The sequence below is a fragment of the Calliphora vicina genome, chromosome 4, assembly GCF_958450345.1.
Source record: "Calliphora vicina chromosome 4, idCalVici1.1, whole genome shotgun sequence".
NCBI classification, from domain to species: domain Eukaryota; kingdom Metazoa; phylum Arthropoda; class Insecta; order Diptera; family Calliphoridae; genus Calliphora; species Calliphora vicina.
The window spans coordinates 42,328,122-42,472,300 of NC_088783.1; the positions used below are offsets into that span (position 1 = coordinate 42,328,122).

The window sequence follows — 144,179 nt, forward strand, 5'->3', positions numbered from 1 at the left end:
AACTATGTAAAATGATAAGAGAGCTATTCGGACAATGTTAAAATAATCTCGCAATTATAGTTCTCATGATATTTACAAATACTTATGTATTTACTTTGTTTGGGAGGTGACTCTCCCCCTGTTCCGTTTCTTCCCTCTTTTGGTTGAACTTCATGTCGTGATATGAAATTGATTCATCTATGGTTTGAAGACATTCACCATTATAGTACTCATAACAGATATTCGAAAATAACTATTTACTTTGTATGATAGGTGCCACGCCCACTAGTCCGCCCATTTTCATCCAAACTCCGTACAGTGATAAGAAATTGATACATACAATGTTTAGATACTTTTACGATTATAGTTCTCCAGATATTCGAAAATATCTATTTATTTTGTTTGGGTGGTGCCACACCCCCTGTTCGGATCCGTTCCATTTGTGATAAGAAATTGATTCGTATAAAGTTTTAAGACTGTCACAATTATAGGTCTGCAGATATTCTATAATAATTATTTACTTTGTATGGGAAAGTCCATGTATGTAATGGCATCACGTGAGAACGGCTGGAGCGATTTGGCTGATTTTTTTTTATTCGATTCGAAACCATCAGGAGATGGTTTGTAAAGAAAAAAAAATTCAAAAATTCCGGGTAAAACTCGGAAATTCTTTTATTTTGTTAGTCCAGTCAACTTTAATAAAAAAAGCTCCCTAAAGTATGCAGTACAAATTTAGATATTTTATAGGAAATAAATAAGAACAGGCTGGTGTGCGTGGGTTGGAGAAACTTGAAGAACTAACATTAGTAAATGCTACCGGGCGAAGCCGGGGCGATCAACTAGTTTTAAAATAAAAAGTAGCCTAATGTTCCTTCCAGATATGGAGCAACATTCAGTAACAATTTCTAGAGGATCGGTCCAGTGGTTTAGGCCTCTATAAGTCACAGACAAACAAATAAATAAATATACTGACATACATATATTTATTCATTTTTATATAATAGATATAAAAACATTTATCTGGTTCAACCGATTTGGTAAATTTTATATTGGGCGTATGACTTAAAAATGCGGGATTCATATGCGGGAAGTTTTGCTTTACTTCTTTAATTTGAAAAAAAGTGTCGTTGAAACACACCAAAGCTAATGGTGAATGTGTTCCATCGGTTTGAATGTGCGGGAGATGGTTTGTGCTGTTCAGAAATGGTGATTTTGACACGGAATACAAAGATCGCCCAGGCCAGCCCATGAATATTATTGTAAAACTCACCAAGAGCTTGCAACAATATTGGAGCTACCCAAGTAGCAATTTCTAAAAGTCTGCGAGCAGCAAGATTCATCCAAAAGCAGGAAAATTGGATACGAGCAGAGTCACCTTGAAGGTGCATGTCCGAAATGATGCTTGAACGCTATAAAAGAAAATCATTAATATAGACAATATGGATATCTAATGATAGATATTTTAAAGACCTTTGCAACGACGTATATAAGACCATAGTAAGTTGGACATACAATGGGTGAAAATCGGAAAAATATTTTTTAACTCGAATTTTTTTTTTCACCAAAAAAAAAAATTTAAAAAACCAAAAATTTTTTTTTAAAATTTAAAAAAAAAAATTTAAATAACAATTCGAAACTTTGAAAAAAAAATAAATAAATTTTGTTTACCTAAAAATATTTAAAATTTGTATTTTGAAGTATAATTTGGTGAAGGGTATTTAAGATTCGGCACTGCCTAATATAGCTCTTTTACTTGTTTATTGTAATATTGATTTTATAAGATTTTTCAATTTGAAATACATATGTTCAAGCCTAACAATTGATTTGACAGCTGCTAGTATTAACATATTTCTTTACATTTACTTCCTAAATTTAAAAATAGAAACTTTTTTTTGCAAAATCTTTGTCTTCACTTAATACTTAAACAAACAAATTTACAATAAATGTTATGGTTTCACTTATGCTTATTTAAATTTTCTCAATTATGAATTAATTAACACGATAATAAATGATTAATAAAAAAAATAAAACATTTCTCAAACAATAGATATTTAAAATAGTTGAAATAACAAAGAAACAGACGACAAGCTGCTTTTAAATGTCAGCTCTACCAATTTGACCCAAATTGGCGCATTAATCCGTTGGTAAACATAAAACTAAATAGTGTTAAATGTAAATGCCAATAAAAAATTAAAGAAATAGAAGCCATCTTCATTTAATATAATTAATAAGTATTATTTATATACGCTTACGCTTTATTTAAACAATTTATAAATATATTTTTATAGTTAATATACACACAGCCTCAGAAGTGAATATACACCAGTGAATTCTTTGATTTTTTTAAGATCATAAAAATCATTATATTCCGACCGAATATATTATTCAAATCAATATCCATCAAACCGAAACTTTTAAATTTTAATCGATGGATAGATTTTAGGATTTTCATTATCTTAAAAAAAATCAAAATCAATTTTTGGTGTTTACTCACTTTTGAGGCTCACTGTAGGTAGTATAGTTATACTCGTTATACCCTACACCATTATAAGGTGTTATGAGTTTATGCTTATGTTTGTAAAGCCCTTGAATAATGTGACATACTCAGTATAAACATACCAAGTCCTGGATCTATTTCCGGAATAGTGCAATATTATACAATTTTTTATTTAAGGGAGTGATCGGCAGTCATAGCTACCAATGGCCCAACATTATCATTTAATTAATTGTAAGCAACTCAAATGTTAAAAAAGTTATTTATTAAGTAACAAAAGTCACAATTAATAGCAGTTCAGATTACAACAGAGGAAGATAGTGCATAACTAACAGGTTATTATAGTTCGTATTCAAACTTCTCTTTATGCCGACCACTGCTTTTCTATATAAAATTCGGTTTATACCGCTGTCGCTGAATTGACAATCTTTGGCCGATTGAAACTTGTGCCGTTCCAGAGCGTAGTTCCAATTGTCGGGGGAACATGTGTAGGTTATCATATGGCCGGCTTCGATCTACCATAAATTTTTACTTGTTTTTATTTGTTTATTTATTGCTATTGATGTTTAATGAAATCATGCATAATTCCATGACATGATTTATTGTAAAATTTGTTAAAATTATGTATAAGTATTTATTAATAATGACTGACTGAATGTTGTGAGTTCCTCTATTGTTATGTTAACAAACAAGTTGTAGGAACAAGTTTCCGGATTTGAAAAGAACTTAAGAATAATAATGATTTTTTTTAAAGAATCATTAGAATATAAATAATGGCTTAAGGTAATTATGTGTATAATTTGTTTCTATAACTATAAGCTATTTTTAAAGAACTTTTGCCAATTGTTGTGGAAAATGGAATAAATATATAATTGCTAAATGAATTATTGTAGTTTATGGGCTTGATATAAAATTCTAAAAATACGGACAACATCAGAAGGGATTACCAAACATTTGAAATTCTCTATTCTGCCCTAGGGGAAAGGGAACTAATACAAAACTTGTCAATTGACTAGTTCCAAAGTGATATAGATCGGTTCTAGTTCTAACAGTTTAAATTAAAGGGAGTTGTCACTTTAATATTGGGATGTCCTAGAAGAGGACAAAACTAACAACTATATTAGTTATAGACCAGGTTACTTCAAAATGAAATAAATTTTAATTAAAATATTGATTATATTTTTTACAAGATTAGTTCATTGAATGTAAAATTTTTGCGACAATTTGTTACAAAATGGAGTGACTGACAATACAATGGAAATTTTTTGGAAAATTGTATTCCATAATTTCAGTTTTCAAAAATAGGACCTTTAACCAAATTTACTAGTTCTCCTATTTAGTGAATTTCATGACTTAAATGACGCGGGATTTTTTTAGAATTTTTAGCTTTTATTTTGAAGCATTTGTACAATATAAATTAATTCAAAGTATTGGCAATTGTTAGCTTTTTCTGGTAAGATATGAATTCCGAGCCAAAAGAACTGCTCTTGTTTTGCTGCAAAGAACGAATCAAGCCAATATTGGATACTCTGTTCCAAAGTGAAGAGTATCCCATAGAGAGCGCTATGCATCGATCGAAACAAATATTAATCGGACGGGGCACGTTCTGGACTATAAAGTGGGTGAGACAAAACTTCCAAACCACTTCATTCTAAATACTTTTTTACAGGTATTGCAACATGGGACCGAGCCTTGTCTTGATCGAATATTACGGTTTCATGTCTGGCCGCCAATGCTCGCTTTAAAAGAAGCAGATGCATTCAGTACAAATTCCCTGTGATGGGCTGGCCAAATTTCAGCTGTTCATAATAAATATGCAAAACATTAGCGCCATGGATATTTGGCTTTGGTGTGTATTTGGCTGGTTCGCAGGGCTTCACGATGCTCTCTTACGCTTCGGGTTATTGCAATAGATCCATTTTCCATCGCAAGTACAGACCCAGCAAAAACTGGTGCTTCCTCGGAAGCAGGTTTGTAAGAAGAATTCCCATCTCTGGTTCTGTTCGGTCGTGTTCTTAAGCCGCTCTTTTTATAAATTACAAATTAATTTGTTTTAAAAGAAATTATAATTAAAAACTTGTATACTGTTGAATTTGCAATATATACTACCTGTGACATTGAAAGCAGTTTATAAACTACACTCGTACAGTGATAAATTGTGAAATTAATAATAAATACAACTACAGTGTATTATAAACAACAACAATTGAAACAATTATACAAATCAAAATAAAAGAAACTTTAAGTAAATAACAACAAACATACACACAGCTGTTATAGTTACATAAACACTGGTAATTAAAGTGTAGTGCCAAATTACAACAGTTTGAGAGTCATTGCTTTTGCTTATTTAAAACACATTAAACTTTTGCCGTTAATTTTAAAATTTGTATTACCCAACAAACAATACTGTTTAAAATGAATTGTGTAAATAAAAAGTGTGCCATTACTAATGATGATGAAAGGATGATTATTTGTTGGTTATGTCATGGTCTCTGTCACGTAAAATGTAGTGGTCTATCTGTACATGTTGCCGATTCTCTTGTAAAGAATAATGGACTTCACTGGTGCTGTAATTCTTGCAGAAAAATTAGTGTAACATTTTACCGTTTTTTCCAAGGAACAAAAAACCATTTTTTAGAAATTCAAGATGAAGCAAATAAGCTTTCGGATAGAATTTCTAATTATGGTAAACTTTTTGATGATTTTAAATGTCTTGACTCAATAAAATCTCCTGTTGAGTCTTCTCCCAAAAGACGGAAATCATCCAGAAAAAACAATAAAGAAAATCACACCAACTCTAATGCTGCTTTACTTACACCATTAAATCCTGATGCTGCTGCTTCTTCCGATGCCTCATTAAATAATCCTGTTGCCTCTAATTCTGCTATCAACACTAACCCTGCTACTAATTTAAAATATGCTGAAACTGATGCTGCTACTTCTTCTGTCAACTGCATTGCTTTAAGTAATTCTGCTACAACATCATCACGAAACTCTACCACGGCAGTATATGAGGATCCATTAAATAATCCAGTTGCCTCTAGTTCTGCCATCAACACCAACCCTGTTACAAATTTAAATTATGCCGAAGTTGTAATGAATAATGGAAACAATATTATTTCTCGTAGGGAATTAAGAGTAGTCCCTCCAAAGAAACAAATTTTCATATCACGCTTTGCATTTGACACTTCTGCTGATGATATTGATTTTTATATTAAATCTCAGCTCAACCAAAATGTCGACATTATTGTTCACAAATTTTCTTATTCACAAACAAGGAGTATAACGTCTTTTAAAATTACTGTTCCATTTAATATTTTTGACTGTGTTGTTGATCCGTCATTCTGGCCAAATCATGTTATAGTTCGAGAATATGAATACAATATAAATCAACGTGTAAACAATACTGTACATCTTCCACCACGTCAACCAACAAACCAAAAAAACTAATTAATACTAATGATATTCAACTTAATATTATATATCAAAATGTTCGAGGACTGAAAAGTAAATGCTCTAAACTATATCAAGATAGTTTTAGTTTGAATCATCATGTTATTTGCTTCACCGAGACCTGGCTTAACAATACTTTTTTAAATATGGAAATTTTTTGCAACAATTTTCAAGTCTTCCGTCGAGATAGAATTACAAATACGACTGGGGGTGGTGTATTAATAGCGATCTCTAATCAATTTTCAGCTGAGGAATTAAAATTTGATGCAGCCTATAACATTGAGTTTATTGCTGTGGTCATGAAAATAAATCACAAGAAAGTTTTTATTACCTGTTCGTACATTCCTCCTCAATCGGATTTATTAATTTATCAACAACACATTGCTTCAATTAAAATTGTCTCTTTAAAAACAAATCCTGATGATCTCATTTTTGTTCTTGGTGACTTTAATTTACCTCAAATTACCTGGCAATTCTTCAATGAGAATAACAATTATATACCCATAAGATCTGATGGAAATGGCGACGATGTATTTAGTGAGATTTCAAATTTATGTCTACACCAAATCAACGGATCATACAACATTTTTGGAAAATTGCTTGATCTGGTATTTGTAAATGTACCTAATGAATGTACAGTAAATCGTGTTGATCCAGTTACTCTGCCGGAAGATCGTTACCACCCCACAATTGAAATAAGCTGTAATATTCAAGGTTTTTATTGCGTTAAAAATTTTATAAAAAAGGAAAAAATGTTTTGCTTCCAACGTACGAACTATACTGACTTTAATAACCTTTTATATAATACTAATTGGCTTCAACTATTAACCATCCCAAATGGTACGCCTCATTCTGTCGACAAAATGATTAAAATTTTTTATGAAACCATGTACCAATATATGGATGAATGTATTCCAAAACGTTTACCACGTTCTCAGACTGGTCCACCCTGGAACTCCCAACTACTTTCTTCCTTAAAAAATTCAAAAAATAAGCATTACAAAAAATACAAAATATCTGGCCACGCACTCGATTATAGAAAATATTCTGTTCTTCGTGCTGAATACAATTTGTTAAATGCTAAACTGTATAAAAACTACTTAATCAAAATGAAACGTAATTTTAAACACAATCCGAGGTCGTTCTTTACTTTTGTTAACACAAAAAGGAAGATTTGTGGCACCCCGAAAGTTATGAAATATTTAAGTACAGAGTCAAGTGATGAATCGGAAATTACCAACTTATTCGCTGAATTTTTTGCATCTACTTACTCTAATGCCGAATATGATGATGATGAAATCTATCCATTTAATGTTCACCCCATTCAAATGATATCATTCCCATTACTCGACACTACACACATTATAAAATGTTTAAAATGCTTCAAATCCTCATTGTCGTGTGGACCAGATGGCATACCAAGTTGTGTTTTGAAAAATTGTTCTCCAGCTATTGCAACACCTTTATCAATTATATTTAATACATCATTAAAATGTGGTTACTTCCCTAAAATTTGGAAAGAATCGTTCCTCATTCCTTTATTCAAATCTGGAAATAAATCAAATATAATAAATTATAGAGGCATAGCTAAACTAAGCGCTATTCCAAAACTTTTTGAAAAATGTATTACTGACTCTCTCGTTCATCAAGTATCTCCCTTACTAACGACTTGTCAACACGGTTTTCGCAAAGGATCTTCAGCTATGACTAACATTCTACAATTAACAACTTTGGTTAATGAAGGATTTACTATTGGTCAACATACTGACGTCATATATACGGATTTCAGTAAAGCCTTTGACAAAGTTAATCACAAACTTCTGTTAAAAAAATTGGATACAATGGGTTTCAACAATACTTATTTAAGCTGGTTAAAGTCATATCTTTTATGCAGAACACAGTCCGTAAAATTCAATTCTACAATTTCGAAAAATATTTTGGTAAAATCCGGTGTTCCGCAGGGAAGTCATCTCGGCCCTATTTTATTTTTGCTTTTCATCAACGATTTGCCTGAAGCAATAAACTATTCGAATGTACTGATGTTCGCAGATGATGTTAAAATATTTTTAAGCCTCAAACATTCACCAGATCATATTTACCTTCAGAAGGATTTGGATAACTTTTATAATTGGTGCAGCCATAATTTAATGGAACTAAACCTGAAAAAATGCAAGCACATGACTTTTTCGAGAAGGTGTGATGTTTTTGATCACTACTACATCGGTGGTTATAAACTAGAATCGGTAAAAGCAATTATGGATCTTGGTATTTTGTTAGATGGAAAATTAAACTTCATACAACATATTACGATGGCTGTTAACAAAGCTCGAGGAATTTTAGCTTTTATCAAACGATGGGCAAAGGAATTTAATGATCCCTTCATCACTAAAACATTATTTACATCACTTGTAAGACCGATTTTAGAGTATGGATCAATTGTGTGGGACCCCTACTATAATGTTTACATTGATCGTATCGAATCTGTCCAGAAACAATTTTTGCTATTTTGTTTAAGAGATGTATATCGAGGATATTCTTCGCTTCCATCATATTCTTCACGACTTACTTTGATTCGACTGCCAACATTAAAAAGCCGAAGAATTATGCTTAACGTTTCATTTCTTGTAAATCTTTTAAATGGAAATGTTTTGTCCGATTTTCTTTTAAGTAAGATATCATTAAATGTTCCTCAACGCTCATTACGATTTAATAACCCACTTTATGTTAAAACTTTTCGAACAAACTACGAAATGGCAGATCCGTTTAGGAAATTATGTTGTAGTTTTAACGAAATGTTTAACTTTATAGATTTCACTTTAAATGTTGATGTTGTAAAACGAAATATTATTATCAATTTAAATAACTAACAATCTTTACATTAAGAATACATTGTACAATTTAATTTAACACTCAGTCTGTAAGGATAATATCCATAGACTAAATTAAATAAATAAATAAATAAATTTATGCAATATAAGGCAGAGAGCACTTGTATACTGCTACCACTTCGCATGAAAGATTACATGATTTTTATATGGGATTCCTCGCGTAGAGGCTCTGCATAAGGAATCCAAAATAAGCATATTTCACAGCTTTAAAATTAACCTGATTTCATCGAATTATGCACATAGATTTTAGAGCTCCTGAGAAGCAATAAAATCTTACAGACCCAGTAATTGCATAACAAGAAGCGCTAATTTTTTCTAAGTTCTTCACCACCTATACGAATAGCTTAATGTATGCCTTCCAAAATCATTTTTGTAAGGCAATAATTTTAGGATGTAATTAATGTAGCAGTAGAAGATGCAGTAATCATATTTATTGCTTCCAAATACAGAATATTTTTTGCTGGGGATTCGGTGTAAAAATTATTATCTTTTATAGCGTTGGAACATCATTTCGGACATGCAAAATCGTCTTTCAGGGTCTCTCGGCTTCAATTCGTATGGTATCCAATTTCCCTGCTTTTGGATGAATCCTGCTGATCACAAATGTTTTGAAATTGATGCTTGAGTAGCTGCTTGAAATTGTTGCTTGAGTAGCTATTAATGATTTTGCAAGCTGTGGTTGAGTTTGTCAACAATCTTCATAGAGTAATGCTTTCAATTCTTGGTCTTCAAACTTTATTTTGGCTGGCCTGGGAGATTTTTGCCTTCCGTATGAAAATCACTACTTCTGAACCGAATAAACCATCTCTCGCACATTGAAATCGATGGAACACATTCACCATAAGCTTTGGTGAGCAAACGGAAGCAAAAAAAAGCTTTTTTGTTGACACTAATAACTAAGTGAGAATAAATGACAGAATGCAATTTTAGTAATACACCCAATAATAAAGGATTTCAAATCTGGATTGAAATTGAAAACCATCTGTGAAGAGAGTTAAAAAAATTTAAAAATTTCTCCGGAAGGTTTTTAAAATTGGACATTAGTTCTAGAACTGTTAGTGGTAAGCCAAATGAGGTTGGTATTGGTTGCTATAGCCGCGAGAAAAAACCTCTTATTTCTCAAAAATCTGTACTATACAATTTGCCAAGAAACAGTTAACATGGTCGAGACAGAAATGGAATACTGTTCTCTTATCGAAATAAAGCTTTTGTCCCCCATTTTCTCAATCTATGGTTATTTTTTATCGTGACGAAAAACTATAATCAGATATTGAGAAAATGGGGGTATGACTTGAATCGGTAACATATCCATTATAAAAGATGTTATGTAGCACGACAATGATCCGAAACATTAGGGCCCTAAAGCAAAAACAAAATTTAAAAAATTTGAAAAAATTGTTTTTGTTTTATATACAAATTCTTAACAGAACAAACGCACCAAAATTCAAGCGTTGCTTTGCCTTTCATTATTTGAAAATCTAATATATAAAAATCTCGTGTCACAATGTTAGTGTTTGAAATCCTCCGAAACGGCTCAACCGATTTTTATGAAATTGTGTATGTATGTTTGGTAGGTATGAGAATAGGTCGTAAAGTATATTTCATACCGCTAGGTTTTCGCGATGCGAAAACGTAATAAAGGGTACCAATTGTACCATTTCTCTTTCGCATCGCAATAGAGAGTAATCCCCCAGATGCGGTTATAAGGAAATGGTATAATATTTCAAAGGAGACAACTGATTCTTTAATTGGTTCAATGCATTGTCGTTGTGAAGCCGTAATAAAAATCCAACAAAATACTGAATTGGTTAAAGAGCCAGACAATTTTTGTAAAAATGCAAAAATGCCTTTGTATTGTCACTTACTGAATTTCAACCCCTTTGTCTACAATATTGTGAAGCTGTGTTGATATTTCAAGTTTATTTATTATAGATCGGACCATTAGCTTAGTCCTCATATTCTTCCTATGACATAGTTTTATTACAAAACCCCACTCGTGACTGGTAAATTAGTTTCAATAAATTCTCATTTATAAAATACTTTAAAAGATTAATGATTGCATAAATAAAATACTTTTGCAAATAAATGTTAATGAAATACTTTAAAGGAATTTTTCATGTAGGTGTTGGTTTGTCTGTTTTTTTTATTATTAAATATTATTAGTAGTTTTTATTTCCAACAAATAACACAAATTTGTCTCATTAGTTTCGTATAATGAGCGTTAAAAAACAACATCATTATTTATGTTGTTTTTTAACGCTCTATGTTTTGCTATAAAATTAACATAAATTATTAACCATTTAAGAATTTCCCACAAAGATAAAAACTGACATAAAATATCACCATAAATATGTATAAACAACTACTTCAAAATACAACACTGTATCAAATGCAAGGTTGCATATTTTGTACAATTTAACTTTTGTAAGAAGAAGAAGAAGCACATAATTATTATGAAATTGTTGTTGCTATCCCTATAAATTATTAAGTCCTTTAAAAAGTAATAATGTTTAAAATTCTAATTGCTATTGGCCATGTAAACATTTATTAAGCGAGTACTTTATTTAAGTTTTTTACCACATGTTTTTTTTGTAATTTTTTATGACTTTTTCTTATAAATGTTGTTTGTTGTTGATATTGAAGGCAACATAAATTTTAGTTTATGACAAACAATGAAAAAAAAATACTACAAATACACCTTTTTTTATATAAATGGTTGTTATTGTAAATGAAAGATCGGCATATATAAAAACATATAAAAAAGAGTAATAACAAAAAAAAGCTTTAAAAAAAGAAGAAGAAGACATAATAACATGTAAACATGAATTTATGGAACAGGTTTATTTGGCATCTTGAAAATTAAAGACACATTTTTAACAAAAAAAAAAAACTGCTGATGTTTTATTGTCGTTGTCGTTGTTGTTGTTTGTTATTCTTGTTATTATTTTTATATATTGTACAACAATTCAGACTTATCGTAAACACGTCCTTCTTAAGTGTCGTTTAAAAACAACAACAACAACATCGAAACAAATTTAAACTTTAAAGGTTGGCCGTATTTCAAATTCATCGCTAACTACTAATACACCCAGAAAAATAAATCTGTATGGAATAAGGTTTGCCAGAACCTTCAAATAATGTAATCTTGGATTTGTTATTTTAAAAATCTAACAAGGAAGAGTATTCCGCAGTCCACAGTGGTATAGAAAACAAGTAATAGAGCTATATTCGACTGTGCCGAATCTTAAATACCCTTCACCAAATTACACTGCGTTTACATGATGATTTTTACAACGTTGCTTTTGCAACGTCTCTTTTTGTTTGTGGGCGAGCGGTGTAGAGAAGCTTGGGGGGTAAACAAATAAACTCGATTTGTGTTTTTCGTGTATTTTTTCAGATTTCTCTTTATATTAATTTATTTTCTTCTTGTTCCGTTTTATTCTTTTTCTGATTTTGAAGTTTAATAAAGAAGATTAACCGATTAAACAATAAAAATCAACCCTGGCTGCAAAAAAAGACATGAAACCAAAATTGATCGTATAAACGCAACATGATTTTGGAAGCAACTTCAAAAGAGAATTAAAAAAAAACGACGTTGTAAAAATCATGGTGTAAACCTAGCCTTATATTTAAAAGTAAAAATTTTAAATCTTTTTAGGTAAACAAAATTATTTTTTTTTTCAAAGTTGTTTTTTAATTTTTTGGAAAAAAAATTTCGAATTGTTTTTTTAAATTTTTTAAATTTATTTTTTTTTTTAAATTTAAATTTTTTTTTAATATTTAGCGAAAAAAAACTTTTGTGAAAAAAAAAATTCGAGTTAAAAACTTATGGTCTTATATACGTCGTTGCAAATGTCTTTGAAATATCTATCATTAGATAACCATATTGTCTATATTAATGACTTAGTAATCCAGATATAGTAGGTCAAAAATCGAGGTTGTCCTGGTTTTTTCCGATTTTATCGATTTTGAATAGCAACAGAGCCGGAAGAATTCCGGAGATATTGATGTATGAATCGTGTATGTAAGTTATTTGGGGACTTCGGAATGGTGATTTCAACAGACAGACAGACGGACATGGCTTAATCGACTCCGCTATCTATAAGGATCCAGAATATATGTACTTTATAAGGTCGGAAAATTATATTGTGGAAATTACAAACGTAATGACAAACTTATATATACTAGGGTGATCTGTCCGGTTTTTAATTACCGGTTTTTTTGGTAAGGTCGGTTTCGGTTTTTTTGAAAAGCTCATATTTCGAATATCGAAGAAACCGGGATTTTCTCCTCGAATAGCCGGTTTTTTATAAAAGTGTGTTTGACCCAAATAGAAAATAGATTTTTTAAAAAAAAAACCTAACGTAGTTGTTGACATTTGAAATTAAATTAAAGTCAAAAAATATCAAAAATATCCACCACTCATTTTGAGAAAAAATGTAATTTTATCTCTAAATGGGTAAAATTTTACCCGAAGACCTTATGAAGGATAAGAAACAGTAGTTCGAGTATAATGTTCAGTATGATGAAAAGAGACAGATATATATTATTTGAAAAAATGTAACTTAATTGTGCGTAACAAAAGACCTTAAGTCCAAATAAGTTTATAGATATTTTTTTGCCAATTTGTTTTTCTAAAAACCTAACGTAGTTGTTGACATTTGAAATTAAATAAAATTCATAAAATATCAACCACTCACTTTTAGAAAAAAATTAAATTTTATTTTCAAAATGGGTCAAATTTGAACCGAAGGCCTTGTGAAGGATAAAAGAAGTAATCAAAACTGTTTTAATCACTATTATTTTAATACATAAAACTTTTGTTCTTCTTATTTCTATGCGTTTTAATATTTTACCAAAAAAACGGTTAACAGTTATTACAAAAAAACCGAAACCAGTTTATATTAAATTGCAATTTTTCGAAAAAACCGAAAACCGGTTTCTAAAAAATGTCGAAGAATCGATCACCATAATATATACCCTTTTCACGATGGTGAATGGTATAAAAATAGGGAAATAAATCTGTAACTTCTAAACGGCTAGTTCGATTTGACATGCGCAAAGAGGAAGTATTGTAGAGCTTAAGTTTTCAATTTGGACCTTATGGACACACAAGGAATCTGAGGTCCCCTTGAATTTATTTTAGAAATATACCTTTATATTTGGTAAAAGGTCCTGTTATTGAAAACTGAAATTATGGAATATAGATTTCCCAAAAAGTTTCCATTGTATTGTGTGTGACACACAATATATAATTGTGTGGGTCTACGACCAATATGTTTTGATACCCCACTTTTTGGTGGGGATCTTTTAACATACATATTTAAATTAAGTTAAAGAATGTTTGAAATTGTATTACTTTCAAAACTTCACTCCTTTCCAACTCTGTTCACTTGTATGTTAATCAAATGTTAATAAAATTTTTTTCTCTCTTTTTTTTATTATATAAAACAAAAATCCCCAACAAAATTCAAATCAATAACGAGTTTTAAGCGATTCATTAAAGAAAATATAAAAAAAAAAAAATATAAATACAAATGAAGAACCATCATATCAAGGAGGCAGGAGAACTGACAGAAGAACTTGTGCCAATTCTTAACAAGACAACAAACAAACCAAAAAATGTTGTTTGTAACACGTTTATTCTTTTTATTTTTTTTTTCTTAAATTGTTGTTTTCACTCCCCGCTAACAATTATTTTGCACATCAAAAATTTTGTGTAGTTTTTATCTTGGTTTTTTTTTTTTGGTTGGTTTCTGGAACAAAACAGTGTTAAAAGTATAAAATGAGAGACACAAATTTAATTGAATATTTGTGTTATTGGGCAAAAAAAAGAATTTAATTAAGTAAAAATTTAGAATTAGCCGAATGAAATTTTTATTTTGGAAATGTTAAAAGAAAAGAGGTGACAAAAAAGTCACCATAGTAATAAAAAACCTTTGATAAGTTTTAAAATTCTTTAGGAGTATGGCCGAAGAACTTTTTGGTTATGAAATATATATGGGGCATTTCATGTCAAGTGAACCAACTTTTGAAATCGATGTCTTCCGATCGGGATGAAATTTGCACCAAGGTTAGCTCTATTGGATAGTAACTCAGACACAATTTTTCAACAACATCGGTCGAGAACTCTCTGAGTTATAGAGGGTAAAATTTTGACAATTTGGTCAAACAGGGGTTTTTTCTTATCCATGTAACTTATTACCTATTGTTCTTAGCAAAATGTGTCCCAAATAGTATAGATAGCTATTTCTTCGATCTTTCGAAAAAAAATATTTAAAAAAAAAAAATAAAAAATTTTTAATATTTTTTTTCCGAAATCAAAAACTTTTTTGACTTTTTTTTAAAATACGTCCTTTTTTTTTTTTTTTTTTCTTAAAATAAAGTTTAGATATTTTCCTTGAACACCTACTTGGTCGCTTAGTGGGATGCGAGTGGGATATCTATCAAAATAAATATTTTGTAACTCAAAACATAAAATTTTTGACTTTTTTTGCAAAATCAAAAACTTTGTTGACTTTTTTTTTTCAAAATGGACCCTTTTTTAATCTTTTTTTTTAGGTCAAACAAAAGCTTAGATATTATCCTTGAAGACCCTTTTGGTCGCTTAGTGGGATGCGAGTGGGATATCTATCAAAATAAATATTTTTTAACTCAAGACTTACAATTTTTGACTTTTTTTTTTGCAAATACGATTTTTTTTCCAAATGGGCCCTTTTTTTAAAATTTTTTTTGTAGTCAAAAGAAAGCTTAGGTCCATTCCTTTAAGATATTTTTAGTCCCTTAGTGGGATGCGAGTGGGATAGCTATCAAAATAAATATTTTGTAACGCAAGACATACAATTTTTTAATTTTTTTTTGCAAAATCAAAATTTTTTCCAATATGGGCCCTTTTTTAATTTTTTTTTTGCTCAAAAGAAAGCCTAGGTCCATTCCTTTAAGATATTTTTAGTCCCTTAGTGGGATGCGAGTGGGATATCTATCAAAATAAATATTTTGTAACGCAAGACATACAATTTTTTAATTTTTTTTTGCAAAATCGAATTTTTTTTCCAATATGGGACTTTTTTTAAAAAATTTTTTTTTGCTCAAAAGAAAGCTTAGGTCTTTTCCTTTAAGACCTATTTTGTCACTTAGGAAGATGTGAGTAGGATATCTATTAAAATAAAAATGTTGTAACTCAAGACATTCAATTATTGACTTTTTTTAGTCAAAAGAAAGCTTAGGTACATTCCTTTAAGATAGTTTAGGTCCCTTAGTGGGATACGAGTGGGATATCTATCAAAATAAATATTTTGTAACTCAAGATATACAATTTTTGATTTTTTGGCAAAATCAAAAACTTTTTTGACTTTTTTTTAAAATGGGCCCTTTTTGTAATTTTTTTTTTTGCTATAAAGAAAGCTTAGGTCTATTCCTTTAAGATGGTTTTGATCGCTTAGTGGGATGCGAGTGGGATATATATCAAAATAAATGTTTTGTAACTCAAGACATACAATTTTTGTGTTAAAACATTTATTTTGATAGATATCCCACTCGCATCCCACTAAGGGACTAAAAATATCTTAAAGGAATGGACCTAGGCTTTCTTTTGAGCAAAAAAAAAAATTAAAAAAGGGCCCATATTGGAAAAAAATTTTGATTTTGCAAAAAAAAATTAAAAAATTGTATGTCTTGCGTTACAAAATATTTATTTTGATAGTTATCCCACTCGCATCCCACTAAGGGACTAAAAATATCTTAAAGGAATGGACCTAAGCTTTCTTTTGACTACAAAAAAAATTTTAAAAAAAGGGCCCATTTGGAAAAAAAATCGTATTTGCAAAAAAAAAAGTCAAAAATTGTAAGTCTTGAGTTAAAAAATATTTATTTTGATAGATATCCCACTCGCATCCCACTAAGCGACCAAAAGGGTCTTCAAGGATAATATCTAAGCTTTTGTTTGACCTAAAAAAAAAGATTAAAAAAGGGTCCATTTTGAAAAAAAAAAAAGTCAACAAAGTTTTTGATTTTGCAAAAAAAGTCAAAAATTTTATGTTTTGAGTTATAAAATATTTATTTTGATAGATATCCCACTCGCATCCCACTAAGCGACCAAGTAGGTGTTCAAGGAAAATATCTAAACTTTATTTTAAGAAAAAAAAAAAAAAAAAAAAAAAAGAGAAAAAATTTAAAAAAAAAGTCAAAAAAGTTTTTGATTTCGGAAAAAAAATATTAAAAATTTTTTATTTTTTTTTTTAAATATTTTTTTTCGAAAGATCGAAGAAATAGCTATCTATACTATTTGGGACACATTTTGCTAAGAACAATAGGTAATAAGTTACATGGATAAGAAAAAACCCCTGTTTGACCAAATTGTCAAAATTTTACCCCCTATAACTCAGAGAGTTCTCGACCGATGTTGTTGAAAAATTGTGTCTGAGTTACTATCCAATAGAGCTAACCTTGGTGCAAATTTCATCCCGATCGGAAGACATCGATTTCAAATGTTGGTTCACTTGACATGAAATGCCCCATATGTATATTTGATGTTTTATTTATATTTAATACGGTGCCAAATTTATCCGAATATTTATTTTTCGCGATGAAACCGTATTACTGTTTTTCATGAGCTGGTCTAAGACAGTGGTCGTTACTCGTAGCCACCAGATGCCGACTATTAAGATGTAAACAAACACAAATGTGAGAGAAACTCGTCAAAAAACCCAGAAGTTAAGCAAGTAGCCTGAGAACATTAAAATGTCACACACACTCCCAGAAGAATGCAGTGTCTTCCAGGCAGAGATCCTAGCGATTTGGAAAGCAACAGATTTGATAAGGACACACGTCACAGAGGTGTCTGTAGTGACACTGAGGGCTTTAGCATATTGCTGAACTGTAAGAGGGATCTAGAAGCATTATTGCAACTATATACAATGTGTTGGGTACCAGATTGTGTTGGCTATCAGGCCACTATAACATACAGGGAAATGAGATGTAAGATGAAACTATATTAAATAATAGGGACTGGGAGGTTAAACCTCCAATATGCCACTACTATAGGTGGATCGTCGAAAGATTCCGGGACTCTACGAACCAATCATGGATTATTGGGTGTCCACGGCTATTTGGCCAATGATGAGTTGGATAGAAAAAGTCTCTGGTCTTTAGTAGGAGTAATAACCGTGCACTGCACAATTGGAGTCTTCATTGGTAAATGGGATATATAGGGGCGAAGAAGCAGTTAAACATATTCTGTGTAACTATCCTAGATTACAGGTTCTCAGGCAAAAATGGCTAGAGGAAGTTTCCATGATGAACTGTGGGATATAACTAGATATGATCTAGGAAATGTATCAGGGGAATATGTCACTTAGGTGTTTCTAAGTAACCCAGATTGTAGTAATTTTAAACAAGTAAGAAAGTATGGTTGCAAATGTCGAATTTTGTGACAACAAAGAGTCATTCGCGGGAAGTTTTGCTTTACTTACACCGTGCGAGAGATGGGTTGTTCGATTCAAAAGTGGTGATTTTGACATGGAAGGTAAAGATCACCCAGATCAGTCAAAAAAGTTTGAATTGGAGGCATTACTCCATGAAGATTGTTGTAAAACTCAACAAGAGCTTGCAAAATCATAAGGAACTACTCAAGCAGCAATTTCAAAACGTTTGCGAGCAGGAAGATTATTCCAAAAGCAGGGAAATTGGGTACCATACGAATTGAAGCCGAGAGACCATTTTGCATGACCGAAATGCTGCTTGAGCGCTATAAAAGAAAATCATTTTTGCACCGAATCATTACATGCGATAAAAAACGGATCCACGGATCGATAACCCGAAGCATAAGAGATCGTGTGAGAAGCCCGTCCAACCAACTGAATCGACACCAAAGCAAAATAAATATCCATGGCGCTAATGTAATTGTCTGTATTTGGTGGGTCCTATCTATTATGAGATTCATTTTGGACATTTTTCGGCCAGTGATCGCTTCAAATGAATCAGTTGCGTTGGATACAGGTTCCCTGTGATTTGACCATTTGAAGCGATCAGTGGCCGAAAAATGTCCAAAATGAAACCATAATATTCCATTATGACAACTTTCGGTCACATGTTGTAATACCTATAAAAAACTATTTAGGAAGAAGTGGTTGGGAAGTTTTGTCTCACCCACTTTATAGTCCAGAACTTTCCCCGCCCGACTACTACTTGATTCGATGGATGCATAACGCTCTCTCTATTCCGAAATTGGCTTGAAAAAAGGGCATAGCTAAACATTTGAAAAAATCCCGCGTTTTTAAGTCATACACCCAATAACTAGTTGTCAACCTAAGTGATAAGTAAACTCAATATTTCGGGACAATCAATGGGATATTGTGCATTAAAAAAATTTGTTTAAGCATCATTACAATACATTTACAAATGTAGCATGTTCTATTTGTGCCGACCACTGGTCTAATGTAAAACATATTTAATACAATTTATGTACAAAATATTAGCAATCCATACCACCATACTTTCCCATTAATATATGTATGTAATTTTTTTTTAAATCCAATAGAATTTCCATAAAACCAAAAAAAAATAGAAATATTCATATAAAATGAAAAGAAAACTTGTATGGAAATTGAAACCAAATTTGAAAACAAAAAAATTTCTAAACAATCAATCATGTCCGTTAAATTGAACGTGAAGAAAGTCATAACAGCGAAAAAAAAAACATAAAAAATATTATAAATTATGAATAAATTTCACAGAACACGTACATACGTACTACAGTAAGATTAGAAACAAAAATATTAATTAATAATAAAACAAAACTAATAATTTGTTTCTAACAAGATTTTAACAGAAAATAACATAAAAAAATAATAATAAACAACAACTTATAAAACAATAATTGCAGCAAGGCACGTAATAATTTACAAGATGAAAACTGAGATGGTCACAAAGGCAGACAGACAGTGCCAGAAACATGTGTAAAACTGACGTGAGTTAGACAGTCAGACAAACAGACAAAACCAAACAGATCGACAGGCATTCAGACCAATTAAACCATTAACTAAACCAAAGTTAAATGGTAATTTAAAACCATTTTTGAGGAATCTATCTACTCACTCACTCTTACTTACAGCAAATAAATAAATAATAAATAAAAACACCAAGAAGAAAATAGAAAAAAGTAATATTTATAAAGAAGAAATAAAGAAAAAACTTATATTTATATAAAATAAACGTGTTAAAATAACATTAAATCAAGAAACCAAAAGAAAAAAATACGAAGAAACTATAAAACTTCCGCCTTGGCTTAAATTACAGCAAAAAATCCATTTGTTTTGGTTTTGAATGGTTTGGTACTTTGAAAAAGGCATTGAAAACGGTTTAAGGTAGTCAAAGAAATGAACATTAGCATTTTAATGAAAGAAACTTATTAAAATTATAGAAAATTTTATATAAAAAACCTATTTACATAAATTACGGTATTTTTGAAAAAAAAATTAAAAATAAATTGGATTTCAGAACAAAATTAGTACCTGCTATTGAACACCCCAGGCAGTACTAAGTAGAACCAAATTGAAAATAATTCTTAAAAATGTATTGAATTTACGATTCTATATAATTAGTTAAAGAATCTGAAATAGTTTTGATTATACTCATTCTAGAACTCAAGAGTGTTTTTTAGAGGCGGAGAACTTTAAATTGGCAGCACTGTTTTCTGTGACAGCTGATTTGACATTACTCGCTTGTTATGAGTTTACCCCCTGACAAATATTAATCATAACAATTAATGACGTTTGTTGCCAATACAAAGATGTCTGCAAAAGCATAATACTAATAAATGGAGACAATATCTGATAATTTTTTATATTGACAACAATTTTGACGTTTATCATGACAAAAATGTATCAAGTATAGACATAACTAGGGTCAGTTTGGTTTGGCATTTTATCATGAGAAGACTAATGCCAGAGCAACGTTTGAAAATGGTTCAAATTTATTTTGAAAATCATGGTTCAATTCGTCAAAGTCATTAGGTATTAATTCAAGAAACTATGGATCGTTTTCGCAGTACGTTTACTCTTATACTGATTGACGCTGTACAGTGCGCATAGAACAAGCGATTGATGATATGAAGTGTAGTGTTGATAATGATCCTAATGATGATTCAATTCGTCATCGTGCTCAACAATTAAACTTGTGTCCATCCACTTTATGGAAAATTTTGCGTAAGAATCTTGGTTTGCGTGCTTACAAAATTCAACTCATAGAAGAATTGAAGCCTCACGATCATCGATGATCATACACTGATAAATTTGTTCAGTGATCAAGCACACTTTTGGTTAAATGACTATGTCAATAAACAGAATTGCTGCATTTGGAGCGAAGATAATCCTAATGCCATTGTCGAAACACCATTAAAAACTCACTGTTTGGGGGGATTTATGGGCCGGTGGAATCACATGCTTACTAACATTTTTGTATCTCATTTGTAAGGCATTAGTATTGTAGACATTTGGTTTCAGCAGCATGGAACCACATGTCACACAACGAGCAATACAATCATTTTACTGAGAGGAACATTTGGCAAACGAATATTTTCAAGAAATGGACCTCTTAACTGGCCAACTCGATCATGTGATTTGACGCCATTAGATGACTGTCTCTGGGGATATGTAAAATTCCAGGTCTATGCAGATAAACCATAAACAATATATCACTTGGTAGCGAATCTATGAGGTCTTATTACTGAAATACAGCCTGATTTACTGCAAATGGAGTGTGAAATTTTAACCTCCAGGATACGCCATGTACATGCTAGCCGCGGGGACCACATGCACATAATCATATTTAAACATTAATGGCATTAATTTATCTAATTATCAAAGTCAATTGAAGGATATTAAGAAGACTTTTCTCTGTTTTATTTAAATTTAAAGTTCTCTTTCTCTATAAAAACCCTTTATTTATGTAATTTAGCAAATGATTATAAATTATTGTCTAACTTTCGGAACTACTTAAAGCTCTTGATGAGCTGCGCTACAACTAGTTCTTTGAAGTTTAAACTTTCATATTTTTAACTAGTTTCGAAGAAGTCTAAAAAACTTTTTTAAAATTATAATACTTTACGCAGAAGAGTTTTAGGATAGTTGTAATGTTAGCTCCAAAAATATCATTAAATCATTTGGTTCCGATAATACTCGTTCTAGAACCAATTATATGAGAACATATTCTCAGCATTTTTCTACAGAAAAACATTTGTACACCATAAGGAAACTTTATTTCAATTATTTTATACTAATTTTAAAATTGGGAACCTTTTCAAATTTTTAGCTTTTATTTTGAAACATTTGCACAATTTAAATTTCTTCAAGGTATTGGTCATTTCAAATCTTTCTGACAACATATGAGGCCAAGTACGAATCAAGCCAATTTCTGTTCTGAAGTGGAACGTAGCCCAGAGAGAGTGTTCTGCATCGATTGAAACAAATAGTAGTCAGATGGTGCTCGGTCTGGACTATAAAGCGGGTTAGGCAAAACTTCCTAACCCCATAAATACTTTTTAAGAGGTATTGCAACATATGGCCGAGCGTTGTCATGATGGAATATTATGGATTCATGTCTGGCCGCATATTCTGGGCATTTTCGGCCAATGGTCCCTTTAAACGAATCAGTTGCTTTCGGTACAGATTCTCTGTGATGGTGTGATCAGATTTCAACAGCTCATAATAGATAGGGCCCTTTTGCTCCCACCAAATACAGAGCATTACCTTAGCGCCATAAATATTTTGCTTTGGTGTTTATTCGGCTGGTTGGCCGGGCTTCACGTACGATCTCTTACGCTTCGGGTTATCGTAATGGATTAATTTTTCATCACAGTAATGATTCGGTGCAAAAGTGATTTTCTTTTATAGCGTTCAAGCATCATTTCGGACATGCAAAATCGTCTTTTAAAGTTTCTCTAATTCAATTCGTATTTCCCTGCTTTTAGATGAATCCTGCTGCTTGAGAAGTTTTTGAGATTACTGTTTGAGAAGCTTCTAATGATTTTGCAAGCTCTTGTTGAGTTTTACAACAATCTTCAAGGAGTAATGCTTCTAATTCTTGGTCTTCAAACTTTTTTGGCTAGCCTGGGCGATCTTTGACTTCAGTGTCAAAATCACTACTTCTGAACCGCACAAACCATCGTTCGCAAGTTGAAACCGATGAAACACTTTCACTATAAGCTTTGGTGAGCAATCTGTGTGCTTCAGCTACACTATTTTTCAAATTAAAGAAGTAAAGCAAAACTTCCCGCATATAACGCTTTGTTGGTACAAAATTCGACATTTTCGAAGCAAGCATAAACATTGTTGTTTTCACTATAATTTTCAATAACTTAGTGAGAATAAATGACAGATATGTACCCTTCAAAATCACATATAAGTTATTAAAAACAAAAACCACATTCAAAAGATACGCGATCTATTGTAAATCCCGAATTTCAAGTCACATATCACTTTACTTGTCCAATTCATGTCAAAGGTTGACTATTTTATCAATGAATTTTAAACAAATATTGTAAAAAATATGAGGAATAAATTGTTATTAATTTTTAAGACGAGTATCGTAATATCCAAAACAGAACGAATGGTACAAAGTGTATCAATTTACTCTAAAAGTTGTAAATTTATCTTCTAGACATCGCCATGTTAAAGTGCCAGGTCCCCTTCATATAAAGTCTTAGAACTTGAACCCGTGTGGAAAGTTTTCTATATAAAAATGTATTTAAATGGTTCACAAATGGTCCATTTTTACATCCAGCAAAACTAGTTCAGAATATTATTAATCAATAAATAATCAATTTAACCCAGTAATGCCAGGAGATTTTTTAGAAATCGCTACGCTTATGAAAAATTTCCCTCTTTTTCCCTACACCCATTTTTTATTTTCCCTACACTACTTTTTTCAAGTTTGAACAGCTTAGTTGTGTTCAGCAAAAACGGCTTAAGCGGATTTCGAAATTGACCCCATCATTGTTATTTGCCGGGACTTGTTTGTCAAAAAATGAATACATTGTTTTGTGCATTTTTACTTAGATTTAATTTACCGCAATTTAATATTTTGCCACAAGTCTTGAATCTGCATTTAAAGTCGTCATCTTTGCCCGGCTCCAGCCGTCCCATTAGTTTCTCGTCTCTCAACCAACTTGAACTGTATTTCTTTGCTTTGTTTTCATCATTATCAGAAGACGAATCGGACAAATTATTAAAGATTATACTTACTTCATATTACTTATGCCATATATAAACTAATGACACACTTAAACAAATTTTATACTTTTTAATGTTATAATTGGAAAATATATGTATAGTTTTGAAATTGCCATTGCAAAAAATCCCTACAATTCGACAAAAGTAAGACATCATTCCCTTTTTTTCCCTACATGGAAAAAAAATCCCTACAAAAAGAGAAACTTCCCTACACTTGGTATCACTGATTTAACCTAACAAGTGTTTTGTAAGAGCAAAAAGCATCAAATAACATAAAACTTCAAATAAATAAAAGAATTCAAAACTCTTTTAGTTTGTGTTTACGTATTTTTCCTCAAATATTTGTCATATGTGACCCTACCTTTGCAATGTTAATTCCAAAGTTTCTTTATGTTTTCCCCTATAATAATCTAAGTTCATTGAAATCATTTTAATTTTAGAATTACTTCTTATTCTTTTTAATTTCAGTGACGCTGCTATCTCATCAAAACTTCGGAAGACGTCAAATCATATGTTTAACATATTAAAACCAAATATTTAAATAAATTTAAATTAAGACCAAAGAATCAATTAAACAAAAAAAAAACATTAAAGTCATTAAAAACAACAATAGAACAAAAATATGCTTGAAATTTACAAACTAGTATAACCACAGTCTCCCCATAAACAAATATTTAAATTTCGAAAGAAAAAAAAAACAATCTAATTATACACCAGAACAATAGATATAAATAACAAAATGGCCACCAAAACTGTAATAAATTGCATGGAACATTCTATAACACAACCCAATCAAGGAATCTCAATAATAATTGACCAACATACGGATGATCAACAAGTTTACAATGCATCCTCAAATTCTAATATTATAAAAATACAACATTCTAATGAACAAAGTTTGCAACAACAACAACTACCACAACAACACCAACAATATTTCACATTGAATAATAGGAATAATAAAAATAACAAAACGTTAATTGATATTAACCGTAACGATGATGATCTTCATTATGATCCTCATAGAGTTGTGGCAGCTAAAAATGAGCATGTTTTACAAATAAATTGTTCATCATCTACTTCCAATGATATTTCCAGGGAAATAAAAGAAAAGTTAGAGAATACACAAACAGAAGCGATACAACTGGAATATAACGGCGTTTTAACAGAGAGGGGAAATGATCGTAATGACGATCATCATAATGAAGTTCAGTGTAATGGAGAGAAGAAATTCAATTTAGCAAAAAACGACGACGGCCACATCAATGAAGAAGCACAAGAAATTTTAACCAAATACTCCACTCCACAGAGAGTAGAGGAAGATGAAGAAGAAAGTGGCCAAACAGCTAGTCAGCAACAAAAAGCACAACAACAGGTTCACCACAATGGTAATGGTAACAGTAAACATAGAGAAAATGGTCAAAACTCTACAACTAACCAGCTAAAACTTCAACTCACAACTTCTACTACTACGGCTGATCGTAATAATGATGAAGAGCACAAAGATGATAATGAAAAACAACCAAATAACGATGATCATGATCATGATGATGATGATCATACTAAAACTCAAGATCATTATGAAGTGACTAATAGAGAAGATGATAATGATGATGATGATGATAATAGCAGTAGTAGCAGTGGTGGTATTGGTAGTGGTTGTGCTATTAGTAGTAGTGGTGCTGTTGGTCTGGTTCAGAGAGAAGTTGTAGATTTTAGTCATGGTAAACGATCATTGAATGAAGAAAACTCTAACAGTCTTTTAACGAAAGCGGATGCATCAACTTGTACTAAGTCAACAACTCTGCTGACCATAAACGCTCACAAAGTGGCAACACAAAAAAACGATTTGAATAATTTTGAAAATTTGACAAACGATAAAAAAATCAATCACGTGGTCAAAATACAAATCAAACCAAATAATAATAATAATAATAGTGATTGTAATACATTGACGGAAAAACAAATAACGGTAGTGAAAATAGAAAATTTACAAGAATTTGAAAACGAAACAACCAAACTAAACAACAACAACCACAAAGAAAACTTAGCAAGTGAAAATATTGAAAACAAAGAAAATCAAAAAGAAAACACACTTCACTCGCAGTCACAATTGAACGACGCAACAACAATGGTGCAAAAACCGTCGAATAATAGTGCCGCCACGGTAACGGTGGTTTCGACTAACAGTAACGCTCACGGTAACGGTAACGCGAATTTAAATACGGTCTCTCACACTTCCGGTGCGGTAACGGCGGCCTCGGGCACCACGGTCACCGAATTAAATGTCTCAAATCCCAACAATTATTTGTACTACATGATGTCCAGCGGCCAATTTTCACCCTGCGATACCTTGGATAGTGGTACCGGCAGTGATTTGGAAAGCAACGGCCAACAACAACAGTCTTCACCCAATCTACAAATAAAGAAATCATCCAACTCTTCTTCCTCATCCACCTCATCAAGCGTTTCCAACAACTCCTTAGCCCCCATGGAATTGCATTTGAAAACCACAAAAATACGTGTAAACAACTCCTCCAGCAGCAACTCTTTGGAAATGCAACAACGTCAGTGCTCTTTCACCGACAGCGAAGAAAGTGAGGCCTCCTCTTTAAGTTGTGACTCTTTGCACTCCAATGAGTTTCTGCGACAATCTTCCACTTCGCCCATACAATTGCAAAAAACCACAACTGCAAATGGCCAGTCCAAAAAAATACAATCCTTCTTACCCGATTCCCTGCTCAGGGAAATTAAAAATCTGAAATTCTCCACCAATGACTATGAGGCCGAGAATGAAGAGGAGGATGATATTTTACCCACACTCAAGTCGGAAATTAAAACGGATGTCTATGAACCCTTAAGCAATCAGGACTACATCAAGTCCCATGAATTCATACAGTCACGCAAAAATCTCAATAATCTACCCACTACCATGTCGTCCTCATTGAAGCGGGCCTCTTTACCCTCCAAAACATTCGTTTTGAATACAGAGGATGGCACTTTCATTGATACAAAAATGAATTCTATGCCACGCACTTATGAGGCCGACAAATACTATAATTTCCATGTCAATGAACATGATAATTTCCGGAGTTTTGGCAATAATGGTTCCATGACGGCGGCAACGGCTACGAACGGGGGCAATGGCATTGGTGAGTCTTTGAGTATTGCGGATTATGAGACAAAGAGTTTGCATGATGATGTGTTTGCTGGCTATAGAGATCTGCGCTGTGTTTCGAATACATCGACCATACGCTCGTCCAAGGGCACGGTACGTGGTGTCAAGAATCGTGTGCGCAATGGAATAGCCACATTCTTGCAATTGCAGCAACCAAATATTAAGGTAAGTGAGTATTGATTTATGTGCATAGTGATTTATGTGAAATTTAATGGAAATTGAAAATTTTCAAGAAAAATTTATTTTTTTTTTAAATTTTTATTAAAAAACTTTTTTTTTAATTTTTTTTACTAAAAATACTTTTCAAATTTTTTTATTTAAAAAACTTTCTTAACACTTTTTTTATTAAAAAACTTTTTTAAATATTTTTTCTTGGAAATATTCAAGATAACAATTTTTTTTTAAATAATTTTTTTATTTAAAAAACTTTTTTCAAAATTTTTTATTAAAAAAACATTTTTAAATGGTTAAACATTTTTTTCTCTAAAAAATTTTTTCAAATTTTTTTTATAATTTTATGTGAAATTTAACGGAAATTGAAAATGTTCAAGAAAAAATTTTTTTTTTTAAATATTTTTATTAAAAAACTTTTTTTAAAATTTTTTTTACTAAAAATACTTTTAAAATTTTTTTATTTAAAAAATTTCTTAACATTTTTTTTATTAAAAAAACTTTTTTAAAATATTTTTTCTTGGAAATATTCAAGATAACAATTTTTTTTTAAATAATTTTTTTATTTAAAAAACTTTTTCAAAATTTTTTATTAAAAAAACATTTTTAAAATGGTTAAACTTTTTTTTCTCCAAAAACTTTTTTGAAATTTTTTTTATTAAAACAATTTTTTTTATAATTTTTTCCCAAAAATGTTTCTACTTCATATATTTTCCATCATAATATTAGCTTTGTTTGATAGTATTAATTCATAATTAAATTTGAATGAATGCATTCATCCCGAATTAATGTATGTACTTAGTACCTGAAACGTATTGAATTCATTCCATTGAGAATTAATTCTTTATGGAATTAATTCCTTATTGAATCATTCAAGCTTTCTTCAATTCAGATCTATTGAATAAATAAATTGTTCTTCAATTCAAATCTTTCACAAATAGAATTAAGATATTTTGAAAATGATTAAAAACAAAAGCAAACTGAACCCAATAAGCACCAAAGTCCTGAAAATTCAAGCACTTGAACATTTTGCTGGAATTTGACTTGAAAAATATTTGAACAAAAAACATATGGCTTGAATTTCTGTTTCCTTTTAACTGGAGAATGTTATTGAAATAAAGTGTAATTGAACTGTAATTCAATGGCTTGCTTATAATTCAAGGCTTAAATTACACTTGCTTTCAACTTGAATTCCAGTAAAAATGCTTATTGGGAATGAAGAAAAAGTATTTTAACTCAATTTGGATTAGATTTGAATTAACAAAAATTTATTCATTCAAACGCTAAATGAATTCTGTTATGAATTAATTCTATTATGAATTGATTAAATAATGAATGAATTCTATTCAAAGAAAGCATTTGAATTTGTTGTTGGCAATTGATTTATGTAATTAATTGTTGATTCTGAAATAAGATTTTAGTGAATTAAGCTCAAATTGAATTAATTAATTTGATACTCGGGTTCCGTAACGAAAAACTATAATACATTTTTAAAATTTTGTCAAGTTTTTGTAGTAAATTCAATGAAAATTTGTAATAATTCGTAATAATTATTGAACAGACCAATTTTCTTACTGAATTATTATTTTAATTGTAAAATTTGGACACTTGCAATACTCAGTAGTATTCATTAGAAAATAATCTGAGGCCCTGATTCAGAAACACGACTGGAAAACAATTTTCAAATGTTTATAAGAAAATCACTCAGTTTTCAAATAATTGTTGAGTGTTTTTCATAAAAAAATTTTGAAAATTATTTTCAAGTCATGTTTCGGTATCAAGCTCTGAATAATTTTGAAACCATACACAGAGAAAACTGATTCGTGATAGCAACCGAATTTGTTGCCAATCGAATGATTCGGTTGCACACATAGAATTTTTCGGTTCTATCAACAGAAAATCAGTTGATAAAGAAGAATTTCGGTTGAAGCAACCAATCTTTTGTTACCCCTTCTAATATTTTGTAGCCACAACTGTAAAATTCGGTTACTAAGATAAAATCATTCGATTGGCAACAAATTCGGTTGCTATCACGAATCTGTTTTCTCTGTGTAGAGAAACATAGAGCGGAAACTAGAAAAAAACACAAATAAAAAAATTACTCAAAATAATCACACATACGAGTGTTGTTTTTGTTTTCACATATTTTTATCTACTAATACATTCTCACCACTTAGGTTTCTGACAACTGAGTTAGGTCTTTGACAGGAAAGTTTCCGCTCTATGTCTATTCTCTATGGTTGAAACTATCGGCGGACCCAACCGAGATAGGCTGTGAAAGAATGTAAAGGGTATACATCTTTATTAAAAGTCTAATTAATGAACTACATATAACCATAGTAGACTCGGAAAAGCTCTGCATTTCATATGATTTTTATTAATATTTTCCTTAAACACTAGGAAGGTAATATATTAATGTTTTTATAACTTTTTTATTGTAACCATTATAAACAATACATAACTTGTTTTGAAAGTCCCATTAAATTTGACCCTGTCTCATAAGGAACTTTTAAAAAAAAACAGAATTTTATCACTTTACTTAAACAATATGTTTTTTTTGATTTGCTAAGTAAATGTCAAATTTACTTACAAATCTGTACTGACATGTTGTCAACAATCATTACATAGATTTTATGACAAATAATAAAACTGTGTCAAAATTATTAATAACAAATATGTATGTGGTGAGAGAGACAGGCAGACTAACAGACTCTGGCAGTTTAGCAGTTTAGCATAACAATGGCAAAAATTTACGATCAAATATAAAATTGCTGTAAAGTGTTTTAACCTCGAAATAAAAAAAACATACATATACTCATAAACAAAATAAAATAAAAACAAATGTTTCAATTCATTAAAAGTGTATGAAAAATATATAGCATGAGGTTTAAATAAACGATTAGTGAAATATTGAAAACCATAAAGTAAACAAAGTATTTTTTGAATTTACTTTGGTTTCTTGCTATTTTTTATTTTTTGAATACATACAATTCTTACAAACTCTTTATTCAGTTACTCTAAAATTTGTAATACAGTGAGTTCAAATAAAGAACAATTTTGATATGTCTTGGTTCTAAACTGTAGTCTAATCGATCAGTTTTTTTAGGATTAACCTTGGGTTCCTTCCCAATAGGCTCTAACGTGCCTTCAACAGACAGATGGTCGGACATAGCAAGATCAAGATCCAGAATTTATATACTTTTCTTGCTCTGCGACCAATATAATATAAACGGAATGACAAAATCAAAAAAAAAAAATATTTTAAATTTGGAAAAAGGAAGTCTTGATTTGTTTCCCTTACATTGAAAAATATGTAACTAAGAGGGCGGGTCAATAAGTCCGCTACTTTTTCCGACACTTAACTGAAAGGGCAACACTGCTCTTTTCAACAGTCATCTGTCAGTTGACTCCTGTCAAAATTTGAACAACCTCGTGACTTGAAGAGAAATATGAAAAATGTGAATTTCGTCTGCCCAAAAACAGAACTGAAATAAAGGAACTCTGCACCATCAATTTCAATGGTGAAAAGTAGTTTATTGAAATTCGATGTGGCTTATTAATTGAAGAATGTGCCGAACGTTCTGGAAGCCCAATTTAGGTCTCTACACCCAAAACAATTGAACAAAATGACGATATGGTGCTGGCCAGTCGGAGATTGAAAGTGCGAGAGATTGTGCCGAATGTTCTGGAATCCCAATTGAGGTCTTTACACCCAAAACAATTGAAAAAAAATCCCTATAGGGTTTTGGCCTATCGGAGATTGAAAGTGCATCTCACATAGCTCAGTGGTTTAAATTTTGAATGATAACTTGGGTAGAAGAAAGCTTTCTGTCGCATTTACTCACAATAGAATACACACATGTGCAGTTTCCATGGCAAAAATCTATGAATTAGTCTACGATATGCTCCCCTTTCCGCCCTATTCTCCGGATTTAGCACCGAGTGACTATTTATTGTTTCCAAACCTGAAGAAATGTCTCTGCTGAAAGAGATTTGACTCCAACGATGAAATCATTTCAAATATACATAGATCGGAAAAACGTCTTGGTTTTGGCGATGCTGAGCTTTTATTGAATGCCGCACAGTGGTATAGAAAAAAAATAGAGGGAAATAAATCTGTAACTTCTAAACCCAAAGCCCGATTTGAATGAAATCTGACATACGCAAATAGGAAATGTTGTCAAGTTTATTACCTCATGAGCCCATCTGGGACGCGGCCAGGGGTCCCCAAAGTTGGACTCATTGGGTACGTTACATTTTTAAAACGATCATATTTCTTCGTTTGAATTCCGATTTACATTTACAAATTACATACACATAAATAATCTCCTCGTCGAGCACTATAAAAACAAATGGGATTCATATTGCCTGTCTATTTATGGTATCGAATGCTTTTTCGAACTCCACAAAAGCTTAGAATAACGGGGAGTTGTATTCTGCGGACTGTTCGATTATTTTGCGCAATGTATTGATTGGATCTACACATGATCGATTCGGTTTAAATCCACTCTGTTCATTCCGAAGAGATTTTTCAATGGTCGGCGGTATTCGGTCTAAGATGATCATTGTGCTAATCTTCTGGATGGTGTTCAACAGTTATGCCTCTCCAGTTTGTACTTTCGGTTAGGTCACCCTTTTTGGGTAGTGTTTTTATTACGCCTTCTTTCCATTCGTTAGGGAATCTGTATGATATCCACGCTTCTTTGACATTACTCGGATGGTATATTGTCGGGACCACCAGCTTCCTTTATTGTTCTTGAGCTTAGCAGCTGATCTTTTTACTTCTTCGATTGTCGGTGGAGTTTTGGAGATGTCTCTTCTTGGATTTCTTCTGATTTGTCGCTGAGAAGGTGGACTGTGTGAGTCTGTTGCCAGAGGTGGTGACTCGAAGAATTATTTTCATGGTCCAAGCTGATCTTCTATGTCGGTGAGCATGTTGCCATCTCTGGCCCTTATATTTGGTGTGGTCGCGAGTTTTGATCCGTTTAACTGTAGGTCTCTCGTGTATTGCCATGTGCAGCTGCATATTCAACCGAGCTAGCTATATTTTTCTTCACTTGTTTTTCGACGTTGTTGTAACGATGATGTGGAGTTCTGTTCTGCTGTGAGTAGTTCCATTTTAATGGCTTTTCTTTCTTGGACAAACAATAGTAATCTAATAAAACTCAACTAAATTTTGTGACTATGGGTTCATAATTAAAGGCTTATAAACATTTTAATTTTTATAGTAATGGCACGCAATTTTTTAGTTAAAGATAAGTTTAATGGTTTGTTGCTTATTCGCATATACCTGCGACTTAAATAAACCCCACCAGAAAAAGTCTTAGAAAGTATTTCTGAATTTAACATTTTTCGATCATAACTAATGGACCGATTTTTCTATAGAAGTGTCAAAAATGTAGACTTCTGAAAAATTTTTCGACTCGTGTACCGATTTTTGGGGGTTTCGGAAAGTTGATTTCAGCAGACAGACTGGCATCGTTTAATCGATTAAACCTTAAGAGATACAGAAATCATTCTTTGAGTTATAAGCGAACAAAATTCTAGAGAACTTTCAGAAGCCGATTAATTATTGTCCATCCGTTTGAGTGAAAATTAATTCGAATAAATTTCTTTTCAAGGAATTTTACCTCTTTTGGCATAAATTACAATAAATTTCTTTAATAATTTCCACATATAACTGATAGAATTATAAAGATTTTCCCAAATAGTAAATTACTCATCTATCCCCAGATATTTATGTAAATAAATAAAGCCCTGCTTTATGATTGATGGCTGTTAAAGATCGAATTCAAACAAATAAAATGATATTGTAATTTATGCTAAATTGATAATAAAACATTTTATTACCACACACTACAATGCAACGAAAACACGAACTAATAAGAAATTCCAAAAATGTTTTCAAGAAATAACACTTTTAAGCAGCAGCAAGCAGCCTGTTTAAAATTTTTAAATGAAAGTGAAATTTCTTTTCAAAACTACACAGACCTTTCCAAAATAAACTAATACAAAGGCAAAGATGAGGCATACAAATTTAAAGAAAAACAGTCAGGCAGACAAAGAAATATGAAGCAAACAAACATGTTAAATTTTAAACTTAATTAAATGCCAATCACATACGAACCAGAAACCCAGCACGAATTAACAAACCACTTGTAAACTGTAAAGTGGCTTCTTTCTCAAATTTATTTATTTATCTTTAACAAAACACACCCAAAACCATTCATTATTACATTTTGTTCATTAGGGAAAAAAGTCTCATCTTTAGTTTAATTATTTATTTATTATTTGCTGTAAAACACAATATTAAGTGTTTTTTCACTTTAAATAAATATTTATTATAGTTTAGGCGGTAGTAGTACGTACGTACGTGTTTAAATTTAGTTTCTGGTGTTTTTTTCTTCTTTATAAATTTTGTTTGTGGCATTATTTATTTATTGTAGAAAATGAAAGTACTTGCTTTTTGTTTTATTTATTTTCTGAATGGAATTTTGATTTCCGAAGTTCCCAAACATTACTTCATTTTTATTATTTCATAGCATATAGAGTGAGTTTATGCGTAATTTTTATTATATTTATGACTCGTCATTATTATTTTTTTTTACATTGTGGCCTATAGCAGAGATATTTCATGCAATTTTCATTTAAATTTGTTTGTATTGTTTTATTCAATACATATTGTTTGGTTTTATAAAACACCTTATTAATTTCCTTATGTCTTGAATTTATTTATTTTCAAATGCGAATTTTATATTGTGATTTATTTATATTCGTTAATACAAGCATGTGTCTGCATAATGAAGAATAGTTTTGAAAATAATTTGATAGTTTTTAAAAACCAGGAAATATTTATTTTTAAATAAACTTTAGGTTTTGTTTTTTAATGTTTTTGTTAGCTAAATTTAACTAAACGAATTATTCTAGTTTTACCTTCTGAAAGTATTAAAATAAAAATTTATTCCAAAGTCATTTTAATACAAAACCTTGTTCCATTAACTTTATTTTTATGCAGAATATGTGAATAACATATTAAAAATCCTGCTTGGAGTGTTTGAAATTATTACTTTATGCGGAACAAATAGTTTATTTAAATAAAGGCTGGACGAATTTTAGGTTATAAAGTCTGTCAAATAATAAAATGTCAAGTATTGAGTTGTCATCCATTGACATTTATTTAGTACAAACTTTGGAAATTTTAACCACTAAACGCCACACTCGTAAACAACATATTTATACCCTACACCACCAAAGTGGGGAGGGTATAATGCGTTTGTGCAGATGTTTGTAACGCCCAAAAATATTGGTCTAACACTTAGAATCACTTTCTGAGTCGATGTCTGTCCGTCCGTCTGGTCGGCTGGCTGGCTGGCTGTCCAAGTAGACGTTGTGCGCAGAGTACAGGTCGCATTTTTGAAGATATTTCGATCAAATTTGGTACATATTATTTTTTCGGCCCAGTGACCAAGCCTATTGAAACTGACTGAAATCGGTCCATTATTTCACCTAGCCCCCATACAAATGTCCTCTCGAAATTGGACTTTATCGGTCATACATGTTTAATTTATATATGTATCTCCACAAATTCCACTCCAAATAAGTTTCATATATACAAAATTCATGTCCCCAAATTTTGTTACGATCGGTCCATAATTAGTCATAGCTCCCATATAGATTCGCTTCCGAAAATCACTTAAACGTGCATAAATCTCCTAAAAATATAGGTATATACACAAAATTCAACAGAAATAACTTCCATTAAGACATAAATCACACGACCTAATTTCAAAGTGATGGGTCCATAATTGGTCATAGCTCCCATATAAGGCCCACTTCCGAAAATCACTCAAAAATATAAATTATTGAAATTTTAAAAGAAAAATTTTTTTGCTCTTTTTCTTAGTGTAGGGTATTATATGGTCGGGCTTGACCGACCATACTTTCTTACTTGTTTAATTGTGAAACAATTTACTATCAAAATAGTGAAAATTTCGCTATATACCTTTATTAAATTCTTCGGAGACTAATTTGGAGATCAGTGATTTTTGGTTTCAGCAAGATGGCTTTTAGCATATTATTGACCGCGAATATTTGTGTTTTGGTATCGTCGCACAGTGGCGCCCGTAGAACAAGTGTAGTTGCAAAAATCAAAAATTCCATGTCCCCCTAAAAAATATTAAATAAACCTATTGTACAGTAAATAGCCCCTCAGATATAGCCCCTTAATGTTGACTGATTTTCAGTTTTCAAAAAAACAGACAATTTTGAAGTAATTTGGTCCGCTTTCAGATACAATATGTCGAAAACTATGTAGCGGATCGTCATTATTTTTAATTCTATTGATATATATATTTATTAAGAATATAATAAACAAAAATTGTACTGTTTACTTTGTATTTGTCCAGGTTAATCGATATTTACCTACTATCCATTTTATCAATATTTCTCAAATTTGAAGGAAAATAAAAAACTATCAATTTCTATATTTGCCATATTTTCAAAATAAGTTCTTTGATTAATGAAAAAAATTTCCAGCTGCCCGTCCTTGCCCCATTTTTTGCTAGAGGTAAAATTTTGAAAAAAAGATGGTTTCAAAACTGACATATAACCGTGAAAAACCAACAAAATTTTTTTTTTCCAAAAAATTTTTTTTTTTAATATTTTCTGGATTAATTTTAAATCATAAAAGCCTTTAAAAAGAAACATAAAAAATCCAAATTTTTAAAAAATATTTTATTTTACATAAAATTTCAACTTTGCTAACCCATAAGTAGGCACCTGAAAGGCGTAGAACCACATTCAAACACTTATTTCATAGGCTGATCAATTATCTATCATATTCCATTTAAATTTTTTGATTACCTTATTTGGTTCAAAAGTTATGATTTTTGCAACGAAAAAACTCAAATGGCGCCACTGTGCTTGGCGCATAAAGTGCTCGCCATTGACAACGTCGTTCTCACAGAAATATGGACCATTGACACCGCTAGCCCAAACCGCACACCAAACAGTGACTCTTTCGGGATGCATTGAACTCTCTTGTATCTCATGTCGATTGATATCGTTTCAAATATGACAATTTTGTTTGTTATACAGAAATGGGAGTCACCCAAAAATGGGTGAAGCGCGCGTAATGCTGTACGAACAGAATACTCATTTTGGTAAAACAATTTTAATATTTGCACTTGTTGTTGAACGCTATATTCGTCCATGGTGATTTGGCAAAACAAACTGAATAAATGACAGACAATTCCGTTCTTTCTCCTACTCCATTCCTTATTTTTCTAAACGACCTTCTACGTCATACATTCAACACTATCTATTCCATAGAATAAACACATAGAACGGAAGGAGAGAGTAATATATATGGAAAAATTAATCTCTTTTCACACATACGGGTGATACAATAACAAAATACATGCAATACATTCTCATGAATTAGGTTTTTGACAACAGACTTAGGTTTTTGGCTCTCAGTTACCTATCTAGTTATTGTCTATGATCTATTGTTTTACAAATGACAGCAACATTTGGCATTCATATTCGTTCAATATCAGACCAAGAATGTCGGTGATTGGGGCAATGAGCCAAAACATGAATAACTCCCATAAACGGGACCTTCTGATAATCTCTGAATGGGGTCATGAGAATAGGATCGCTTTCAACACTCGCAAGACTTAGTATTGCATGTTGACTATTGCCTTTTTCTCCCTTCCATAACCTATTTTTCTAGTTCCAATACAATGTTTTGCATGAGTAGGGGTCATCCAATGAGGGCTGGTCCAAGAAGAAAACTTATGTCATTTTAAAGGGTACATATCAGTCAATCATTAGAAATTTGGTTTAGTTATTGAACATTATGCGGGAAGTTTTGCATAATGCACACCGAATGTGTTTCAACGTGCTAGAGACGGTTTGTGCTGTTGAGAAATGGTGATTTTGACAAGGAAGGCCCAAGCCAGCCAAAAACTTTGAAGACCAAGAATTGGAAGCGTTTGAGAGAGCAATAAATTGGACAACAATCTTCATGTAGTAATGCTTCCAATTCTTGGTCTTCAAAGTTTTTGGCTGGCCTGGGCCTTCCTTGTCAAAATCACTATTTCTCAACAGCACAAACCGTCTCCAGAGTGTAAGTGATCGTATGTGAAGTCCGGCCAACCAGCCGAATCGATACCAAAGCCAAATATCCATGGCGTTAGGGTATTGCTCTGTATTTGTTTGGTCCAAAACAGACCATCACAGGGAACCTGTACCGAACGCAACTGATTTATTTGAAGCGAGCAATACCTGTTAAAAAGTACATATATAGAATGAAGTGGTTGGGAAGTTTTGCAACACCCGCCTTATAGTCTAGAACTTGCCCCGTTAGACTACTATTTCTTTCGATCGATGCAGAACGCTCTCTCTGGGATACTCTTAACTAAATAACAGAGTATCCGAAATTGGCTTGATTCGTTCTTGATCTCAAAAGATGAGCAGTTCTTTTGGCTCGGAATTCGTATGTAGCCCGAAATATGGGAAAAGGTCACAGCTAACAATACTTTGAGTAAATTTATAATGTACAAATGTTACAAAATAAAAGCTAAAAAATTATCCATTTGCCTAGAAGGAAATTTTCTATCGTTATATTCCCAATTAACTTTTCATTCACAATAGTTGATTTTGTTCGTAACAGATGTTTATTGTTTACAAAATTTCATCTAAAAATTTCCCATGTGCGGGAATTTTTTTGACGTGAACAAAGTTGATAAACGAAAAATGGGAAAAGGGAAGATATTTTATGTGAAATATTGATTCGCAATAGGATTGATAATTATGTAGATAGATTATGTATTTATAAATAGTTAATTGTTAAAAACTATTGCAATTTGTAGAAAAATAAATCCTATAATTCACAAAAAATATTTAATTCCAAAAATCGGTATTGTTTGCGATTTCCTGCTTTGGGATTTTAGAACAAATAAGCTAAATCTGAAATGGGTAAAATTTTGGAAGCATCTGTGAAGGACACCTATTAAAAATTGAACACATTTTTTACTTTGCAATAATATTTAATAATAAAAACATTATACATTTGAGGAGCCGCAGAACAAAAGGAACTTTTTCGAATTTTTTTCCAAATTGATTTTTTTGTATTTTTATAATATTTTCGATGAAATCTTCTAGAAAGAATCAATTTCCCAAAATGTTAAAATTTTCAAAAAAGTACCTTTTGTTCTGCGGCTCCTCATTTGTAAACATTTTATTTGACTAAGATTTGGCTAAAATTCAATCAAATCCAAAATATCTTTTACAAATAATTGATGTAAAATTCTTTTCGTGTGATGGGAAACAAGCTTTTTCAAAACAAAATAGTTAAATTTGCTGGAAATCGATGTAAAATTGTTTAAGTAAAAAAACTAATGTGATAACAAAAACAATACTCGTATGTAAGATTTTTTTGAGTATTTTGTTTGTTTAAGTTTTTTTTTTCTAGTTTCCGTTCTATGTGAATTTTTCTATGCCAAAAAATTTACTTTTTTTAATTTTATTTCAAACAAATATTTCACAAATATTTCCTACACTTAAAACTGAACGACATTTTTCAACTCCATTACAAATCTTTCTAAATAACTTCAATTGTATGTCACTCAACATTCCCATGCTTGTTTAAGCGCAAAATTTGCCACATAATATTAGTTTTTTTTACAAAACCAAAAGTTATTTTTTTTGTTGTTTTTGTAAAAAGAAAAATTTCGCAAAAGAAAAACAAATTAAATTGTTGACAATTTAATGATTTCGTTTTGTTTGTTGTTTGTTAGCTTTTTCTAATTTTTTACTGCTGGCTTTTCAGTTATTTTAACAAAATCACCACAACAGACACTTTTGCAATTTAATCATTATAATTTTTTAGTGTTTTTTTATGGCCAGACTTGTCAACAAACTACATAAAAATACTACTTGTAAAAATGAACACTCACCATAAATGTGCAATTATTGATTGTATTGTGGTCATATAGACAAACAAACATACATACATTACATATGTTTGTTTGTAGCTTTGCAGTCATTGATTCCGTTAGTTATTTGTTATTCCTCCTTCCTCTCTCTCGCTCTGCATCTTTTAATCTTGCTCTCAAATAACTGCAAGTGAAATAAACAGTTAATTTGTTTGAATTTTGCATAAAATTAAATGAAAATTAAGTTTTTAATTAAATTAAATGTTTTAAAACTGTTGCAGTAAAAGTTTATATCATAAGCTTAGTGTGCAAATGAACCAAGTCCAATTTGTATACAAATTGAGATTATAATTCATAACAATAGAAAGGAATTAGGAGTTTAGTTATGAATTACAGGTTTTTGTCAAAAAATAGTAAAATTTACTTAAATAAAAAAATCAAGCCAGTATAACTATTCCATTTTTCATTTAGAAAAATAATTAAAGGGGACGATGTTTTCATTGTTTAATCACTCACTGTACATGCATAAATTTTTAGCTTCATCGTTAAATTTCTAAATATTATTTACTTATGAATACATAAGTACTTACAATAATATCTCATATTTATTATTAATACTAATACGATTTAATTTTTTCTCAAATACCCTCATAAACCTAAAGCCTACACTTGTAATGACAATTAATGTCTAAAGACAATTAGCCAACACATGATACTCCTCCATTTATCAGGCTTAAACATGTTAAAACATGTCATAACCAATTCAATTATGAAAAAAATAACAAATAAGCATTAAACTAAATCATCAAAAAGTAAGAAAAAAGGTGTTTCATAAATTACACACTTTTTAAAAGCCCACACAAATTTCTCACAAAAAAGAAACATTTAAAAATATATTCATTATAAAAGAATCTAGTTCATATGAGATTTAACCGAAATAATAATTATTAACGCTCACGACAAATTGTCTGTTTAAAACAAAAGGGAAAAAAAAATTAAATGAAAAAATTGTTTATAATTTTTGGTTCACCTGTTGTTTTTGTGCTTGTCAAGTAAAATGTTATTTTTTGTTAAATATTTATTAATAAATAAATATTTTTGCCAATTGGTGTTGGCTTGCTAATTTGTCTGTCACTCAATTATTTGTCAATTTGTAAAATATTTGTGTTTTTGACATAAATGCGTGGTAATCTTTGAAAATCAATATTGTTTTCAATGTGTTTAAACGCATTCTAAAATTTTTATTTGTTTTGGCTTTAATAACACACCTTTTTAAAATACATAATATTAACAGAAGGTAATAATGGTTCTTTATTTCTCATATTAAATTGTTTTTTGGAAATATTTATTAACAGCTGATTTATTATGATATAATTTATTAATTTAAATAATTTTCTAATTTCTAATAAATTTTCTTTCATTAAAATATGAAACTTTTTTTTATACAAGCCTTATTAAATAATTTGGGTTACTTCCTACTCCATAACAGTCAATAAAGAAAAGTGTTAAACACACAAAAATAAAATAAATTATTAATAAATATTTTCAAGTAATTAACACATTTTTCCTTGCTGGAATTTCTATTATTACCAAAAATTTAACTTTATAAGGAAAACAAATAAAAAAAACTTTCATTTTATTGTTAAAAATCGTGCTGAATTAAAACGTAAACGTCATTTCAATATAAACCAATATGGTGAGGTGAATTAAATAAATTGTAACTGTTCTTTTAAATGAAACTACAAATATGACAATAACAACAATAACAATAATAATACAAAACAGCAAGCAAAAGTAAAATGAACACAACAAATAAAAGAGAGCAAGAAATAAAAACGGTGTTAATTGTTTTTACTAATTTTTAAATACTTTATAGGCGATTGAACTGTTTTTTTATTATTAATATCTTTCTTTTTATTTATATAAAATCAAATTAGTATTAAAATATAAAACATTTACAGCATGTTTCTTGTAACAAAAAGAGAGCTTAACTTATAGTAAAAGAGAGAGAGTATTGCTAGAAAATTAAAGAGTTTGTGTAAGAAGATGTAAACTAAGAAAAGCCATAACAACTGTTTAAGAAAACAAAATTACAAAAACAAATGAAATAAATATACAAACAAATCGTGTTGGATGAAAAATATACATTGTTGTATTTAAACAAAAACAATAGCAACAACATAAAGCTCCATTTTAAATAGACTTTCACTTGAAACACAGAATAATCGCCTCACAATAATAGAAAATTAAATGATTTTAATCATTTTATATTAAATTAAATAATTAAATATTAAAATAAATTATTTAAATATTTATAGCTCGAATAGTGTGTCTAAAGAATTTGGCTTACAAAATTTTATGGCAAAATGTTTCCAGGAAAATGTTTTTATTAAAATTGGAATTAAATAGCAGATTAATTATAATTTAATAGCGTTACAAAACTGTTAAATTTGTGTTTATTTAAATTAATAATTTAAACAAAGGCGTTAGATGCCTATGATTTTACATACAGTGATCGACAATAAAATGGAAACTTTTCCAAATATTCATAACAAAAAAAATCTTAAGAAAAAAATTATAAAAATAAAAACAAATTAAAAAATTATTCTTTATAATGCTATAGACATAAAAATGAAAACTTAGGTTTCAATTTTACAAAAATTTTGTGGTGATTTTAGTGATTCAGTATTTTGTTGACGATGCATTGAACCAATTAAAGAATGAATTGTCTGTCTCCTTTGAAATATTTTGCAATCTACAATTTCTATGGAATTGAGATCTGGCGATTGGGCAGGCAACTTCAAAACAAGTAACTGATTTTATTCCAACGACTCGGTTACAACCATAGAGGTGTATTTGTCGAGAAAATTGGCCCACAAATGGCTGAGATATATGGAAAAAAACAGGAAAACCTTGATTTTTGACCTATCTTTGATCTATATCTGGATACTAAGTCATTAATATAGATAATATGGATATCTAATGATAGATATTACAAAGTCCATTGCAAAGATTTATATCAGACTATAGTAAGTTGGATCTACAATGGGACAAAATCGGGAAAAATATTTTTTAACCCGAATTTTTTCACCAAAAAATATTTTTTTTTTATCAAATTTTTTTTTTCACTAATAAATTAAAAATGAAATTTAAAAAAAATTGTTTTTGCCATAAATAATTTGTTTACCAATAAATTAAAAAAAAAAAAATTAGAAAGCCAAAAATATATCATTGGTAAAAGGTCATGTTTTTGAAAACTGAAAAACTGTCAATTGTAGTATCACTCACTGTATTTAGATGTTTTAGACCATAGATCGGAAACTAGAAAAAAATTAAAAATTTTTGTTTTCACATAGGTTTTTTTTACTATTAAATTCTCAACAGTTAGATTTTTGACAACTGAGTTAGGTCTTCGACAGTATATTTTCCGATCTATGTATGTCTATTTATCTATGTTTTAGACTTTTATTTTAATTACTCAAGTTATTGTTTATTCAACAAATTTAGTTAATTTTAAAAATTTATAATATTTTACCATTTTCTCAGACAATTTATACAAATTACATACATATTTGTGTCTTAGCTAATCAATATTATGACATGTTTGATCGCAAATAAATCAACAATTTAAACAATTATTATTTTATTTAAGAATAACATGTATTTTGTGTTAAACCAAACAAAAATCACTATTAAATTGTATAATTATGTAATATATAATTTGTTGTTTAAATTTTAATTGACGTTGGCCTAACACAACAATTTTGTTGTTGAAAATACACTATTAGTAAAAATAATAAGCTACAAAGAAGAAAAAAAAAACAAAAAAAAATCCAAGCTAGTTGCATAGTGTTGCAGAAGACAACAACAAAATAAAAGTTAAGCAACAGTCTACAAACAACTTGAACTGCATACAAAAACTATTAGCAAGCAATCAAGTCAGTGGCAGTAAGTAGTACGTAGTAACAATAATTTTCATTCAAAAACCAACCAACACCTGTCAAATTTATAAATCTCCATCATCAGATTTAGTATTTTCTAGCAAACAAACACATTACATACTTAAGATTACGTACATGTAAATATATACTACTATTTTTACAACCATGTACATTAAACATCATGTTTGTGTGTGGTTGTTTGTATTGATAGGCCTTCTCTTATCGAAATTATTGCTTTGTTGTTATTGTTTTTGTACTTGAAGTCTAAACAAAATAATAAACATCAACATATAAACACACACACTCTTGAACAAGTATGCATGTTTATTTGTTTGTTATTGTTGCTAGTACGAGTAGAGTGTTGACAATGTTTAGATTGTTTTGTTTATAGTATTGTCAAATTATTACTCTCAGGCAAATGGGAAGGAGTGGGTTTGTTTACATTTTTACACAAACCCACTTAACAGTACATCTGGCATGTGTAAAAATATTTGCATGTTTGCTGCAGTGTTGTCATATCGGTATTTAAAGTGCAAAAATTGCATTGGACTTTTTTTAAAAGAAAAAAATGCTAATATTTTATAAATGTTGTTAAAGAAGTTCTGGTAACACTGTTTTACTGCAAATAATAATTGTAATGAACAGTGTACCCAAGATGTTAATCCACTGAAAAGTTTCATTTGGTTTTAATATTATTTTAGTATGAATATTTTTCTTTAGTTATTGTTGTAGTTATTACAGCCATTGTTTTATGTTTTTGAAAATTATGACAACATAAAAATTTAATGCCCTTCATTAACGCAGCCAGATTTCTATGAAGCAATAATATTGCATTTACATATATGCAGTACGTGACGTATGAGTAATATAATCATAAATGGTTTAAAAAATTAAGTACTAAAAATTTCACAAAATATACAAAATGTTGATGGTTATCGGCTAATAATTAGAGTTTTAAATACAAATTAAGTAATTTCAATTTCAAGTTGACGTAAGACCTATTTTTATAATTTGTAAAATAAAATGTTTTGTAGCTAAGTTTTTAATATTTTTAAGTAACGCTTCACTACACTTTTTTTAATATTATTAATATAAATTAGTTTCTGTTTTTAATATTAAAAGTTTTTTTTATAGTTTTTATTTAAATTTTAATTCAATTTTGTAATTTCTTATTAAAGTTTTTAATTAAAAACCTAATTTAGTTTAAAATTTAAATATTATGTAGTTTGTTTTAATATTTATTTTTAATTAAACAGGTGCTAGATTACCTACCCTCTTTTTTCAAACCATAACTTCAGCTTAAAAATAAACATAGTTGCTTAAATTCAAGTTGAAAATTGCTGCCAATAAATTTGTTAAATTATTAACCTTCAAAGACATCAAAAAATTAGTGATTTTTTTAATAAATATATATTTATAAAAAAATTCAGCCATAAATTTGCATACTAGTCATACGATTTATGCAAAATTATGGTTTTATTAAACACCAACAACAACTATTATACAATGAAAATAGAAACAAGTTTCAAAAATAAAGTTTATTAAAACGACGACATTTTAAGAATCAAAAAAATTTAACAAAATAATACTGGTATTAATTTAAAAAGACAGATTTATGTGTTTTAACTTTAACACTAGACATTAAGGGAGGGTTTTTGACTTGGAGATTAAATTAAGTTTAATCTCCGAATGTTGTTTTTATTTGCTAGTTTAAGCGGCCAATATTGGCGGGTAAGCTTTGCAAAAAATTACAAAGCACAAATAACTGATAAGAAAATATCATTCATTAATTCCTGTACTAAGGAAGATTTAAATGTCTTGAAATTTTTTGAATAAATTTTTTGTTTTAATTTGATTTTTTTTTCGAATTTTTTCAAATTATTTTGTCAACACACACAAACAGATATAATTTCTTCTTATTCATAAATTACTTACTGTTTTGATACAAAAATGTTACATTTTCTGACGTTGTATAAGTTTAAACTAGAACCTAAAATCATCAATGTGGATTAAATTTAGATTAAAAAAACCCGCCATAGAGCAATTTTAGAACTATTTTTCCGTTTAAGAATAAATTTTCTTAAATATTGGGTCCGGTCGCACACACTTGACAAATATTTACTCCCAAAAGCGTGACCACTATTTTTAGCACAAGTTTGTTTGATGATGTTTACTTTTACGAGTGTTTTCTAAAATCAAAAAGAATCAAATAAAATTAAAAACAGCTATGATTTTTCCGATGTAAAAAAAGTTGTTTAAATAAATAAAATATTTTGTATTTAGTGGTTATGTATTTTGCATAAGATCTTGGACAACGGAAGATTTACATATGTGGAAGTCCGTAGCAGGTCAGAAAATACATTGCAGTATGCCATGTGTCTAAATGACTTTCTCAATTCTTTGAATTATTACCAATTAATTCACGTTGAACCAGTATAATACATTTTGATCAATATCAAAATTTATAAGTTGGAATAAAAACGCTAAATTTTCATAAATAAAATTCCTAGAAAAAGTTTTACTATAAAAAATGTGTTTATTACTGTTTTACTATAGAACAAGTTGTGTATAAAAGTTTATTTTTATAGAAAAAGTTGTGTATAACAGTTTTTTCTATAGAAAATGTTGTATATAACAGCTTTTTCAATAGAAAAAGTTGTGTATAACAGTTTTTTCAATAAAAAAAGTTGTGTATAAAAATTTTTTCTTTAGAAAAAGTTGTGTATAACAGTTTTTTCTTTAGAAAAAGTTGTGTATAACAGTTTTATCTTTAGAAAAAGCTGTGTATAACAGTTTTATCTTTAGAAAAAGTTGTGTATAACAGTTTTTTCTTTAGAAAAAGTTGTGTATAACAGTTTTATCTTTAGAAAAAGTTGTGTATAGCTGTTTTTTCTTTAGAAAAAGTTGTGTATAACAGTTTTTTCTTTAGAAAAAGTTGTGTATGACAGTTTTTTCTTTAGAAAAAGTTGTGTATAACAGTTTTTTCTTTAGAAAAAGTTGTGTATAACAGTTTTTTCTTTAGAAAAAGTTGTGTATAACAGTTTTTTCTTTAGAAAAACTTATGTATAACAGTTTTGCTATAGAAAAACTTGTGTATAAAAGTTTTGCTATAGAAAAACTTGTGTATAACAGTTTTGCTATAGAAAAACTTGTGTATAACAGGTTTTTCTATAGAAAATTTTGTGTATAACAGCTTGTTCTATAGAAAATTTTGTGTATAACAGTTCGTATTATAGAAAAATTAGCGTTTTCCCATAGAAAATTTTGTGTATTAGAGTTTTTCTGTAGAAAAAGTTGTGTATAACAGTTTTTTTCTATAGATAGATTTGTGTATAACAGTTTTTTCTAAAGAAAATGTTGTGTATAACAGTTTTTTCTACAGAAAAAGCTGTGTATAACAGCTTGTTCTATAGAAAATTTTGTGTATAACAGCTTGTTCTATAGAAAATTTTGTGTATAACAGTTCGTATTATAGAAAAATTTGCGTTTTCCCATAGAAAATTTAGTGTATTAGAGTTTTTCTATAGAAAAAGTTGTGTATAACAGTTTTTTCTATAGACAAATTTTCGTATACAAGTTTTTCTATAGAAAATTTTGTGTTTCACAGACTTTTTTTTTATAAAAAATCTTGTGTATAACGTTATTTTCTACAGAAAATCTTTTAGATTTTTTAGATAGTTTTGTATTTTCGAATCTTTAAACATTCTCTAGCATTTGAAAAATGATTTGATTTGAAACTCACATTTGAAATTAAAGTTTGCGAACAATTGAAAAATAAAGTTATCACTCAGATTGTCTATTATTTTTATTGTGAAAGTAATATTTCACAAATCTTTATCAAATGATACCCAAATGTTTGAGAAACGATCTGATTTCCATCATTCTCAATCCAGAATATTTACTAGGTACATGTTTCTTTGCCATTCGCATTTGATAATAATTTGAAAGAAAATGCATTTATCAAATTGAGCAGGCAATATTTTCTCAAATGTTTATAGAATCATTGTCTAATGTTTAAGAAATTATTGGATGGCAAATTATTCTTAATCTGATATTAAACCAGGAATAAGGTTTGATAATTGAAATAAACTCCTTTTTATAGAGTATGTAATTTCTCTAAAATTATTAACAAATTGAAATAAACTCCCTTTTTTATAGAGGATTTTATTTTTCTCAAATATTTAGCAAATTATTCTCAAAAGTTTGAAACACGAATTAAAACAAGATTTAATTTAAATACTAGTAATTTGTTTTTTTAACCACTAGTATTTAAATTATATAATAAGCATTTCACCATATCTAATTTAATTTATTTTAAACATATGGGTATAACTAGTGTTAAAACAATAAATTTATGATACAAACTCTTCAATTTAAAAACAAAATTCAAATATCAAATGTATATTTATTAATAAATGTTTATATAAAAATTTTATCATGATGATTTAATCACAATGATGACCTTGAATTGATTTTAAATTAATAATGCATTTCCTTTCTCCCAAGATTTAAAAAATAACAAATCGGCTTTAAATATCTAATTCAAATCAGTCATACCAATTTTCTTTGAGAGATTTTTAAGAAATCGATAATAAAATTATGAAAATTTGTTTCAAAAGTTATTAAAAAGTCATTAAATCTTAAATTCATTTAAGTAATTTTATTTGAAGGTGTTTTTTTAAAGTAAAGGAGAAACATTTGAAACAAATGTGTGAATAAAAAATTAAATTTAGTTTGTTTAAATTATAGCAGTTTTGTATGTTTTCAAAATTTAAAAATAATTAGTTTTTAAATGATTTTTGTGGTCAGTGGGTTTTTTATATTTTTAAAAATAATTATAACAACATATTCAGATATTTAGGTAATTATTTTAACATTGCTTCCATTTAAATTGAGCTAATTAGAAAAATCAATAAATTACTTTTTAATTAAGATTTATTGCGATATTACTCACACTTTAAATCAGAGTTCGGCATAAAGAGAACATGCAATATTAGCAAATAATTGTATTTTTTATGCAAAATCTACATAATGTTTTTTAATTGATCATTCATTCTATCCTGCTGTGTACGTTTGAATAGTCGATTGCGTTGGGGCACTGTTGGCTATGAGGGCCGACCACTGATTTAAATGAATATTTTGTAAGGCGGCTAAACGTAAAATAAAGGTTGGTGAAGTATGTTTGAAGCTTGTAATATCAATAGAGAGGGAATAAAATACAGGCAGCAATAAAAAGGAACTGAAAAAGAGTTATAAATGGATCTATTTATTCTATTTTAGAAAAATTTCAATTGCAAATTTTGGCAAGTTTGAAATTTTATGGATTATATTGGGCATAAATATTGAAGGCATTAAGATTAATAGTTTCTAAAATTTCAGCTTAAAAAAGTATTCGTAAATATTTTTAAATTTGTCATAAAAAATTTCTCTTTATCAGCTTGATAGATTTATTTCCATCACATTGAATATGCTAAATTTATAAGTAAACTATCATTAAATTTATAATTTTATGGAAAAATTACAAAGTTTAGCATTTAAAATTTATTATAAATTGGGTTAAATGTTAAAAATCTGCTAACAAATCATTAAAATAGAAATTTCAATAATTTTTTTTTTAAGAGTTTAAAGAACTTTTGCAGACTCCAGCAATTTATTTTAAATAATGCTGATTTCTTTTTTATTATTATTATTTTGCTTAAAAAGTGTATAATTAATTAAATGGAATATTTAAAAAAAACTGATTAAAAAGAAACGCACCACCACCACCACTATTTAGTGTGAATTTATAGCCTTAGGCTGGATTTAACTGTTTAGGCAAAAAATAAATTAAATAAATAAATAAAACAAAAAACTGGGTAGGGTTTCAAATTAGTTTTGCACGCATAATAATTTTGAACAAGAGTGATAAATAAATGATAATTAATTATGGTTAATAATAATAAATTGATTATGGATAACCTTAAGATCATTTTGGATTTGCTTAAAACTTTAGATTTTGCATAAAATTATTGTGTGTGAGTTTCTCATTAAGAAGTTTTAGGTACTAAAAGACAGCTTACAAATTGTGTAATTGTGTAATTTTGAATTATGATATTAGATGGAATGGTTTAGAACCAAATAGTCACCAAATAGCTTCTTAGCCAACAGTTTGGTCCAAGGACCAAAATCAGCGATTTAATTTCCTCGGAAGTCATCAGATGTTATCTAAGTTGGACCAGTGAATAAATTTTAAAAGATTTTTCGTCCCTATTATATTGGAGTTGAGAGCTTTGATTGTTGCTTGGCTTGCCACGTAAAAATCAATGATCGATGTTTCGAGATTTATTTCTGGGTTTCTTCTCATGAAGCTGCAGTCCGCATGAATTCATGATTCTTTAAACAGACTTATAAGAGAGAAGACTAGTCTAAGGAGTGAAATCCATGGAGCCAGTAATAGCAAGTCAGGCTAGTATCTTTTTCGTGTTCGGAACGTAGAGCTGCTCTCCAACAAACATGATAACCCATATTTCCAAAGTAAGATTGAAGACTAACCCTGATTAGCTATAATTGGTATCATCGGGAAGCCAAGTAAATGTATTGTTACGTTTTAACCTTTTCAAAACGTTGGTTTATTTCCTTTAAATAAACCGGATACTTTTGATTGAAAATAAAAGCCGTTTAGTAGTTTAAAAATTTTAACAACTCTTTATTTATTTAAAATGTACAACAACAACAGAATTTAATAGTCACTCAATGTTTTTTATACACGTTTATCAATACAGACACACTTTATAATGTACACGAATTCACTTGAAAAACACAGCACTCAGTTGATGTTTATTCAAAAAGCGTCTCTGATAAACTCACTAACGACTGTAACCTCTGCCACTATTTATACCACTGCCATCTGCCCTCTAGTCTAGAGCTTTCTAATACATACGCCATCTGTGGTGTACTTTCTACAATGTTCTTTAACTGAATATTCGAATTCGAATATACGGTCGCAGCAAACAGCGTTGCCATACTTACGATCAATGGTCAACTGAAAGCTTTTATTCAATGTTAATAATGCCCACCGATATGTAAGAGTTTGGGCACTGCTATTTGAAAGCATTATGCAACTTTAAATCAGCCGTTAAAATCGTTATATTTAAATTCAAGTAGACTATCGTAAAAGTATAATATTGTGAAATTACAAAACAATGCAATTTCAAGCTGAGGGAGGAAATAATTTGATCCGAAAAATTTGCTGAAAATGAAGAAGTTTGGAGAAACTTTAAATTTTGGGTGAATGACTTAAAAATGAGGGATTTTTTTAATTTTTCAGCTTCTTAAATACAAATTTATACAAAGTATTGGCCATTGATAGCTATGACCTTTTCCTTTATTGCTGACAACATAGGGATTGCAAGGCAAAAGAACTGCTAATCTTTTGAGGCCAAGAAAGAATCAAGCCAAGAAAGAATCAAGCCAACTGTTTCTAAGATGGAGCTTATGCAAAGAGAGCGTCCTGTTTCGATCGAAGCAAATAGTAGTCGAACGGGGCATGGTCTGAACTATAAAGCCAGTGAAGGAAAACTTCCCAATTACTTCATTGTAACTACTTTTTAATAGGTATGGCAACATGTGGCCGATCGTTGTCATCATGGAATATTATGATCTCAAGTCTGGCCGTATATTCTTGGCATTTTTGGCAAATGCTCACTTCAAACGAATCAGTTGCTTTCACTAAATGTTGCATGGTCTGGTCTGATTTCTGCAGCTCATAATAACTCCCACCAATGATTTTCTTTTATAGAGTTCAAGCATCATTTCGGAAATGCAAAATCGTCTTTCAAAATCTCTCGGCTTCAATTCGTATGGTACCCGAATTCCCTGCTTTTGGATGAATCCTACTTTTTTTTTAAAAAAAAAAACAAACACAAACTGCGAAGCGTTTTGCTTGTCTGCAGGTACACCCAGAGTCTCTGACGGAAATCGAACCTGCAACCCTCAGATTAATAGTCCAGCACACTATCGACTAGTCTATCGGGGTACCCACTGCTCGCAAACGTTTTGAAAATGCGGCTTCCAAAGTGAAGGGTAGCCCAGAGACAATGTTCTGCATCGTTTGAAACAAATAGTGGTAGGACGAGGCACGACCTGGACTATGATGCGGTTGAGGCAAAATTCTAAATACTTTTTAACATTCCAACATGTGGCCGAGCGTTGTTATTATGGTATATTACAGTTTCATGTCTGAGCGTTTTTGGCCAATGCTCGCTTCAAACGAATCAGTTGCTTTCCGTACAGGTTCTCTTTGATAGTCTGGTGAGATTTCAGCAGCTCATAATAAATAAGACCCTTTTCATAATTTAAAATTGATTAATTTTGGAACCATAAAATGTATTGTTTTGAAACTTTGTTCATATGATTTTTTATTTGTTTGTTGTTTAACTATTAGAATAAATTTCAATGAAATCATTCATACAGTGTGTCCGATATTCTGAAAAAACTGGACCAAGGTATGGTGAAAATTTTAAAATTTCAAATGCTTATATCTCGCTAACTGTAAGAGATAATTAGCACACACTCAAGCATGTTTTTTATAGTTATAATTGAGGGCTTTAAAAAAGTTTTAAAATCTTTGAAAACCACAACAGCTTTAAAAAATTTTGCATTTCTGAAGTGCCCCACTTTTGGACACAACAGCTCCGCCCCTGAGAGAAGTTTACGATTTGTCTTCAAAAATTTAACTCAAATACTCCTCTGCTATGCCTATGTGAAATTTCATGTCAATCAGATCAGCCAGTTAGAAATAGCTGATTTTTTTGTATGAAGAATTTTTCGAGTTACAGTACGGCCTATTTATAAATAACTTCTAAATTAAAAAAATTTGTTAACACAAGAAAGTAAATTAAAGCCTTATCAAAAATGAATCATTGGACGGGCTGCGGTCCAATGAGACCCAAACTTAAAGTATTAACTGTAGAGCACTAATAAAATAAAATATAGATTTAATAAAAGCTAGTTTCAATAAGTAATGTAGTTAAACATATGAGTGATATGAGTGAAGATATGATAAACGATCAATTAAATCTTTGATTTTAAAAATGTAGCCTGTCTGAGGTGCCCTACTTGGATATACCAGAGCACCTTTCCTGAGGGGTCTGCGAGATCAGTCGGCAAAGCCTAAACTCAAATAATCCTCTGCTACGCTTATGTGAAATATCAATTCTATCGGATCTTCCAAGTAGAAATATCCAGCACAACAACAAGAAAAGTGTTGTAATTTTATTTCTACCATCGCACAGTGAGTTGAATCGCATCCAAAGTGATTCTTAACTCTGGCAATAATGTTAGATTTTTTCTATATATTTTTTAAAGATTATGCCTTATTAATGGCGTTTTCTTTTCTGGCATAAATAATGCCTTTATTCTGCCTTTTACCCTTTTCTGTGTTCTTTTTTTTAAAAAAAATGTAGTTTGGTAAAGGTATAACGTGTTCTTTTCAAATAATGTTGCCCTAAAACCCCGAAGATATGCTACACGTTTCACCCTCAATTTTATCAAAGGGTTAGAAATGCAGCACTTTTTAAACAGCAAAATGTATAGTTTAACAACATTTTGAAAGCAAATAAAAGAAAATTGCATAAATGGTAATTGTTTTTGTTCTATTGTGATCGTTAAAAATGTAAAACATTATGAGGGTATGGGTAATCTTCAATAAATGGTACAAATTATGTTGGCAACATTTTGTGTCAGAAAAGAAAACGCCATAAGTAAAAAAATAGAAAAAATTTTCAAGTCTATTGAAAAAAATTTTAAAACTGATGTCTTCCGATCGGGACGAAATTTGCACCAAAGATAGTCCTATCGGATAGTAATTTAGACACAATTTCAAGAAGATCGTTCAAGAACTCTCTGAGTTAGTGGGATTCCAAATTTGACATCCCTAGTTACCTCACTTTGAGGCCTTGAGGCTCCGGCTCGTATTAGTGCTTTAACTCTAAATTCAAAACTTAAACTCAAATTACTCTATAGCCATGGGTAATTTTATTAAAATCAGACAATGCGTTTAGAATTTACAGATTTATTTCCATTTTTTTTTTCATTTCCGCCACAGTGCAGCTCGATTATTTTAATAAAATCTTAATTAAAAGAAAAGTGCGCAAACATACGCAACATTTTTTTTTGTTATAATAAAAGCCCAAATGTTGTACTTTTTGTATTATATAGTTTAAAAACAAACAACTACAAATTATCCATCAAAAATTAAAAATACTCTAAATTTGGAACATTTAGAAAAAAAAAAAATACTTTTCCAAAAAAAATCTAAATAAAAGATTCTTATTCAGATACTCAAATATCTGAAGTTGATAGTTCCATCATAAAATGTTAGCTTTTAAATGTCTTAAACAAACAAAAATTATTTTAATTGTGTTTAATTTCATTTTTATTACTTTATCTAAAAATACGAAAAATGACTTTGACAGTATACTGCCGAAAAAGTATGCAACCTAGAATAACGATTTTAGCTACTAGTGATGTAGAATTTTGTCTACTTTTACCCGGTACCAAATTTAATAAATAAATATTAATTCTAAAAAATCAATTAAGAGCCACTTTGACCATGATTCAATCCAACGTGCATCGTTTTGAAATAAAATCTAAATTTTCGTAAAAAGTGGACATAACTCGTTTGAGTACTATGCTGACATATATTTTATATAAAAAAATCAATTAACATCAAATTGCTAACATAATTGGGACATGAGAATTTTCCCACTTACTTTTGGCGACACACTAAAATTCTAAAAATAATTTAAACCACAAAAACTTGTATAACTATTAAAAAAAGTGTAAACAGGAAAATAGTGTTACAATTCTTAAATCAAATACGATCTTCTTCAGCTACCCAATGATCATTAGGCCAGAACTTAAATATTAATTAGAACACTTAAAGAAAAAACACTCTTAAATAAATTCGACTAGACAACTACAAATGAACCGTAACGGTTACATGAATGTCATCATCGTTTTAAGTAATTTGAGGCCTTTCGCAGTTTCTCAAAAAATAAATGCATTCAAGCCGAACTATTTGTCCATAACAATATTTGTTTTTGTTTTCTTACAGTTTTCAGTTTAGAAATAAAATATTTCGTTAGATGAATTGAAAAATAAACAAGATTGGAAAGATCTATAGAGACAGACAGACACCTTAAGCAATAGAATAATAAAATATATTTTTTTTTTGGTTTGAAATCTGTGTAAACAACTAGAGTAGTTGCAAGTTGCAACTACCAACCAAATAAAAGTAAGTTGCTTTATGTATACGTGTAAATACAGCCGGCAGATCTAGTTAAAACAAAAAATGATTGCTGGTAATAAGATCTGATCATAGATCGCCAATTTGTTACCACTTGCTGCACCAACACGGCTACTTACCTCATCCACACTCAATTGATAACAGCTGAATGGAAGAGGCAGTCAAAGAAACTGAGTTGAACTGAAACTGGAGAAATAACAAAAACAGTTCGATTGTTGGTGATTTGCTAGTGGTACGAGTATTAACAGTTAAACGTAAAAAAAAACACACTCACAATCTTACAGTATTAGCCAACAACAGCAGAAAAATACAATCTTTTTTTCTGAAAAACTACGTTGAAATGTTGAATACAACATAAAAGAGAAAGCAGGTCACTTGTATGACAACTTTAGGCCACTTTAACAACACAAAACACACCACTGCAAAATACTTACAACACACAGCCAACTGTTTGAGTAACTGACTCTCTGCCCAGCAGTTAAGCAAGTAGTCAATGTATCCCTAATGTTTGACCACTTGGCTGACTCCAATTTATATATTTTTCGTTATTTGAACACTTAAGTGCTCTTTGTAGTGTAAATAGCAGTCAATTGGTTAATTTATATGTCCCTTGTAATCTACTGCGAAGACAATTGTCATTTAAGTGTCTCCAGGTAATCTAGAGTGGAGTCAATTAATCATGTGCTTTGTATTGAACTTTTTTTTGAGTGATTCGTACAAACTGGGTTTATACAAATTGTGTTGATATAATTAGCATGATGTTTATTTTTGCTTCAGTATACTAACATCCCATGTATCCTAGCGTGAAGTCAATTGTCACTTTAGTGTCTCTAAGTAACCTAGAGTGTAGTCACTTTAAAGGTTTATTTTGTATTGCTCTTTAGAAAGTAGTTATTTTACCCACCAGAAGTAATTTATTGGAGAGTTGTCGGATGGAGGTTTGTTTACATGCAATCGGATATTGGACTGTCTATTTTAGGTCAATTAGCTGACCAAGTAACTAGTTAAGTAGCTAGTAAGGTAACTGACTCATTGTAACCGGCAAAAATAATCAACGATTTTATTGACAAATCGTTGATTATTTTGGACCAGCTATCAGACAGTAATCAAAAAGTGTCCAGCTGGGGGTCATATATAGGACATGCACGTGTTAGAATAACTAGTTATGTAACTAGTTGTCACCTTAAATGATAGGAAAAATCACTAGTTCGGGACAGTGTCCTAGAACTGCTGGGTGCTGTGGATGGATTCTTCAATGACTGGAGTTTTTTTAATTGTGGTAGTTGTGGTGCTTAATGTTCACTGGAATTGTATTGAATTGTTATGGTTTTTGTTTGTTCGATACACCTGTATAGGCTATTGGTTTGTTAAACCTTATTGGTGATTTTGATGGAAAAGTCCCATTTTCAAAATTTGTATTTCAAGATAGTATTTGAAGGTTAATGTCATTAGATTTGTGAATAATGAAGAACTTTGCGGCTAAATGTGAGTGTTTTTTTTAGAGAGAGAGGAAAAATTAATATTGTTACAGCGACAGAGAAATACACATAGAGCGGAAACTTGAATAAAACTAAAAAAAAAAAAAATAATACTCAAAATCATCACACATGCGAGTGTTGTTTTTGTTTTCACATAGTTTTTTTACTAATACATTGTCACCACTTAGGTTTTTGACAACAGAGTTAGGTCTTTGACAGGAGAGTTTCCGATCTATGTGTATTTATCTATGGTCACAGTTCCTGCAACTGAATTATTAATTTTTTTAGTCATATTTCGATTTTGTGAATTGAGTGCCGGTCTCTAAGAAGTAGAGCGAAGTGACAAATCAATGAAATTCTTAATTTTAATTAATGCTAAATGCTATATTGCAACTAGAGATGACAAACGGGGAATCCCGTTTTCGGGATTTCTTAAACCCCGAAGCCCGGGATTTTTTAATTTTAAATCCCTGGATTTTCAGGATTTTAAAATCTCGATTTTCATAAATAAATAGGGCAAATTGTCATTTTTGTGTGCCTTTTTTATGCATTTTCTTGCTACGACATAGTTAATAAAGGAAAGCGGTATCACTCCTAGAGTGGGGCTCTGGAAAATCAATTCTTCACATTTTTTTTTGTAAGTTATCTAACAAAACTCAATTCTAATCTTCTTCAAACGAAATTGATTTTATCTCAGATGAGGAGCTCGAACAAAATGAAAATATTTCGATTTCTCAAAGGCTAAAAGATATTAATAAATGTAAAAAACCCAAATAACAATAACGAAACCAAGTTATAATGTAGATTTGCAACTTGCAAAAGAAATAGATCACTTTATTTCTGAAGGAACAAGAGGAAAATACTTGTAGATTTGTTATAAGTATTTGCAAACTGTTTTGCCAATATGAAAGATGTTTTTCGACAGCAGCATATGTCGGAAACAAAATTCGTTCCAGAATGGCAGACGAAACCATAGATGCAATAGTATGCTTAAAAATTAATTGCTAAATAAAAAAATTACTTTCAATTGTAAAGACATAATTATGTACGTTTCTTTCTTATAATTTTCAGGATTCAGGGATAAATTTCCCGAAAATCCCTACCCGGGGTTTCTTACCGAAATCAGTACTGATTAGCATCTCTAATTGCAACATATAAGATCATAAGTTGTCTATCAAAATATATTATTTAATTTGCTTCCAATTTCATCATGAGCAGTTGCTTTTTCACCTCAATTGGGAGACCTGAAATATTATTACATTATAACAATATGACAAAATAGGATACCTTATGAATCCACTTAATATAATTTTAACTCGATGATGACATTACAGATAAGAATTTAGCAGATTCTTTTAAAATCTTATTCTACACCTTAAAAAACATACCAATTAAATATTTCAAAAACAAAAAACATTATTTTTACAAATTGTATGAATAAGCTAATAATTGTTTATTTGTTTATTACTTGTTCTTTTGTTAAAAATACCACAATTACTGGCTTATTGTTCTTTAAAAACAAATTGTTATTTGTTTCTGTTTTTTTTTTTAAGAAAATAAAATATTTGTTCTTTCAATTTACAATCTTTTTTAGTTATTGTTATTCTTTACAATCTTTTGTTGACCTTTATTGCTTTGTTAAACAAAAATGTTTGTAATTGGTTTCTTTTTTAATGTTAAATCAATAAATCACAGAACTTTTTGGGGTTTTGTTTAAAGTTCTAATGAAAGGAATTGGTTTAAGTTATTAACAAAACATGATTTGTATAAGCAAAATAATCGAATTCCCTTGAGGGAAGAGAATAAAATACAAGAGACTCAGAACTAGTCTGCGAACCTGAACCAAAACTATGCGCATCTGTTCCCTTTCTTATATTATACTACTGATTTCAAAATTTGGTTTAAATTGTTGCCATAATATCTAATTAGTAACTATAAAATGATAATATCACGGCTTACAAATTCAGATCCACAATGGGACAATTTCACAATGTTTTTAATAAAAGGGTATGAATAAGATTCGGCACAGTAAATTCGGAACTGTTCTTTTTGTTTTACTAATTATAATGTTTCGAAATATACTTGCCCAATTCGCAATTGGTGTCGTAGTGTTGTAGCGTTGTATGTCGTAATTTTTTTTATTAATACATATTTTGTTTTTGTTTCAAAAAATTGTGTTTGAAAAATATTTTTCACAAACAACTTACAACGCTATGACTTTGATTGTGAATTGGGCAGCTGTTTTTTTATGAATAAAATCAGCATTTGAACATCGATTTTTATAAAATAGGTCTCGTTTTATTTATAAATATCAAGTTTTATGGGCTTTGAATAGGAACACATTTTTTGTCGTCTTTATATATAAAGTTTTATATAGGAACACATTTTTAGTAGTCTTTTTTTACGAATTTTTAAAAATCTGAAATTAAGTTAGTTTTTCTTCGCAAAATATTCGGAATATCTGCAAATAAATTGAAGGTAGTTTGAATTGTTAGGTAAACAAAATTTAAAAAAAAACTATTATTTTCAAAAAAAAAAAATTTTTTAGTGGAAATTATTTTTTAAAAAATTTTATTTTTATATAATTTATTAGTGAATTTTTGGTGGACAAAATTCGAAATAAAAAATATTTTTTCCCGATTTTGAGCCATTCTAGACCCAACTTACTATGAAGTTATATACGTCGTTGCAAAAGGTCTTTGAAATATCTATAATTATATATCCAGATATAGATAAAAAATAGGAGTTGTTGTGCGGTTGTTCTGGTTTTTTCTTTATATCTGAGATATTTGAGAGCCGATTTTATTGGTATGTTTGCCCACCTAACAACATTTTTATGACTGTAAATAGTGCTAGGTAAATTCTCTGCGAGTTGTTAAGTTTTCCCTATTTAATTTGCCACGTAAAAAAACACAAAATAGGCATGTTATATATCAATGAATAGGAGATTTTGTCTATTTTTCAAAAATATATATAACTTTTGACAATTAAAAAATTTATGGAATACTTTTTTGAAAAATATGTCAAAAAATGTTTTTTATTGAGTTTTTTGCAAAGATACAAATTTTTCAAATTGAAATTAAATTTTTATTTATGAATATTTTTTAATGAAATTTTACAGTTATATATATTTTTCATTTGAAAATGAAAAACTAAAAACCAATTTTTAAATTTGTAATGAGGAATTCCGCAATTCCCAAAAAAGTATTAAAAATCCCAAAAATGGCATATTTTTAGTTTTTTGGCTATAATATCCATACAAGGAGCGGGGTTATTGGAATCCTTTACAAAATAATTAAAAAAATATTTGGTCATCTAAAGTGGGTTACTATATTTTGATATCGACTATGCGATTTGAGAATTTTTACCCTAAAGTTGAATTTTACATAATAAATAGGCGATATTTGGATGGACCTGGTCCCCTCGAAATCTAAAATTTAATTTTTTTCATCAAAAACATCTTCTGTAATGTTGGCTTTTCAGAAAATATAAATTTCTTATACATCTTGTTAAAAATTTTTAAGATAACTTAAAAATAAAAAAAGTACTTTTTTCGCAAAACCTTTTTTAGATTTTTTTAAATTAAAATGCATATAACTTTGAATTCAGTCATGATTTTTAAACAATTCTTTTTCTGCTTAACACATACATTTGTAGTTTGTTCAATAAAATTGAGAAAATCAGGAAATATTTGGACCCGCTATTATCAAAAAACTGGAGTAGGATGAGTAAAAAAGTTGAAAATTGAATTTTAAAATGCGAATATCTCCTAAGCTATTAGAGACAATTGATAGCTACCACGATCCAAACTCAAAACTTAAACTCGACAACACTTTTTAAATCGGACTAAGTGTGTAGAAGTTACAGATTTATTTCCCTCTATTTTTATACCCTTCAGCTTCGTGAGAAGTTTATATATAAGTTTGTCATTTCGTTTGTAATTTCCACAATATAATTTTCCGATCCTATAAAGTATATATATTCTGGATCCTTATAGATAGCGGAGTCGATTAAGCCATGTCCGTCTGTCTGTCTGTTGAAATCAATTTTCTGAAGACCACAGATATCCAAATCCTCAATAATTTTGTCAGACATGCTTTCGAGAAGTTTCCTATTTAAAATCAGCAAAACTAGGTCCACAAATGGATGAGATATGAGGAAAAAACCAGGACAACCTCGATTTTTTACCTATATCTGGATTACTAAGTCATTAATATAGACAATATAGATATCTAATGATAGATATATTAAAAATTTTTATTTTGAAGTATAATTTGGTGAAGGGTATATAAGATTCGGCACAGACGAATATTACTTGTCGATTTTTGTGGTCAGATTACTCATAAAGATCACAGATCAATAAACGCTTATGTACAAAGTTATATTGATGAATTAATTTATAGATACCGGAGTCGATAAAGCCATGTCGGTCTGTCTGTCTTCAATAATTCTGTCAGACATGCTCTCGAGAAGTTTCCTATTTAACATCAACAAAATCGGTGCACAAATGGCTGAGATATGAGGAAAAAAACAGAACAACCTCGATTTTTGATCTATTCTTGACCTATATCTGGATTATTAAGTCATTAATATAGACAATATGGATATCTAATGATAGATATTTCAAAGACCTTTGCAACGTATATAAGACTATAGTAACCTACAATGGGTCAAAATCGGAAAAAATATTTTTTAGCCCCAATTTTTTTTTCAACAAAAAATTAAAAAACCAAAAATTTTATTTTAAATTTAAAAAAAAAAAAAAATTAAATTTAAAAAATTTAAAAAAAAAAATTTTAAATTTAAAAAATTTTAAAAAAAATTTTAAAATAACAATTCGAAAAAAATTTGTTTCAAAAAATAAATTTTGTTTACCTAAAAGTATTTAAAATTTGTATTTTGAAGTATAATTTGGTGAAGGGTATATAAGATTCGGCACAGCCGAATATAGCTCTGTTACTATACCACTGAACGACGCGGGAGTAACGTTGCCAGAACAGAGCAACCATTTTTATTAAACAATATTATCATTTCCACATGTTTTTGAACGCTATATTCGTTCATGGTGATTTGGCAAAATAAGTCGCTATTGGAAGACCCTTTATTATGCAAAATAATTGTTTTTAATTGGTTTATAATACAGCACAGTTTGAGAAAATAACTGTTATAAATTTAAAATACCTGCAACTATATATATTTAGCAAGATTTCCACAAAACTATGTTATAATGTTACAGAAAATATTATTTAATTGCACCAAACAAATATATTGATTATTTGTAGTACAGTTTGGAAATTAACAGTTATAATTTTATCTACACTTTCAATAAGAACTGTTATACTGTTGAATAACTGTTATACTGTTGTTTACAGTTATATATTTAGCATAGTTTCCTACAACTATAATAAATATTGTAATTTCAGTAAATTAACTGTTATAATTTTAGAATAAATTCCGCAAATACTGTTATACCATTAAAAAATTGTGTTTCCATTATAAATATCTATCAAATAAACAAATAAATGTAAAGCCGCGGGCTCTACTTTGAAATTAGAAAACTATTCAAATTCACAAAATAAATTTTAAGTTACTAACACAAATTACAAGAAGTTGAGCTTCACCTTTTTTTGGAAATAAATAACTGATGCTGTGCCTATTTGAAATTATTCGCAAAGTAATAAAGAAATCTTTATTATCATTTTTAAGTTGTTAAAATTTTTTGGTTTTATAATGACTTGTTTTATTTAAACAACAATTTATTTTGGGGGAATTTTATTGTTGTGATTTGAATGTTTTTTAAATTAAGTAAAGTGCGTAGTTAATTTTTGTTAAGTTAAAAAGACAAAAGTTTAAAAAGCGCCTACTCACGATTTATTGAAATCAAAGAAATTATGGCTACGAAACGTGCAACTAATTATAGGTTTAGGTGGAACTTGTGATTGAGTTTTAAGATTTGAAGTGATTTAAAGTTGGTTTATTTTATTGAATAGATAAATTTTAATTGAAACAGGGTTTTTAAAACCAAAACAAAAAGTAATTATAAGTGAACTCTTATTCATATGTTTGTATTGTATTTATTTGCAATTAAGATTTATTTCAATTGTTTGTTATAAAAACTATATTTGAATCTAAAGATAACAAAAATTAAGCAGCTTTTAAGAACAAAATATCTTTTTTATTACATTAATTCATTTAATTTTTTATAAAAATCTGAAAATGTTCCTTTAAAACTTTGTGTTACTTATTAAATTGCTAAAAAAGAACTTTTGTTTTAATTGCTTAAATTTATCATATGAGTCATACCCTTGAATGTGCAGAATATTAAATACTGTTCCTTCCTTTTACCACATTGACCATGTTGTTTGTTTTTGGTATTCCGCTTAATATTCTTGGTCATTAAATACAAAACCAAACAAAAGTTTTAAGTAACAAACTTGTTTCTTTTTTCTTGTTATATTGTATTGATTCATTCATTGCCAACTAGCCATTTGGTCAGTCACTCATTCACTCACTCAGTCTTTACACACACATCAAACACTTATGTTTTAATTATTTCCTGTCATCGGGCGGGCCACCTGTAGTCACTAAATAAAAAAAAACAACTAATTGCCTGATCCAAGCAAGACATTTACAAAAATACACGTAATTTTCCCTTGCTTCAAATGTGTTTTATTAAAATCTTTGACTTACATTTTTTTGGTTGCAATTAAAATAACATAAGTGAAATCAATCACCAGCAAATCAATTGCAGTAAAACCAAAAAAATATGCATATAGACATTTGTACATTTGTGCATTTATATTTCATTTTAATGGTTTTCTTTCAGCTAATTAAATAATTTTAAAATTTAAATTAATGTTTAAAGTTTTGTTTAAATTAGCTAAACAAAGACCAAAATACTAAAACATAATCATGACAACTGTTCCAAGCATGTTGTCCGACTCTATATAAAGCAAATTTAAAAGTATGTAGTCACCTTTCCGACAACTACTTTTGTTTAAAAATGCTTTAAACGAAAGGTGGAAAATGCTGGGATAAAGTGTCAACGTAATGGGGGGAATTGCTAATCGATTGACAAAGAAAGAAATGAAAACATAAATGGTATTTAAGTATTTATAAAGATACAGTGGGAGACAAAATACAATATATATGGGCTTTTGATCATACAGGACAACTTGAAAGGCAACTGATAGCGAAAAACCTAATTTTTGTTGCTGTCAGAACCGAATTTGGTTAGAGCAAAAGGCTCCTATCTATTATGAGCTGCTGAATTCTGACCAGACCATCACAGGCAACCTATGTCGAATGCAAATTATTCGATTGAAGCCAGACATGAAACCGTAATATTCCATCATGACAACGCTCGGCCACATGTTGCAATACCTATAAAAACTACTTAAAATGAAGTGGTTGGAAAGTTTTTCCCCACCAGCTTTATAGTCCAGACCGTGCCCGTCGGACTACTGCTTGTTACGCTTTACTTTGACAGTTAATCTAAAGGTTATCTTAAACCACGATTGAAAGATAATCTCAAGGCTGTCTTAAACCACGATTGAAAGTTAATCTAAAGGTTGTTTTAAACCACGATAGAAAGTTAATCTAAAGGGTCTCACTGGGATACGCTTCACTTTGATAGTTAATCTAAAGGTTATCTTAAACCACGATTGAAAGATAATCTCAAGGCTGTCTTAAACCACGATTGAAAGTTAATCTAAAGGTTGTTTTAAACCACGATAGAAAGTTAATCTAAAGGGTCTCACTGGGATACGCTTCACTTTGATAGTTAATCTAAAGGTTAACTTAAACCACGATTGATAGTTAATCTAAAGGTTAACTTAAACCACGATTGAAAGATAATCTAAAGGTTATCTTAAACCACGATTGAAAGTTAATCTAAAGGTTAACTTAAACCACGATTGATAGTTAATCTAAAGGTTAACTTAAACCACGATTGAAAGATAATCTAAAGGTTATCTTAAACCACGATTGAAAGTTAATCTAAAGGTTAACTTAAACCACGATTGATAGTTAATCTAAAGGTTAACTTAAACCACGATTGAAAGATAATCTAAAGGTTATATTAAACCACGATTGAAAGTTAATCTAAAGGTTGTCTTAAACCAAGATTGGTAGTTAAATAAAAGGTTGCCTTAAACCAGGATTGACAGTTAATCTAAAGGTTGTCTTAAACCACGATTGAAAGTTAATCTAATCGTTGTATTAAACCACGATTAAAAGTTAATTTAAAGGTTGTCTTAAACCAAGATTGGTAGTTAAATAAGAGGTTGTCTTAAACCGCGATTGAAAGTTAATCTAAAGGTTGTCTTAAACAACGATTGGAAGTTAATCTAAAGGTTGTCTTAAACCTAGATTGGTGGTTACTCTAAAGGTTGTTTTAAACCACGATTGAAAGTTAATCTAAAGGTTGTATTAAACCACGATTGAAAGATAATCTAAAGGTTAACTTAAACCACGATTGAAAGTTAATCTAAAGGTTAACTTAAACCACGATTGAAAGTTAATCTAAAGGTTGTATTAAACCACGATTGAAAGATAATCTAAAGGTTAACTTAAACCACGATTGAAAGTTAATCTAAAGGTTAACTTAAACCACGATTGAAAGTTAATCTAAAGGTTAACTTAAACCACGATTGAAAGTTAATCTAAAGGTTGTCTTAAACCACGATTGAAAGTTAATCTAAAGGTTAACTTAAACCACGATTGAAAGTTAATCTAAAGGTTGTCTTAAACCACGATTGAAAGTTAATCTAAAGGTTAACTTAAACCACGATTGAAAGTTAATCTAAAGGTTGTCTTAAACCACGATTGAAAGTTAATCTAAAGGTTAACTTAAACCACGATTGAAAGTTAATCTAAAGGTTGTCTTAAACCACGATTGAAAGCTAATCTAAAGTTTGTCTTAAACCACGATTGAAAGCTAATCTAAAGGCTGTCTTAAACCACGATTAAAAGTTAATATAAAGGTTGTCTTAAACCTAGATTTTTGGTTAAACAAAAGGTTGTCTTCAATCACGATTGAAAGTTAATCTAAAGGTTGTCTTAAACCACGATTGAAAGTTAATCTAAAGGTTTTCTTAAACCACGATTGGTAGTCAATCTAAAGGTTGTCTTAAACCACGATTGGTAGGTTATCTAAAGGCTGTCTTAAACCACGATCTAGAGGTTTTATTAAACCACAATTGGTAGTTAATCTAAAGGTTGTTTTAAACCACGATTAAAAGTTAATCTAAAGCTTGTCTTAAACCACGATTGGTAGTTAAACTAAAGGTTGATTTAAACCAGGATTGGTAGTTAAAATAAAGGTTGTCTTAAACCACGATTGTTAGTTAATCTAAAGCTTGTCTTAAACCAAGATTGGTAGTTAATATAAAGGTTGACTTAAACCACGATTGGTAGTTAAACTAATGGTTGTCTTAAACCACGATTGGTAGTTAAACTAAAGCAAAGAAAAATTAATCATTGAATACACTTTATTAAGCTATTTTGTAATCGATTTGAATTAAAGAAAACTTTAATAGAGAATGAATTCTGTACTAAGTAATTTATGCTATGAATTTATTCGTTATGAATTCATTAATTAATAGAATGATAATGATAGCATTTAATTTGATTTTAGAAATTGAATTAAGAAGTAATTCTTTCGAAGCTTTGTTGGATACTAACTTGTGCACATATACAACTATGCATATCAAATGAAAGAACTGATTACGCTCTTAATTGTTTTTAAATAAATAGCTATAAATATGATAAAGATTACAAATTAACTGTTTAATTTACTTGCAACAAGAACTGTTAACTTAAGACATGCTTAGGAATAGGGCATTATAATGGTGAGGTGATGTTGACGAGGACAATAAACTTGAACCGGTTTTACTGGAAGGTAGAAAAGCGAGATCAATTATATTTTGCAACACATATAGTTTATAAATTCTACATTCATTCAATGACCTTTACTCAAAGTAATATTTTTATGAAGAAGATTTTCTTATATCATTCTCCTTTATGTAAGCTTTTTATTTTCTGAGTCCCCAAACTATACCAAATCTTCCAAAGTTCAGCAACATGATTTCAATTTAACTTTCCTGCCCACAAAAAGACAAATAAATCAAATCAACTTTTCTTTAACACATTCAACAAGCTGTCACAAAGTTCAAAATCACTTTAAAATTTAATAAATAATGAGCGGTGAATGCCTACAAAAACTAAAACAGATAAAGATAAAGAAAAACCAGTTAAGAGCATTTAATAAATTTGGTAGCATGTTTCAGCAGCTTTTTTTTACTGCACAAACTAAAATTTCCATTCAAGATGACGCGACAAGCAGTGGGAATTGCAACTATTTGGCCATGATTAATAAGCAGATGCCAGCATATGTGGCAGCACACAAAATGGCCAACAATAATTCAGATAAAGTAGTTTAAAATAAGTAGTTAAAATAATTAAAATAGTAGTTGGTTTTTGGTAAATAAACCATGTGCAACAACAAACAGAATCTATAAACAATATTAGGATGTTTGAAAAAGAGAAGAAAAAATAATTTATTTAATAAGTAACGGTTCCATTTTGTATGCAACACCACAGAGTGTTTTATTTAAAACTGGTTTAAGTATTACCAATGAGTGGTAAGTTTGAATGTTTTATTGTTGTTTAACTCTGTGTTTAACTCGAATTGTTGCATGTATATGTACATTAAGCGCTGGTAATTAAATAAAATGTTATTATGACATTTTGCTCATTTTGGGTTCCCCCCGTTTTTCTTTACCATTTACAGCATTTTTAATGACATTTTGCATGAATACTAACAGCAGCAAACAAATAAAAACGACATATTAAATAATTGTATCATCTTTTAAAGTTGATTAACCTTTAAGGTGGTGTTTACTTACTTTGGGTGTTTCGAATAGTTTTATAGAGTGTCTTTTTAAAACCGACCACTTAATTAGTTTTTAATGTTTAACATGAATTGAACTAAATAGAGTTTTATTGACAGCGTCTTTCATGTTTAATGAACTTTTTAAATTTATTGTAATTTTCAATAAAAAAAAACCTAAACTGTAGATTGCTTTTCTTAACAACAGTTATTTAGTTTCTTATTTATGCATAAATTTCCATTGTTATTTGCAACATTGTTGCATTTTCATGCATGATCATCATATTACACGGCTGTAATGCAGCCAGTGTTAAAAGCTACAGCAATGCAGACATAACAATTCATATTTAAATTTATTTATGCGTTATATAAGCAACAAAAAAAATAAGTAAAACTTTATTAAAAAGTTCAAAAAAATACACGCATTTTACTTCTACCTGGGAGGCATTAAATAAAATAAAATACTTCCTTGTACATGTAACCACTGTAAACTTAACAGTGCCACAGTAAAGTGATGACACCTGCAACCTTTTGCTTTATTGAGTTATAATGACGACTTTAAAACGTTATACAATTTACAGTACATGTAGGGTCAGATTGTAAAATGAATGGTGATAAATATAGAACCTAAGAAATTTAAAATTTAAATTAGTTTTTAATAGTAGCGGATAAAAGTAGCAATAAAAGTACTGTAAGTATTAAACAAGAAAAGATTAATTTTTTTATAAACAGTCATATTAAAATTGTAATTAGAATTATATAATCGGTTACTTTTTTAGTTACTTAGATATCTATTTATTGATTTTGTCTTTAGTTTAACTAAGAATTTCAGTGCTAATCGTGGCTTTATTTTTTAGCTTAGATAAATCTTTTAGTTTAATTAACAATCGTGGCTTTATAGAAACTTTAGTTTAACTAACAATGGTAGCTTATGACAACCTTTAGTTTAATACCAATTGTGGTTTAAGACAACCTTTAATTTAACTATCAATCACGGTTTAAGATAACCTCTTGTTTAATTTATAATCGTGGTTTAAGACAACCTTTAGTTTAACTGTCATTAACTTTTAATCGTGGTTTAAGCCAACTTTTTGTTTAATTTGTTTAACTTTTAATCGTGGTTTAAGACAACCTTTAGTTTAACTATTAATCGTGGATTAAGACAACTTTTTGTTTAACTTTTAATGGTGGTTTAAGACAACCTTTAGTTTAACTATCAAGCGTGTTTTAAGACAACCATTAGTTTAACTTTTAATAGTGGTTTAAGACAACCTTTAGTTTAATTTATAATCGTGGTTTAAGACAACCTTTAGTTTAACTTTTAATAGTGGTTTAAGACAACCTTTAGTTTAACTATCAATCGTGGTTTAAGACAACCTTCAGTTTAACTTACAATCGTGGTTTAAGACAACCTTTAGTTTAACTTTTAATGGTGGTTTAAGACAACCTTTAGTTTAACTATCAATCGTGGTTTAAGACAACCTTCAGTTTAACTTACAATCGTGGTTTAAGACAACCTTTAGTTTAACTTTTAATAGTGGTTTAAGAAAACCTTCAGTTTAAATTACAATCGTGGTTTAAGATAACCTTTAGTTTAACTTTTAATGGTGGTTTAAGACAACCTTTAGTTCAACTTTTATTCGTGGTTTAAGACAACCTTTTGTTTAATTACCAATCGTGGTTTAACGCAACCTTTTGTTTAATTACCAATCGTGGTTTAAGGCAACCTTTAGTTTAATAGAACCCTTAGCACTTTTAAAAATTCTAAACAATTTCACTTGAGATAGTCTAAATGCACGTTTCCGAAGAAAAAACTACAAAATTAGCATAGTACTAAATTACGTTCAAAAAAAATTACTTGAACGATTTAAAGAAAATACAAAATTTGCAAAAAAAACTACTAAATTTGTAATGTACTAAACTTGGTACATTTGGGGGTTTTTAGAAACGAAAGTTGTACTTAAACGATTTAAAGATAATAAAAAAATTTGCCAAAAAAAAAAGTACTAAATTAAGTACTTTTTCGAAATCATATTAACAATAATTAAAAATGCATCAGATTAACTTAAAGATAATTTAGTTTTTGCTCAAAAAGTACTAAGTTTTTAAGGCACTACTAAAAAGTTCCAACTATCTATAAAAATATTTGAATTAATCAAGGGTTTAATTATTAAAGGTTTTTTTTTATTATTAAGTGCTTTAATTTCAAAGCTACTATTATTATATTAATATTATTACGTATTTAAAATTAAGAGAATATATCTATTGTGCAGCATTCAGGTTCCGTCAAAATTGTAGAATTTATTAAGATTTTTAAATAATGTACTGAGTCTAATTAGACAATTTGTCATTTCTACAAACAGAAAATAATCACAAACAGACAAACCTGAAGCACAGGGAGAATGGATAACAAATTCATACTTGTTCATTCTTTGTCTCTTTGTCAATACAACATTCTACCTATATTTATTAAATAAAAGTTGATAATTTTACAAAACAGGCCCACATTCAAACCATATAATTGCTTAAATGAGGTAATAAATTTTAATTTTTTTTTGTATAATTAATTTGCCATTGATTGATTGATTTTCCTCGTTTATGTTATTTTTTACAAACAGCAACTTCCGTTTAATGGCCACAATAAGCCAACAAAATACGAAATCAATCAAACTTTTGGTAGTTGTTTAAATATGTTGTTAACGCAAGAGTTAAGTATATTTTCAAGCAACTAGTAGAACATGTTTATTTTGTTAAATTAAAATAAATAAGTAAATAGCTCTTTAACCATTATAGTTTTATTTTAGTTTTGCTAATAAATATTCGGTAGTATCATGTAGTAATAAAGTTAAATGAAAACATTTTATTTTATTACAATATTATTATTGTTATTGTGCGTTGGTTGGTGACAGAAGATGTAGTAGAAAATAAATGCTATAATTTAATGAAATAAAAAGAGATTGTCTTCCGTTACTTTTAATTGGTTTTATTTGTATAAGATTTCATATTCTAATTGTGAGTTAAAATCGTAGTTTTTAGTTGAGAAAATGTTAAATAAAATCAAGAGATTGATAAAACAAAAGACTTAAGAGACGAACTGGTTGATGTTGTTGTTGCATTTGATCTAAACAAAGTTTGCTGCTAAACTCTTTTGTTTTATACGAGTTGTTCATTCTAAAGATTATAATAAAACGTTAAAATGGTTTCAAATTGAAGTAACTACATTTTGATACCCTACATCACCATAGTGGGGAGAGTATTATGGGTTTGTGCTTAAAGTATACCGATTGACTCAAAATCACTTTCCGAGTCGCATGTCTGGCTGGTTGACTGGCTGGATGCCCATGTAAATTTATGCGCAACTTACATATCGAAATATTGAAGCTATGCACCCAGAGAAAAATCAACTTAAAATCGATAAAAACAATATTTAATCAAGAAGAAACATTAACGAAAGTCTAGTAAAGTTGAAATTTGTTATTTCAGTATGGAATAATATTAATTTAAAGTAGAAAATTATTGATTTATTGTATTTCAGTATAATTTTTTATTAAAATCTATTATAATGAACATTATTGAATTGATATTTCGCGTCCTTATTTTTAAGTTGCAGTTTTTCCCTCAGTGTATCGATCAAATTTAGCACATGTATTATTTTGGGCCCAAGGACGAAGTCTTTTGAAACTGGTAAAAATCTGTCTATTATTTGATCTAGCCCCAATACAAATGTCCTGCCGAAATGGATTATTCTACTAGTAGGTTCTATAAACAAATAAATCACACCTAAAAATTACTTCAAAAAATCACTCACGAAAATAAAATATTAAAAGAAATGTATAGCCTATGCGGATGACTTGGTGATTCCTATAAAAGGAACATTTCTCTTCACTATCAGTGCAGGAAGCGCTTGGTGATCTCTAGTACTGGGCAAAAAACTAATGGATTGGGTGTAAACCCATCGAAGACAGAACTGGTACTCTTTACCAGGTTTTAATTTGCCGAAATACGACGTTGAGCTGATTTTATCAGGGAGAGCCAAATATTTAGCAAATTATCATGGAAGATAAATACTCAGGAGTGATTAAAGTAGGACCTTAATGCCTACTATACATGCAGGAACTTCATTGACAAGAATTGGGGTTAGGCCTATTAATATTTATGATTGTACAATGTGTTGGGAGGCAATGAGGAAGTGTAGCTATAGGATTATAACCAATAAAGCTCAAAGGTGTGGATGTCTAGTTATAACAGGTGGCATTGACATAACCCCACATGCGTCCTTGGATATAATCTTAAACCTACTACCCATTGAGAACTATGTTGAGAGCAATGATCTTACTTATTCCCACAGGTATCTCTGATCATAGGGTAGCGACCTTTAACTTCAGAGTCTCATCCCCAGTAAAGTTTCCCAGTAGGGATGAATGGATTGGATCCGATCAACTGTTCGAAGGGTGTTAAACGGTTATATAGACTCTCTGACGAGTGCAGCATCTTTCAGGCAGAGATCTTCGCGTTCTGGAAAGCCACAGAGTTGATAAAAGGGGTCTGTAGTGACAACTTATGTGGACAGTAAGGCGGCACTTAAGGCTGAAAAATGTTATTCAATACATTCTAGCTTAGTGGAAGACTGCAGGAGAGCTCTTGAAGAGTTGTTGGTACACGACTCAATCATATTGTATTGGTTACCATGGCACTATAACGTACAGGGAAATGAGGTAGCAGATGAACTGACCAGACATAGCTCAGATCCGAAACATGGTTCTAAAGAACGAGGAGTAAGTCCTCCAATTTGGCACTACTAAAGGTTAATATTTGAAAGATTCCCTGACTCCACCAACCAGAATTCTAGTAGGAATGATAACCGGTTACTGCTCAATTCGGACCTTCATAGCTAAATGGGATAATAGCACACACGATTTTTGTAGGATGTGTGGGGATGTAGAGTAGAACACATTTTGTTCAACTGCTCGAAACTACAGAGTCAAAGATTTCTAGATGAACTTGGGAGTATTGCTGGATGTAATTAAGTAACGTGCTAGGTTTTATTAGGGGAATATTCTGGCTATTTAAAGAATATTCTACAGTAAATTCTAATCTGTAGGCACTTTTACCACTTTATGCAGATTTGGATTTTCTTTTTCTTTTTGTTTCTCCTTTTGTGATTCCCTTCAAGAGTCTGATGAAGATATACCGTTCTTCATCTATATTTTCTTCATGTCGCCCTTTTTCAGGAAAGGAATACTTTTTCTTTTAATCAGACTCTTGAAGGGAATCACAATGGACCTTGGGTCTGGAAGTGAAAGTGCACATATTGCACAACCTGTTCAAACTAAACTAAAACAAATAGTGTAGGGCACTTTGGTCAGGCTTTACCAACTTTACTTTTAGACTAAGTCCATTACTTTTATTATAAAACAAAATTTACTCTCAAAATTAAAGCAAACATTTTTGGAACTTGATCCTCCCAAAAGATTGATCTTATTTGGTATTGATACTAAATACTAGGTGTTAATGATATATTAATTTCTTGCTAAGTAATCAATCTAGATTTCCACAAAATTTATTTCACTTTCCCATAAAAAAAAAAATATTTTCTTTGAATTTTTAAGAATAGCCTAGAACGCAATTAACTCATTGTTTTTCAATTAAACTTTTCTCCATACATTGTTTAAAATCAGCTTTTTCTGTTTTTTTCTAGTTTGTGAGTTTGTTTTTGGCTTTTGATGACCTCTTTTTTAGAGTTTTGTTCAATCAAACTCCAGCTGAAACTAACATTCATGAAATTTTATTTGCTAAACATTCGAATATAGAGTTTATACAGCAAAGAATAAAAGAATGAAAAAATACATAAAATAACAAAAATAACAAGAAATTTTCAAACCATAAATTTTAAAAAATAAAACATAATTAAATTAAAACAAATGTAAGAGCATAAACGAAAAAAAAAGAAAAAGAAATTTTCACGCTAGCTTATTAAAATGAAAATGAAAGAATTTCCTGAGTTCAAATAAGGCAAATTGGAAAATATATTTAACAAAAAAAAAACAGGTATTTTTCTTATATAAAACTAACGGCTATAGATTTATTATTATTTTATAAATAGAAATTGAAATTAAATCTATTAAAACCGTTATAGATCTAAAGGAAAAGAAATAAAAAAACACTTTCTTATATAAAGTCATGCTTAGACACATGATAATACATGTCCGTCATCATAGTGAAATGAGAGAGAGGAAAAGAAACATTCATTCAAAGCTGTGACTTGAAGTCAAATGCAGACTGTGAATTTCTATACACACCATAATAATTGTCCATCACCATAACCGAGGCAACTGACACATTCACTTACTCAGCCGCAGAAAAACTGAGTAAAACATCTTTTATTTTCCATTTGGTTTCGTATTATTTTTCACTATTTATTAAACCAAACATTTAAATTAAAAAAATAAAATTAAATAAAACGTTAAAACGGAGTTTTTTTTCTACAAAAAACAAACACTTTTTTATTGTTTCCGTTTATTTTCTTTGATTTGGCGGTCTTTTCTGTTTTATGCATTCAGAGTTTGAATGTAACAGTTTTTTTAGTTTTTTAACATTAGTAACCTAATAAATTTGCTACTAGATGCAAAACAAAGAAAATAACAAAAATGTATTTTTTATTAATAATTTATAAAAATAAAAAATGTAATTTTGACACAGTTACTACAGCAGGTCTCTAGTGTTAATTTATAAAATATGGCGATCAAAAATTATTTTTTCTGAATCGTAAATTTGTAAAATATATTCTAAACGTGGATGAATGACTAGCATGATTAATAAATTTTGAAGAAATCTTTACGTATAAATATTTCTTTGTTACTTTAACCCAAATTTTAAATATTTTTTTTTTTATTAATCGTCTGTTTATTTTACTTTTTAAAATGATTTAGCAAAAAAATGTTCACACAAATTGTGTTGTTTTTAACAAAAATACTTTCAAGTTGCTTCTGTTTTCTACTCAAAATGTTTCATTTAAATAAACAAAAACTTTGTTTACTTTATGACAAACAAAATTATTATGATTTATTATATTGTATGGTGTCTTTGTACTCCCTACAGCTTTTATTTTAAATTAGTGGTGATTTTGTAACTTAATTTATATCAAGGTCATAATTATTGTTTTTTAAGATAATTAAGATTTTGGTAGAACAAATTCACGAGATCTGTATAATTGTCATGGTTGTTAAAGAAACAGAAAAAACAACATTGTAGCAAATCGAAATAGATCAGTTTCACTCATCTTATAATTTACTTAAATTAAGGTCAATTTACAATTTAAACTAATTATGAATTGTTTGTAATTTTGTTCTCTTTTTAGGTAAGAAAATACAAAGTTCGAGATGTACTAACCTAAAGAAGCAAATGTCAGTATTTTGTTTAAATATGTGTCTGGGTAAACAAGTAAGAATATAAACAACTTAAATAGATTTCTCTAATTAAAATATGTCTGTCAACAAAAGTGTACTCACAAAAAATTATATATTAAAGAAATTTGTATTTAACTCTTTCTAGAATTGCACTCTTACTGTACATTAGGCCGACTCACAGAAAAAAAGAGTTTTTGTTAAACCTTGGTTTGTTTTAGAATGTCTCCCAAAATATTTCGGGTCTAGTGATAACCGTTCGTGAGCTGTACCATTTTCAAAAAAAAAAGCCTTTAACCTCATACAACTCTATATTTGTCTTATCCAAGCATACTCATTATACTGATATATTCCACAATTTATACGATTTTCAAGGATTTTTTTGAAAATGTTTATTATTTTAAAATTAAATTTTATTTGATTTAAGAAATGTTGTGTTAATTTTATTTTCAATATTCGTACTAGTTTGCGTGTTATCGGACATTGAATCATGATCAATAATGATATCAAAATATTTGATTTTTCGTAGTGTCCAAAAAAGTGGAATTTTGTTAAATTTCTAAATAACAAAGTGCAGAATAAACGCATAGAACGGAAGGTGAGAGTAAAATATTACTCTCTTTTCACACATACGGGTGATACAAAAACAAAATACATGCAATACATTCTCATGAATTAGGTTTCTGACAACAGACTTAGGTTTTTGGCTCTCGGTTACATATCTAGTTGTTGTCTATGACAAAGTTTATTTTTCAAAAGGTCAAAGAGAATCCCACAATTCCTAAAAATTGTAGCGAAAATCCCAAAAATTATATTTTTTACAATTTTGTCCATAGGGTCCACATTTCCTTCGGGGCTGGGAAAATACTTTGGGGATAAATAGGGAACGCATCAAAGTTTCTAAGACAGCTTTCCTTTTTTTGATGCCTACTTTGGGATTTTAGAACATGTGGCCAAAATGAAATTTTGATAAAAAATAGGTCAAATTCCGATGGGCGTAGGGGCGACATGTTCCAAAAATAGAACATGTTTTTTATACCAAAATGTTCTTCGTAAAGATAGCTTACAGAAAAATATAAAAATGTTATATGTTTTTAATGAAAGTTTATTTTTAATAAAAAAATAATTAAGTAAAAATCTACTAGTTTTTGAATTTTTAAATTGAATATCGTTTATTTTTGGATCCATAATCGATATAGCTCTGAATTCTTTTTTATGTTATTCATAATTTAGTTGTCTAACAAAAAAAAATATTCTGTCCAAAATTACGCCCTATATTTTTAAAAAAGCGGACCAAGGTATGGCAAAATTTTAAAATTTAAATTTTGAAATGCCTATAACTCAGAAATTATAAGAGATAAATACCACACAAAATAATGTTTTTTCAAGACCTAGCCGAGCGCTTTCAAAAATATAAAAATCTTTCAAAGCGGATGGGAAACCAAAAAATTGCATGTGTTTAAATTTTATATTACATGTCGAAGGTGCCCACTTTGAGCCCCCATAGCGCCGCACAGTGGGTTGAATGGTACCCAAAGTGGCGATTAATTCATAGAAGCCGTAGTTTTAAAATATTATATATTTTTATTGATGAGTTATTATAAGCACATTAAAACACAGTATTTTAGAAAAAAAAGGTTAAACAAATTTTTTTTTAACCCTTTAAGCGCATTATTGTTTTTTGGAATAAAATACCTTTTTTCACAATTTAAGCTGTAACTTTGGAATTGAAAGCGATAAATTATTAAATAAACTTGGAAATTAAAGCTTACTTAATGTGCTATTAAAAATTTCAAAATATACATTTATTGTATGTATTTATATTAGTATAAATTTAATTTAAAATCCAATTTTTGTTTTACACAAAATTGTATAAATTTACAAATTTTTTCAAAAAAGTCATAAAAGAGAATATTATATAATATAATTTTTTAGTACTGAATAATCATAAATCCATAAAAATACAGCACTTTCGAAAAAAAAATGTTTAAAAAAAAAATTTTTTTAACCCGTTAAATGCATTACCTTAGCTCACAATTTATGCTATAACTTTGGAATGGAAAGCGATAAATAAATGAATAAAATTGGAAATTAAAGCATACTTCATGTGCTACTAAAAAAATAAAATTATAAATTTATTATATGTATAAAATAAATTTAACAGATTTAAAAAAAAAGTAAGAAAGTATGGTCGGTCAAGCCCGAAGAAAAATATTTTTACTCATTTACAAGTAAATGAGTAAAAATATTTTTCTTTTAAAATATCAATAATATATATTTTTGAGTGATTTTCGGAAGTGGGCCTTATATGGGAGCTATGACCAATTATGGACCGATCACCATAAAATTAGGTCGTGTAATTTAAGTCTATATTGTAGTTAACTATGTTGAATTTTGTGTGTGTACCAACATTTTTAAGCGATTTATGCACGTTAAAGTGATTTTCGGAAGCGGAAAATCTAATTATGGACCGATCGTAAAAAAATTTGGTGACATGAATTTTGTATATATAAAAATTATTTGGAGCGAAATTTGTGTAGATACATAGATAAATTAAACATTTATGACCGATAAAGTCCAATTTCGAGGAGACATTTGTATGGGGGCTAGGTGAAATAATGGACCGATTTCAGCCAGTTTCAATAGGCTTGGTCCTTGCACCGAAAAAGTAATATGTACCAAATTTGATCGAAATATCTTCAAAATTGCGACCTGTACTCTGCGCACAAGGTTTACATGGACAGCCAGCCAGCCAGCCAACCAGACGGACGGACGGACGGACAGACGGACATTGTTTAATCGACTCAGAAAGTGATTCTAAGTCGATCGGTATACTTTAAGGTGGGTGTTCGACTAATATTTTTGGGCGTTACAAACATCTGCACAAACGCATAATACCCTCCCCACTATGGTGGTGTAGGGTATAAATATAAGCTCTCGAAATATCACAATTTTCAATTTTAACCACAGCACGCAAAATTTGTGCTGTGGTTGACTTTGACCGCTCACTGCCAATAAAGTAAGTTACTCACAACTGTAATTTTAGCAGTTTGTGATGTATTATTTAATGCACTTTAACCCAATACCAAATATGACTGAAACAGATAAAGTTCAGCTTTTGAATTAATCGCCACTTTTGGTACATTTCAACCCTCTGTGCGCCGTCCCTGGAGCGTTTGTAGGGCCCATTTTAATAACTTAAACTCGAATACTTCCACGTCAAATTTTATCCCGATCGGATCAGTCGTTTAGAAATGCCAGATTTATTTCCAAAAAATTTTGATTCTGCCTCACTGTGAAATGTCTGTTAGAGCTTTTTTCTTCCTGATCCAGGTTTTCTTTCAATGGTTAAGTTTTCCGTATACTGTTTAATGGCTTTTGAAATACTGTGACGATGAACCTTCAAATCATTTGCTATTTTTTTAAGTATATATTGGAGTTTTTGAAAAGTTTTAATTTTTTTCACGTACTTTTCTTTCGCTGTCCACTTTCAACGAAATAACATTTGAAAATTAATGATTTAGCAAAGTTAATATCTGGCATACTTTTAAAAGCTAACGTGATTCAAAACTCTTTATATTTGATGTAAAGTAAAAAGTAAACTTTTCAGTGCTTTCGGTTCTTGGGATGTTGTCGGACATATTTCTCCCCTTCCTGCCTACTTTGCATATACAAAATATACACACATATGGGCCGAAGCTCCTGGACTGGGTTCAAAGAAGGGCGATGGATCTTATAGGATATGAAACTGTTAACCGGTTTATTATTACTTTAGAACATCGTCGAAATATGGACGGCTTATCTTTATTTTACAGATATTATCACAGGTGTTGTTCAGCAAACATACACAGAAAAAACTATTTCTTAAACCGTTTCAATTCAAATATTTGTCACATATTGAACTGGTTTCAATTATTTCATAATTAAATCAAGTATTCATTTGCTCAAAAACAAAATTTCTTGATATTTTCGTTATTGGTTGAATTTCAAATACAAAAATTATTGAATAGATAATTTTCGTAATTGAAAACACATTTTTTTTATTTTTTGTGTTTCAATTACGAAAATTATCTATTAAATAATTTTTGTATTTGAAATTCAACCAATAACGAAAATTGTATATTCAATTGTCAAAATAATCAAATTCAAAACTCAAAATTCAATAGAAAATATCAAGAAATTTTGTTTTTGAGCAAATGAATACTTGATTTAATTATGAAATAATTGAAACCAGTTCAATGGGATAAATGTTTGAATTGAAATATAATTTTTTCTGTGTAAATAGTCTTAAACGCCTGTAGCGTTTTCATTCGGAACACACGACTATCACGCAGATCGCATCCATCTGCATATATATATGGGGCATTTCATGTCAAGTGAACCAACTTTTGAAATCGATATCTTCCGATCGGGATATATACCCCACTCGCATCCCACTAAGGGACCAAAAATATCTTAAAGAAATGGACCTAAGCTATCTTTTTTCATTTTTAAAAAAGGCCCATTTTTAAAAATGTTAGATTTTGCAAAAAAAAAGTCAAAAATTGTATGTCTTGAGTTAAAAAATATTTATTTTGATAGATATCCCACTCGCATCCCAATAAGCGATAAATAGGTCTTCAAGGGAAATATCTAAGAGTTATTTTAAGAAAAAAGGCCCATTTTGAAGAAAAAAAGTCAAAAAAGTTTTTGATTTCAGAAAAAAATATTAAAATTTTTTTTATTTTTTTTAAATATTTTTTTCGAAAGATTGAAGAAAGAGCTATCTAAACTATTTGGGACACATTTTGCTAAGAACAATAGGTAATAAGTTACATGGATATGAAAAAACACCTGCTTGGTCAAAATGTAAAATTTTTACCCACTCTAACTCAAAGAGTTCTCGACCGATCTTGTTGAAATTATGTCTGAATTACTATCCAATAGAACCTTGGTGCAAATTTCATACCGATCGGTAGACATCGATTTCAAAAGTTGGTTCACTTGACATGCAATGCACCATATATAAAAATAAAATCGTTCATGTATGTAATCGCATCAATTGGTTTTTTTATCCGATTCAAAATTTTCAGGATATGGTTTGTAAAGTAAAAAAATGAAAAATTCCAGGTAAAACTCAGAAATTTTAAGTTCTTAATATATTGCCTTCTTTTCACTTCTTTACTAGATACATTTTTTGAAGAAACTTGAAGAGCTAACAACACTCCTTTTCACTGCTCAAGAAATTCCGGTATTACTTAATTATATTCATTTATTTTTTATAAAATCCTTTCACATTATAAATTTGAGTATCGACCGCACTCAAAAACCGCCTTTCTAGAAACTCTCAAATAAACGGAAATCCAAACTCTATCGCCCAATTCATAAACAATTTTTAAATTTATTTAAGGTTTACAAAACAAATTTTGTATGGAAATTTGGTTTTATTAACCTTTTATTAATTTAAAAATTGTTTATAAATCCAACATTTTAATTTTAAATAAGTAATAAGTTCAAAAAATTAATTTTTTTTCATTATAAAAATAACCCATTTACTTTTTAGCATGACCCCACATAATTCGACACGAGTCGCTCATAAAATACAATGAAACAGTAACAGACAGACACAGTGACACAGCGCATACATACAAAACCTTAACTTCCTACTACAATCAAAAATAAATAAATCGAGTCAAAAATAGCAATTGTTTGGGTACTGTTTAGTGTTTGAATTGAAATAAAGTTTTATAAAAAAATAGAGTTATTTTTTTCGATGTTGTTGCTGTTGTTGCATAAAAGTAACGCCCGTGTTGTGTTGTACCAACAAATTACTACAATTTTAATTTAATTTCAGTTTTTGTTATTTTTTATTTATTTTGTGTTGCGGCTAAGTGTGGTGGACCAAATGTATTTTACAGTGAAGTTGGCCAAAGTGTTATTAATTTTTTTCTATGTTTTTTGTGTGTCTTTTAAACCAAGTCATAGTAATAATTTTTAATGTTGACCATGGCTTAAATGCACTTTTATTTAAAATATATGAGCACGTTGGCTGTGTACGAGTATTTATTGTTAACATGAGAGTTGTTGAAAAGTTTTGTTTTTTGTAGACCATTTGATTATTTTTGATGCTGTTTGATGCAGGGGTTTTTCTTTTATAACAACAACTAAAAATTTACATTCGTCTGTCTCTATAATTTCAATTGTGGGTTTGTGGGTCGTGTACCATTTTTATAGAGTTGTTATTTTTATTTTTATGTTGGAATTTTATAGAACTTGTTTCTGTTTTGCCATTTGGTTTTTAAGAAGGTTGTGAGTGTGATTTTTTTTTCTTAACAAGTGTCAATGTTTGCTTTACAATATTTTTGTTCTTGCTGGAATTTGTAAAACAAAATTGTTTTAAACATAAGTGGACAAGGTTAGAACCAGTATTTTGTAAATATTTTATTTTCTATCAAGATTCTTATGTTTTGCCACCAGATCTAACAAATGTATTTGAATATTTATGTTTGGCACACAGTGGGTAGTTGCTAATATTAATTTGCAAGTAATTACTAAAACTAGTTGCTGTGACATAAAATTTGCTAAAATCTTTGATTTAATTACATGTTTAAATACACATAGCAGAGTAATTTTAGAGTAATTTCAAAAATGTGTGAAAAAATTTTCAAGCTATTGAAAATTTCTCCTTTTATAATGGTTAGTTTATTGTAAAAACTGGTTCTACAAAAGAATTAGGTTGAATAGTTACTTGGCCACACACCTACACATGCGTATTAAAATTTATTGGTGGAATTAAGGCCACACTTCCTATATTGTAATTCACGATCACTGGATAATATGTATTCCTTTGCTCTTGGTAAATGTGTAACAAGAAAGCTTAAATTTGTTCAGCCAATTATTCTGGGCCAATAAATATGATGCGATCATACAACATTCACGATACTCGGATCGCCATTGTGTTCTTAACAAACTCCACTCCCGAAAATAAAGCAACCCTTAGGTCAGCTATCTCTCAACGAGATGTCCCCAGGCTACAGAGATATGCTAAATTTTTGGGCCGTTAAGTATACAAACTCAGACTCCGACACAAAACTTATAAGAGATGTCAGCAGCAATTATTCCAAGATTTCATAAGACATCACAATGAATAAACAGGAGTGTTGAAGTAAACAAAACTTCAAGCTGAACTTTAAGTATTGGTTGTGTGTCTTAATAATAAGGGATTTACAATAAAATAACAAAAATGTGTTTTCAATTACGAAAATTATCTATTCAATAATTTTTGTATTTAAAGTTCAACCAATAACGAAAATTCTATATTCAAATATCAAAATTATCAAATTCAAAACTCAAAATTCAATAGAAAATTTCAGAAAATTTTGTTTTTGAGCACATGAATACTTGATTCAATCATCACAGAAAAAATTATATTTCAATTCAAACATTTATCCCATATTGAACTGGTTTCAATTATTTCATAATTAAATCAAGTATTCATTTGCTCAAAAACAAAATTTCTTGATATTTTCTATTGAATTTTGAGTTTTGAATTTGATTATTTTTACAATTGAATATACAATTTTCGTTATTGGTTGAATTTCAAATACAAAAATTATTGAATAGATAATTTTCGTAATTGAAACACAAAAAATAAAAAAAATGTGTTTTCAATTACGAAAATTATCTATTCAATAATTTTTGTATTTGAAATTCAACCAATAACGAAAATTGTATATTCAATTGTCAAAATAATCAAATTCAAAACTCAAAATTCAATAGAAAATATCAAGAAATTTTGTTTTTGAGCAAATGAATACTTGATTTAATTATGAAATAATTGAAACCAGTTCAATATGTGACAAATATTTGAATTGAAACGGTTTAAGAAATAGTTTTTTCTGTGTATAAAGTATATATATTCTGGATCCTTATTGATAGCGGAGTCGATTAAGGCATGTCCGTCTGTCTGTCTGTTGAAATCAATTTTCTGAAGACCCCAGATATCATCGGGATCCAAATCTTCAATACTTCCGTTAGACATGTTTTCGAGAAGTTTCATATTTAAAATCAGCAAAATCGGTCCACAAATGGCTGAGATATGAGGAAAAAAACCAGGACAACCTCGATTTTTTACCTATTTTTGACCTATATCAGGATTATTAAGTCATTAATATAGACAATATGGATATCTTGCGATAGATATTTCAAAGACCTTTGCAACGATGTATATAAAACCATAGTGAGTTGGACCAAAAATGGGTAAAAATCAGATTTTTTAACCAGAATTTCACCAAAAAAAAAAAATTTTTAAAATTAAAAAAAAAAATTTATAAAATTTTAAAAATTTAAAAAAAAAATTTTAAATAATTCTAAAAAAAATTTTTTCCAACAAAATTAAAAAAAAACAACTTTGGAAGAAAACATTAATTTTGATTAAATAAAAATATTTAAAATTTGTATTTTGAAGTATAATTTGGTGAAGTGTTTATAAGATTCGGCACAGCCGAATATAGCTCTCTTACTTGTTTATTCTCACTTAGTTATTAAAAATTATAGTGTAATCAACAAAGTGTTTTTGCTTCGAATATGTCGAATTTTGTACCAACGAATCGTCATATGCGGGAAGTTTTGCTTTACTTCTTTAATTTGAAAAAATAGTGCAACTAAAGCACATAGACTGCTCACCAAAGCTTATGGTGAATGTGTGCGATCGGTTTCATTGTTAGAGATATGGTTTCTTTGGTTCAGAGTGTGGTGATTTTGACACGGAATACAAAGATCGCCCAGGCCAGGCCAAAAGATTGAAAAGGCAGAAAAATGCCATCATGAAAACGTTCAGCCACATGTTACAATTCCTGTTAAAAATTATTTTTGAATGAAGTGGTTGGAAAGTTTTGCTTCGCCCGCTTTATACACCAGACCTTGCCCCGACCGACTACTATTTGTTTCGAACGATGCAGAACGCTCTCTCACTTTGGAACAGAGTATCCGATATTGGTTGGATTCGTTCTTGGCCTCAAAAGATGAGCAGTTCTTTTGGTTCGGAATCGATATGTTGCCAGAAAGATGGGAAAAGGTCAACAAAAATTCTAAAGATTTTAAAAATCCCGCAAAATCATTAATTCTAGAAAGACATTAACCGGATTCACTTTAGATTCGTTTATAACATCAATATAACTATTAATCAATGGTGTGTTTTTATTTATTAAAACGCGATTCTTTATTTACTCAAATCCAGAGTCTTTATTTAATATGTCATACAAAAATTTTAAAATTATTTTCCTTTCGTGTTTCTGAATCAGGCCTTTAGACAAATTTTTCTTAAATCGTTTGTGTCTAAACACAAATTTAACAATCTTTAGTTACTCAAATTTTAATATAATCGTCTGACCTTATTTACTAAAATTGTAAGTAAATAGTAGCGTCTAATTTTTTAAATATTGTGTTTTTATTTAATCAAGTTTTAATCAAATCGTGGTAACTTATTTACTCAAATTTTACTCATGTCGTGGTTCATAATTTACTTTATTTACTAAATTTTTATGAAATGGAGAGACTCTATTTATTAAATTTTAATCAAATCGTTGGTTCTTTTTTACTTAAATCGGCCTTTACTTATCAAAATGTAGGTATTTTTTCATTAAAATTTTTATTCAAGTTGTGAATTTGAATTGAGTAAATAAATTCGTGGTTCAAAATTTGCTCAAATCGTGGTTCTTTATTTAATCAAATCGCGATTTTATTATTTACTTAAATTTGACTCAAAGTGTGCGAATTAATTTACACAAATTTTACTCAAATCGTATGGATTAATTTACAAAACATTCCTTCAAAACTTGAGTCTCTTTTTTTCAATCAACGACATAAATTTAGACAAATTTGACTCAAATCGTGAGCAAATGCATATCGATTCAGGGTTAACTACGTTAGGGTGGCCCTTAATAAACGAAAGTTGGATCTTTACCAGTCTCAACCCCCAGATTGGTGAACATTGGTCAAAAAAAATCATCCTGAAATTTTTTTAGGTAAATCGGTGGGTTTAAGATGTGCCGCAAGCCCTCTGAAGTTTTTACAAGGGGTAAAATGCAATTTTTTCAGTTTTCGTAAAAATTTTGTCATTAAAAATTACTTTTACAATTTAATTTAAAAGAATAGAAATGTGCACGTAATTGTCTTAATTGAGAATATAATAGGAAATAAAAATATGAAAATATCTCCTATAGTTTTTCCGTACCTGTGATTTAAATTTTGAAATTTTCGAGAAAAACTAATTTGTTGGCCATATATTGGCGAATGAGTCCAATTTCCTTACTGTTATGAACTTTAAGTAAAACCTGTTCAGAATATTATAGTCCAGGTAATTTTAAATATAGTCTGAAATTTTTACTAAAATTGGAAAACGTTAAACCTTTATTCGTGAAGGTCAAATGTCAAATTTTTCAATATTTGGAATTTCTATTTTTGGCCCGATTTTGATGAAAATATAACATGAAGTCTAGTATTTATAACAACAGCAAAAAAATGGAAATTAACCAATAATGACACTTTCACATAAATTGTTAAAAAGAATATAATTTTAATGGAATTCTAGGCTATTTTTTGACCAAAATAAATCTCAATTATATTTCCTAAATAAAATATTTATTGTAATTTCCTAATTATAACCATAGGTATAATTATTTCATTGATTAAAATCCACCAAACAAACCACAGTACTTTATAAGTACATTTAAATGAATAGATGAATGTAACAAGGAGCCTTTTTCATACAACAAATTAGCTTGTTTAACTATTTAATAAATAAATACTATATTTATTAGTTATGTTTGCCAAAGTAACCATGATCTTGATTCGTGACTTAAAAGGCCGGTTCAATGTGCCTGCCTGGCAGCTAGCCTGAATGACTGAATGACTGCCTAACAACCACCACCAGCCAGCCAAAGTTGCAAACAAATACTGGTAATAAACATATGAATAGTAAAAAATGTTTAAGATAAAACCAAAATAAAAATAAAAAAAACTTATAAGCAAAAAATACAAATATTAAAACACCTCCAAGGCAAACTAATCGTTAGACTTACAAATAAACAATAAGGACAGACGGATGGACGGACATACGGACAGACATACCAACAAAAGAAAATAAACATATTTAAACATACAACAGACAATCAGGCATATTGTTCAAAAGATATCTGCTATTGGAAACTTGTTGGCTGTTGGCTGCTAATGCATGTGTGGTATGAGTTTTGCTAATCAGCTGCAGCAATAGCTTTAACTGCTGCAACAATAACTATAAATAAAATTAATAATAATAATTACTATTAATATTAATATTAATCAACCAATATTTAGACACCATATTTAAAATAATGAAAAATACGTTTTATATTCAGTTTCTTACTATGGAAAATGTATTTTTAATTAGTAATTAAGCATCAAACAATTAAAGAGATACATTCATTTAAAAAGGCACTCTATACCATAGTTATTCAACTTTAACACTAGCAGAGTTTTTTGTTAAACAATGAAATTGATATTAGAATAGACATGGTGGCCCAATTTTAATTAAAAAATGTTTCTATATGATTTAGTTTTAAACATAATTTTTGGACTTAAGTTAAGTTTTTTTCCATTCAATTTTTATATCGGTCAAGCGGTTCCCGCTATTATTAATAACCATTTTGACACTTTTTACTGTGTTTAAATAAAAATGTCCCTCAAAACAAACTGGCTGAAATCGGTCCATTATTTCACCTAGCCCCCATACAAATGTCCTCCCGAAATTGGACTTTATCGGTCATAAATGTTTAATTTATATGGATATATCTACAAATAAGTTTTATATATACGGAATTCATGTCACCAAATTTTATTCTGATCGGCCCATAATTAGTTATAGCTCCCATATAGACCCGCTTCCGAAAATCACTTTAACGTGCATAAATCTCATCAAAATTTTGGTATACACATACAACATAAATAACTTTCATGTAAACATAAATCACACGACCTAATTTCATGGTAATCGGTCCATAATTGGTCATAGCTCCCATTTCGAAAATTACTCAAAAATATTAATTATTGAAATTTTAAAAGAAAAATGATTTTGCTCTTTTTCTTAGTGTAGGGTATTATATGATCGGGCTTGACCAATCATACTTTAATACTTGTTTTACTATGAGGCATATTCAAAACTTTTTGAAGGTCGAAACTAGCACATAAAAACAAAATATTTTCCCTCCTTTGTTTTTGTTCCTTCAAAAAAATTCTTAAACTTAAATTCTTCTGTTTGGATGAGACTGCTGTCTAAATATTTTCCATGATCACATTTAGTACATCTATCTTTTTGTATTTCAATTTCTTTTGATTTTCTCTCTAGTTCTTCGGCTACTCTTACTTTCGTTTACTGCCCCTTTTTGCTTTTATGTCGCTTACGTTATTTTTGCGGTAAAGCAAAAAGGTGAGTGTCGCTTACGATATAATTGAAATTCCGTTATATCTGTACATATAAACACTTAATTTTCATTATTTCAGGTGTTGATGCGCACGACAATTTTCTATCGAATTTCATTAAAAGGTCTATTTTGAAAAAAATTTCGCTTACGTTATTTTTGCGGTTAGGGCTCGATATAATGATTCATCATGAACATGATTGCCATAAACATATATTTATTTACTACAATCATATAAATAATTGCTAAAATGATGTGAATGGTAAACTTAAACATATTATGGTTATCGCAATCATATAAATAATTACAGTTACCATAATATTGTTAAAAAAAAACTTGTAAACATTTTGAAACAGTTATGATAAACATATACAACTATATTATTTACTCTGACTAAAGTAAAATTAGAGTAAGTAAATCAGAATAATTCTAGTGATTTGAGCAAATGTACAGCGATGATTCCAGAATAACTTACAAAATCAAGTATTACAATTCCAGCCTGTTGACTAAATTAAGATTCACCATATGTGTAAATAAATTAGTTAATAAAGATCCACAATTTGAGAACAATTTTACTAATGTGCTGTTTTTCTATAGCGAACGAGTACTTTGAGTGGAAATTTAACATGTATTTTGTTATTTTTTTTGTTATTGTAAAACGATACAGAAACCCCATCGGAAAACAGTTTACAAATTTTGTTAAAATATTTTTTGAGTGTTTTCCATACAAACATTTACAAATGTTTTTCCTATCGTGTTTTGGAATCAAGTCCTAAATTAAGGATCATAACTTGAGTAAATAAAGAAATACAAACAATTTTAGTAAATGGAGACGAATTGAGTAAATAAAGATCTACAATTTAAGTATATAAAGAAAATTTGATAAATTAAGACCCTTAATTTGAATAAAAACCCACGGTTTGACCAAATAAATAATACCCATTTGAATAAAATGTTAGTAAAGAAAGACACACGATTTGAGTAAAATTCCTGTAAATAAAGGCCCAAGATTTTGTAAAAATTCCTAAATGAAACCCTACGATTTAAGCAAAATTTCCGTTAATAAACCCCCACAATTTCAGCATAACTATAGGAGATAAATACTAGGGTGATCGATTCTTCGACATTTTTTAGAAACCGGTTTTCGGTTTCTTCGAAAAATTGCAATTTAATATAAACCGGTTTCAAATATATAAACGATTATAAAAAACCAACTTTTTTTTCGCAATCTATTTTGGGAGTTTTTACCCATTCTTCAAAAATTTTCTTTCGTGAAAAAGTAGAAGTCATACTGGAAAAGTGAAAATGTATGGCGGTCGCAAGAATGCGCAAGATGTTTTTGATTTACCTTAAAGTGAACACTTGACAGATTAACCCAAATATAGTTTTACAGCGGAACTATACGGAATAAACCACTCTACTTGAAAAAAGGAAATATTTTATATTTTCCAATTTCTGATCTTCTCAAAAAATATTGTTTTTTTAATAGTTAGAATAGAAATAATTAAATGAAAATTGTTGCACATTTCCTTGAAATAGAGCTTAATAATAATATAAAAAAATTATGACAATAAAATCACCGTAGCATTTTTAATCATATACCAAAGTCACACAAAAAATACACTTCTCTTTGAAATCTTAATGTACCTGTTGACAACAACTGACTTTAAAGCTTAGTTTTTCCTAATCGGAGCTAAAAACCAAAAAAACAAAACATGAATTACAGTTCCCTATTGTATTGAGAAGCTCATTAAATAATCAGAAGGAATGTTGCCAGACATTTATTTTTTAATTTTGTCGAGCTAGATTTGTGATTTACCACAGTGTGCTTCGGGTAAAATTCGACCCATTTTGATATTAAAACTAAATTTTTTCTAAAAGTGTGTGTTTGATATTTTTGATATTTTATGAATTTTAATTAATTTCAAATATCAACAACTAAATTAAATGTTTTCAGAGCTTTGGTAGCACTAATATATATCCGTGTCTTTACATCATACTTGCTGAACATTATATTTGTATGAAAACTGGGATTCCCCTTGTAAATACCAAAGCTGTTGTTTTCTTAAGATATTCGAGTCGAATTTGACATATTTTGAAATTAAAATTGAGTTTTTTCTAAAAGGATATTTTACGACTTTTATTTAATATCAAAAGTCAACAACTACGTTTGGTTTAAAAAAAATGAAAATATTATATAGAATATAATATAGATCGTTTGTGACATTTTTCTAAATATAAAAAAAGTCTTCTAAAATAGTTGGAGTATTTTTTTTAAAAATTATAATGCACTAAAACCATAAAAACACACTTTTAGAAAAAACCGGTTATTCGAGGAGAAAAATCCGGTTTCTTCGATATTTGAAATGTGAGCTTTTCAAAAAAACCGAAACCGACTAACCAAAAAAACCGGTTATAACCGGTTATTAAAAACCGGGCCGATCACCCTAATAAATACCCATGGTTGAAGTAAATAAATACTCAGGTTTTGAGTAAATGAAGACACAATATTTAAGTGAAAATTACAAATGTTAATGATCTGGGGAATTTTTAATAACTTTAAAATTTTTTGACCAATTTCGGTTTATATGTCTCATTAGAACGCCATTTCTATTCTTTTAAATTAAATTCCAAAAGTAGTTCTTTAATGGCATAATTTTTACAAAAACTGAAAAATAACATTTTTTTCCCATGTAAATGCATTTCAAAATTTCAGAGGACTTACCCCACCCAACCGATTTACCTAAATTTTTTTTAGGATGATTTTTTACCAATGTTCATTAAACTGGAGGGTGAGACTGGCAAAAAATCAAACTTTCGATTATTAAGGACAATATGGAAATCTAATTATAAATATTTCAAAGACCTTTGCAACGGCGTATATAACGCCATAGTAATTCGGTCCTACAATGTGTAAAAATCGGGAAAAATATTTTTAACCGACATTTTTTTAAAAAAATTAAAAAGAAATTTTGAAAAAAAAAACAGTTTGTCATAAATTTTTTTCACTAATAAATTAAAAAAAAATATTGAAAAAATTTAAATTTTTTTATAATTTATTGAAGGGTATATAAGATTCAGCACAGCCGAATATAGCTGCGGTTTGAGTAAAATTTGACAAAAATTTATATCCTCGCTTTGAGTTAATTTAACAACAGATCAACTTTATTAAATAAATACCCACTATTCCAGATTATATTTTTGTAAATTAAAATAAAATATTTTAGTAAACAAAGACCCAAGATATCAGTTAAATATGAGTAAAAAAACGATTCCAGATAAAATTTTATTAAAGGCCTGATTCAGAAACACGGAAAACTATTTTCAAATTTTTGTATGAAACTCACTCAGTCTTGAAATAATTTTTTAGTGTTTTTCATACAAACATTTGAAAATTGTTGTCCTTTCGTGTTTCTGAATCGGGCCCTAAATGAAGACTTATCCCATTATCAGATTGTATAGTTATGTGTTAATATAAAGTTATAATGACGGTTTAACCGACAGTATAACTATAAGTTAAAATAATGGGAGTTAAAAAATATAGAAAAATACATAATTTTTTTGAATGAAGATCTAGTATTTTAGTCTCTAAATAATCCCATAGTTAAAGACCCACGATTTTAAATATAAAGAATTCAATGAAGCATGCTGAAGTTATGCAAACTTGGAGAAACTACTAACTAGTAAATAAATGACAAGTTTTCAATTTTTAACCACCGGTGGGTGGTGTAATATCAGCATATATGTAGTAGAGTACAAAACCAATATTTTAGTCCTCCCCTTATATATTGTATTAAAAAAACACTTAACTTAAAATTTTAAACAAAGAAATTTGTTCACCACATAAAAGCATTATGGCAATAAAAAAAACTATAAATATTTAATACAAGTTCATTAAATTCTTACACGCAATTTGTGTGTTTGTTTGGTTATCTTGGTTTTTTCAAATGAAAATTTTCAAATTTTCTTTCTTTATGTTATGTAAACTTCAAATATACACACATGTGGTTGATTTTCAGATATATTACAAATTTAATAAGTTTTCAGTGTTTTTTGAAACCAGCTACAGCTAAATCGTGCTTAAAAAAGAAATAATGATTTTCTTGGTTTTGAAATTTTTTTTGGTTTGTTTGGTTTGGGGAAAGTCACAGATGTTTAGCTTTATTTAAAGGTTCAATGAAATTGCAACATACGTATTTTTTTTATTTTAACTGCCTGCAATGGGGGATTGTTCATTTGTGTGTAAAGAAAAGTGTCATTTATTTAAATATTGTATATAATTTTTTTTAAATAGAGAGGGGGATAAAGTAAAAGTGGAAAATGTAAAAATTAACTTGCGTAAAAAAGAAACGTGGACACGCATTTGTAGATGTTTTTATATGATTACAAATATTTATGGCTCAAATTAATGGTTGGCGTTTTGCATATAAATTAGTGTTTGATACATTGTAATACAAAATACTTAAAATAAAAAGGTTGACAGCCGATTCGAAACGTTTAAAAGGCAGGCGCGGATCCAGGTCAAACATTTGGGGGGGAATTTAAAATGTTCTACATTTTTCTTTTTATTCCTTTTTTATATGAAAACTTTTCGGTTTTGGGAGGGGAAATTTCCTATTTCACCCCCTCTGGATCCTCGCCTGTTAAAAGGTAATGGTTATTTAGCGGTAACGGTAGCTAGTAGCTAGCGATAACGGTATTTGGTGTCAATTAGTTGACAAAGTGGTAACTCATTATTGAAATTAAAAACTTGTATTTTTCTTATTTCTATATAACGGTAACGGTATTTTAGCGACAACGGAAATTGCAGTTATTTCAGTAACGGTAGCATAGCGGTAACGGTAACGGTAGTTCCGCAGTATAGATATATAAGGGGTAACGATAGCCAACCTTGTTCAAAAACGAACTTTATATGAATTAGCTTAGTGCAAAAATATGCTAAGTCAACTTTTTATGAAAATTGAGATTTTAATTCCAAAATTCTATTAACAAATCTCCACTCTAACATCTGTTAATTGTGCCAAAAACTGAATTAATTTATTATAGAAATTGCTGCCATATAAAACTTATTATTTCTAACACAAAAAAAATATGAATTAAAATCAAAAACATTTTTATACAATAAAATAGTAGTTAGTAATTTACTACTCACACCATTAATTTAAAACTTGTAGCTAATTATTTTGTTTCTCGTTCTCATTTTTTTTTTTTGCAGAATTACAAAGAAAAAGACTCAGGCAAAGTTGTGTTGTATACAACAAGTATGGGAATCATACGTGATACTTATGCAAAATGTTCAAATGTTAAGCAAATCTTAAGAACGCTGCTGGTGAAATTCGAAGAACGTGATGTCTTTATGAGCGTGGAATATCAACAAGAAATCAAAGAACGCATGCATTCGGATATAATAAAAGTACCTCAATTATATGTAGAAGGCCAGCATATTGGTGTAAGTTCAATATTTCAAACAAAATTACAACTTCATAATTCCCAAAAATTATCTGTAAATAGACACATAAATATTTATACCTCATAATAATTAAGGAAAGAAACTAGACAACAAAAAAAAAAAACACTTTAACTATGAGACAAATATGACATTTTGTTAGGTTTTTGTTTTTAAAAAAATAATTTATAACTTGAGTTTAAGTCAAAAATACCATTAGAGATTAATGTAAGATTTGTTGAATGGTTGATTAAAATTACAAACACAAAATATACTATAGTATAACATGTTACCAGAAGCTTCCACAATTTGTTTTTATTATTTACTACAACTAACCAACTAACTAAACTTTGTTAACATGCTGCTGCTGTTGCTGCCATGCAACAAACTTGCCTCCCATAACTGTTAATTTTTGTTGAAAAACAAGAAGTATAAGTTACAGTCTCTTTTTCTTCTGTTGTACATTTTTAATCTGTGGAAGATGCTTCTACAAGTTTATTTTTAGGTTTTAAGTTTTATATATAGAAATTGAGTGCAAAGCACCCTACTTTGTGAAAAGATAACTTTTAGATAATGTTTTAGTTTTGTAATTTTCAAATTACAGGCAGAGAAAAAAACATGGTTGTGGTGACCATAATCGAACAGCGTTATTACTAGACTTTAAATATACATTATATGAGTGAAACTACAGATCTTATATAGAAAACCTGTATACTCAGTTTTCTATTTTCTGATATTGTCTCCTTTTTAAAGGACTTAACATTTTTAAGGATATACAAATTTTCTAAAAATTTATTTTAATATTTCTACCTATTTATTACTTTTTGTCAACATGGGTATCAAATGAAATAGAAGCTTTCAGGACGAAAAATTTCAAATAATGTCCTTTGAAAATTTTATTCTTTCAAATCCCTGAAAATTGTCAATGTATTTTTCTTAAGACTCATGCTACTTTTGCCAGACTAAGTCGAAACCATAAGGTAAGAGTAGCATTCTAAAATATCCCACTTAACCCTAATTGAATCTATTGTTAATCATATTATGATTAAACTACTTTATTTATATAATAGCAGCACAATAATAACAAGATTATGTCCAACCATTTTACGATTCTATCTATATCATGTAAAAGCATGATATGGTTGTGATTCCAGCTCAATCACAATATGATTGTTTTTAAACCTACTATATGACATGATCTTATTAAGGAGTATTTATAATAATTCCGTGATTGTATAATAAATAATATTATGTTCCTTATAGAAATTAAAGGAATTCATATATGTATATTAGAGTTTGTTTGTGACCAGGACACTTCATTTGTTTTTCGTGTATCATAATTTTTCTGAAAGTTTTTGCCTGAATAAAAATAATGGCGTCCTTTTTTTTGGAAAATTTTCACTCTTTGTAGTGGTTCAACGCGCCTAAAGACGCGAACTTTGAGCACATTTTTCTGTAGAGCAAAACCGGGTGAATATATTGGAGATATGATTTCACCAGTCGATTCTGCATCAAAACTTAATACAATTGATGTTTTTTGAATGCTTAAAAATAGTTCCAAAAACACACAACAGGGGCGCAAATCTCATACAAAAAATAAAAAAAAGAATTGTGTTTTTTTAGATTTTTAAAAATTCACGATGAAAAGGCATTTTAAGCTAATCTACGCTACGTTCTTCCAACCCTATCTATTCTTTTGCAGATGACAGAAACATTTGCCAATCATATTCATTCAATTACATTGCCCTGTCGTAGGTTGGGGCAATAAGGCAAAACATGAATTATTCCCTTAATAGGGTCCTTCTGACAATCTGTGAATGGGGTCGTGAATGTTGATACATAATTACTGTTGATATGAATTACTTCACTCCATTTGATCTCCTCACTATTTACACCACCTATATCCGACCGAAAATGGAATACAACTCCCACGTAGGGGCCAGTGCTTCAAAGTCTATTTTGGACATTCTCGATTTTGGAGAGGGCGAAGAAACCGTCGCAATGTGGGCTGCGTTTTCTGTTCTATCGGTGGAATGTGTTCTGATGAAATTAGGGAACTTGTTCCTGATACCTGCAGATTTTTACGTAATACACGTTTTTCATTTGTGGAGCAAACAAATGTAGGAAACTTCAAAACTAATATCCATAAACACTACTCCCCCCTTTCCTCCCTCCCATAACATATTTTCCTAATTCCTTTGAACGAGTAGGAGTCATCCCCTGAGTGCTGGTCCAGGATAATAACCTTAGCGCCATAGATATTTGGATTTGGTTGATAGGTACCCAATATCCCTGCTTTTGGATAAATCCTCGAAAATGTTTTGAAATTGCTGCTAGTGTAGCTCCCAATGATTTTGCAAGCTCTAGTCGAGCTTGGCAACAATATTCATGGAGTAATGTCTCCAATTCTTGGTTTCTAAACTTTTTAAGCTGGCCTATGCGATCTTTGTCTTCCGTGTCAATATCACCACTTCTGAACCACACAAACAATCTGTCACAAGTTAAAACCTATGGAACACATTCACCATAAGATTTGGTGAGCAATCGGTGTACTTTAACGGCACAGTGGGGGATCTGAAAAAAAAGTGGAAATAAATCTGTAACTTCTAAACGAATAGCCCCCATGGCTATAGAGGAGGTGTCGATAAGTTTAAGTTTTGAATTTGGGCTTAAACAACCAAGGGGGGGCCGAGCCACAATGCCCCAAAGTGGTGCACCTCGGGTATATCAAAAATTAAAAATGATGCCAAATTTTTGTTTGCGATCCGATTTGAAAGATTTATATATATGGAATGTACTAGACGAGATCTACAAAAAACATTGCTTTAGCCATATATTATCTCTTATAGTTTACGAGTTATTCGCATTTGAAAAGTAAAATTTTATTTTTTTTGCCTACCTTGGTCTGCCAGTTTGCTAATAACGATCCAATTCTTTCCCGATTTTCTTGAATTAACAACAAATTTATTAATAATCTTAAGAAAGAATTGTTAAAAAATATCTACTGAGTCAAAAGTTATGTGCATTCAAACTTAAAAAAATTCGCCATTTTTTTTCCAAAAAAGTTAATTAATTTTAAATTATACAGAAAATGTGAAAAAAATAAATAATGTGTTTATATTTTTCTGAAAGATAACATTTCGGGAAATATTATAAAAGCAAAATAATATCAAAATTCGTATTATTGCGTGGTCCAGAGCCTTCCGAAGTATACCTATTTTTTATGTAAATTTCAACTTTAGACAACATATTCTAAAATCGTATAGCTGCTTTCAAAAAATTAAGACCAGTTTTGTATGTCCCAATCTGTTCTTCAATATCATGCAAAGGGATTTCATAGCCCCGAGCTTGGTACCTTCAATAGATCCAAAAATCAAAAAAATCCCAATTTTGGGATTATTGCAAAGTTTTTTGGGAATTGTGGGATTGTCATTAACAATTCACAAATATCTTTTTCACTTTTGGATATGCATCGAACGTTTCTATATAAGTGTAAAATTTCATTAAAAACGATTCATAAACAAAACTTTTATTGCATTTTAAAATTTTAAATTTTCCAAAAAAATCAGCTATAATTTTTTATTCGCATATTTTTGAAAAAAGTCTTCAATAATTTTTTTAATTCTTAAAAATTTTGTACATTTTTGAAAAGAGGACATAATTTCCTACACGCTGATATACAATATGTATATCTTTTCTTTTCCGCTATGCATAGTGGGGAGGGTATTATGCGTTTGTGCAATGTTTGTAACGCCCAAAAATATTAGTCAAACACCCACCTTAAAGTATACCGATCGACTTAGAGTCACTTTCTGAGCCGATTAAGCGATGTCCGTCCGTCTGGTTGGCTGGCTGGCTGACTGTCCATGTAAACCTTGTGCGCAGAGTACAGGTCGCAATTTTGAAGATATTTCGATCTAATTTGGTACATATTATTTTTTCGGCCCAAGGAACAAGCCTATTGAAACTGTCTGAAATTGGTCCATTATTTCACCTAGCCCCCATACAAATGTCCTTCCGAAATTGGACTTTATCGGTCAAAATGTATCTCCACAAATTGCGCTCCAAATAAGTTTTATATATACAAAATTCATGTCACCAAATTTTGTTACGATTGGTCCATAATTAGTTATAGCTCCCATATAGACCCGCTTCCGAAAATCACTTTAACGTGCATAAATCGCTTAAAAATGTTGGTATACACACAAAATTCAACATAGTTAACTTTAATATAGACATAAATCACACGACCTAATTTCATGGTGATCGGTCCATAATTGGTCATAGCTCCCATATAAGGCCCACTTCCGAAAATCACTCAAAAATATAAATTATTTAAATTTTAAAAGAAAAATGTTTTTGCTCCTTTACTTAGTGTAGGGTATTATATGGTCGGGCTTGACCGACCATACTTTCTTACTTATTTTTTTTTTCAAATTAAAGAAGTAAATCAAAACTTCCCGCATATGACGCTTTGTTGGTACAAAAGTCAACATTTTCGAAGCAAAAAAAAGGTTCATTGTTTACACTATTATGTTCAATACATATATTAGTTGGAATTTTTACAAACATTTCCTGTCCGTTTTGAAATTTAAGAAATGAAATTTGAATGTTTGCAAAATGTAGCCACAACAAGTACATGCAGACTTAAGTTTTTTATGTTACAAAAATGGATTGTAAGAACTTTCAAACATATGTTAATCATACTATTTATTTAGAATTAGGTCAAATTAAGAAGCTATTGCTGCTTAAATAGAAATTTTGATAACAAACTTTCCTTTGCAAATACTTAGTCTTGCAATGAAAGCATTTTATTGGGGAAAAACATGTCTACTATTTATTTCAGCATTACACTTCTTCTTTTGTAAGACTTTAGCAGCTGTTATAATTAATAATGTTTTACAAACTTTAGTCAATTAATCATCATTATATTCTGGCCAACAGCTGTATATGGAATCCATATTACGGATTAACAGCAAATTTAAGTTTGTAAATAGATCAGGAAGACAATGTTATTTATTGCTATTTGCTTTGTTCCGACATTTTGCCAATAGATCAGCTAATTTTGTCTTGCTGATCATCTACAAATTGTAACCTCCTCGTCATTGTGGTTTATTTTTAAGATTAATGATAATATTGTGAACTTTAGTTGTCGAATGTCACAAACTTGCTGCATGTTGTATTTAGTATTTGTTTACGATAATATCTTTTAGTGATTATGATCGTACATCACTTTGGTTTACACTGAGTGTTATAGTAATGGGTGCACTTTAAAAGTAAAATAAGACTAGTTTAAATATATGCCTATATAAATTATAATCGGACTCTTTAATATATCATTCATTCTATGAAAGGTTTTTTAAATTTTGAGCGAGTGCCTTCAGACTTTGTTCAAATTTGACATTTCGATTTTAAATTTTTCTAATTTTTCTAACTCGCGATTTAATTCGCGAATTTCGTTTTTTTTTCAAATTGACAAACTTTGATTTTAATTTAAAAATAGGAAGCGCTTAATGAAATAACTTTTCAATCCGGTGAATATCTATTATCAATAAATGACTAGTTTGGTGTCAGTTCCTTTCTCTTTCTTCTAGGGATTAAACAGGCCGAGGATATAGAAATACTATTTCTAATCTATATATATATAAAAGAGTAACGTTACTGACTGATTCATCATCGCACAGCCCAAACGGCTAAAGCTAGAATCACGAAATTTTAACATTGAGTTCCTCCCTCCTCAAAACTATCCACTAAGAAGGGATTTTTGGAAATTCGAACGTTTAGGGGGTAAAAACGGGTAAATTCGGTAAACTTATATCTTCAAAACTAATAAAGATACAAAAAAAACTTAAAATTGTTATTCCATTTAAAAAATAAGCTGACAGGTGTTTCGTACTTTTTCGAAATTCGGACCTTTTAGGGGAGAAAACGGGTAAAAAATGTATTTTGGTACGTTTTTGGCACCCTATGTATCTTTTAAACCAATAAGCATAGAAAAAAATTTTAAATCGTATTCTTTACTTATCAAAAAATAAAAAATATAAGTTTGGTATTTTTGGAAATTCGAAGCCTTAAGTGATAAAAATTGTTTTTATTTTTGGTACTTTTTCATAAAATATGTTTTTCTATAATTTCACATAGACATACGAATATTTTATTATGAACTCCCACAACGATACAGTAATTTATTTGAATAAAATTTTACCACCGCAATGGGGATAAAAAAGGTACCAAAAAGGGGATAAAATCGGGAAAATACATTTTATTTGAAATTATTAAGCCAATTTTGATAATTTTTTTTAACATTGGTTCCTGGATTCATACAAAAATTAACTAACAGGGTGTTATTGGGCCAAATCCGGGTAAACAGTTTGGAACTTTTTTAAAACATATTTTTTCTTGGTCAACAAATTAACAAATATTTTAATCATTTGAGACATGTCTGTAGCATAAACAATTTTGGCAAAATGGATTATTTTTAAATTTCAAACTTGAGGGGTGTTCAAGGAGGAAAAGTGAAATTGGTACTTTTCGCCTAATGGTACTTTTTTAATATTTTAAATTATTTCACTTATCGACATTAAACTTAGCTGATATGTATCTGATTGAAGTTAGTGTTAGGAATAGGGGATAATATTTAGGTACCAAAATGTGAGAACTGAACTATAGGTACTTTTTTATTCTTCTAATGGTACTTTTTAAAATTTCCTAAGTGAGTGAGAATTCTATTCGAATGGTACTTTTTGAAATTCCTTCACCAATGAACCTAGAAACAGGAAACCACAAGTATGGGCTTTCTGGTACTTTTTCTATATTCTAATGGTACTTTTTAGAATTTTCTATAAAAATGGACTTAGAAACATGAAATTAAGCGTATATGGTACTAAGTTAGTGCGAATTCTAGGGGAGACTTTTTGGTACAACTTCTTTAATCGAATGGTACTTTTTGTAATTTCTTCGCCAATGAACCTAGAAACATGAAATAAAGTTTATATGGACCCGAGTGAGTGGAAAACCACAAGTGGGGCTTTTTGGTACATTTTCTATATTCGTGCTTTATAAACCGAAGAATTTAAAAATGCGGTTACGATTCTAAAAAATTTAAACCCGATCGGTTTCAGTCTTTTTTCGGTTTTGTGATAATTTATTCAATATTAAGTACTTTAAAAACAAAATTAGTTGATAATCAGAGGTACTATTTCTTTACTGCAATGGTACTTTTTGAATATTTTATAATAATAAACCTAAAAATTTAAAATTAAGCACAAATGATTATGAATGAATTTGAATTCACAAAAGAGGACTTTCTTTAGCATTTTCTATAATAATGAACCCAGAAACATGAAATTAGACATTTACAATTAGATTCACAAAGGGAGACTTAATAGTACTATTTCCTTCTTCTAATTGGGATGGCGAAGCGCACCGGGTCAGCTAGTATTTGAAAAAAGTAATATAACGATAAGTAATCATGATTTGACATGATTTTTCTGTATAACTTTCCTAAGATTTTTAATTTATTTTAATTTTTTATTAAGTTTCATTGTATCTAATACTATAATCCTGAGTGTTTTGCTCGGCTAAATGAAGCATTCACCACTTTCTTTTAAACTACAATCAATAATTCACACCTTCCTTATTTCCAATTACTATTGGTTTTACAATATTAATCGTCTATTTAGTTAAGTATCATTAATTTACAAATCGCTTTTATTTTCAGGTTATAAAATGTATAATTTTGTTGTTAGATGATCTTTATTTTCTTAACAACTCCACTTTCAACAATTTAGTCAGGTTTTGTTTTTGCCAACTTTTTTTCTGAATATTTTATATGGGACGCAATGAAACATTTCTGCTTTAATAAATTTTACTCAAGCTAACAATTGTTGCAGCAACTTGTTGAATACACATATGTTAGTTAGTCACTATGTTCAAGTAGCTGTATTTGATTTTGTTTTTAACAAATTTTCACATCATTATTGATGGTGTGGTGAATAATTTGTAATCTATGTTTTTTTTTCTATTGTAACGCGAAAAAAGCATTAAGAAATTGACTGTATAATGGAGATATTTAGAGGAAAAAATACAGGTGTTTTAACGAAACTAAGCTTTTTTTTATTTTTCGATTTTATTTTTATTATGATTTTTATTTCGTGTATCCGATTTCAAATAACAGAATTTAATATTGCTGTCATAAATGGTTTATTATAATATCGAATTTTTAAACATTTATGCCATGAATAATAATCACCACAATATTGAACTTTGATATTCAGATTTCTTTTTAAATGGAGTAAATTTTGCGTCAAGATTATAGTTTCCAAAAAAACGGTTTCCGGTTTAACCGAAAAAGTGTGTTTTTTAAAAAACCGGTTTTGATTTTTGTCTTTTAGAAAAACCGGTTGCAGTTTTTGTCTTCAATATGAAAAATGTCTACTTAGATTTATTTTTATTTGTTGACGCTAATAAGAAATATGTTAGGAATTGTGTACTAAATAATCGGAAATATAATATTTTTGATTCTTAAGGGTCTATCTTTATGCAATTATTTTATATCTTTTACTAAATATTTTCAAATGCTAAAATTTTTTATAAAATAAAACAAAAAGGTAACAAAGTTATTCCAAAATATGTTTAAATGAGCTTTAGAAAATATGTTTCTAAAACGGTAAACCGTCTTACAAAAACCGGTTTCTCATAAAATCGAAAACCGAATCCGCACAGTGGATAATATAAGGTGAATGCATATCATAATTATTTTTTGCAAATGTTTGAAATTATCCATAAAACAAGTTCTGTCGTAAAGCTAAGCTATCAAGTAATAATTATTTGCAGAAATAATAGTTATTATGTCAACAGAAGTATTCGAAAATGGCGACAGAACACACTACTTTCGAATTTAATGATTTTGGGAGTTAAAATTATACCATATTCAAGGGCGTATTTTTAATATTTATAATTAATTTTTTCAGAATTGTTATACCTTGTTGGAAAGGGTATCTTGTCCAGATTCTATCTGTGTAATAAATTTTGTATATATTGTTAGCAGATTTGAAATTTATTCATTTAAAATATATAATGTTTTATGGGTTACCTACGTAACTTTGTCTAGGATTTTAACTATTGGCGTCATTTGCCGCCGATCTAGTTTTAACATAGAATTAAAGTTTAACTTATTATCAAAAATATATATTAAAACTAGCTGCCTTTTGCTGCGTAAACAAATGGTATGCAAAAATGTTGAGCAACTCAGACATTTAAGAAAAAAAATTATCAACTTTTTTTGATTTTAGTTGCTTTTCATTGCTTATTTTTTTATTCTACAAATTTATAACAATTGCCCAATTCACAATTGGTGTTGTAGCGTTGTATCGTTGTATGTCGTAATTTTTTTATTAATGTTTTGTTTTTGTTTCGAAAAATTTGTTTGAAAAATATTTACGACATACAACGCTACAACACTACAACATCAATTGTGAATTGGGCAAATATAAAAAGTTAATTTAGTTCTTAACCAAATAGTGTTTTAATTTTTTTAACCGGATGAAAATTGTAAAAGTTATTTAACTTTTCATTTACACCTTTTATAGTATTTTCTCACTCAGCGGAGAGAAATACTTTATTCATTATTTCATTATTAATGAAACATTTATGAATTGTCCATAATTGTTTAAAATTTTAAAATCGGTCTAAAAATATGGGAGTTAGAGATACTATTTTTACAAAAACTCAAAACATAACTTTTTTTTTAATAATTCGATTTTTATTAATATGATTAAAAATACATATTAAAGCCTAAAGTCCCACCTATTTTCCACTGTTATCCGGTCGAGTTTGCAAAGATGAAAAATCCGGTTGACCGGTTTTCGGTTTTGGATACTCTAATCAAGATCCTCAAAACCTTCAGATCGTAATTTTTGCGATCGCAGATTATGATTCTGAAATCAACCTTGGAAGGTTTAAAATGGTGGATCCATTCATCAGTTTTTATTTACTTTACTTTACATTTGTTTAATTTGTTGTCGCTAAAACGAAATATGAAGTCTGACTTTTAAAATACAATAAGATGAATCCAATATGGCGGATCAAAAATATGTATAACAGGATAATTCCGTCCAATTAGAGAATAAGGCAAATATGGACAACTAAATTATGTATTATAAAATAATCCTGCAGATTTTTGTATTGTAGAAGTTTCTGCCTCTTAACATCACAATGTTTAAATTCGTCCTGCATGAAAAAGTCATAAACATAAGGGGATACTTTTTAGTGACTTCTAGAAGTAATGAATACGAACACTTTAAAAGCAATAATTCAACATTATGGTCTTTTTAATAACTTTTATGTAATTTTGAAGGGTACATATCTGTCATTTATTCTCACTTAATTATTAAACACTATAGTGTAAACAACAAAGTTGATTGCATCGAAAATGTCGAACAATGCGACATATGCGGAAAGTTTTGCTTTACAAACTTTAAAAAGGTAAAAAAAGATGTCGAATAATTTTTTTAGGGTAATTATGACAAAATAAACTCAGAACAGCCATCAGAAACTAATTTGCAAATTAGGATAGGATTTTATTGAAAAACTAATGAAAACGAACTAATAAACAAATTTCGAATAGATCGGGCGACTAAAAGTTAGTAAATCTTTAATTTAAAAAAAATGAGAAAAAAAATTTCACGTGCTAAAATTATCACATCACTTACAAAACAGCTGACGAACAAAAACTAAAAGTCAGAATGCATTTCGACATTCGAGGGAAATGTTATCAAAGCTGTAAATAAAGTCACAGTTAAATTTAAAAAAAATTATAATTACTTTTTGAGATAATTGGTGTTTTGTAATGCATGCCTTCAGACACTCTTGCGGGTTAGAGGGTTAATTTGAAAAACAGTGCCGCTGAAGCACACCGATTGCTCACCGAAGTTTTTGGTGAACGTGATCCAACGGTATCAACGTGCGAGAGATGGTTTGAGCTATTCAGAAGTTGTGATTTCGACACGGAAGACAAAGATCGCCCAGGCCAGCCAAAAATATTTGCAGACCAAGAATAGTAGGCAGTACTCCATGAAGATTGTTTTCAAACTCAACAAAAGCTTTCAATAACATTGGGAGCTACTCAATCAGCAATTTCAAAACGTTTTCGAGCAGCAGGATTCATCCAAGAGCAGAAAATTTTGGCACCATACGAATTGAAGATGAGAGACCTTGAAAGACGCGAAGTGTAAGAGATCAAATGTGAAACCCAGACAACCAGCCGAATTGATACCATAGCCAAATATCCATGGCGCTAAGGTAATGCTCTGTATTTGGTGAGACCAAAAGACTCCCATCTATTATGAGCTGCTGAAATCTGACCTGACCATCACAGGGAACTTGCACCGAACGCATCTGATTCGTTCGAAGCAAGCATTTTCCGAAAAACGCCAAGAATATGCGGCTAAATATAAAATCGTAATATTCCATTATGACAACGCTAGGCCACATTATCAATATTATTATTTATTAATATTACTATTTAGAAAGAAGTGATTGGGAAGTTTTTTACTCACCCGTCTTATAGTTAATCCAGACCTTGCCCCGTCCGAATACTATTCCTATCGATCGATGCAGAACGCTCTCTCTGGGATACGCTTCACTTTGGAACATAGTATCCGAAATTGGCCTCTAAATATGAGCAGTTCTTTTGGCGCGGAATCCATATGTAGCCAGAAAGATGAGAAAAGTTCATATCTAACAATGGCCAATATTACTCCCATCTAAACAATTCATTCAATAAATTTGATAAATTTTTTACAAAAATTACAAACACCATGAAAATATATAGTAAATCTTGTAATTTGAACGCTTTCTATTTTGACCTATTCAAATCAGTTGACCCTTTAACGCAGCTTAACATTAATTAACCACAAATTACAATCAGAGTTCAGTTCTTTCAAACACATCAAATAAAAACCTACTCTTAAATAAACACACAGATGCAAACATCTTTAAATTAACATAGACATAATCAAATTATACACAGTATTACACGTATCTACGTAATTAACTGGTTTATTTGGCACATTGTTACAAACTGGCAGACTGACTCGACTCCTCTTGAAGTTCACATCATTAAATTGGTAACGTTTTCATTATGCGATGACTACGATGCGATGTGTATTACCTTTTGTTTTTGTTTATTTTGCGCAAACTTAATGTGCAAGAAAAACAATAACAAAAACAATGACCCCTTAAAACTTAAACACATATTAGTTAATAGTTGTAAGAGAGGGAATACGCTCAAAGAAAGAATGTGCATAAAATAGCTGTTGGAGAAATGAAACTAACACAGAACTAGTTATGTAACTGGTTCTTTGGGTTCAAGTATTCTACTTTTTGTGAAAGGAACTTATCCCTTTTATGGTTATCACAACCAAGTTTTTTCTCTGTGTGATTGGAACAAATTGAAATCCAGGCAAAATGCGAGGAATATAAAACAATGTAAAGCAGCTTGTTATTATCAGCACTTTTGTCAGAAAATTAAAAAATGTTCATTTAATTTCAACAATTTCTTTAAATGTATAACTCAGTTCCTAGTCGAAATAAACATTTTCACTTTTGAAGCCATAGGATGTTCCTAGAATTTACGCAAGATTTGTATTAAATAGAAAAATACAGCTGTTTTTTATTGGATCATAAAACGCACAGGATAGGCCTCCCCGGTTATACTCATTTGACACTTTGTGGAAACATTATCTTGAAGACCAAGAGTTGGAGGTATTACTCCATGCAGATTTTTACAAAACTCAACAAGAGCTTGCAGAATCATTAGGAGCTACTCAAGCAGCAATTTCAAAACGTGAAGCAGGATTCACTCCAAATCAGGGAAATTGGGTACCATACGAAATACGATTTTGCATGTTCGAAATGATATGAACGCTATAAAAGAAAATAATTTTTGGACCGAACCATTACTTGCGATGAAAAATGGATCCATTACGATAACCCGAATTGTAAGAGATCGCATGTGTAGCTCAGCCAACCACCCGAATCGTTACCAAAGCCAAATATTCATGGCGCTAGTGTAATTGTCTGTTTTTGGTGGGAGCAAAAGGGTCCGATCAATTATGAGCTGCTGATAACTGACCAGATCATCACAGGGATGATGTACTGAATGCAAGTGATTCGATTTAATGCGAGAATTTGCCAAATAACGCCCAGAATATGCGGCCAGACATGAAACCGTAATATTCCATCATGACAACGCTCGGACACATTTTGAAATATCTGTAAAAAAGTATTTAGAATGAAGTGGTTTTGATCGATGCGGAACGCTCCCACTAGCACGCGCTTCGCTTTGGAACATAGTATCCGATATTGGCTTGATTCATTCTTGGCCTCTAAAGATGAGCAGTTGTTTTGGCTCGGAATCCATATGTTGATAGAAAGATGGGAAAATGCCATAGCTAACAATGGTTAATATTTTGAATAAATTTATATTGTAAAAATGTTTCAAAATAAAAGCTAAAAACTTGAAAAAATCCCGAATTTTGAAGTCATACAATGATTACGATTTTTAATTTTCGACCCCATAAACCGTATTCAGGACCAAGATAGTGGGGTAATATATTCATGTCCATCTGTATGTTGAAATCAACTTTTCGTAGCCCCCAAATAATTTACATACATAATACATACATCATACCTGGTTCGGACAAATAGCTGAGATATAAAGAAAAAACCAGAACAATATCGATTTTCGGCCTATTATTTATCTATATTTGGATTACTAAGTTATTAATATAGACAATATGGATATCTAATGAAGATATTTCAAAATGCTTTGCAACGGCGTATATTTTTTAACACGAATTTTTTTTCATCAAAAAAATATTTATTTTTCATATATTTTAAAGTTTAGGTTAAGATTTTAATACTTATTGTAAATTTCTAAAAAGAAAGATTCAATAAAGAAAAAAATTTAAAAAAACTATTTTGAAAAAAAATTAAGAAAAGTATTTTGAAAACAAAACTTTTTCAAAGTCATAGACAACATATGTATACAATATGGATATCTAATGATAGACATCTCAAATATCTTTCCAACGGTGTATATAACGTCATAGAAATTTGAACCATCAATAGGTCAAAATAGCGAAATTTTTAAACCCGATTTTTATACCCTTCACCTTCGTGAGAAGTTTATATATAAGTTTGTCATTCCGTTTGTAATTTCCACAATATAATTTTCCGACCCTATAAAGCAGAGTTTCCAAAAAACCGAAGAATTTCAAACCGCGGTTTCGGTTTTACAAAATTAATGTAGGAAGTGCTATAAAAATTTAAAATTCAAGAGGATAAAGAAAAAATTGGTACCTTTTCTTTTAATTGTACCATTTTAATATGTATTTTAAATTAGTTAGCTTATATATAATCAAGGGGCTCAATGGTATTATGATCCCAAAAAAGGAGAACTAAACCAAACTAAGGAATACTTTTTCGTTCTTAAAATGATACTTTTGAATGTTCTATAATATCGACCCTAGAATCTAGAAATTACTTCGATTTCATATTTGATGGGGGTTCAAGTAAAATTGTTAGCCACACATGCTTCTGAATTAAAATATGTTTTAATTCTGAGTTAAAATTCACGAAATGTGACTTTAGTATTACCTTTCTTTAGCATTATCTATAATAGTGGATCCAGAATCATGATGATGAGTGGGAATACAAAATGTGGGTATTTATGGTACTTTTTTTTATTCTAATAATACGTTTCGAATGAGCTAGAATCCACATTACAATGAATCAATAAACATGGAACTAGAGACATGTTATCCTTAATTAGTATTAATTCACAAAGGCAGACTTAATAGTACTATTTCTATCCTCCAAGTGGCGAAGCACACCGGGCCATACTTTTATCGGATATTTGAAAATAATTAAGTCTTTGCAACAAAAATTTTGCATTATTGTTTTAAAATTAAATAAATAAACAGTCATTTGAAGTTAAATTGTCCGGAAATACTCGTCTGATCAATATTTTTTAATGAGTTTGGGCATTCTTTATTAACAGGTTTCCTTGCCTAGCCGGCGGAAGGTAGCCTGCAACATCATCTGATGCAATTATTGTAATACAATTTAAAAAATTTTAAGAAATCTTAAGATATTTTAACTGATTTGTTTTTAGAGAAATTAGATGAACCATTGAATGAAAAAATTTGTTTTTCTTTTCTAAATTTAGATTTTTTTTTACTGAAAATAAATTAAAAGTGAAAACCAATGAATAATTGTCGGTTTCGGTTTTAGGCCTTGAAAAACCACGGTTTCGGTTAAAACCGAACACGAAACTCTACTATAAAGTATATATATATATTCTGGATCTTTATAGATAGCGGAGTCGATTAAGCCATGTCCGTCTGTCTGTCTGTTGAAATCAATTTTCTGAAGACTCCAGATATCTCCGGGATCCAAATCTTCAATAATTTTGTCAGACATAATCTTAAAATCAGCAAAATCGGTCCACAAATGGCTGAGATATGAAGAAAAAACCAGGACAACCTCGATTTTTTTTGACTATTTTTGACCTATATCTGGATTACTAAGTCATTAATATAGACAATATGGACATCTAATGATAGATATTTCAAAGACCTTTGCAACGACGTATATAAGACCATAGTAGGACCTACAATGGGTCAAAATATTTCTTAAACCGAATTTTTTTTCACCAAAAAAAAAAATTTCAAAAACCAAAAAATTGTTTTTAAAATTTTTAAAAAAAAAAATTTTAAAATAACAATTCGAAAAAAAAAATTTTCTAAAAATTAAAAAAAAAAATTTTAAATATTTAAAATTTGTATTTTGAAGTATAATTTGGTGAAAGAAATTTATGACCGATTATGGCCAATAGGCTAAGTTATTGAAAATAATAAATTAATAAAAAAAATATATCCGCAAAAAAACTACTATAGATATGTAATGATAGACATTTCAAACACCTATAGAATGACGTATGTATATAACCATATAGTAATTTAAACCGACAATGGGTCAAAATCGGGAAAAATATTTTTTGACCCAAAACATTTTTTTTACCATCAAATATTTCTCATCAATAATAAAGTTTTTCACACAAATTTATTGAAATCTTTATCTTAAACTGTACTACTTGTGAAGGGTATATAAGATTCGTCATAGCCGAATATACCTCGTTGTCTGGTTTTTTGTTTATCTGTTCCTTTATTAAATTCCTAAAAGTATGCATTTATTTTTTTAAATACTGTTAAATATTCATCTTATCAAGTATTTCAAAATTTTTTCGAGTGTAAAATCTATTCACATTCATGATTCATTTTTACAAACATGTGTGAACAAAATTTCGCACGAAAGAGAATTGAACTCATGTGTAAAAAACAAACAAAAAGCAACAACAATGTAATAGAAATCAAACAATAGTGCGTATTTAACTATTTATACAATTTCAAAACACTTAAAAATAACTTTAAAGAAAATACCCGTCAATCGCTTTACTTTATTGGAAATACTTTAAATGCGAGCAATTCAACTGCTTCAACAAAAAAAGACAATAAGGCAATTAAAATTACAAATAATGTAGATTTTGATGCGTTTTAAACGAGACTTGATATATATAAGATGAATTAAAAAAAAAAAATGCTGTAAAACAATTTATCAGTTAAACAATTGGCGGTGAACGAAACAACAATTACAAGTTACATTAAACAACGACTTTAAGTGAAGGTTAGTTACTTCAGTTGTAAGTTGTTTGTTGTTTCATATGTTGTAAGAGATTTTGAGCAAACCTAAACGTGCTGCATCTTGTTTAACACATGTGTGTAAAGAAAAGTAGGGTATTTGTAGAAAAATCTTTGGTTTTTATACAAATAATTTTTGTCATTGATGAATATTTTTGTATTTCATTGCATTATTTTCACGTTTTTTGTATGTAGTTTTCTTGTTCGAATGAAAGCAAATTTATACTGTTTGTTTACACATGAATTTTGTTGATTAAACACTTTTTTTTGTTAAGTTTCACTTTCAAAATCTGTAATGAAAAACACTCTAATGCAGCAGCATGGATAAATGAATAATGATGATCATGATGATGATGATGATGGCACTTACTACTGTTTTCATTTACATGTTTGATGGATTTTTAAGTTTTTGTTGTCGTTGTTATTGTTATTGTAATAAGTTCAGCAACATTTAATGCCAACAGAGTTAAGTTCGTTCGTGCAACATTGATCTATGTACGTCTGTCTGTCCGTCTGTCGCTTGGTCTGTTTGTTTTTTTTATTGTATTGCAGCTGTTCACAGTGAGATCACAGTGTTTGATACTGTTCAACTTGTCGCGTTGGTTTTTCTTAACTTTTTTGGGAAATGTTTCATTGGCTTCATTATAAAATCAAGACAAAAACAAAAATAACAAAAAACACATTGTTTGTTTTTCTTCTTCATTTTAAGTAATATCATGTATTTCCACTTTACATTAGTTTAACATAACGTTGGTAACATGTTTTCAAAAGACTTGCATAAATAAACAAATAAATCAAAATATGTTCCAACGGATGTTGATTAAAATGAAAACCAAAAAAAAAAAAAAAGTAAAATGAGAGAGATGATGTCTCCATAACTATTTGCAAATCAATTAATACAGAAGTTTTTTAATATTATACAAGGAAACATAATTTACGGGTCATTAAATTTCCCAGATACTCTGTTCATAAGTGAAGCGTATCACAGAGAAAGTGTTCTGCATTGATCGAAACAAATATTAGTCGGATGGGGTACGATCTGGACTATAAATCGGGTGAGACAAAACTTCCCAACCACTTCATTCTAAATACTTTTTAACAGGTATTGCAACATGTGGCATATTAAGGTTTCATGTATGGCCACATATTTTGGACTTTTTCGGCCAATGCTCTTTTCAAACGAATCAGTTGCGTTCGGTACAGGTTCACTGTGATGGTCTGGTCAGATTTTAGCAGCTTGCTGGTCGCTCATTTTGAAATTGCTGCATGAGTAGCTCCCAAAAGGCTTACATCCGAAAAATACATTAACACTCAGAGAGATGACTTATAAGGCAGACATCCGGAAAATATAATAAACGCGAATATATCTCTTACTATACCTAACATCAAAAGATGGGAATATATTGTAAATATTGGTTACATACTAGGGTTCCTACGAGGGAAAAATTTCATGGGAATTCCCGGGAATAATTTTTTGTTAATTATCGGGAAATGTTTGTCGGGAATTTCTTGATAAGTTTTCTTTTAAAAGTTACAATATTTAGATACGTTTCGTTTATTTAGATACTAAATTTGTTGCTAATTAAATTATTATATTATATCAATAGATTTTTCACAGATAGTCAGTTGGTAAAGAAGTATTACTGTTGAAATAACCGAATTGTTTTCACTCTCCGGGAATTCCCGGGAATATTTTTTTGTTAATTATCGGGAAATGTTTGTCGGGAATTTTCGGGAAATTCTTAAGTTTTTTAATCAAACAAAGAATTTATTGGTTTCATACTGATTAAAGCTACGACTGTGATAAACCCATATAAAGGCTGGACTAACAACCAAATATAGTTAGTTTATACTGGTAAAATTATAGTCAATTTATTCGAAAAAAAATTTCTGGTTTTTAGTTTAATTTAGTGTTAAAAAATACCCGGAATTCGCGGGAATGAAACGATTTTTTAATTTCCTCCCGGGAAAGAAAAAAGTCCGTGAAATTAGGAATTTTTGAATGAAACACATTTTTTGAATAAAAAATTAGTTTATTTTTCAACATAGACTCCTTTGAGCTCTATGTACTTCGAGGTCATCAAAATATTTTTATACCCTTCACCATGAGTGGCAAGGGTATATACATATAGTTTGTTATTCCGTTTGTAATTTCTACATTTTTCATTTGCGACCCCACAAAGTATATATATTCTGAATCGTTATAGCCATGTCCGTCTGTGTGTCCGTCTGCCCCCAAATAACTTACATACACGAATGATACATGAATATCTCCGAAATTCTTCCGGCTCGGTTGCTATTTAAAATCGAGAAAATCGGTCCACAAATGGCTGAGATATAAGGAAAAAACCAGGACAACCTCGATTTTTGACCTATTTTTGACCCATATCTGGATTACTAAATCATTTTTATAGACAATATGGATATCTAATGATAGATATTTCAAAGACCAGTGCAACGACGTATATAAGACCATAGTAAGTTGGACAAAATCGGAAAAAATATTTTTAACCCGAATTTTTTTTTCACCAAAATTTTTTTTCATTAAATATTAAAAAAAAAATTTTTTTTAAATTAAAAAAAAAAAAATTTAAATTTAAAAAACAATTTCGAAAAAACAACTGGAAAAAAAATTTAAATTTTGTTTACCTAAAAATATTTAAAATTTTTATTTTAAAGTATAATTTGGTGAATATTTACTTGTTTTTTTGTGATATGATTTTATCGTTGGAGTCAAATCTCTGTCCGTCGAGACATTTCTTAAGGTTTGGAAACAAGAAATAGTAACTCGGGGCTAAAACCGGATAATAGGGTGGAAGATGGGGCATTTCGTAGCCTAATTCATGGATTTTTGTCATGGAAACTCCACATGTGTGAACCCTTTTGTGCATCCGATTGTGAGCACACACGGCAGCCATCTTGTGGAAACATTTTTCATACCCAAGTGATCATTCAAAATTGAAACCACTGAGTCATATGAAATGCCTATGGCTTCCACAATCTCTCGCACTTTTAATTTTCAATTGTTTCGGGTGTTGATGCCTCAACTGGTCTTCAAGAACGTTTGGCATCTTCCGTGCTTTTGCGGCCACAAAGAAGTTCAGCAAACCACTTTTTATACCCTTCACCTTCGTGAGAAGGGCATATATAAGTTTGTCATTCCATTTTCCGACCCTATAAAGTATATATATTCTGGATCCTTATAGTTAGCGGAGTCGATTAAGCCATGTCCGTCTGTCTGTTGAAATCAACTTTCCGAATCCTCAAAATAACTTACATACACGATTCATACATCAGTATCTCCGGCATTCTTCCGGCTCGATTGCTATTTAAAATCGAGAAAATCGGTCCACAAATGGCTGAGATATAAGGATAAAACCAGGACAACCTCGATTTTTGTCCTATATCTGGATTACGAAGTCATTAATATCGACAATATGGATATCTAATGATAGATATTTCAAATACCTTTTCAACGACGTATATAAGACCATATTAAGTTGGAATTTTTTGTTTCACCAAAATTTGTTTTTTTCACTAAATTAAAAAAAAATTAAAAAATAAAAATTACAAGAAAAAAACTAAAAAACAATTAAAAAAAAACAACTGGAAAAAAATGTAAATTTTGTTTACCTAAAAATATTTAAAATTTTTATTTTAAAGTATAATTTGGTAATATAGAGCCGAATATAGCTCTCTTACTTGTTTACTATTGAAATAGATGGTGGAGAGTTCCCACAGCGAAATTAAGTATACCCCTGTTTTACCATTGAAACTGATGGTGTAGAGTTCCCATATTATTTAACAAGCTTAGAATTTATTTGAGTGATGCATAATATGCAGACGAAATTCACTTTTTCCCAATTTCTCCTCAAGTCACAAGGTAGTCTGGCTGTCAATGGCTGTCAATGGCTGTCAAACGCAAACTAAATGACGCAGCTTGTTCAAATTTTGACAGGAGTCAACTGACATATATATGCCTGTTCCCTTCAGTTAAGAGCCTGGAAATTGAAAAAGTCACGGACTTATTGACACTGACGGATATTCTGGATCCTTATAGAATTCCAGGACGTCCTAGCCATGTCCGTCCGTCTGTCTGTTAAAGGCACGATATGGCCTAGACGTCTGAACTTACATAGGTGGATGAAATTGTTCCTCTAATTTGATTGAAATTTTTTGCCTATTTTCAATACCAAAATTTCTGATTAACAAAGAATATTTGAGGTAAATTACATCCCATTAAATCCTATCAAGACGGTCGGACGGACGGACATAGCTAGATCGTCTTAGAATTTTATAAGGATCCAGAATATATATACTTTTGTTTGTCGATGTATTGCAAATTTACAAGATCAATATATCCCTCCATCTTTTTGGTGGCAAATAAATCCAAAATGTTTAAAAAAAAGTGACCTTTAACCTTTTTAGAAAATGTAGGCCGATATTGAAGAAATACTAAGCGTAAATATGTATTTTAGGATTCCAGTCATTTCTGAAATATTCTGGAATGGTTTTGTTTTTATCTGTAGGGTACCCACAAAATTCTACTCAGCCTCAAAAAAAACATTTTGTTTTTAAAATCTTTGTTTAAATTTGGCAATCGTATTTATTCTGTGTTGTTCTCTGTTATCTCGATTGTCTTTACCGAAATGTTGAAATGTCAAGGTTAATGAATATGTAATATTTATAATTTTGGTTTGTAGGTTGTGCAATTGTTATCCAAATTTTGAGAACTACTTGGGTGGGTTTTAACAAACAATACATGATAATAATGAGAATTGTTTTAAAAAAATAAAACAAAATTTATATAAACAAATCATACCAAGATTATAGCTAATAAAAGTTCTTTTTTTGTTTGTTTAATTTACAGGATGCCGATACAGTAGAACGTCTTAATGAATCTGGAGAACTGAGACAGTTATTAAAACCCTACAAGGTAGGCTTTACTTTTGTTTACATTAATTTCCATTAAAAAAAATTAAACTGAAAAGAAAAATTTCATAATAACTAATTAAAATTCTGGGTTATTTCTATTCACAGTCAATATCAACAACCTACACCTGTCAAACATGCGGTGGCTATCGTTTGTTACCATGTCCCTCATGTAATGGCTCCAAGAAATCCGTACATCGAAACCATTTCACAGCCGAATTTGTGGCACTCAAGTGCATGAATTGTGATGAGGTGGGCTTGGTAAAATGTCACAACTGTTAGAAGACCGTCTGTACGTCTGTCTGTCCAGCTGTCTGCTGTTGCAAGAGAGAGAGATGGATGGAGTGTTTTGGCAACAGTGACCAACTAAACTGCCACAAAACAATAGCATTGTTTACATTACTGTGACAATGACAATGAACAAACTATAAGATTGACAGTGTTTAAAAGTGGGTGACATACAAAATCCGCGTAAAATTTTAAATAACTACCCGTAATGTGTTAAAATTAAAATAAAAAAATAAAACAGAAAGAAGGCGTGCGTGTGTTGCAACAGACAACGACTTTAGACTAGTGATTAAATTCTTTAGAATTTTTTTTTTTTATAAAATTAAAAGAAAACAATTATATTATATTTTATTTAAGCATGAATTAAATAAAAAAAATAAACATTTATATATTTTTTTTATATGTATTGTATGAGCGTATGTTTTTTTAATTAAGTGAGTGTAATTAGCAATAATTTTATTTTATTATTATTATTTTTTTTATTATTTCTTTTTATAGTCTTTATTATTACATTTAATTAATCGATATAATCTTTAAGCTTTTTAATTGTTGCAAAAAAACTGAAATGAATGTAAGAAAAATGTGCAATTTTTATATAAGAAAAGAAAAAAAATTGTTTCTTTAACTTTTTTTCAAAATAAAAATAAAAAATGTAATTAATATAATTTTTATATCTTATTTCTTAACAAACAAACAATCACAACGAAACAACTATTAACAAACAGCAAACAGTGTAACTATTGTTAATTTACCTAATTATTCTAGTTAATAACATTATTTTTATTATTATTATTATTTTATGATATTAATTTTAATTTTTAAACCATTTTCTTTTTCTTATTTTGTATTTGCAAATAAAATCCCAGCAAAATTTTTGTGTGCCAACCAATTTACTTGAATGAGTCATTTTATTAATTTAATTTTAAGCTGATCTACACCATTTCCAATTTTTAATTGTATTAAAAATTTCTGAAATACAAATGGAAATTTCTGAAATATAATTGCAATATTCTGAAATAGAATTAGAAACGTCTAAACTACAATTGGAAATAATATAGTTCAGAGGCAGGCTTTGACATGCACTTAGGGTGAACTAGGAAAATAGGTTATGGGAAGGTGGATAGAGGAAGTAGTGTTTTTGGACATTTGATTTGAATTTTCCTCTTTTGAAAGTGGTACGAAAGTGATGCATACCGAGCAATCTTCCAGCCAGCTGCTACGCAAGTCGAAAGGAATGATGCGACCGAGTTGTATACACGCAGAGAAAAAACATGGTTGTGATAACCATAAACTAAGAGCAACATATTATGATCAGATTTATGCTTGTAGTCCAAAATATATTATGATCATTATTGGTATCATGAAATATCATAATATGTTCAAAAATAATCATATTATGATACAAATCAATCATAGCATGTTCTGAAATAATGATATAAATCAATCATAACATGACCCAAAGTAATCATATTTATGACCCAATTAAATCGTATTATGATCCAATAAAATCACATTATGATCCAAAGTAATCATATTATTATTAAAATTTATTTTTATAAATACAAAATTTTATTTTAATAGGTTTTAGTTTTTAGGTACTAAATTCCCAATTAAAATATTATTGATAAATTCATTGAAATTTATTGGAAAGTTAAAGATAATATACAAATAAAACTATAAAGCGAATTGGAATTGGTGGGAAAAAGACTATTAAAAGTAAACATAATTTGTTTGCATCTTAAACATATTATGACTACATAATATAATATGTTTACCTATTTATCATTATTTAGTTGTCCGAACCATATTCATGTTTATAACATTTAATGGTTACAGAAACTAAAATATTGTTTAAATTAAATTAAAACAACAATTATATGTTTACGACAACAATATGTTGTTATAACGTGATATACAGTGGTGGCCACCAATTTAAGACAAATACTTGAATTTTTTTCATCAACTGAATTTTAAGTGCGATAGAGCCAAAATAAAAGGACCTCAAGGGTATGAAATTTATTATTAATGTTTGTAGTTTCTGGAAAATGTTTGGAAAAATCGGTAAAACATATATGGACAAAGATATGTGGAAATACGTTGACCCACCTCAGCGAACATCCGCTGTTAATAACATGATATGACCAAAACTAATGGAACTAAAAATACGAAATTTGGTCCGAATATTTTATAATAATAAAAATATAATGATATAAATGTGAGAAAATATGTTTATTTAAAAAAAAAATTTTTTGGTCAAGTTGTAGAACAATTTTATGTGTTCGTGGTGAATATGTATGAATTGACACAGTCGAATAAAACACACTTGTGTGTTAAAACAGTCCTCATGCATACATATTTGTGGAAATATTTGAAAAAATAATTGACAATCACGTGGAATTTAGAAAATAATTTTTGTCTTAAATTCGTGGCCACCACTGTATATGGGGCATTTCATGTCAAGTGAACCAACTTTTGAAATCGATGTCTTCCGATCGGGATGAAATTTGCACCAAGTTAGCTCTATTGGATAGTAACTCAGACACAATTTTTCAACAACATCGGTCGAGAACTCTGAGTTATAGGGGGTAAAATTTTGACAATTTGGTCAAACAGGGGTTTTTTCTTATCCATGTAACTTATTACCTATTGTTCTTAGCAAAATGTGTCCCAAATAGTATAGATAGCTATTTCTTCGATCTTTCGAAAAAAAATATTTAAAAAAAAAAATAAAAAAATTTAATATTTTTTTTCCGAAATCAAAAACTTTTTTGACTTTTTTTTAAAATACGTCCTTTTTTTTTTTTTTTTTTTTTTTTTTTTTCTTAAAATAAAGTTTAGATATTTTCCTTGAACACCTACTTGGTCGCTTAGTGGGATGCGAGTGGGATATCTATCAAAATAAATATTTTGTAACTCAAAACATAAAATTTTTGACTTTTTTTGCAAAATCAAAAACTTTGTTGACTTTTTTTTTTCAAAATGGACCCTTTTTTAATCTTTTTTTTTAGGTCAAACAAAAGCTTAGATATTATCCTTGAAGACCCTTTTGGTCGCTTAGTGGGATGCGAGTGGGATATCTATCAAAATAAATATTTTTTAACTCAAGACTTACAATTTTTGACTTTTTTTTTTGCAAATACGATTTTTTTTTCCAAATGGGCCCTTTTTTTAAAATTTTTTTTGTAGTCAAAAGAAAGCTTAGGTCCATTCCTTTAAGATATTTTTAGTCCCTTAGTGGGATGCGAGTGGGATATCTATCAAAATAAATATTTTGTAACGCAAGACATACAATTTTTTAATTTTTTTTTGCAAAATCAAAATTTTTTTCCAATATGGGCCCTTTTTTAATTTTTTTTTTGCTCAAAAGAAAGCCTAGGTCCATTCCTTTAAGATATTTTTAGTCCCTTAGTGGGACTAAATGGGCCCTTTTTAAAAAAAGGGCCCATTTGGAAAAAAAATCGTATTTGCAAAAAAAAAAGTCAAAAATTGTAAGTCTTGAGTTAAAAAATATTTATTTTGATAGATATCCCACTCGCATCCCACTAAGGGACCAAAAGGGTCTTCAAGGATAATATCTAAGCTTTTGTTTGACCTAAAAAAAAAGATTAAAAAAGGGTCCATTTTGAAAAAAAAAAGTCAACAAAGTTTTTGATTTTGCAAAAAAAGTCAAAAATTTTATGTTTTGAGTTACAAAATATTTATTTTGATAGATATCCCACTCGCATCCCACTAAGCGACCAAGTAGGTGTTCAAGGAAAATATCTAAACTTTATTTTAAGAAAAAAAAAAAAAAAAAAAAAAAAAAAAAAAAAAGGACGTATTTTAAAAAAAAGTCAAAAAAGTTTTTGATTTCGGAAAAAAAATATTAAAAATTTTTTATTTTTTTTTTAAAATATTTTTTTTCGAAAGATCGAAGAAATAGCTATCTATACTATTTGGGACACATTTTGCTAAGAACAATAGGTAATAAGTTACATGGATAAGAAAAAACCCCTGTTTGACCAAATTGTCAAAATTTTACCCCCTATAACTCAGAGAGTTCTCGACCGATGTTGTTGAAAAATTGTGTCTGAGTTACTATCCAATAGAGCTAACCTTGGTGCAAATTTCATCCCGATCGGAAGACATCGATTTCAAAAGTTGGTTCACTTGACATGAAATGCCCCATATGTATTTACTTTGTGTTAATTTACTTGTTTATAAAAATAATTTCTTAATCACATTTGCATTGAATTGTACTTTTAATTTCTGATGTAATTTATAAAATATTTGTTGAGTTGTTAATAAAATTTGATTAGAAAACATACACAATACAACGAACATAGTATAGTTGTTGTAACCATGTCGAACCATGTTTTTTCTCTGCGTGTAGGCAGAATAGATAAGATGAGCGTCGCCTTTTCATGCGGAAGAATGGGAATTTAGTAACGGATGCTCAAGGCACATTGAGTTTATGGAAGGATAATTTTTACAAGCTTCTTGTAGGCGATAAAGTCTACAATACCGCAGAAAGAAACGATAATCGGCATCGACATACCGCAGCCCGACTATATTGAGGTACAAAAAAGCTATAGTTGGTACAAAAAAGCTCGGTTGGTAAGCCGCATGCACCAACTCTTGTGCAAATATGATCTCAAAAATGCATGCTAGATGACCAGAGTACATCTCAGTGTACTCTGCCCTATTCATAAGAAAGGACATCGTACCCTTTGCACCAACTACGGAGGTATAAGTCTCCTCTTCATTGCACACAAAATACTTTCTAGCGTAATATGTGAACGATTGAAGCCATACACTAGCAACCTGATAGGAAAGTATCAGTGCGGTTTTAGACCTAATAATCCCACCATAGACAATATATTCACACTACGCCAAACCCTGGAAAAGACCAAAGAAAACCAAATCGATACCCATCATATATTCGTCGACTGTAAAGCTGCGTTCGATAGCCCGATAAGAGAAAACTTTTATATCGCCATGGCTGAGCTTGGTATTCCTGCAAAAATCGTCCTAAAGCACCTTAAAAATAGGAGCAAACCTCTCCGATCCCTTTAAAACAATGAGAGGTTTTTGAGGCAAGGCGATGCCTTATCGTATGATTTCTTCAATTTACTAATGAAGAACATATTGCAAGAAACAAAAATTAAAACCCCGGATATTATCTACAACAAAAGTTTAATGCTGCTTGCATCGACATGACTGGTCGCCACACACGAGCAGTAATCAGAGCCTTTGCATAACTCTAAAAGAGAACGAAACTAATACAAATTACTTTATTTCGAGTAGTAAAACGCCTATAGAAAATGTTATGTATAACAGTTTCTTCTATAGATATTTTTTTATAACAGTTTCTTTATTAGAAAATTTTGTGTATAACAGTTTCTTCTATATATTTTAAATGAGGGTGAACATTATTTTGATTTTATATTTAAAGCTTTGTGTATAACAGTTTCCTCAATAGAAAATTTTGTGTATAACAGTATTTCCGTTTTTAATCAAACATTTTAAATGTAGTTCTCTGAAGGTGAAAAAAGTATTACAAAATCAAAATATTATTTTGATTTTCTATTGAAAATTTTGTGTATAACAGTATTTTAGTAGACAATTTTGAGTATAACAGTTTTTTCTATAGAGAATTTGCTGTATAACAGTTTCATCAATAGAGAATTTTGTGTATAGCAGTATTTTTATAGACAATTTTGTGTACAACAGTTTATTCTATAGAAAAATTTGTATATAACTGTTTTTCGCTTTGCACCACATATTTTAAATTTAGTTCTCTGAGTGTGAAAAAGGTATTATTTGAATATTATTTTGATTTTCTATTGAAAATTCGGTGTATAATAGTTTTTATATAGAGAATTTGATGTATAACATTTTTTTCTATAGAAGAAAAATGTGTGTAAAACAGTATTTTCGCTTTGCTCCACATATTTTAAATATAGTTCTTTAAAGGGTGGAAAAACTAGTATTTGAATATTGTTTTAATACCGAAAAAAAATTTTACTTTTCATCGCAGGTGTGAAAGTAACATTAACAAAAAGTCATAAGGCCCTTGTTTTGCTTAGCTCTGCCCAAATTCTTCCCTGTATGTTAACCAATCGAAAGCAACCTGCCAAAAAAACATTTTTTTATCAACCAAATTAATTAAAATTGATTTAAATTGATTACGCTTGTGATATTATATTCAATGTTTTGATCATAAATCTTTTTTTTAAATAAACCATAAACATACAATCTGCAATAATAAAATAATTAAATTATTCGTTTATTTCTAGACAAATACAATTTTATAACAACCCCCGTCATAATAATATTATTTAATTTTTTTGCAGAGATTTTATCTTTATTATTTGAATTATTTTTTTACTTACGTGAGTAATTGAAGATTAAATTCACAAAATTTTAAGAACAAATTATCGTATGATTAATTGCTTAGTAATATTTAAAATGGAACAGGGATGAAATGTTCGGTATCAAAATAATATTCAAATATTACTTTTTCCTCCGTCAAAGAACCAAAAATATAATTTGTATACCCTTCACCGACGCTATAAAGAATATATGTTCTGGTTCCTTATAGATAGCGGAGTCGATTAAGCCATGTCCGCCTGCCTATCTGTCTTCAATAATTCTGTCAGACATGCTTTCGAGAAGTTCCCTATTTAAAATCAGCAAAATCGGTCCATAAATGGCTGAGATATGAGGAAAAAACCAGGACAACCTCGATTTTTGACCTATATCTGGATTACTAAGTCATTAATATAGATATTTCAAAGACCTTTGCAACGACGTATATAAGTAAGTTGGACCTACAATTGGTCAAAATCGGAAAAAATATTTTTTAACACGATTTTTATTTTTCACCAAATTTTTTTTTTAAATTTAAAGAAAAAAATTTAAATTTTAAAATAACAAAAAATTTTTTTTCCAAAAAATGAAAATAACAACTTTGGCAAAAAAAATTTGTATTTTGAAGTATAATTTGGTGAAGGGTATATAAGATTCGGCACAGCCGAATATAGCTCTCTTACTTTTTTATTATGTATTTTCGTATTACGGTAGTTCTGTCATAGAAAATTCTATAGAAAAATAAGATTTTCTTTAGAAAATACTGTTATACAAACTATTTTCTTCTGTTATACACAAGATTTTCTATAGAAAATTCTGTTATAAATTGAAAATACTGTTATGCTCAAGATTTTCTATAGAAACTCTATAGAAACTACTCTTATACTGCAGATTTTTTTTATAAAATACTGTTATACACAAGATATTCTATAGAAAATACTGTTATACAAAATATTTTCTAGAGAATTGAAATTCTGAACTGAAAGTCGGTTTTGTTGTATCTATTTCATGAGACCAAAGTATGGGTTTTTTTTTGAGTTTTTGTTGAATGTTTTGTTTTCATGTGCCCATGATCTTAGATCTTTGGAAATGACCTGCTTTTACTCTTCATTTTCTTAACCTGAAGTAAAAAGGTCAATATTTAATTGAGAAATGATACAATATTTTATATTATAGCTGACTTTGAATAAATTATTCTAAAAGCAAGCCATCAAATTAATGAAATCATTATGAATTTTCTTTGTGTAAAATATCACACGATTTTTTACAAATTGCGAAAAAGAAGGAAAAAATAAAGGAATAATAAACATTTATTAACATAATTTCACAAATATACACACAGCCTCAAAAGTGAGTAAACACCCGCGAATTTTTTGATTTTTTAGGATCATGAAAATCATTATATTATTCAACTCAATCTCAAACAAACCGAAATATTAAAATTTTAATCGATGAATAAATTTTAGGATTTGTGTATACTCACTTTTGAGGCTCACTGTATATCTAATAGCTCTTATAATTAAGATACATAATTCTGTTGTCGTATCCATCTATCGATCATTTCACCCTTGACTTACCCCTATTTAACTTAACCTATTTAAAAATGCCCTATTGATTTTAATTTAACAATTTTTAAAGAATTTTAAATAGATCGAAACATTACTGGGTAAAGACTGATAGATATGTATTTTTGTGATCACTTGTATTTCTCTTAACATTAAAAATTTTATTATGAGAACATTTTTTAATAATTGTAAGCATTAGTAATTAAGCTTGATGGCCTTCAAATTTTCTTTATGATTTCATTGATTGTAAACTTAGTGTGCATATGTTCTCACAATATCTTCAAGTAAATTCCAATTTATTTTTGTTTTGAAGTCTGAAAAACAATTCTTTATAATCGTGTTGACCAGGTTTATTTATTCATTGATTACATAAACTGTGCTGGTTGTATTTCTATCAGTATGAATCAATATTTATTGCCGGCAATAAAGCAATAATTGTTTAACCCATAGCGACCATATTACAACGGATGATTGACTCAGTTTATTTATTTTATTTACAACAATTTATTCAACAACAATTACATGGATTAATTTGTTAGTTTATTACACTTGAAGATCAAACAAAATTGTTTTTGTTACTGAGCCAAATCGAATTTGATTTAATTCACGGAATTCTTTTGTAGTTCTTGCAATCATTTTATAATTTATAACAAATGTGTTGTTTTTTATGAATTTATTGGTTTATTATTCAACAAAGTGTTGTTTTCTTTTTTTTCCTTTTGTAAAACCATGTAAATATAAACGTCTATAATAAATAGAATCGTATTACTCGTTTTAAAATTGCATTACTGATGAAAGGTTAAAGTCAAGGGTATAAAATGATCGATAGAGATAAATAACAACAAAACTATCTCATTTATAGTTATAATTGTTAAATTATATTAACAAATGTTTATTATAAATTTAAAATCATTATTTATTATTCATATAAAGAATCATGTGATATTTCAGCCAAAGTTAGACCATAATGATTTCATTCATGAAATCTAAATCTATTACTCGATGACATGATTTTGGTCAATGATTTCCCCACTCTTTATAATAATTTATTAAATGTCAGCTATAATATAAAATATTGAATCATTTCTCAATTAAATATTGACCTTTATACTTCCCTAGAATATAGATAAGTGTGAAAGAATGACAAGTCCAAAAGGTTCAAAAGTTGCAAACGTTAAACTAATAGCTCTAAGTTATGTATATAGGTAGAATGACTAGTCCAAAAGTCCAACATTTTGAGTTGCTAAATCAATAGATCTCAGTTATGTCCACAATGATTGGTAAATCTGAAGCGTTATAGTAATAAAGTGATAATTGTTAGTTATTGATTGTCTTTTATTAGCTGTACGTTGCCAAAAATATATGATTTATAATCATTTTAACGATAAGGTAACTAACTACTCATTCATCAAAATATTTAATTTATGATTTAATAAATAACATATCAGTAATAACAATTAAATGACCAAAATATAAACATGTTCATAATATATGATGAACAGGGAAACCAGAAATATGCTCTAAAAAAATCGTTTTATGCGAATATAATATGCCGTAAAATCTGAAAAATATGCTCTTAAAATTTAAAAAAAAAAACAAGTAAGAGACCTAATTCTGATGTGCCGAATCTTATATACCCTTCACCAAATTATACTTTAAAATAAAAATTTTAAATATTTTTAGGTAAACAAAATTTAAAATTTTTTTCAAAATTGTTTTTGAAAATTTAGAAAAAAATGTTTTTTTTAATTTTTAAATTATTTTTAAATTTTTTAGTGACAAAAAACTTTGTTTGGTAAAAAAATAAATTCGGGTTAAAAAATATTTTGACCCATTGTAGTTCCACATTACTATATATTTTTTCAAAATTTTTGTATAATTTTTTTTTGTTTAAAAGTGAAAAAAAAAATTATAACAAAACATTTTTTTTGGTGAAAAAAATTCGAGTTACAAAACATTTTTCCCGATTTTGACCCATTGTTGGTCCAACAAACTATGGCCTTATATACGTCGTTGAAAATTACTTTAAAATATCTATCATTAGATATCCATATTGTCTATATTAATGACTTAGTAATCCACTTATAGATCAAAAATAGGTCAAACATCGAGGATGTCCTGTTTTTTTCCTCATATCTAAGCCATTTGTGGGCTGATTTTTGCGATTTTAAATAACCGGATATATTGGATGTATGAATCATGTATGTAAGTCAGTGATGCTCATCCCATACAACAATTGTTTAAAAAATGTACACACATTTGTTACGCTCTTTTAAAGAGTCTCATTTTTTAAAGAAATTCATTAAGCATTGTTGTTGGTTGGTTTTTGGATGAAGCATAGCAAACACACGCGTTTCAATTACAATTGAACACAAAAAAGACAAAGTCAAAAATAAATAAACAATTTGAGAGAATTTAGGCCGTATAATGTATTTTCTTTCATATCCTTAAAATTTATATTACATTCATTTAATAAATTGGTTATATCTGGCAAAAATTCTAAATCTAAACATTCTTTATTTTGTTCTTATTTTATGTTTGCTGGGTAGCTCTCTCACCAATACATCTTCATTTTTATTTTTGAACATCACTGATGTAAGTTATTTGGGGGATACAGAAAGTTGATTTCAACATACAGACGGACATGGCTATATCAATAATGATCCAGAATATATATACTTTGTGGGGTCAAATGAAAAATGTAGAAATTAGAAACTTGTCACTCATGGTGAAGGGTATAATAAAAACTATATTCTGCTGTAAGTTTAAAAATAAATTTGTTGATAAAAAATTCCAAAAAAAATATACTGCAAGACAAAAAGGTTGGACCTATTGGATAGTAATTCAGACACAATTTTTCAACAAGATCGGTCAAGAACCAAACATGTGATTTTTTTTATCCATGTAACTTATTACCTATTGTTCTTAGCAAAATGTGTCCCAAATAGTTTAAATAGCTATTTCTTCAATTTTTCGAAAAAAAAAAAATAAAAAAATTTTAATATTTTTTTTCCGAAATCAAAAACTTTTTTGATTTTTTTTTCCAAAATGGGACCTTTTTTTTTCTTTTCAAAAAAAATGTTTTGTAATTCCAAAATGCAATATTTGCATTTTTTTGCAAAATCAAAAACTTTGTTGACTTTTTTTCGAAATGCCCCCTCTTTTTAATTTTTTTTTTGCTCAACAGAAAGCTCAGATATTTTCCTTGAAGACCTATTTAGTCGCTTAGTGGGATGCCAGTTTGATATCTATCATAATAAATGTTTTGTAACTCAAAATATGCAATTTTTTCCTTTTTTTTTTTTTTTTTTTTTTGCAAAATTTAACTTTTTTTAAAATGGTCCCTTTTTTAATTTTTTTTTTTGCTCAAAAGAAAGTTGGGTCTATTCCTTTAAGACCTATTTGGTTGCTTAGTGGGATGTGAGTGGGATATATAGCAAAATAAATGTTTTGTAACTCAAGATATACAATTTTTGATTTTTTTTTGGCAAAATCTAACTTTTTTTCCAAAATGGGCCTTCTTTTAAAAAAATTTTTTTTTACTCAAATGAAGGCTTAGGTCCACTCCCTCAAGAGCTTTTTGATCTCTTAGGGGGGTGCGAGTGGTCTATCTATCAAAATAAATATTTTGTAACTCAAGACATACAATTTTGTGTTAAAACATATATTTTGATAAATATCCCACTCGCATCCCACTAAGCGACCAAATAGGACTTAAACAACTAAGCTTTCATTTTAGCAAAAAAAAAAATTAAAAAGAGGGCTACAGCGGATACATTGATGTATCAAACGTGTATGAAAGTTTTTTGGGGGCTGGACCTGGATATATCGACTACGCTATCTATAACGATCGAGAATGTATATACTTTATGGAATCGCAGATGAAAAATTTTTAAATTACAAAACGGAATATCAAACTTGAATGTTTCAATAAGGAATTAATCCTTAAAAGAATGAATTCTCAGAAGTCTTTAATGAATTTAATTCTTTGGAAGTATTAAGTAATTAATTCCTAATGAGTTCTTTAATGATTAGAATTTAAAATTTTATTTGATTTTGAAACTTGAATTAAGAATTAATTCTTTTGAACCTTTCATCGTAATAAGTGATTTTGTAGCAGATTTCAAATATAAAACAAAATCTAAAGTACTGGAAATTCAGATTTTGTTCAACATTTTTAAATTCTGTCGCCAACTAAATTCCTAATTATTCAGCAAACAATTTTTTTTTTCTAAAAAACTTGTAAAATATCCAAAAGCTTATTAGAACTTGCCTTTCTAGTTCTTTAAATTTTAGACATGGTTAAAAATGCTTAAAACAGCACCACATCTTTGACATTTAACAATCAAAAAAAAAATCTTATTTTATTCAGAATAAGTCAGACTTTCAAAAAGTTTATTCACATAATAGTCATAGTTCAAACTATTTTTTTAAATTAATCGCATTAATCGATATTTGGTCAAAAAAATTTATCGATATATGGTAGATTTTTGAAAGTAATTTTGAGATTTATCATCGTCAGTTCATACTGTAATTGAATACTCTACTGCTAAGTGAATGATAAATCGATTACGATTATGGTCGAAAATCGATTTTCAGGGTCTAAAAACGATTATTTCGTGATAGATTATATACTCCGCTTTTTATGCTGAAATCGATTTTTGATAACGATTAATCGAAATAGAAAAAAAATTGCGGAATTTTTAGTATTGTCTACGTTTTTTGCTTTCATTAAAATTTGCAATATATTAGCCTTCAGCTGACATCGGAAAATATTCACGGAGGACCTCATTTTTTAATGCGAATTTTTTTTCAAACTTAAGAAATTTTTATAAAAAGTGCTACGAAATTTTTTTCATAAAATTGTTGTCAAATGTTTGACGTTACGGTTTATAAAATGAGCACCTCAACATAAAGGAGTTACAATACTCTTCCAAAATATGATTTTAATCCGTAATTATAGCGTATATGGGTCATTTGCTATAGTTCCCAAAAATGCAGGTCGATTATTAAAAAATAGATTATTGGGTTCGATTAATCGACTGTAAAAATCGAAATGAAAATGGTTGATCGAAAAGTTGAAAATCGATTATTAGCTTTTCATACCATTCACTACTACTGACGTTTAATGAGTTCTAGGTGTATAATAAATAACATATAAATAACAATTCTTCATTTTCTACATATTTCTTAATCTTAAGAAAACTATTTGCTTCAACTTTAATCAAATATTTGTATTTCAATAAATAGTTTCATTAATAATGACAGGTAAATACTTATTTGTAAGTTTAGATGTTTATTGGTTAGCTTTTTTTTTTTGTTCTGTACATAAGCATATCTTATTAGTTGTATCTGACACCTGCTAACAATAATATTATGGTTAATTATGGGTAGTTACTTTTAACAATATGAGAATACTACAACGTAATATTTATTTAATCATATAATAAGTATTTTTGAATGTATGTTGGCCAAACAACTAAAAAATGTATATAAAAATAACATTAAACTAAATATTATGTATTTAGTAATATAAAGTTTCTTGTATATTAGAAAAATAATTATCGGTTATCTATTCTTTACATGCGAGTACAATAAAAATCTACCAGAGCAATAACTACTTTATGCAAGAACAGCCAACAATTTATAGTTAATTCAAATTGATGTCCCAGATTTTTGTTTATGTTTTCATTTACCCTACACTTTACTTTATTTTATTATCATAAGTTTAATACAAAAATTACAACTTACAATTTTAGATATCTGTCTATGACTCTGCCTATATTCACTATCCTCTCCTAATCTCTAGCTATATTCATGATCGAAGCGATTTTTTGTTGGGATTTCTTAATTATTTCTTGAGATCATGAAAATCCCCAAAAAAAATTATTTCCACAACCAACTATGTTGTTATTCAATTTGTAGTTCATTGTGAAGTCGGTCTTGCCCTGTAACACAGTTTGGATTTTTTGATTATTATACCCTTCACCTTCGTGAGAAGGGTATATATAAGTTTGTCATTCCGTTTGTAATTTCCACAATATAATTTTTTGACCCTATAAAGTATATATATTCTGGATCCTTATAGATAGTGGAATCGATTAAGCCATGTCCATCTGTCTGTCTGTTGAAATCAATTTTCTGAAGACCCCAGATATCTTCGGGATCCAAATCTTCAATAATTCTGTAAGACATGCTTCCGAGAAGTTTCCTATTTAAAATCAGCAAAATCAGTCCACAAATGGCTGAGATATGAGGAAAAACCAGGACAACCTCGATTTTTGACCTATATCTGGATTACTAAGTCACGGATGATATTTCAATGACCTTTGCCACGACGAATATAAGACCATAGTAAATTGGACCAACAATGGGTCAAAATCGGTAAAAAAAATTTTAACAAAACCAATTTTTTTTTTAAATTTTTAGAATTTAAAAATTTAAAAACAAAAAATTTTAAATAACAATTCGAAAAAAAAATTTTCCAAAAAATTAAAAAAACAACTTTGGAATAAAAAAATAAATTTTGTTTACCTAAAAATATTTAAAATTTGTATTTTGAAGTATAATTTGGTGAAGGGTATATAAGATTCGGCACAGCCGAATATAGCTCTCTTACTTGTTTTATTATTGTTTTGTCAGTCGGTGAAGGTTATGTTATGGTAGATTAATTTGTTTTTATTATATAATATTTTTTATTATTTTAAACTGTAGTAAAGTAAATATTAAGAGAAGTTAAGTACTTAAACATTACATGTATGCATCTTGTCGTTTTTAATAAAAGACTGTGGTTAAAAGAAATAAAAAAATGTTTATGCCCTACGCATGAGATTAAATAACGCTTACTTAGGGTCAGTTTTTGACTAGAAAATCAAATGTCAATTAATAATCAGATTAGTTAATCTTAAAATAATAATAAATCAAATCTAACGTTAACGCGTATTGATGTTTTTGGGTTCTAGTTATAACTTCTCAGTATTGAAAAAAATGGTTTAAATAAATGCTGAACACAAATATGGCAGACATTTTAAAATCGTACGGTCAGTTTTCAAAATATTACCACTTTTAGGTTTATTAGTTTACCCCATAAACATTAGAATTTCAAAAAATCCAATATATTTTTATCAGAAGAGGAACCTTGGGGATGAAATTATTTACTTTGAAAAGCCCATTAGACGCAACAAAAATAAGTTATGTAACAATCTACCTGGGCACAAATAAAATATTTAATAGAAGATTTTTTATACTAATATATTTAAAGATTAGGAATAATTAAAGTTCTATTTCTGAAGGTGACTAGAGTCAGTTATGAAGTGGACTGACTGTATGCCTATATTATCTCATCTTGAAAAACAATTTTACACTCTAAGCTAATGATATATTTTTCATATGATATATATAAAAACGAATACAGCAAATTGGTGATTTACAAAAATATATTATCTGAAAATCTGTTATCTGTAAGAAAATATTGTAAGTAAATATAAATATCCTATCTAATCAGATAATTTTTCTGAAATATCAATAAATATTTAGTGACGTGTTACAATGTAAAGATGCCGATACAGAAAAATATACAAAAAAGGAAAATAATATTTAGTTATTGATAAGCAGTACTCAATAGATTAACTACTATAGGGTAGTGATTGTAGTTCGGAATTTCCTGAATGAGTTGTTGGTCTATTTTACTTCAAGGAGCTTGCTCAATGACTCACGAGTTTACTTAATAAATATACACTTCTCTTAGTATTATATTTATATATTATAAGAAGATAGATTGATTGATTTTATCATTTCGTTTTTAACATATTGAAAAAGTATATATATTCTGGGTACATATAAAATTATATGTCCGTCCGTATACGGCCTCGAGAGAAGGACATAGGAGGATGCAATTTTCTTCAAATATTCTTTGTGGATCAGAAATGTTTGGTATTTAATAGGGCAAGGAGAACCAGATATGAGACACCTCCAAAATAGTTGATATTTTTTAAAATTTTTTTTCTATTTTCTTTAAATATATTTTAGATAATTTTGCACACATTATTCATATGATTAAAGGGCAATCTCTGTTGAAAATGGTAAGAATCAGTCCATGTTTTCTCAAATAAGTTCCAGGTAAAAATTTACACACAAATTTAAATAGTCACTCTCACTTTCTAATGTCCAAGAATATACTATTAATACAGTTGACTGACCGCAACTTGCTGTTACCATTTATATATACAGTGCAATATTCTAGAAGTTTCATGAATTATCTAACGGACATAGCTAGAATGTTATATTTCTAGAGCTTTCAGCAGCCTTAATGTTAATGTTAACAGCTTTAACAGATAATTTTGGTAGCACTCTGATGATAAGTAGAAGTATTCACTTATGATGTGGAAACCCGACGTTAAAACCGTTAAATTCAAATTGATAGTACAATTTCGTAACAATATATAACAATTGCCGTACCGAATTTTATGTATATCGACCCATAATTGATTATAGCTCCCTGGATGCAAAATCATAGCACTGACCATAAGATCCACATCCACATAACAACCATAGAAATCTTGTAGATAACGTTATTGAGACGAAACTGAACTAAGATTATCATCAAATACATAGATATCAACGAACAATATTTTATGACGATCACCTCTTGAATACATTGACACGCATAAATATCGATATTGATTAAAAATCGATCCATAGTTCTACATAGCATCCGGAAAAAACATTCCTCTTCACCAAAAAAAAATAAGATTTTGTCATTCCATTTCTAACACATCGATTACCGACAAAATTATATTCTGGATCCTTATAACATTCTAAGACGATGTAGCTGTGTCCGTCTGTCTTTCTGTTAAAGTCACGATAGGGGCTAAATGGACGGACTTAGAAGTGAAATTTTCTAGCAAATATTCTTTGTTAATCAGAAATGTTCGGTGTTGAAATAAAAGATTCCGCACAGCCGAATATAACACTCATACTTGTTATATTTTAAAATGTTGAGTGTTCGACTTCGTTAATGGCAAATTATTTTGTTTAATCCCAAAAATATCTAAAATTAAGCATTTTCTTTTGTTTTTAAATCAATATTACCAACCACTCACATGTTACGTTAAATTGGCAATTAAGTTTATTGAGATCTCTATCAATTTCAACATATGTTGTAAGTTGAAACTTAAATGTGCAGATGAGACAAAGGCAAGAAAAAAAATAAAATTTTATGAAAGCAAAATACAATTTTGAAAATCAATAAAACATAATTTTAATATACAAATTCATCAAAAACTTCTTCCAACTGGGATGATCATTGCAAAACTTATCAAAGCATATCATGTGTTAGTCGCCTCCTAATTTTCACTTTTTATATCAATTCTATTTACAGATCGTATGAAAAAGTAACTCTTGAATTATTTTTAACTCGTCTCAACAATGTAAAACTAATTTGATTAGAAACAACAATATTTCCAAGAAACTTCCCTGCATATCTTAAAGTAGGAAGCTAATTGAGTGTAATCTTAAGTATCAAAGCAATTTATTTGGAATTGTTCTACTTAAGAGGACTAATGACACAGTCCTAAAGTATTTATTTAATTAGGTAATTATTAAGAAAGAAAAAAACAAGTGCTTGAAATTTTCATTTGTTATTAATACTCAACTATAAAAGCCACATAACAATTAAATAATTCAAATAGTTGTTTTTCTAAATTCGCAACGAAAACAGATTCCTTGCAATCAGCTCTAAAATGCAATTTCAACAAAAGGTGATTCTGTCGGTGGGCTTTGCCTGTGTTTTGGCTTTTGTCAATGCTTCCAATTTCATAGGACAGGAATCGGATAATGGTCTGTTAAGTTATATGGCACGTTCCAATGATTTATTGCGACAGGATCCGTCACGTTCTTTGGAATGTTTCAGCTACTATATTCCATTGATAAATGAAATTGCCTCAAGGTATGAATCGAATTATCAGGCCTGCTTAAATGAATCGTTGGCCGCTCGTTCTAAGGCTGATAATGCTACATGGGATCAACGTAATGATTTGGCAAATGCCGCTGAAAGTTCGTGTGCTTTGTTGAGTCAGTGCGGTGAAGATGAGTCGGTGGAGGGAATATTTGAGTGTTACATTAATGGGGTAAGTGTTGTCATATATTGAAAACAAAGGGCTAAAAAGAAGATTCATAAAATTCGGATTTTCTAAATATCCAGATCGAAATTAATTTTCATGAATAAATTTAATGCAGTTCTTTTGGAAAATTTTTAAATATTTGGATTTGAAGACACTAAACACTTCCATAAAAAATCTTTGAAAAATCGTAAAAAGTATGAGTTGTATGCGGCTATCAAATGATATCCCATATTATATGTGTTTTTTTGGATTAAAATACAAATATTTTCAAAAAACTAAATAAAAAATAGTCCTGCTCACGAACGGTTTTCAGTTAACTCAAAATATTTTGGGAAATATCATAAAACAAATCACTTTTTCGCTTCATAAAGTCTCTCTAATGTTCATGCATTAAGTTTTCTTTAAATTACATTCTCAACAAATCACTTTTACACTCCATTACTAAACTTACATTCGATATCTTTTACTTACAGGGTGCTGCCAACATTCAAACCATGTATTCCATTAATGCCAACGCTTCTCAAGAGTTAGCTGCCTTGCGTGAACAGTACTATTTAATCCAATCTGATGAGTACAGATGTACTAACGACACAAAACGGGCCTATGAAAAGGAATCGGCTGCAGCTTATGCTAATCTAAATAGTTGTATTTTGGGTAACTCTCCCGTACCCACACAAGGACCTGCAACTACTACTATTGCCGCAACTGAAGCACCAGCAGAACCAGAAACAACCACAATTGATGTAATAACAGAAGAACCAGAACAACCAGAAACTACAACGGGAGAACCCGAAGAATTGAGTTCTTTCCAAGACTATTTCATTTAAAAATCAAATTATTATTATTACTATTTGAATAAATTCGCATTTAACAAAAATAATATTGTTATTTTAAATATAGTATAGAACATTACACGACTGCAGTTCCACATGCAAACAATACAAACTTTACGATTACTGAGGTCCTTATAGATCAAGTTATTTTGCGGAATTATTGCCAAAATTGGAAAACTACCGTTTGTGGGCAGAGAATTTTCTTAGGGGGATTTTAAAATATTTTGGAGATTTTAGAGAAAATTATTAAAAACAAGTAAGAAAGCTACAGTGAGCCTCAAAAGTGAGTATACAACAAAAATTATTTGATTTTTTAAGATAATGAAAATCCTAAAATTTATTTGACGATTAAAATTTTAATGTTTAGGTTTGTTGGAGATTGAGTTGAATAATAGATTCGGTTGTGAAAAAGAAAGTTTTTTCAAAATAACTATAATGATTTTCATGATCCTAAAAAAATCAAAAAATTCGCAATTGTTTACTCACTTTTGAGGCTGTGTGTATATTCGGCTGTGCCGAATCTTATATACCCTTCACCAAATTATACTTCAAAATAAAAATTTTAAATATTTTTAGTTAAACAAAATTTATTTTTTTGCCAAAGTTGTTTTTTCATTTTTTGGAAATTTTTTTTTTTCGAATTGTTATTTTAAATTTAAATAATTTTTTTAATTTAAAATTTTTTTTAAATAATTTTTTTTTTTTAAATTTTAAATTTTTTTTGGTGAAAAAAAATTCTGTTTATTTTTCCAATTTTGACCCATTGTATGTCCAACTTACTATGGTCTTATATACGTCGTTGCAAAGGTCTTTGAAATATCTATCATTAGATGTCCATATTGTCTATATTAATGACTTAGTAATCCAGATATATGTAGGTAAAAAAAATAGGTCAAAAATCGAAGTTGTCCTGGTGTTTTCCTCATATCTCAGCCATTTGTGGACCGATTTTGTTGACTTTAAATACGAAAGTTCTCGAAAGCATGTCTGACAGAATTGTTGAAGATTTGGATACCGAAGATATCTGGCGTATTCAGAAAATTGTTTTCAACAGACGGACAGACAGACGGACATGGCTTAATCGACCCGCTATATATAAGGATCCTGAATATATATACTCTTTAGGGTCGGAAAATTATATTGTGGAAATTAAAAACGGAATGACAAACTTATATATAGCTTTCTCACGAAGGTGAAGGGTATAATCAGGCTTGTCAGTATTGGGGATTTGTCCCCAAAGATGGGGATTTTGTAATGATTTTGGGGACAGACAATTTCGTTTGGGGACTGGGGATTTTATTGGGGATATATTAAAATATTTCGCGGATTTTATGGGGATAAATAATTTAGGATATGTTTGTTTTTATTACCGGTAATAGCAATAAGTTAAAAATAATTTAACTTTATTTCATGTTTTTGAATTGAAAATGGAGATGTTTAAATCTATTAAATGTAGGTATCATAACACATAATATGATACAATCTTTAAATCCAAATCAGTATCTCCAAAAAGTTTTCTAATTGTCGAATTTTATGTGCAGATCACAACAAAATTTAGATGGTAAAGTTAAATTGAATTTACAATAGGTTATTCTCAAGTCGGTTTATGCAAAATCTTTGGTAAAAAAATATACCACTACTAATTTTCTACAAGATTTGAAAAGATCTTACGAGATGCAGAGCAAAAAAAATGTTCAACCAATTGGAATGAATATTTTCAAAAGAATCTTTGACTAATTTTTTTTTAACAAATAATTTGAAGTTTGGTTTTTGTGAAAATTTTTAGAAAAACAATATTTGGGGATTTTTGGGGATATTTTTGTTGGGAACAGGCATCAAAAGTACCTGGCATCACTGGGTATAATAAAGTAATTTTTAAAATTGGTAATGACAAAAAACATCCTATAAAATCTTAAAACTGGAATTTTCAAAGGGAAATTTGGTATTTTGTTACACTACACTATAATGAGGAAGGTATTATGCGTTTGTGTTGATGTTTGTAACTCCCACCAACCAGCAGTGAAGCAATTGGTCAATGTCTTCCTTATAGACAGTAATTGCCACTAATGTTTGAATACTTGGCTGACTCCAATTAATATATTTTGGGTCATTTATCCCTTTTATATAGTATTGTCCCAAATGTCTTATCACTTGGCTGACTCCAATTTATATATTTTGGGTAATTTGACACGTATGTGCTCTTAGTAGTGCAGAGAGTTGTTAATTGGTTACTTTATACATTCCATGTAATCTAGCATGAAGACAATTGTCACTTAAGGGTCTCTAAGTAATCTAGAGTGTAGTCACTTTAAACGTTAATAGTGTAATGCATTTTTGTATGAGTAATTCGTAATTCGCCCAGCAGTTAAGCAATTAGTCAATGTATCCCTTATATACAGTATTGTCCCAAATTGCTTATCACTTGGTTGACTCCAATTTATATATTTTGAGTCATTTGACACGAATGTGCTATTTGTAGTTCAGAAAGAAGACAATTGGTTGGTTGTATAAAGATACAATCCAGGTGATCTAGCGTGAAGACAATTGTCACTTAAGTGTCTCTAAGTAATCTTGACTGTAGTAATTTTAAACGTTTTGTTCTATACAAATTGCGTTGATATAATTCTCATACGGTTTATTTTTATTTTTGCTTAAGTATACTAATATCTCATGTCAATGGTCAATTTAGTGTCTCTTAGTATATAGTTATTTTACCCACCAGAATCAATCTATTGCAGAGTTTTCGGAGGAAGTTTTGTTTACAAAGAATCGTTTATTAGACTGTCTATGATATGTCTTTTTACACCCTTCACCTTCTTGAGAAGGGTATATATAAGTTTGTCATTCCGTTTGTAATTTCTACATTTTTCATTTCCGATCCAATAAAGTAAGTGGGTCCTTATAGATAGCGGAGTCGATTAAGCCATGTCCGTCTGTCTGTCTGTTGAAATCAACTTTCCGAAGCCCCCAAATAATTTATATACACGATTCATACATCAATATCTCCGGAATTCTTCCGCCACGGTTGTTATTTAAAATCGAGAAAATCGGTCTACAAATGGCTGAGATATAAAACCAGGACAACCTCGATTTTTGACCTATTTTTGGACATGTCCAGATATAGCTATATCTGGATTACTAAGTCATTAATATAGACAATATGGATATCTAATGGTAGATATTTCAAAGACCTTTGCAATAACGTATATAAGATCATAGTAAGTTGGACCTACAATGGGTCTAAATCGGAAAAAATATTTTTTAACCCGAATTTTTTTTTCACCAAAAGTTTTTTTTTTGCTAAATATTAAAAAAATAAATTAAAAAAAACTTTGGAAAAAAAATAAATTTTTTTACCTAAAAATATTTAAAATTTTTATTTTAAAGTATAATTTGGTGAAGAGTATATAAGATTCGGCACAGCCGAATATAGCTCTCTTACTTGTTAACTGACTATTTGAGGTCCATTAGTACCCGTACTTGGTAAAATAACTAGTTATGTAGCTGTACTTAAGTAACCAGTTAGGTAGCTACTACACAGAGAAAACAGATTCGTGTTCACAACCGAATTTGGCATCAATCGAATGATTCTGCCTTAGTGATCGAATTTTACAGTTGTGGCTACAAAATTTTAGAAGTGGTAATAAAAGTTTGTTTGCTTCAATCGAAATTCTTCTTTATCCACTGATTTTCTATCACTAGGACCGAAAAATTCTATATGTAGAACCGAATCATTCGATTGGCAACAAATTCGGTTGCTATTACGAATCTGTTTTCTCTGTGTAGCTAGTAAGATAACTGACTCTGTGAATCCAATGCGTTGACTACTTTGAATCAGTTATCATTCACACATTTTGTGCGAATCGATTCATAATTGACCATAGCTCCCATATAAGGTCCACTGCCAAAAATTACTTTAAAATTTAATAGAAATAAGTTTCATAAAGAAATAAATCAAACTAGCTAATTTAATGACGTTCAGTACATAATTGGTCACAGCTGCCATAGAATGACCACTTCCTGAAATCACTCACAACAATAAATTATTAAAATTTTAAAAAAATTAGGTTTTTGATCATTTACTTAATAATAGTGGCGCCTCTTTAAATGTGAACTTTGTAAATTCTGCTTTATAAATTTTCTACGCAATAAATAAAGAAAATACTAAACAAAATATTTATTTTATCAAATAAACAAACTAAAAAACAATAATAATTTCAACTACGTCATAACATTTGATAACTTGAGCAGTTGAATGCTTTCACACTATCATCACTACGAAATAACTATTTTTATAATCATAACTGAACAAATAAACAAATACCAAACGGATTTTCACACATCAGGTGTTTTACTTTAGCACATAATTTGATATATCTAAATACTAAATTTTTAAAGATTTTAAATAGGCACACTCAACTAGGAATTATTATCAAAAGTACAAGTGTTGAATTTTTTCGGCATGAAATCTGTTTAAATTTTGCTAAATTATTTATGAGTAATATTTATTGTTTACACTTTAACTGTTATCAACAAGAGCTATAGAAGTTTGCAATTTGACTAAAACATTATAAATCATCTTAACATGTTTAGTTAAACTTAACTTTGAGAAAAAACCTAAGCGTACAAAACAAATGGTAAAACAAATAAGAAAATATAGTCATGCAAACCAGATGTTTATGAGTTCTTAATAACTTGAATCCGTTGAATTCTATTCTGGTTTCTGGACAAACATATTTCTGATATAAATCCTCAATCTTATTGTCAAAACGGAATAATATTCTACTTAATTGCCTGCTTGCAGCGAGCTACAGAGTCTTCGAAATAAATGGCCAAACTATAAAAAAGTATATCACAGGACTATATAATATTGATTGCTCCTGATTTTGCCACAAGTACTTTGAAATTTCAAATTTGGAGGATGTTCAAGAGGGAAAAGGAAAATTGGTACTTTTTTCTTCTAATGGTACTTTTTTATTATATTAAACTAGCGGATAACAAGCGTGTGCTACTACGCTTAAAATTCTTTATTAATAGAGGGGTTTTATAGTAAACAATTTTGTACCGTATTATGCATCATCAATACCATCATTCATGAGTGAGTGAATGAATAAGTCAGGCCTTGTATTTTTATACCCTACACCACCATAGTGGGGAGGGTATTATGCGTTTGTGCAGATGTTTGTAACGCCCAAAAATATTAGTCTAACACCCACCTTAAAGTATACCGATCGTCTTAGAAATACTTTCTGATTCAATTAAACAATGTCCGTCCTTCTGGTTGGCTGCACGCAGAGAAAAAATATAATTGGGCATGGTTACTATAACCATTTATATAGTGTTACAAGTTTTTTAACTATATTATAGTCACAGTAACCATTTACATGATTGTGGTAACCATAATATGGTTAACTTACGATTCACATGATTGTCTCAACCATATATATGGTTACAGTAAACATATATATGTTTGTGGCAACCATATTTATGATGAATAATTTTATCATAATATGTTGTTCTCAGATTATGATAAGCCTTAAGCCGAGAGCACCATAATATGATAAGTCGTTCATCATATAAATGGTTGTCACAAACATATATATGTTTACTGTAACCATATATATGGTTCAGACAATCATGTGAATCGTAAGTTAACCATATTATGGTTACCACAATCATGTAAATGGTTACTGTGACTATAATATAGTTAAAAAACTTGTAACAATATTGAAATGGTTACAGTAACCATGCCCAACTATATTTTTTCTCTGCGTGTGGCTAGTTGTTCATGTAAACCTTGTGCGCAGAGTACAGGTCGCAATTTTGAAGATATTTCGATCAAATTTGGTACATATTATTTTTTCGACCCAAGGACCAAGCCTATTGAAACTGACTGAAATCGGTCCATTATTTCACCTAGACCTCATACAAATGTCCTCCCGAAATTGGACTTTATCGGTCATAAATGTTTAATTTATAAACGTATCTCCACAAATTGAGCTCCAAATAAGTTTTATATATACAAAATTCATGTTACCAAATTTTGTTAAAATCGGTCCATAATTAGTCATTGCTCCCATATAGACCCGCTTCCAAAAATCACTTTAACGTGCATAAATCGCTTAAAAAAGTTGGTATACTCACAAAATTCAACATAGCAAACTTTCATATAGACATAAATCACACGACCTAATTTCATGGTGATCGGTCCATTATTGGTCATAGCCCCCATATAAGGCCCACTTCCGAAAATCACTCAAAAATATAAATTATTGAAATTTTAAAAGAAAAATGTTTTTGCTCTTTTATTATATGGTCGGGCTTGACCAACCATTCTTTCTTACTTGTTTTTTGCATAAATTTAGATTAAGTTCGATTTTTAGTGCTAGCTTCATTAGTTTCGGAGATATAGAGATTTTATCTGGATTTACACATTTTTACCCCATTAAAAATCGAATTTCCTAAAAATCTCTTCTTAGTGGATCTACACAGCGTGTGATCTACATACGAAATTTCAAGACATACATTCAAAAATGGGCTTTACGAATGCACCGAATGGACCTAATGTAGTATTTTAGGTGTCTAGAACCATCTTCAGAAAATTTCCTTTCCAATGAAACCAGTTTGTAACTAATCGGTTGGATGGTTTCAGAGTCTATAACGGACATAGGTAGAAACATTTTTTGTGTTTTATATATATAGATTTATAGATTTAACTTACATGTAACTTATGCATAATATACCTCTGAGTAAAAAAAGAATCAAGAATTGGGCAATTAATGGTATTAAGGTACCAAAAAGGGAGTACTAATGGTACTTTTTCGTTCTTTAAATGGTACTTTTTGAATTGTCTATAATAAAGCTAGAATCAGGAAATTAAACACACATGATCCTAACTGAGTTAGAAACTACTATGAAGGGGCTTAAAGGTACGTATGTAGACTTCGTTAAAAATCTGAAAAATGTCTTTGATTTTAAAATTTAATTGGATACAAATAAAAAAATCAAAAAAAAATTTAATATAAAGAGATAAACTGACTCGATTTCTAAATTAGTTATATACAAACCTGTCACCATTTGTCGTTTGTATTTCCATTAAATTTTGTTCTACCTTTGTTTTGTTCTACCTTTGTTAGATTCCAATTTAAATATTTTATTTTTTTTTAATTTTAAATTGGCAATGTTTTGCTTATTAATCAAAAATTAAGTAAAGATGGTTTTATTCCAAAAATTTTCGTTTTACTCTTTGTGAAAAAGCTAAATACTGAAATAATTCCACTTTCGATCAGAATGGAATTCTGTGACAGACTTGAACATTCACAAGTTTTTGGAATAATTTGAATAATGAACTTGTTATTGGTCTATTTGGGTTAAATCTTTTTATTGTATGAATCTTCTGCATTTGTTTTTGGAGCTTTAAGCATCTTTTAGAGAAAGCCAAGTTCAAAAACAGCACAGAAAACTAAGGAAAATAATTCCCGGGAATTCTCGCACATTTTCCCGGGATTTCGGGATTGAAAATTTTGCGGAATTCCCGGGATTTTATGTCCCGGGAATTCCCGTGAAAAACTCTAGTTAGAATCCACAAAAGGTGTCTTTAGTGTTATTTATCTATAACAATAGTCTTATAAATATGAAAAACACGAAGCTCAATGAAGCAATAAACATGAAATTGGAGACATCCTGAATGAGTGAGACTTCACAAAGGGAGACTTAAAAATACTTTTTCTTTCTTCTACATTTTTCATTTGCGACCCCACAAAGTATATATATTCTGGATCGTTATAGATAGCGGAGTTGATATAGCCATGTTCGTCTGTATGTTGAAATCAACTTTTCGTAGCCTCCAAATAACTTACGTACATGAGTCATACATGAATATGTATATCCACTATATACCCGGTTCAGTTGCTATTTAAAATCGAGAAAATCGGTCCACAAATGGCTGAGATATAAGGAAAAACACAGGACAACCTCGATGACCAGTTTTTGATCTACATATATCTGGATTACTATGTCATTAATATAGACAATATGGATATCTAATGATAGAAATTTCAAAAGACCTTTGCAACGGCGTATATAGTAAGTCGGACAATGGGTCAAAATCGGGAAAAATATTTTTTAAGCGCGAAATTTTTTTTAAAAAAATTTTTGTCAGAAAATTCTTTTCACTAAAAAAATTTTTTTTTTAAAAATAAGACTGTATTTTGGCCTTGGTTTAAAAGTTTACAAACTCGTTCAATAATTGAAGCCGAAATTGTCCAAAATATTAGTTTATTCCATTTAATAGACAACAATGTTAAAATGAAAAACAGAACTTCAAATAAAAAGTACTTTTAAATTTAGAATCAAGAATATATTTATTAAAAACTTTACTTATTTATACACAAAATAAATCCAATTTGAGTGTATTAGATTTTGAAAACAAAAATAACTTAATTGCATAATTACACTGATTTGGCTCGTTACACATACGATTTACATTTCTATAATACTTGTTCAAAAAAAAAGATTACAAACTTTACACTTAATGTCTTAATTTATGAAGACGAGACCGGATTGTCTTGCGAAGTAAAGAAAGATCTTCTTCTGGCAGTTTGTTTTCGGGTGATTCAGGACTTTCGGGTGATTCAGGACTTTCAGGTGATTCAGGACTTTCGGGTGATTCAGGACTTTCGGGTGATTCAGGACTTTCAGGGGATTCAGGACTTTCGGGTGATTCAGGACTTTCGGGTGATTCAGGACTTTCAGGGGATTCAGTACTTTCGGGCGATTCAGGACTTTCAGGGGATTCAGTACTTTCAGGTGATTCAGGACTTTCGGGGCTTTCAGGACCCTCAGTTGCCTCCGGACTTTCAGGTGATTCAGGACTTTCGGGTGATTCAGGACTTTCGGTCGATTCAGGACTTTCAGTTGATTCAGGACCCTCAGTTACCTCAGGAGCTTCAGTAGTTGAAGGCACCTCAGTAATACCCAAAATACAACTGTTTAAATCTTCATAGGCTTTAGCGGAATCTTTTTCATATGTACGTTTAGTTTCGTTAGTACATTTGAATTCTCTGTTGTTTATTAGACGGAATTCTTCTTGCAAGTCCGATAAATGTTCAGAAGCATCAGCATTAATGCCATACATAGTCTTGGCATTTTCAGAGCCCTAGATGAAAAAAGGTATGATTAAATGCTTAGTATTAATATTCAAAATTTACTACGTAAGTAGTATCGTGAATAGATTATTAACTTACCCCAGCAACAAAACATTCAAATACTTTTTCAGCCGATTCAATTTCACTACATTGACTCAATAAATTACATGAGTTTTCGGCACGAGAAGCTAAATCTTCACGTTTATCCGAAGTAGCGGCTTCAGCTGCATTACGTCCCTCCAGGGAGGTCTGCACACATGCACCATAATTGCTCTCATACTCTTTTGCAATCTTATCGATCAATGGAATGTAGTAGTCGAAACATTGCAAAGAGCGTGAAGGATTGCGTTGCATTAAACTGCTGGAACGTGCCATAAAACTTAGTAAACTTATGTTGGTATCTTCTTCTGGCAAACCATTGCCGCTGGCAATAATAGCCAGGCTGGCAATCACCATCAAAATTACACTTTGCTTGAAAATCATTTTTTCAATTTTACTTTTTTTTTAAATTAATGTTCGTTTATTTGGTATGTGTGTGTTTTTTTTTTAAATCAAATTCACTTGTCGAATGCTTCTAAAGAACTATATGATTTTCTAAAAACAATGGAAGTTTTTATACCTCTGCAATAGAAAAGTTTTTCATTCGCAAAATGCTATAGAAAAAAAATCTTTATTAGGCCTCGTAAAAAGATAATGCCAATTTAGTGTGTTTAGATAGGAATACGTATAGTGGTAAATATTTATGTATATTGACTAAAGACTCTTTACTACTACTTAGAATTTATAGTAAATATTCTTGCATTTGTATACCCTACAGCTGGCTGATAGTTATTATCAGTTGAATTATAGTCTTTGCATTCTCATATTTTTGCAATATTTATAACATTTTAATACTATTAACACTAATCTGATGTTGTCTTGCTGAAATTAAGGAATACTTGTAACAAGGTCAAAGGTTATCACCAGATATTGTGCCAGTTATGCTGGTAAAATGTCAGCAGTGAAACTAAATTTCAAATTCTATAGAATCCCTCGAAATGTTTATATAATAATCTAGATCATTGGTAGGCGTTCATATTGTTGAGATTACGAACATTTTCGTGAATTTACACGTACACAACCCGAAAATAAACAAAACACACAGCAAGAGCGTAAAAAATACAAATAACTCATTTAATTGCAAACAATAGAGCGTAAAAATACAAACATTTCATTCTGTTGCTTGATGTTGTTGCGGATTTTATATTTTTAACCTATACATGCACACAAACTACAATTTCTCTTTTTGCGCTTCCCTGATCTAGATAATTAATCTACTGAGAGTAAAAGCCAGTGGTTGTCATTCATTCCCACCAGAGCACGAACGGAATCGGCTATTTACAAGTAAAGCTACGTTTCCGCATACACCGTAATCGACACCGAAAACGAAATTCCATACATTTGCACCGAAAAAAAAGTTCGTTTCAGAAATCGGCAACGAAAATTGGGAACGAAACGGCACCGATCAGTAACGAAAAACCTGTCATTTGGGGCCGGAACGAAAACAACTTCAAGTAGGTTGTTTTCGGTGCTTTAGGAACGAAATTATTTTAATTATTTTTTTAATTTAAATTTAAAAAAAATCAAAATGAATAAAAATAAATAAATTTTTTATTGGAAGAGGAAAAAATAATAGATTTTGTCAAAAATAATGAAATTCTGTTTAAGTGACATCCAAAATTAAAAAATAATTTCGTTTCTGTTTTATGCCGCAGCGCACCCAATTCAGAAACGAGACGGTGACGAACACCTATTTGCTTTCATGTGGCTTGTTTTTGAAAAATGTATAGACTGAAAAATGAAAAGAGTACAGCAGGACTGCATGTCTAAAAATGCAGAATTTGATTTCAGTGCAAACTGTTCTCTTTGAGACGACCACTGACTGATATAAACTCAATAAGTACGGTACCATCATATATTTTCTTATAT

General features: G+C 29.5%; 3 protein-coding genes across 3 annotated transcripts; 2 read left to right on the top strand and 1 right to left on the bottom strand.

Annotated features, from left to right (window-relative positions):
* Positions 1–24,783: 24,783 nt before the first annotated feature.
* Positions 24,784–114,408, top strand: LOC135958370 (glutaredoxin domain-containing cysteine-rich protein CG12206-like). The gene is made up of 4 exons (XM_065509275.1): positions 24,784–27,387; positions 91,982–92,215; positions 113,846–113,911; positions 114,016–114,408. The coding sequence occupies exons 1-4, from the start codon at positions 24,784–24,786 to the stop codon at positions 114,187–114,189; spliced, it is 3,078 nt and encodes a 1,025-aa protein (XP_065365347.1). The 3' UTR covers positions 114,190–114,408.
* Positions 114,409–131,789: 17,381 nt separating this feature from the next.
* LOC135957821 (protein TsetseEP-like) lies at positions 131,790–133,119 on the top strand. Its single transcript, XM_065508625.1, has 2 exons — positions 131,790–132,238; positions 132,706–133,119. Exons 1-2 carry the CDS (start codon positions 131,852–131,854, stop codon positions 133,057–133,059), a joined length of 741 nt encoding a protein of 246 aa, XP_065364697.1. The 5' UTR covers positions 131,790–131,851; the 3' UTR covers positions 133,060–133,119.
* Positions 133,120–141,399: 8,280 nt separating this feature from the next.
* LOC135959031 (IgA FC receptor-like) lies at positions 141,400–142,788 on the bottom strand. The gene is made up of 2 exons (XM_065510023.1): positions 142,311–142,788; positions 141,400–142,222 (listed from the first exon to the last, which is right to left on the bottom strand). Exons 1-2 carry the CDS (start codon positions 142,692–142,694, stop codon positions 141,596–141,598), a joined length of 1,011 nt encoding a protein of 336 aa, XP_065366095.1. The 5' UTR covers positions 142,695–142,788; the 3' UTR covers positions 141,400–141,595.
* Positions 142,789–144,179: the final 1,391 nt, after the last annotated feature.

Excerpts from the sequence above, each read along its gene's own strand:
- LOC135958370 (XM_065509275.1), top strand. The coding sequence starts at position 24,784 with ATGGCCACCAAAACTGTAATAAATTGCATGGAACATTCTATAACACAA. Across the intron at positions 27,388-91,981 it reads TGCAGCAACCAAATATTAAG|AATTACAAAGAAAAAGACTC; the intron begins GTAAGTGAGTAT and ends TTTTTTTTGCAG. Across the intron at positions 113,912-114,015 it reads AGTTATTAAAACCCTACAAG|TCAATATCAACAACCTACAC; the intron begins GTAGGCTTTACT and ends TTCTATTCACAG.
- LOC135957821 (XM_065508625.1), top strand. The coding sequence starts at position 131,852 with ATGCAATTTCAACAAAAGGTGATTCTGTCGGTGGGCTTTGCCTGTGTT. Across the intron at positions 132,239-132,705 it reads TTGAGTGTTACATTAATGGG|GGTGCTGCCAACATTCAAAC; the intron begins GTAAGTGTTGTC and ends TTTTACTTACAG.
- LOC135959031 (XM_065510023.1), bottom strand. The coding sequence starts at position 142,694 with ATGATTTTCAAGCAAAGTGTAATTTTGATGGTGATTGCCAGCCTGGCT. Across the intron at positions 142,223-142,310 it reads TTGAATGTTTTGTTGCTGGG|GGCTCTGAAAATGCCAAGAC; the intron begins GTAAGTTAATAA and ends TTTTTCATCTAG.